Genomic DNA, 121,958 nt, shown 5'->3' with positions numbered 1-121,958 from the left:
CGTCCACCGCCGCCTTCACAAAGTACCCGTAGCTCATCGGATGATGCGCATGTATCCCGTCAGTGCTCGCACCCACCCGCTCCGTCTGTTTTTCCAGGAGGGCTTCAAAATCAGCGTATATCGCAAACGGATGACGCTGCATGCTAGCCCACCCGTTAAACTTGAGCACTTCCCCCTCCTCGGCCATAACAGGTAAAATAGGTTTGTTCTGCCCGCATAACCGCATGTGTTGTTGGAGAGCCTCATTACCGCACAATTTATTAATTTTAACCCGTTCATCGAACGAGGTGAAACATCTCTTACAAATGAAAAGTCGATTGGTATGTAATGTTTTCTGGGTTCGTACCAGCCGTGAAAAATTCGAAATGTACGTGTAGTGCATCCGCTCCGAGCCTTCAATCACGAGCAGGTCGAGATGTTCAGCCTTCTCGTTTTCAACAACTCTGATCGGATACACTACACTCTCAATACCGACTTTTCCCCCCTTACCACCCTTCCCCCCTTTACCCCCCTTACCAGATTTCAATCCGTATACATTTATCGACACCCCCCCCTATTTCGTCGTTCAAATATACAGATTTCCGATATGGGTGTCGGGGAGGATAGTTCGGAAAAATCGTATCGATGCTCCTCATTATAATAATTTTGACCTACACGACTTTGGTTAACTACTGGAACGTGTTTGGCTAGAATAGCCCACTTGATGCAATCGTCATCAATATTCATAGGATTGATGACGGCCTTTTTCCGCATAATGTTCTCTGGGAGTGGAATATACGATGACCCTCCAAGAGGGGTATGCTCATAGATACCTAACAGCAAGCCATCGATACTGGAAAGGGTGAAGCCCGACCCCTTTTTAATATACCTATCCTCCTCTGACATGAGTGCTGCGAAGTCCTCATCGACCATAGCACTCACGTTGCTATGTATATACACCTCCCTCGACACGGTTTTAAAAGCCCTATCCTCGGCTGGTAATTCCCTATGTGCGTACACGCTCTCCAACTTCAAATTATATTTTATAGGGTTAATACGCACGCAATAATTGATTTTACTCACCAACTCGAGTTTTATCGACTCTAAAAACGCTGGATAGCTCAGACAGTTGTCAGTATTCCCCCTATAATACCATACTACGGCCCTATCCAGCGAAGAGTCGAGCTCGATAAAACCCGGCGTATTAACCATTCCTATGCGGGCCTTTTTAAACTTAACAATGTTACGCGCCGAGTTGGGTTTAGTACGTTTAACTGACGTAGTGCGAGGGGTGGGGGCTTGCGGCGGAATGATAACATTCGCATTTGACGAGGACGCTACACTATCCAATACACCCGAACCTTATAAAATAAAATAATAATTATTATTATTATTGAGCTTAATACATTTAAATAATATAATATAAATACTACTCACTTAATGAATGTTGTCCGACCGCAATACCCATAGCCTTATTGTATTCAGCACCATATTTAATGAAACCTAATATAGAGACATAAATAATTATAGAATCGAAGATTTTTCTTATGACTTATACTATATTATTATATCTATACTAAATGCTAATATTCGGTTATTTACTATTCCTTTATATTTAATATTATTCACTACACAATTTTATATTTATATAATATTATACTATTTTATAGAAATGTATGTTGGTGACTAATTCTTGATTGTGTTAATAATAATATAAACTATGAAATATTCGTTTAAATAATTAAATTAAACTAAGATAAACAACCTAATTTAAGTCCTTTTCCACAAGATATATATTATGTAATTGTAAATATTTTTAATCACTGTAAATTGTAAACTAATGGCCACAGAAGCCGATGTTTTATGAGATCAATAAAAAAAAAAAAAACTAAGATATTATTATTCTAATTATTATTATTATTAAATACTATATAATAATATTTAATTATTTAATAATCCTCTATATTTACTATTATACACTATATAATTTTATATTCATTTAAAATTATACTATTTTATAGAAACGTATAATGTCAGCGAATAATTTTCGATTATTAATATTAAATATGAAATGTTCGTTTAAATAACTAAATAAACTTATGATATTATTATTATATACAATATAATAATATTCAATTATTTACTATTTCTTTATATAATATTATTCGTTATACTATTTTATATGAATACCTATGGTATAATATAATATTATATTATTTTATAGAAGTGTTAGTGAATAATTTATTCTCGATTATTAATATAAACTAACTATGATATTATTATATACTAATGTAAAGTTTGTGAAAACTTTATCACAAACACCGCACTTGAACATTTTTACTGATATGTAATAAACACTGGACTAATAACAATAGTAATACGTGCACTGTACACAAGAAGCTTGAAGAACAGTATGACTCCTTTGAGTGAAGCCAGCTCTCTTATATATAATTTTTCTGGCCTCATTACATAGTGTTAAAGTATATGGTATATCTATTTTTCATAATACGTTTATCATAACATATTAATATCTTCAATTAAGATATTAGAAAACTTGATATATCATGTTAATATAAATATAATAATGTAATTTTTCTAATGAGTTTTGTATGAATGTGAAATTTCTAGACTAATAGAAGAAAAATACTTAACCATTATATTATTGTTATTGGTAATGTTATATAAACATCACTATACATAATATGTATTAAATATGTATAAATATTCTTTATATTGAAATACTCAGATAGTATGATTATTAATGAATTTGTTTACTAAAATTTAAAAACGATTTTTTAGAGAAACTTATAAAATTATGCATTTACACTAACTCATTAGTTTATAGTCTTATTTACTTTATGAAGATCATTAAACAGTAATTTCAAATTGTATACTTTCATATTCCATAATATCATATTTTAATTGATGGTTAATAATAATAATAATAATAATATATGCTCTAAACAGTATAATTTAATTTACTTATTCAGCTATTCGTTATGTATTATTTTTTTTTTTGAGGGAGAGGAGGGGGGGGGGTGACCACTTACGGTATAGGGTTGTAGGGGCATGTATGGGAAGGGGAGGGCACTGACGGGCACGGCCGAGCACGGTCGCGATAGCATATAACTATAGGCTGGGCGGGGTAGCTGGATTCGCCGGATTTGCGGGGGACCCAGAACATACCAAAACATACTACTCATTGCGATTAGTAGGTACCTACATGATATTATTATATCAATAAAATATTGTGTTGTTGATATCTATGACCTTTTTTTTTTAAAAAAACACAACATTGATAACTTTGTAAATATTTTAAAAATATTAACATATTATTATGGATAAATGCATATTATAAAATATAATATGCACTATTGTACTAATGTACTATCATATGCAGTTCAGGTGGTTTAATTATATAATATGTGTAAGCAAAGATGTGTGGACAATGGACATTGGACATTTTATACAGGTTGAAAGTGCATAAGCGTGATTTTTGTTTTCAGCTTGCTTTGTTGGTTTTATGAGTCAATTAAAAATACTTTTTTTTTTCAAATTAATGACATTGTTTAGAGCTAAACAATCTTATAAAACTCATTATAGAGCTGTTATTAATGCTGTGTAGTATGGGAACAATTTGACAAAATTTGAGCAAATTACACATACAATTTCCTAATCAAATTTTTAAAATGGGTATCTAATAATGGGAAATTTAAATGACCTGATAAGCAAGTGACAATGTGACATTGTTTCTTAAAAGTACGTGTATAATTTAATATTTAAAATTTATATTTTCACTTTTTAAAATGTAGTTATTTCTGTAAAATGCAATAAACTATACTTCTCTAATTAATTACAATAACACGCGTCAATATTTATACTGACCAAAAAATAATTAAATGCTAATGTTTTCTCTTATAAACTAATTGTGATTGTATATTACAAGTTAATTTATATTTTATTGTTTTGCTGACCTCACAATTATTAGAATAGTTAAGGTCCGTAAAGAAGAAATTATGACCAACCATATATTTTGATTGGGGTTTGTTATTGAGTATAAGATGCATTAAAATTGTCAAGAGTATTCAATATCATTTTATTTTAATAAATAATAATACATATTTTTTTTTTCGTAATTGAGCTTGAGCCCGACAACTTAGGCTATTAGCTATTTTGTTTGTTTGTAGGTTGTTAGTAGGTGTAGAAACGGTTGAAAACACGTTTTTGTATGAGTGGCAAGGATTCGTTGCTAAAAATCCCGGGTGGTCACCCATCCGGGAACTAGCAACGCCGGCTGTAACGTACCCTCAATGTGTTTCCGCAGTTGAGTGCACGCACTAACCTAACCTAACCTAACCTTGCGCCACACCAAGCCACATAATACATATTGTAATGATATGCTCATACACCATTATAATAAATAAACTAAAATCTTACAGAATAATAAATAACGGCCAGACTGTCGTTTGTAGAAATCGGTCACAATAAAACCATTATGAACGACAAAAAGAGACGATCCGTATGATATGTCTACGGATTAAGAAATCGGCACGCACTTATGCCGGTAAAATGTAAAATGGCGTGTGACTTTATTCAATGGCGTTCTCAGGAATTTTCAATGAGGTTTATTATTAATGAAAATTTACTAGAAATTCCACACCCCCAATAGTCATAATATTTACAAATTTTGTGTTATTGTGTATTTTACCATTTTAGTAGTCAGTACCTAGTGAGCTGTATTTGGTATATCATATGAATATCCAAAGTAAAATAATGCAACCAAAAACTGAACTTTTCAACATTCATACTTTAATAACCATTATAAAACCATAATAATTTACCAAACATTTCAAAACACAATATTTTCAAGTTTCAGTCCATGATCTCTGTCCGTTCTCTTTACCGTTTTACACTACCAACTACTTCTTTAACTGGTAGATTTATAGGATATTGTGCATCGCCAACAAGAATAAATGTTTTTCTTTTAAAAAATATTTTTTTATTAACCTGTACATTTTTGATTTGTATACTTGTTATACTTATAATATAAACTTATCTGTACATAGGCCCGCGGTCTGTTAACACAGCCCGAACGTTTCTTTAAAATATTTATTGAATGTGTCACTATTAGCTAAGTTAATTGTTAATAGTTATCCATATTTTTATTCAAAATTTCAAACAATAGGTACGATACAATATTTTAAGAAAGTAATATTAACAGTAATCCCTTATAACATTTCCGTCTATAATATAGTTATATAATATTTTCTGTGAATATGCAATATAATATCTATTATTATAAATTATAATTTACTAATAAATAATATAACTATAATAACTAATATATTAATTTAACATTTCTGATTCTTTTTTTTTTTAAATTAATTTTTACAAAATTGAATTTATTTTAAACCTGTGGCTTAGGAAAATAATGTACTTACGTGCGGCAATAGAATTAATTAATTTGTAAGATACTGAATAACATAAGAAAAAAGTAACTCGTTAATTAACTTAGTTAAAAGTAACTTAACTTTAATTTATTAACTTGTTGATGCCCAGCCTTGCCTTTTGGACTACAAATAACATTTTTTTAGGGGGTGGGGTTGACCATCCCCCCTCCGAGAGTACGAATTCTCGAATACACGATCTCGAGAGCCCTCCGAACACCTGGAGGAAGGTAATAGCGTAATTTTACTATTTTAACATCTGATTTTAATATAACTATCGACAGGAGTCGTTTTTATATTTATCTTATTTCTACGTTATTACAATATTATAATAAAATTTAGCTATATAGGTACCTAATATGAATGCAATTAATTTAGGTACGCGGAAAAACTTTTAAAATTCATATTTTTTCAATCGATCTGTAACTTGTAACTAAGTAATATCTTGGATTTCTGATATTAGTACGTATTACGTATATCACGACAAACAAATGTGGAGATCGTTCGAGACCCGAACGTTCTAGAACATTCATCGGGCGTCAAAACACCGCAATAAAAATAAGTATAGATCGCGACCTCAGCTGTACCCATCGTTATTATAATACATACTACCTGTATACACGCGAGTTATTATAAATTATGATTAAATTGAAAGATAAATGATAATATCACTAATGTATTATTAACTATTAATCACTTATAAATATTTTATCGATAGCAGTGTCCATAATAACGTATTATTTAATATTTTGTTTATCTAAATTCCTTCGCGAACCTCCTAGAACATTCTACGGCAACACCTACACGCATGATAGATACCTATAGTATTTTATTATATTATTATATTTTTATATAATTATACGGAGTGATATATATTTTATTATGTATATTATTATGTTGTAAAAGCCCAAACATTTATAACGAATTCAAATCAACATGTAGCGCATTTACGCATGGAGTTGAAACAAAATATCTATATACAAGGTGATTCACCAAGTATGCTCGTTCCCCAATTTTTCCTTTAATAATGAATTTATTCAAATTCTGATTTATGGAATTTTTAACATACGCTCAATGAACATATTTTCAAATTGATACATTTTTTTGTAGGTATACATAAGGAGTGTCATCTGGTGATACAAACTTCTGTTTTTCAAATGAGAACCCTCTTATTTTTACTGTAAATTATTTAGTGGATAATTGTATTGAATATTATTTATTTTATATTTTATTTCAGTGTCAATACCATTACAAAATAAAATTCGAAAAATATACACTTGTAACGTGTAATTATTATGATAAATACGTTTTATAGATACTTGTTTAATGTAAACTAATAGTTAATTATAGTTTATGTGTTACAGATACGATGTGGATAGATTTTTACGGTGGTTACTGATTTAAAACTAATAAAAAAAATAAAAACCACAATTAAATGTATTATTTTCTGGCCTATTAATTATTTAACAAATATAATATATCGTTCAAATTGTCATGGAATATGAAGTGGTATTATAGTTGTATTGATACAACGTATAATCTATTTTAAACAGTTGTTTGAAATAAATGAATAGTAAAATAATAAAATAAAATACTTATGGAGGACGTACCAAATATTGACCATATTGATGGTAAATCATTGATTGATTCGAATAAGTATCTTATAATTTTGTATCTATTTAAAATATGTTTTGTTTTATAATATTTTATAATTTTGTTATAGTTTAAGCGCGTACAATAGGTTTATCAATGCGATGACGGTTATAACTATTTGATAATATTTTATTTGTTCGACTTAAATACATTGTTTTTAAATTAATTTGCCTAGTAAACATTGTGACCGAAGAAGTAACTAAAATATTTGGAAAAAACGGTAGAAACAAATTAAAAACGTTAGTGAAGAATGAAAAAGTTTACTCAAAGTAAAGTGTTAAAAACAATTTTATTATAATATTATCTTATCTCAACTATAACTGAGTATTTTTATTATAATTATTAGCATTGATAAGTTGAAAGAAGATATGGAAATATTAGCTGAAAAATCAGCATTCGATGAACTGTTAACAGTTGAGAAAGCGTATTTTGAAAATTTCGAATCTTTTAATTCGAACCACCGGAACGGACACATGATGTTGACGGCATTCAATACGATGTATTCAAGGAGTAATATGGCGACTATGAAATCGGTCCATAGCATAAACAATGATGATAACGTTTATCAATACGAAGTACAACTCAATTCTAATGGGCCGATGCGTATAGGATGGGCCACTCAAAAGTGTACGTTTACCGACGAACTGGGAGTAGGTATTTAACATAATATATCAATTACAAAAAGTATAATCTATATTAAGACAGCGTCACAGTGCCAAGCTATATTGGTTTATCGATGATGATTTATTATAATATAATATTTATTCTTTACACATTATTCTAGGAGAAACAGAAAATTCGTATGGTTTCGATGGTTATCGTTTAGAAAAGTGGAGTATGTCTAATGCGACGATGTACGGTCGAAAATGGAGGGTCGGAAATATAATCGGTTGCACTATTGACTTAACACACAAGTCTATGGAATTTTTCAAGTATTACTCTTGTCACTTTACTATAATATAAGTTTAACAGTATAGCTGATAGTTTAATTAAATAGGAATTTAAATAATAATAAGAAGAAATGGGTATCCATACAGTGGCGTATACAAGGGCGGACGTGGGGGTCAGATCTCCTCCCGTTGGCTTTGGAGCGGATAATCTTCCATATTGTGTTAGATGTGAATTTTGAATCAATTCAAATTATATTCATTGTTCCTTATTGTTAAATAATTGACTACCTAAGGTAAAAATTTTGAGAGGGTGGGGGATTTTCCAATTTTCCCCTCTCATTTAGCTGTTGTTTTATTTTTTGTCCCCCCCGCCCTCGCTTTCATAAATCATGTCTACGCCATTGAATACTGGTGGTTGATTAATATCTAAGAGGACGTCTTACAGACGCATTATATATCAAAATATACGTCCAGCTGTTCCAATTTTATGTTGTTAGCTTAAATATTAGAGTGAATTGACCTATTATCAAACTTAAATGCAAAAATATTATCTTTGTTCTCTCGTTCGTTTTTTACGATATTTTAATTTTTAAGTGAATTATGAGCTTTCCCAAGTATTAATATTTTACAAATGAGTATGTAAAACATTAATATAATATATACCAAAATGTGAGTATGTAAAATAATAATACCTACTTGGAAAAGCACATAATTCACTTGAAAGTTAAAAAAACCAATGAGAAAACTCAGATAATATTCTTACATTTAAGTTTGATAATAGGTAAATTCTTAGTCTACTCTAATATTTAATTAGCTAACAAGAAGTTAGTACAAAATTGGAACTGCTGGACGTGCATTTTGGTACATATGTGTTAGGTAATAAGACGGGGACAACATATTCTTATGGGTACAACTTCCACTTAAGGATAAAATTTTTTTGGTGATTATGCATTATGCATTATAGATTATTTTTTTTAATGTTTAAATGAGTTTTTTTTGTATCAAGTTTAAATAAAAATAGCATTCGGAGTAGACGCTAAAAAATAAATAATTAGTTTTATGTCGATGTAACTTTTAGTTCATGTAAAAATGTTTGTACAAATAATGACTGGGCTAAGATTTAATACAATGCTAATAATGTTTGTATACAGCCATACAGGTTTATTCATATTTTAATAATGATGCATTTTATTCAAAACCTAATTTTTGTAATTTTCAAGTATACATCTTTTAATACATAAAAAAAATAATAATGTGTTGAACAATGTACAGTTAGCAATTATAATATATTGAAATAGGACTGCATTTCTTAAATGGCATAATAATCTAAGAATATGAAAATATATGCTTTTTAAGTACGCTTAAGAACTCAGTTGTTTACGGCATTATACTTTTTTATTTTAGAGCATTTTTGAACTTCAATATCAAACATGCTTGTAAATTGTTTAATAATTTTAATGTCATAAGAAATCAAGGTTCATACACAAATAATAATTTTATTTTTAAGTTTGATAATAACTCAAACCTCTTTAATATTGAAGCTAACAACACAAAATTGGTTCTGATGAACGAAAATTTGTTATGTCACACGTATCTGTCGTACGTTTATAAAACGGATATAGATGGGTTCATGAAACAATTTTGCCTAAATATAATATTATTCATGTAACTATTTTAACATAAATAAGTTATAAAGTATTATTAACTGCATATTATGTACACTTAATTTAAAGAAAATGTTCGTAACATTTTGGCCACGTATATACTTATAGTGAAAAAACACACTATATTGCAGTAGTCATTTATATATTTTTTAGTAATGGTCAATCACTTGGTGTAATATTCGAAGAGTTATTAAACGAAGGTGCAGACTTGACGTATTTTCCTGCATTAACTCTTTTCGAAGAAGAAAATGTGGTTGTTAATTTAGGCGGAAGACCTTTTAAATTTCCAGTGTTAAGATCAAAACCCATAATCGAAAGTCCGATAGTCCTAATTAACTATTTCAGACGACTTGAGAAAAACATGATCGCTTTAATCGATAGCCAAATCAGTTTAAATAAAATTAATGTGAGTTCTATACTTTCATATTCGAAATTATTTTTTAAACTCTAGTGACTTCATATTTTCAGACGAAGAATAGTTTAAAACACTACGATAAAATAAAAGTTAATAATGTTATAAAAAATATATTGTTTCGTCAATTTGAACACTTATTGAAGAATCAGTTTATTATGGATAGCTGTTTTATATTATTCTTAAGTAATTTGAACAAAAAAAGTCCTCAAAAGCTAATAGTTTTTTTTGAACTAATGTGGGAAATCGTACCTGTAAGTCATATATTTTTAACATGGTATATAATAATAGTGTATTATAAGAATATAATAATTTGTTAATAATTATGTTATACACGTCATAATATTAAGCATTTACGTACATTGTGTTATAGTCAGTCTGCAGTCATGTATTAATCTTAAATATTTGATTGTCATTAGGTACACTTACAACAACTAATATGTTATTTTAGATTCCGAGAGGAACATGTGTGTTATTTTTTTGTCTGTCATCACATTCTGGGGCAGAAAAAATTCTCCAATCTTTAACTTTGAGTGTGGTTTTTGGTAGCAAATCGTATCTAGTTAGTCACAATTAATAATTTCAATCGATTCAAGCTCAGAGTTAATTTCATGTGAATTAAATTTTGTTTTGAATATAGATCTGTGTTTACATATAGGTAACTTTTCAATTGAGATACAATTATAATGACACCGGTATTAAAAATAAAAAGGTGGGCAAGTGGGTGTCGCTCTGCTGTACAGTAGGTTAAAGTGGGTGACTGTAATGAATTGTGTTAAATTTGAATTCAATGATATAATATCATAAGAAAAACGATTCTGAGCGAAAACCAGTCAACCTATAATATTCCTAAGATATTTGATGATATAATTGTGAATAAAGAAATTTATATATAACCTATTTACGTGGAACCTTGTTATGAATTTTCAATCATTAGCTATAAAAGTTGAACATATTATACATTTTAGATTCTGAGCGAAGCGATGTGTGTTTTTTTTTTAATTTTTAATTTTTTTTTGTGTCTGTCATCACCATTTAGGACAGTAAAAGTGCTTGGATTTTCTTTAACAGTAACTTTTCTGATAGAAAAGTGAATGTAGTTGGTACTTTGAGGGGGGGGGGGTCAAAAATTTAGTAGTTTTCAAAAGCGACATGAAAAACAAAAGAAAAATTAAGGAAAAACAGGAATTTTTACGCAAAATCTGTTTTAGAGAAAATCGATTTTGGTTTTTGTGTAACTCTAAAACAAATTACCGTAGGTACGTGAAATTTTGACTGAATGTTTATATTAGCATTTTCTATACACCATAATATTTTGACATATTTTGAGCTGTTTACGGACATTTTCAGTTTCCATTTTTTTTAGTTTTTTTTTTTTTACAAATATCAGTAAAATGTTATTTGTTGGGTAAAAAAGCTTGAAAATTTAATACAAGGCTCCTACTATATTGTTACAATGACATTTGAAAAATATTAAAAATCCTTAGTTACGGTTTTTATTTATAAGCATTTAAAGTTAAAATATTGACAAAATACGAAAAAATCACGAAAATTAGCAAATTATTTTGAGTTAGAAATACATAAAAATGTTTCATTTTAAATCTAAGATTTGAAAATGTAATACAAGATTCCTCATAAGTTTTTCTACATTTACCAAAAAAAAAATGTCTACAAAAAAGTCAAATTAAATTTTTATAAGCGTTTGAAATTCATATTTTTACAACATTTGATATTCACTCGATTTCTCGTATAACGATTTTCTTATTTTGTTGTAATTAAAAAACGTATGACTGTAGATACTTGAAAATTTCACTGAATGTTTATATTAGCATTTAATGCTAATCTAGCAATTTTGAAAATAATTTGACTCTTTTTGAGCTGTTTACGGACATTGTCAGTTCTCAATTTGTTTAGTTTTTTTTTCTATAAATATCAATAAAATTTTATTTGTTGGGTAGAAAAGCGTGAAAATTTTATGCAAGGCTACTGATATATTGTTACAATAGCAGTTGAAAAATATTGAAAATACATAGGCACAATTTTTTTTTATAAGCATTTAAAGTTCAAATTTTGACAAAATTTATCAATGTTAAAATGTAATAATTATTTTGTAGTTAAAAATTTATAAAATATTCAACTTTTGTAGCTAAGGATTGAAAATCTAAAACAAGGTCCACGTAAATAAGTAAATATATAAATTACTTTATTCACAATAATATCATCAAATATACTTAGTATAATATCATAAGCTGACTGACCGTTTTTCTTATACAATGATATTATATCATTGAATTCAAATTTAACACCATCCATTACAGTGACCCACTTGTAACCTACTGCACAGCAGAGCGACATCCACTTACCCACCTTTTTAAACTTGATACATTTTGTCATAATTTAAACTTTAAATGCTTATAAAAAAAAATTTTGCAAATGTATTTTTAATATTTTTCAACTACTATAATAACAATATATCAGAAGTCTCATATTATTTTATTATTATTTTCATGCATTTTGACCCAACAAATAAAATTTTATTGACAATTATAGAAAAAAAAACTAAACAAATTTAAAACTGACAATTTCCGTAAACAGCACAAAAAGAGTCAAAATATTTTCAAAATTGTATGGTGTATAGGCAATTAAAATATAAACAACTAGTGATTATTTCATTTATCTATGGTCATTCGTTTTTGAATTACAACATAAGAAAATCGCTACATGAGAAATTGAGTGAATATCCAATGTTGTAAAAATATGAATTTCAAACGCTCATAAAAATTTAATTTGACTTTCTTGTAGACATTTTTTTTTTGATAAATGTAGAAAAACTTATGAGGAATCTTGTATTACATTTTCAAGTCTTAGATTTAAAATGAAACATTTTTATGTATTTCTAACTCAAAATAATTTGCACATTTTCGTGATTTGTACGTATTTTGGCAAGGTTTCAACTTTAAATTCTTATAATAAAAAATTGTGACTATGAATTTTAATATTTTTTAAATGTCATTGTAACAATATATTAGGAGCTTTGTATTACATTTTCAAGCTTCTTTACCCAATAAATAACATTTTATTGACATTCATAGAAAAAAAATTTAAAAAAATTGAAACTGAAGATGTCAGGAAATAGTTCAAAATAAATCAATTGTTTTTGAAAATTTAATCATGTATAGAAAATGCTAATATAAGAACCCAGTGAAAATTCCATGTATACGTTAATTTGTTTTACAGTTACACCGAAAACCAAAATCAATTTTGTGTAAAATTTCCCGGTTTTCTTTAATTTTTTTTTGTTTTTCTCTGCGATTTTGAAAACTATTAGAAATTTTTTACTTTTGACCCCCCAAAGTACCAACTAGATTCACTTTTCTATTAGAAAAGATACTGTTTAAGGATTTTTACTGTCCTAAAAGATGATGAAAGACACAAAATATTAAAAAATAACACACATATATAATTATACAATCAATACATTCATCGCTCCGCTCAGAATCTAAAATAATTGTTCTTAGACAGAATTAGTAAGTTATTTTTATTTAATTATGCTTATATTTTTGCTGTTTTCGAAATTAAATAAGACGAATAAAATAAATTTTTATTATTTTTTTCTATTCAAGGACTCTGGAGAATAGTCTCTACCTTAAAAATTATGTCAAAAGTTGTTAGCTTTTTAGTTTTTTATGTATTGATGATTTTGGATTTTCTACTCCTTTCAATAAATTCAACGTTATGTTTAATGTTTATATTATAACATTTATCATAGAGTAGTATGCCGTGTTTCTTAATTTATTTTAGTATATGGTTAAAGCCTTAAAGGTTTAACTAATTAAAATGTACAGACGTACAGTAACCATAAAGTTTTCCAATTGCCTAGAAATATAGAATGGTTTCCATCATGAATTATTTAATATTTTGTCTGCTTTGTGAATTTAAATGTACGTGGAGGAATCAATTTGACGTATCCCATCAATCAACGGTACTCAAACTTTTAACTGCAATTTGTCAAGAAACCAAAACTAGAAAAGAGACAATTGTAAATATTTTTTTCGACAAGATTAAGTACGTACTATTATTTTAAACTATATAATATTATATTTTTCGCGTTTTAAAAGTTGAATGACTCTCAATGAAAAACTACATTAGACAATACACACTTAATTATTTTATAAAATTGTGTTTCTCGTTTTGCAAGTGGAATATTATAATTACATAATGTTATGCATAAGTATGTTTGTTAATTATTGTACAAAAGAGCCAAGGGAAATAGTTTAGTTTAAATTTAATGTATATAATATTATAATATTCTATTACAGATTATATAAGTACATTGTATCATCTTTGATAGTTAGTGTTTGATGTAGGTATTAATTATAGTGAACATGTGACTGATAATAATATATTCTAACAGCAATTCAATTTATTTTTAGCACGATTTTAGATTTATCAACATTATACATTTATTTTATCAACATAAAATATTGTAACTAAGTGTAGGGATATTTTTCCGTGTTATTAACAATTTAAATACAACAATTTTCATTTTAAATCAAATAAACCCTACCTATATGGAGAAACAGAAATATAACTATAACAAAAATAAAATAAGACAACACTGTTTAATCTTTAAAACTCAAATTTAAATAGTTCAAAGTTAAGGCCAATCTCACTGTAATCCACTACATCATTATACTATTATAGTGTTCTCATTTTAATCACTCAGAGTTGAAGAAAATATAATAAAATTCTAGATAAATTATAAATGTGATTAAAATCTGAAATCTGGTTCCCATTGATTGCTAATTACTGCGAATAAATTGGATGTATTTACATTTTACAATTGTAGTAATTCGTGGTTTTATTCGAGTTATTATTAATAATGAACAATACAAATGTTAACTGCAGTACCATAAAGCTCAGTTTTCTTATTGTAATATTAAATAAACGATTAACATCAAACAATAATACTATTAGTTGTTATGTAATACTGTTGAAGAAAATATATAACTTCCATTATATATTTTATATCGGTATAGAGTGGCGAGACAATATTATATAAAATAATAAATATTTAAATATTAAAAAAAATTTAATAAAATTATAGCTATTCAATTTTGATACCTTCTTGTATTAGGTATTTATAAGATTAACGTTCTCCGGTTTTCTTCAAACCTTTGCCAATAATTTGCATACATTTGCATATTAATTTTTAGAATTTGCAAAATGTAGGTTTATATTAGATAATATTAATACACAAATATACTGTTTAGCAAATATATAATTATAAATTATAATATAGGTACACCGCACACGGTGCAATATTAATCCCTATTTATTAAATACAAATATTATATTTACGATATTAAATATATAATGATTATAATTTTTTTATCATCGAAGAGATATACGAGTTATACTTAACGATTAATTACAAACAATAATACTGAAACAATTTCAAAACTAAAATGAGTAGTAAGAAACTTCATGTTTTAAAATGTATTGTACCGATTTTAATAATATGCTGTTGCTTTGGTGCTGAACATAAAGTAATGTCTTGACAGTTCATAGTTATTATTGTTCTATATATAATAATAAATATTACTATAGTATATATGTACTTGTCACTAATGTTGATGAAAATATGAAAATCTTTTTCAGATTAAAATACGCCTATTGCTGACTTATAATCTATTCTTTATTTATCATCAAATAGTAGGTCTTCGTACTGAATGAAGAGAATTTTTCGTCTCATTAAGTTACAATATATAGGTAAAATATGGTATAATATATTTGAATCAAATAATAATTGTATCCACGTATTATACCATTTCAATATTTATAATGTTCGGTTCACGGCGTTTGATAACACAATAGTTAATAAGTAAATAGCCAATAATCAATTTTATATTCATCCCTTTGTACAGTAATAGGTAGGTATATTTGTAATTATTAAGATCTCTGTTTATTTAAAATTATTCTCATAAAAAACGTACCTACGAAATTGTATAGTTACGCTACATTGAATGCATTTGAAAAACCTGGGCATATTATTATGGGCTATTCATTACTATAGGGCAAAATGTCCATTTCATTAAAATATTGTATTGCTATACATATAGGAATTACTGGTATTAGATACATTAAGGTATTAATGTATTACAATAGTTCAGCAAATAATATTATTCTCAAAATTGTGTAATACTGTAAAAGTAATTGTATACAATATGCATTAAAAAAATAATTAATTTTATAGATTTGCCCACTTCTTGCATATTATATCTCCGACCGATGAAATGCTCGAAAAAATGATACCACGTGTATATTGGAGTATAGAGAATGTGGATTTGGCGGAAGATATGCAAAACAAATTGGTAAAGAATTTCCCTCAAGATTATAGGAAATGTAAAGCGTCTTACAACGAAGCGGGTGAAAAAATAAAAAAAATATTAAATCGTAATATATATATTATATAAATACACTTATTCATAACCCATATTTATTACATTTAAATAATATTTTAACCTAACAGAATTAGAAAAACTTCAAATAATATTTCTTAAAACCTTACTAAACGACAATGATCAAACTGACACAGTGGTGAGCTCCAGAGTTTTATTTAGTAGAAGATTTCAAAGTTTTACCCAAGAAAATATGATTTATTGGAGGGTAAATATTATTAATTATTTTTATTATCGTGATATTATGACATTTTTTCTCTGAATTGTATTAAATTTCCCCAGATTTAGTATTATTCAATATACCTATTCAATCTTCAAAAGTCCAAATTAACTATTTAACTATTTACGATAGTGATTGTGTTTAACTAATATTAATTGAACAGTACTATACGAAAAGGGTTTGTATTCTTATTGGAATACAAATAAAATAAAATATTTAGTACCTAAGTATAATAAACTATTTATGATTGAAATCCTATATTATAGGTATTAGAATTGTTTTCGCTCCATGGGATCTAAACTCTAATGCAGGGACTTAACAGTTACCTAACCCCGTTCATATTATCTTCCAATAAGATATTTAAATATTGATTATTGATTAATATACTATATTATACATAAAATAGTTTACTTCAGTTGTACCTAATTCAATTTTTTAAATTAAGCTACCATTATTTAAAATTCTTCTGAAAGGAGCGGTCGCGTGTTATTACAAAAGTAATTTATAGATATTTTAGAAAAATAATTTTGAATATTATTGATACTCGATGGTAATGTTATGAATAATCATATAAAAATAAAAAATAGGAAATAGCTGTGTTCATACGTTACAATAAATGATATAAAATATTGTGATTTAAGTGTTTTAAATAGTACATTATTTTCTATTTCTTTATATTATCTAGAATGATCCTATTTTAAAATTACCGGGTCCGGTATTGTTAAGTACGTTCTTTCGTATGTCATTTCTATTACGTGAACTATGGACTGAAGAACTAACAGCCGGAGAAAATTTAAGAATACACCCAAATATTTTTTATTTGGAAAACTACAATTTTTTTGGAATTGAACGAATTGGAGGCACATTTTCGTATCTGAAAAACACATATAATGAAAATATTAAATCGAAACTAGGACCTCCGTTCGACAGCCGAAATGATGATGACATTGAAAGTAATATTCTTACAAGTGATGTATTTAACTACGGGGACAGTGACCAGATTTCTGATAGCATAAATACTGCGTCCTATATATTTATTGGCTATGGTTCAATTTTAGTTTAGTATAAATATTATTTTACTTTGGTCGACCGCGACGTAGGTAATATACATAAATGTTTGAATAAAAAAGTTGCAATCAAACATTATATAAAAATATATTTTGTGTACGTTGGATAGTATGGGCAATCGTTTTGTATTTGTATTCTTAAATGGAAAAAATGGGTATTTGAAAAAAAATTATGCAGCGCTATAAGCTTACCTATATTGCATTAGTTTTTTTTTAAAAATTTGTAATGCATTATATTATGTTGTAATCTTTGAATCCAGCTAGGTTTTAGTTGGTAGGGTCTAGCCGTTCTTATAAGGCGTTATTATTTTTTTTTTTTTTTAGTTAGTTAGTGTATACTATGTCTTTGGCGGGGAAAGGTTTGTAAATTATTCTATCTTGCAGAATTTATCCAATGAATACAATTCATAACATCTATCATAGTGATAATATTATTATTGTCACTCAAGTAACTACTTAAGCGTATTTTGCTTAAAATGTTATAGACTATATTTTATAATGAATTATATACTTTCTATAAAAAAAAAATTAAAGAAAATAAAAAGTCTTGGTGCCTTTAGTGTTTTAAACTACAGTGTTGTTTAGTTAATAACATTTAAAATTGTAATGATATTAAATTCATGTGCTTTTCTTGCGTTATACTTTTATTTTACAATCTAATGCAAAATAATATTTCGTAAAAAAATGGTGTTTTCTATTAAAATGTAATCGTTTTTTTTTTTTTTTTATTTATCTTGTCACATCGTAAATAATAATATAGTCTATAATTTGCTAATATTTTTCACAAATTTTTTGTAGCTTGGATAATTCGACGTTTAATATTTTCATATTAATTCGCAATCTTTAATAACATGCTTCTTTCTGTTTTCCGTGATTCATACTTTTTTATTCTCAAGCTGCAGTTCACACACTGCGGTTGTATTTGTCCGTTTATGTAGTTCGAACCTTTTACGTGGAAATAGGTTGTTCACGGGAAAATAAAACCGTAGTGTGTGACCTGGCGACCTGCTAATAATATTTTATAACTTAATTACTTATTAATAAAAGTCTTTTATAATTTTATGCACCACGTATATGCAATGCTGCCTACTTAAATACAGAGTGTTACTTTTATTGCACATTTGTACGGTTTGTACCGTTAAATTTAATAGATTTAATTTTCTTCCCCACACTTCACTCCTGTATTAATTAATACATTATCAAAATCAAACAGTAATATTATTTGTATGTTTTACGTGTATTTAAAATAATAACTGCCTAATAGTATATGTTTATTTCATGTTCAATATTATTCAATTATATTATAATATTATCCCGTCATTAAATGGCAAGTGTACAAAGTGTACGTGATATGTTAATTAAGTGCGAGTAACGTTAAATCATTTAAAGGGGTATTTCTTCTATACTTTTTGATTTAATTATAATATAACTTAATACCTAGTTCCTACTTACAATTGTCATATAGCGTTATACGATTTTTGTTCAAGTCGACGTTGAGGATGAAATGATAGAAATTAATTCAGCAGCTGGTTTGATTACCGTTTTAACAAGGATCATTAGGAATACTGAAGACAGAAATGCAAACGCCCATATCGCCGATACTGTCATGAATAGAATATTGTCATTTGATCATTTGCCTACTGACAAAAAGCATGTATTTTCTGTGCTGCTGAACAATATAATGTGCTTATATCACGTAGCTAGCCATAGGCAGTTAATTGAAGTAAGATATGAACGCAACACGTCATTATATATCTTTAAGGCGTAGTACGAGTTACACGTTATTAATTATTTGTTGTCATTTTTATTAATATAATATAATGTATTATTATAGTATGTAGCTTTTAAAGACAGATTAGTCGATTTATCGATAGATTATGCTATAGTAGATTATGAATTAAGAATTTCCAACGAAAATGTGGACATGTTAGAGCACACTCTTAAGGTATTATTTTTTATACATTTATAAAACATTTACATAATATACGTCTATTGACATATTGAAAACAAATTATATATACATATTTGTTTAGGACATTGAAAAAAGAATTTGTTTATCCATGAGGCATGTAGCCTGGCTGAAGAGTTTGATATTTTTAGGCGCAAATGAACAAATTTTAGAATGGATTCTCTCGATCGTTTCGAACACGGTAAAATATTGTTCAGATGTTGAAGACGAATTGTTCAGATTTGTCCCAGAATTTTATATAGATAATATGATGGGATTAGCTGTTCTATTGCCTGATTACACTAACGTAATTCAGAAGTTTGATGCTATTATAGTTGGTAATATTACGCGTTTAAAATAACAAGTTGGAACAATCGTAATATCCAGATATTAAATACATGTTTTAATTTTAGCTAAAAAATGGCTAGCCATGTTAATTGCTGAAATATTACTTGACATTTTAAATGATCATAGAATAATCCATCCGAAAACCAAAGAAATCATTTTACAAGGAGTCACTTTGTATTTGACTAACCCTAAATCAGTTGTTATTCTCCAATCAGTTGGAAAAAGATCGTAAGACTTAATTACATTATTTAACAATATCTTTCTTAATTGAATCCGTGAAATATTTTTAAATTTTTTTTATAATTTATTGTGATGTACTGATGTATATACTATAGCCACCTATATACCTTTATACATTATACATAATACATATACCAAGTACCTATATCATGTCATTATTATACATGGTTTATATACAAATCAGCATACCTATTATGTTTAATAACGATGAGAATAATATTTTTTTTTTAGACGACTGCGTGCGATCAAATCAATTTTAAAACCGACGGAGCGAAAAATGTGGATCAAAACCAATTTAATATTGATGTTAATTTGGTACGGTTCTGGATTTGCATTTCGTTATGTACGACCGCCTCATCTAAAAAATAAACACATCTCTACACAAGGAGCACTTGAAGAAATTGTGTTTTCTAACATGGGCACTGGTTATAGTTTTATAACTTTCTTGTACTAGGTAGTTATAATTATTGTGTTTTTTCTCGACAGTACGACCACCTGCTACCGTGTTACAAAATGACATACGAACGGTTATAGCTCAAGACAAAGAAATGGCGTCTAATTTTATCAATAACTCTTTGAATTATCTAAACTGGGCTTTTTCTGAGTTCATAAGTTTATTCCAAGAAGTATGTACGATTGTGTTGATGATATTCATACATTACATTTTGTAAGTTTCATTTTATATATGAAACTATATACTTTCACTCTTACAATGTTAATAGATAAAAGATATAAACGAAAACAATTCTCTTGTTTTTTCGTCGGAAGAAGAGAACAAGCTAAAAATGTGTGGTAAAAGTTTTATTTACACTGTAACATTATTACGTGTTATTGAAATGATGATTCATTTTGACCGTAATATCATAATTGACCAAGAAGGATCACTTGGCAGAGTTTTTCAGGTTGCGAAGAATATTCGAATTGTTTTTTTTTTTTTTTTAATATAATGCATTACTTACATAATGTAATACATTAATTGTTTTGTGCTTTTCAGTTAATATGTCAAATTCTCAACCGTATAAATGCCTCATCTTCTACGTTTAGCCGAATTTTTCAATCATCTTTACCGCATATGGAATGTGTACATAAGTTTACAATTCTTGTAGCGACAACTGGTGTTTTGTTATCTATGTTAGACGGTGAAATAAATAAAAAGGGTGAATGAAAAAACCTCATATATTTTAAATAATTGAAACATAATCAGCTACGTCTTATACATTATACTTTCTGCTATTTTATAACAAAAATATAAATAAGTAAACAAAATATATTTATTTTTAATACTCAATAGATTAATAAAAATCGTAACTAAATACTAAACTTAACGTTTTTAATTGTTTTAATATTTCTATATTTCTATATTGTAGTGTGTAACACAATATACATATTATTTGTTATTCACAGTGGTTATATAATTTCTTCTAAAAAAATAATCGATTGATTGATTATGATTACTTATTTAGAATAGTATTAAAATCTAAATTTTCATTTTTTTCTAATTCTTAACTTATTTTATCTATCATAATACATTATACAAAATATATTAAATACAGAATTAAAATGTTTGTACTTTGTAGAGACTATAGCTACTTAAATAGTATAATTTTTATTTTAATGTTTTGAGTTTTATAAAATTGCCTTGACAGCACAAGCTTGAAAACTAAAAATTTCATGACCTAAATTTCTTTGCTTAAATATTTAAATAACTTATGCAACTATATTAGTTACAGAAGAAAATGCTGAAAGACCCAGTAACATTTCCAGTATCCCAGAAATTACAGATGTATTAATTTCAGATCCAAATTTTGATTTGGCATCATTGAACTTTATTATATTACCAGCAATCGAAAATGATGAACCATTTTCCTTGAGTTTTTGTAAATGATATTTGTATATTAAAGTATTTATAATTATGTTTTTAATAATATTTAATACCATAGTTATGATATAATATTAGGTATATATTTTTTCTTTTGGTTCCTTTAATTACATTTTTCTTATTATTAAGTACTTATAATTACCTACTAAAGGTCTATAACTGCTTAGTTAAATACAATATTGTTTAAGTTTTAATCAATTAATCCGTAATGTTTTTATTCTATATTATAATGTCATGATTAACTATAAAGTTAAATTTAAATAAACGATATTAATGTTAAAGTCAGGTCAATTTCGATTTATATACTTCTGGAGATTTGGAATAAAGAGAATTATAACAACTTTATATAAAGGACGATTAAAGGTAGAAAGAGAATACCTCAATTAATATCTCTAAATCCCGACATGAATTAAAATAAAAGCTTTACAAATTTACGGTTTTGAAATATTTAAACAATTCCATTATTTTTACATCAATATTGTTTTGTTAACTAAATAAGAAAAAAAACTCAAATCTTCCCGGAGAATTCGGCTTTGTTTATATTATACTATATATTTAAATTATCTTCTTTACAGTAGGTACCTATACAGTATTTCCCTAAAGAATATAATACCTAGTAATAGATATTACATTACTTTCACCACTTTATAACAGTAAATCTTTACGGGACACATTGTATAGTTAATTATTAATTCAATTTTGTTTACTTTTATAATTAAATATTCGTTAATTATGTTTTGCAGACTACAGTACATATTTAGTTTATAATGTTTAACGTATTCTGTCTTCACTAGATAAAACTTATTTCACTAAGGAAGAACTTAAAAAAGTCGGTGATATGTACCAACATTTGGATTGGTACATGAGACGCCATAAGTCTATGGCTTCCAGCATAAATGAGGAGGATTTGTGTATAATATGTTATTCAAATAAAAACAATGTAACTTTGAGACCGTGTAAACACCAATGCTGCAAGTGAGTTCATGATCATATTATAGTCAACTTAATAGTTATTATAATATTCATAATAGTTCTAAAAAGTCCCAAAAATTGTACTCAATACTCATTAGTCATTAGGTATAACTTAAGACAATTATTATAATATATTATGATACTATATAAAAGCGAAAATACGTGGGCAGAATACATTAAATGCATGAAAAGTCATGTGCTTAACTGCTTACTTACGTAAATTCATACTATAATGCAAATTAATTTATCTGCAAAAATTCACAATCCTCATATTAAAAATGCTACATTTTTTAAAAACTAAGTGGCACATAATAAGTCCCTGTGGGTTATATAACAACATTGGGGATTTGTCTGTTTAATACTATTTATCATCTCTTTTGAAAGAGAAGGCGTTCTGGGAATCAAAGTTTCCCGAATAAAATTATATAAGCGCTGGTTGCCCGCAGTGCTGCCAGTCAAATAATTGCGATAAATTAATCTAACGATAATACCTTGTGTTAAAATTTGCTAGTGCATAATACATAATTCCTTATACAATTAGAAATTGCTCTTCTTTTACAGTTCTAACTTCTAATCTAATTATTGTGTACCTATACCTCCACACGAGTTTTCCTCAGTGAGGCCTAGTAATCTTTCGATATTAATTTAAATAAAAAAATAAAAAAATAAAAATATATTAAAATATCATTATTATTATGTACCTACATTTTAAATTCAAGTTTCAATACGAGTTTTTTTCAAGCTCGTGTGTTTGATGAATATCCTACTCATTAGGTACAAGTTTTAGATTCTGAGCGATAAATGTATTGATTTTATAATGATTTGTGTTTTTTTAAAAATATTTATTTGTTTTTTTTTTTATTTGTGTCATGACCTCTTGGGACACTAAAAATCCTCCGATTTTCGTCAACAGCATATTTTCTAATAAGAAAGTGAATATAGTTAGCCGAAAAATAATTTTTTTTTAGTTTTTTATTTTATACATTTCAATAAAATTTTATTCGTTGGGTAAAAAAGCTAGAAAATTTATTACAAAGTTCCTTATAAGTTGTTATTATAGCAGTTGATAAATATTAATGATTAAGATTATTTAAGGCACAATTTTTTTTTTTAAGTAGGTAGGTATTTAAAGTTTAAATTTTGACAAAATAATCGTAGTTAAAAAATGATAAAATGTTTAATTTTTATAGCTAAGGATTGAAAATATAAAACAAGGATTCTCATAAATAGTTTAAACTGTAAACAAAAAATCAAAAAAATATATAAACACGGTTAATTTCTCAGACATTTTAAGTTCGAATTTGGACAAAATTACATATTAAAACAAAGAATAACAATTTTAGTTATTTTGTTGTAATTTAAAAATATTATTTGTGGGTACTTAAACTTTTAAAGTATATTATTATATTGTATACACATAATGACATTTTAAAATGTAATTTTTTGTCAACAATAGTTTAACTTACTGTTGTACTAAAAAAAAAAACTTTAATCACAATTATATCATCAAATATATTTAGTAATATTATAGGCTGAGTCTTTGCTTAGAATCGTTTTTCATATACAGTGATTTTATATCATTGAATTCATATTTAACAGTTAACACCATCCATTACTGTAACCAAATGTACAACAGAGCGACACCCACTTACCCGCTTTTTTTATTTAGCGGAGTTTGGGCTTACAATATCTATTATTATACCTAACAGTATACAGGCGATTGACCAAGCATGCTCACTTCATTTTTCTTCTCCAACAACGCAGTTATTCAAAATCTGAATTTTGGGATTTTTAAATATACTTACTTAAAGACCTTAATACCATATATTAAAATTCTTTTGTTTTTTGTACTACTTTTGGAGTGTCCTGTGGAGATACATACTTCTGTTTTTCGAATAACAACTCACTTTTTATATAAATAATGGACGAGTAGTTTTTGATAATGGATTTGTGAAGATAAGGAGTCAGTGGGCAATTTAAAATTTAAGTAATTTTGATTAATCCATTAATATTAACAATTTATAAAAATGGTCCAGGTATAGTAAATACCAGATCCAATATTAAATCTATTTTATATTTTTATAAACCAATATTAAAGACTATTATCCTTCATAATATAAACATTTTAATAACTAAACAACTATTCGTTCAAATTTTGAATAAAGTAAATCAATATTAAAAAAAAAAATTATCCACTAAATAATTTAGTAAGTTAAAAAGAGGTTCTCATTTGAATAACAGAAGTTTGTTTCACCACAGGACACTCCTTAAGTGGTGAGTAAAATCTCAAGAATTTGAAAATATGTCCTTTAAGTAAGTATATTAATTATGCTCGACGAATCACCTTGTATATGAAAATGTTTTATAATATACATTTATGTAATTTTTTCCCATGCTAAGTACTCAGGTAGTTTTTTTATCACTGATATTAAATACGTAAATAAGAACTATGGTAATTGTGATTTTATCTTGTACTTTAATTTGAACATGTATTAATACAAATTAAATTTTTTTTATTTCAGATTATGTATAAATCATCATGTACTTTATTCACGTGTTTGTTTTTACTGTAAAGGAAGAATTGAATTAGTGGTGGATGCTAATAATTCGTCGATTGTAATACATGATTTTGGAACTGAACCCCCACCATTACTGTGACCCAAAGAACTCAACTACAGACCAATATCATATTTATATATATACATAAAACATATACTAGTTATTATTGAATAAACAATTGAAAATATTGATATACTATTGAATTAAAAAAGTTAGGCATTTATGTAAAATTATGATCGATAAAACAATCTAGCTACCTACTATTTAATGATATTAAATAATTGATATCAAAATAACTATAACAGATCGATAAAAAGCTGTGAAATTCAAAACATTAATTTATCAATCTTTAAGAACATAATTATAAACTCATTATAAATTATCCTTAAAGTTGATATTGACAAGTACAAAACTAATCTTCGTTCTTTCTCAGTGTAGAGTAACTTTCTAGTAATATTTCTAATGTTTTGTAATACTATTTCTTGTTACTAAAATAAAAAATGTATTATTTATTATTATTATAATATAATAAATGCTTATATAAAAAAAAAAAATGTCGAATATATGTTTTAAATACGTGAATGGTAATTTATTTTATATATATAAAATGGTTTCATACTTTTTTTATTACTGATAAATAAAAAAAAATCTTAAATAAAAATTTAACAAAAATGTAGCAATAATTAAAAAATAATAATGATTTCCGTTTCTTCGGAAAACACTTTTCAGGGTAGAAAATTAACTGACACTGTTTAACGAGGGTTTGTAAATTGAACAAAGTCCTCTTTTTGAATTTCCTAATAATTTTCAAGAAACAAAGTACAAAATATCTGAAGAAATCTTAAGTAAATATGATATTAAATTTGAATACAATTTCGACTATTTTGGGCTAAACCAAGTTCCACTCAAAATTTATATAAAAAAAAATATAATAATGCATTCAAATTTTAAAAGAGCCGTGAACAACCCTTAGTTGGTCTCCTTTTTAATATGCATCGAGTTATATTGTATTTGAATATTATATAAACTCTTTAGTATAGTACCTACCTATTGTACAACGACATTATGTTTGGATATTAATTTTACTAAAACACGTTTTAAATACACCGGTTATTCTTGGTTGAATAATAAAAATTAACGAATATACAAAGATCAATACTTTGTATTAAACACACAGATTTTAAAAATATCATAGTTTATAATTTCGTAATTTAAAACCATTATAATTGTATTAACCAAACCATAAATATCAAACATTAATAAACGTTTATTTATTTATACCAATACAAATTATTATGATTATTAATTGTAATTTTTTAAGAAATTGCATACATGAACCTATAAGTAATATTACTTAAACGTTATATTAATATAATATTAATATTTGTACTTGATGATTGTAAAATGGCCTTTATTATTACCGCAGGCTTGCAAACGAAAATGAAAATGCAATATTATTGAAGAATAAAGTAGAGAGTGGGAGGCATAAGAATGGGCTGTGTTTACTTGTGCAGTTTAGTGTTTCACAGACCCTTAGGTGAGAAGATTAAGTCATTCGTGTTCAAACGTCGCGTCATGAACGTCCTAATCCCACTGGCTTTGTCGGTATTCTTGCTCAATCAAAATAATGCTTGGTTTATAAATCACAAAAATTCTGGAGGTAAGCAATTCTTATTTAAATAATTCATATACGATTTTTATGTAAAAAAGTTGAAGAGTACTTAAATTATCAAATCTTATTTTTCGAACATAAAAATAATCCTAATTTAGATAATAATTAGCTTTTTTTACTCAAGATTACATAAAAAAAATATCGATATAAAATTATATTAGAAGAATTTTAGGCAATTTTTAAAAAACAAAATATAAATACAATATTTTTAGTTTCTATTTTTTAAATTTAATAAACGTATACTGTATACTATAATAAATACTAAAGTACCTAAATAATAAAATATTTTAAATACATTTTTTTTTTTACACAATATTTAATTACCTTTATAAATATTATTTTTTTCATAATGTCAAATTATTATGTAGTTGGTATTTGGTGGAAATATTTATTTACTTTCCATTATTTGTGTACTTTATAACTGTAGTAAATACATTTTTATTTTTTTTTTGTCGTTTAAAAATTTAAAATTTAAAAGTTAATAAGGGAGTATTTTCTGAAATATATAATATACTTATATTAAGTATTAATAAACTCAGAGATTTATGAATATTAAACATATAAATATTGTAGGTACTATAATTATAGTTATATTTTAAATTTAAAAATTCTTAACTGTATAAATATGTTTATTTAATATAAATTAATAATTTTACTTTTAATTTTTTCGAAAAATATTTCATACAAATTGGATTAACTAAAAATATTAAAATACATAATAAATAAAATAAATAAATTGGTTTTCGTGAAAAAGAACGTATAGGTAATAGAAAAATAAATAGGTAATATGTAAGCATACTTTGCATTAATTACGTTTTAAAAATACGTGTTTACCAAAATATTATTTTTACGCATATTTATTATATATTTAAGGATCCATTCTTTACAAACTGCAAATATTTCTTGATTACATATTAATATTAATTGTTGTATTACTTTTGGAAATTATACATCCTACAAATATTTAATTTATATTTAATCAACTTTTTTTTAAATTTAATGTCCACACTTAATCAGTCCTTAATTATTCATACATTTTACCGTAGTATCGATAATTCAATAGAATACACATGAACGTTTATTATGAATGAATGTTTACATTGTCAAATTAAAACGAAAATAAAATAATGTAATATCTGGACATGTTTATACAATTTGTACATAACTTCTATAGAAATAAAATATTTTTAAAATTGTTATTGGTAAACGTCAGAAATATAGAATTAAAAAAACCCGGAATTTTTTTAACATAGTTAAACAATATGAAATACATGTGTTTTATTTCTTATAAATCGTGAAATCTAGGATATATTTTAATTGCACTTAGCAACTGCAATATTATAATATTTTATGTTTTTTAATATTAATACTTTGTATTTTTAATGTAATATAATTTATATATACATTGGTTATTAGACCATTGTTTTATTTTTGTGTACATTGTTAACATGTTATACATACAAATATATATATATAATATATATATTGAGTGGTACGTTTTGAGATACTGTTTTAATAAAAATACAGATACTAATAATACAAAGAATTTTAATAATATTAAAATTTAAAAAATACTTGAATTATAAAGTTCTAACAAAATATTAAATTGTACTTTTGATAGTAAAATGATAAAGTGCGCACGCATAAAATGAAACGGAATAAAATTATGGATATGACAAAAAAAAATGATATTCATGTCATATTTTTTCAACTAGGTTATAATATAACCTAGTTGAAAAAATTGATAACTTAAAAAAAAGATAACTTGGTTTTCGAAAACTTCAATAAATGTTTTTATTCAGATAATATAGGCATATAGCATATTGAATTTGTTATCTAAAACTATAAAGCATATAAATATAAAATATAAAATATTCCATGTATAATAAACATTATATGTTATTATATATATTATATTTATTTTTCTTACTCATAAACCAATACAATTTAATAACTCCTATACATTTCAAAGCCACAATAATTGTATTTCTTTATTTTTACCAGAAAAAAGCCAAATGTCTTTAAGGTTTTATTTTTTTTTTTTTTTTTTTATAAACTAAATAATAAGTAGAAAAACAAAAAGACTGAATAGTTTGTATACAAAAACAGCGGTTTTATTTATTTGATGTAGAATTTAATTAATTTTTAGTTATTCTTTTATGTAATTAGTTTTCAAATATTATATTTATTTAGGTATTTATACCATTATACATTGGATTCTAATAACTGTTTCGTAAATTGTACAGCTTTATAATAATATGGGCATATGTTAGCGCTTACAAATTATTAAGGTTTTCTTATATTTCATAAAATATCAACTAGATTAAATTTCTTCTTTACTGCAAGTTCGATTCATCGACATTTCATTATAATATAATAATTTCTCATTAAATAAACTAATAAAAAATGTATACATTTTCATTGTGGTATTAATTCAATTTTGCTCTTGTAAACAAACGATTTTCTAATTATTTATACATAAAAGGTATAACATATTTACGACTATTTTACTATTTACAATATAAATATATAATATTATATGTAATAATTAAATGACAAATTATTAATTACTTGTAATAATCGTAGGTATATTGTAAATGTATTTAATTGTTAAATATTAATATATTATTGCATATTATTATTGTTATTAAAATTGTATTTATGATTACGATTAAATAATTTTAAACCATATTATTTTATTGTATATTTTTCTATTTAAGAGATTATGAGATAAATAACATTATTCTATTTGAATAGGTAGAGTATTAAAATACGAAACAATAAGCATTATTTCTAAAATTATTCAAAATTTACTCATTTAAATAGTATTTGCTTTCGTAATTAAATTACAATATGTATATATAAATATATTACTATTATGCAATAGTATATTAATTTAACTTAATGTATTTAAAGCTAATGTGTATTTTTAAGAAAATAATGAAAATGCACTCTGGTAAATCCAAAGAATACATAGAAATATTTCCAGAGGGCTTTTATTAACATAAAATAATACCTATTATTCATAAAAAATATAAACTTGTTTAATTGTTTTTCCATACCAGTTATGAAAATTTAAAATTTAAAATGTCCCACTACGAAATTAAATTCAAGTTTCCATCGCATCAGTGAACAAAATAATGCTTTTAGACCCCAAACATTCTGAAATGGTGATAAATGGTCCGTTGATAATGTTTTTGCTTTAAATTATTCTCCTACAATAACATAACCCATTATTTTAAAATGTTAAGTCTACGCTGTTAACTAACAGCATTTAACAAGTAGGAATCATCAAAAGCATTTAAGTAATTTTCAAAGTATTGTAATAATTTGTTTTTACACCTTTTTGCTTATTTTATAATGGCGTATATTTTATTATGGTTTGCGTTTGTAAAAAATCTTTTCCGGCCAATATTTATTTTATCTTAATGAAAAATTTCCTTTTACGACTTAGTACAACTAATGAAATTAAATCAGGATAAATGATACGTTAGGTTAAAAAGGAACTCCCACCAACATCAGCTGTCTAATATATTCAATTAAAAACCTCAGTGGTATGAAACAAAATAGAATTGCATTTGATACTGTATTTCTATAATATAATAAATAACACAAGAATTAATTAATATTAATTTTCCACTAGGTAATTAAACTTCTTCGGATTTCGATATTTTAGTTTTCACATTAAACCGTTTAAAAATATTCTATAAAATATAAAATACATTTTTAATTTGTATTGCATATTGTATATAAATATACTGTAAGATGTACAACGTGTATGAACGTTTCGCAGGTTTTAGATAATTCAAATGTTGATTTATTGTTTTAAATTGTTATTTTCTCTCTCTGTCATATGCAAAGCACTAAATATCGGTGGCTTTACATGGGCTTCGGTTGAGTGGACCGTTTTGTAGTTCCAGTCTCCTGAAACCTCTTGATATTTGATTCCGGCTGATGATTCGTACTTAGATCCACTCTAAAGTAATATGAAAACTGCCATTCTGAGATAATAAATGAGAAACAACATTTTGTTTTCCTTTTTTTTAAAAAAACAATAAAAAAATAATACATCAGAGAAAACCTTCTTCCATGATATTTCATAACCTTCGTATTAATATTAGATAGTATATATATATAATGTATATACAAACACGTTTCAAAAAACATGTAATCACTCAAAAATATATTTTAGTTTTTGATGTACAACGTAGTAACTTTTCATATTATAAATTACGATATTTCTTTATTGATTTACAAGTTAACGTAAAATCGTAAATGTCGGGGCTACGAAAGTTTCACACTACTCTTTAGATGATACCGAATGATACGTTTTTGAAACGTCTAAAACATTTGAGGTTTTCCCAATTATTTTCTATTAAGTCGGCGTTTAAAAGAATAAATAGCAAATATATTTTACATTATGTTGGATTTTGTCATTGTTTTACATGGATAAAAGAGAAAATTGGATGAGACATTATATATTCTTCATAAGGCACAAACATTTTATTTCATTGTCTTATATAGCTTTTTTACTAACAGACATGTAATATAATAAATATATACGATTGTACAAAAATAAAGTTTCATAATATTATTAAGCAATAATTATTATTTTTAATGTAGCTATGTATATTTATTAATATAGTAATATATATAAAACAAAAACCATTCAAAATTTTAAAAAGGTAAATTATAGCTATGATATCATGTATAGAAATAACATTTCATGAGTTATGATTAATGATTACAATATTAAACATTTAATCCTAACGTAAGTATACTACTATAGGATTGTCGTTGCTCGTTTAATAAGTCATGTTAAAGTAAACCATTAAAAAAAAAAACTATTTTGTTATAATATCATTTACTGTGTTTATACTGTTTGTAACTTTTACTGAAAACATTACATTGTCCGAAGCAAAATACTTAAATACCTGTTACTTGTATCAAATTTCTAATCAATTACGTGCACGGGCATGAGCTGTATGAAACGTTTGAGCTAAATCAAATCAATAACCTTACCAAAAAATATATTTATCACAACAATCAAAATAATAATATTACATTTTGAAAATTAAATATAATCACAGAAAGTATGAGTAATCCCAGAGAAAACACAATTTGTCGGGAATCATAATGAAACTGCATGGACGAATCATGGATTTTGACGCATCTTAAGACTTAACAATAGATGGTATCATATTTCATTTAAATATTCAATTTTAGATTCTGAGCGAAGCGATTTATTTTGCAATGATGTGTGTTTTTTTTTGAATTTTTTTTTTTATTTTTGTGTCTGTCATCACCTTTTAGGACAGTAAAAGTGCTTGGATTTTCTTCAACACTTGTAACATTTGCGCGTAACATCCTTTGATGCGGCCAAATTTACCGACAACTGGTGGAACGGTGTTACGGCGTTACAGAAAATGTTACATGTGTGTACGCGGCTTTACATTAACACAATAAAAATAAATAAACAAGCAATAAACATTCTATATGTATACTAAATAATAATTAAATTCAAAAAATCTTTTATAACTGTTAATAGAAATGAAATGTGGAACATTTTTATTATTTTATTTTATTTCTACTTTTATTATTTCTTCAGTATTTTAAACAATTTTACACTCGAGTATAACACTGTTAAATGAATAGGTATGACGAAAACGGGATATACCGTGTCGCAGTAAGGCAGGTATTATAAATTATCAAATGACGCAATACGAATTTTCAATAACGAATTATTTTTTCTGGGACATCGAAATCCTGGTTGCAATTTTTGGGACGCCATGATAAGCTTATGAAAAACCGGGACGCCTGAACATCCTGTGCAAGGCCCAAGGGTCCAGGAGTCTTCAACCCGCGGCCCGCCATATGTTTATTTGAGTATTCGAGGCCCATAAACAGATTTTAAGGAATAAAGCGTGTACATACGTCGTAGTAACTAGTAATATAATAATTGATGAGTGATAACCTTTTTTTCATTCTTTTGCTTAATACTATATAATTCTATGGTATACGAGATTTTTAAAAAAAAATAATGAAGGAACCAGCTGCCTAAAAATGTTGAAGACAATGTTCATATAATATAGTCACATCTAATTATCTAAAGTATACACAACTCGAGGTAAATATAATCCGTGGTAATTGGTGGTAACTAGCGAATAGATACAATTGATGCAGAGCTAGCCATTAGGTTAGGACTGTGCCGGTTTTGAATATATTATTGTCCATTTGTCCTGGGGTCCCGACAAAGTGTTTTGGTAGGTGCGACCAATTGTCCTGGAATTAAACCTAAATTATTTATGTCAACATTAATTTGTCATTTACATAATATTTCTAGTAGAAAAACAAAATTGTTCTGATAAACGTTAAAATAATCACGTCGATTACACGATTGACTGGATGAATCAATCTTGAAATAATTTTCCGGCTCTTGACGTCAATAAACTATTGACGAATACGCGTTGTCGCGTTGATTGTTTTTCCACTCCCTCTCGACAGTATAGTTTTGCTATCATTCATCGCTAATCGGTAATTTTTTTGATCACTCATTCCAATTTGTAACATTGAGTTCTTTTGAATATCGTAGATTCGAGGCATTGTGTGTGATATAGGAAAAAAGGATTTTTAAACTCGTGGTTGACAGTTTTGTTTGAATTAAAATTATACACTAAACATTTGTACCGTTTTAAGTAAAATAAAATACGGGCACCCTACACTAAGAGACTGGTGTATGTCGTATGAACATTTTTTTTGGCGTTCCTAAGAGTTACGATAACAATGAATAATCAACAAAACATTTGTTTAACCTTTTTATTCAATATTTTTTTTTATAGTTTATTCACTTCTTTCAGAATCTAAAAACCATTTAAAAAATTTCTTTCAGTCGTCGAGAAGTATATATAGGTACATACCCTGAACACAATAACTCGTTTTTTCTGCTAAAAATATTAACTGCACTTAATTATCAATAACTATTCTATACTATAGTTTTGAAATTATTAAAATGAATGAAGTAATATAATATTATTATGCTTATGTATAAAATATACAGAAATAAATTGTAATGTTTCACAGATTTTGGTATTCCCAATCTCGGCACTGTCAGGAATTCCCGGCAACGGGAATATTCCTTCCCAGGAATTCCGGGAGTGATAACCATACTTAAAACTGTATTTTTAGTATCTTATACTTTTTAAACCATTAATTCAAATAGTAAATTAAAATAGTACTATTCGAGTACGAGTAACTAACAAATTGTATGTATTGCCTTGGGGTGACTGAAATTTTTTTTTAGTAGAAGTTAGAAATTTAGGTTCTAAGATTAACAGACAGGTAGTGTAATTAAAATATGTAACTTTTTTAAATTATAATTTCTCGTGTTAAATTTTATTAAACAATATTTGTACTAGCATATATTTTAAAAACCGAGATTTGATCATGTGAAAGTCGATAGTTATGTGGTTCATTGGACGAAGGATTTAAACACTTTAAGGCAGTAATAAATCATTGTATTTGAAAATCGAAATACAATTGCGAGTGGACCTTGGTGAACCCAGAAAAGGTCTAGATTTTATCAAAAACTATTGAAAATTCTAAAAATGAACTGTCAAATGCACATTAATCAATTTCTAATCTTTTTAGAGGCATTGCATATAACCTATTGACATTTTTATAGCGCCCCGAGAATAATTTTCTGCAAAAATACTTTTTTTCAAAACCATTTTTAATCTTATCTTCAAATTTAATTTATTTCTTAAATTTTTTTATTATTTTGAATTGAGAAGTTCTCCAGTCATAAAAAAAGATAAATAGAAAATACATTTTGATTGAAATATTTTTGAATGAAACACACTTTGTAAACAATATATGAATTATAATATGAAATATTATATGTAGGTATGTATTTATGTAGGTTATAATAATTTTAATAATTGGATTTAGATATTAGAGCAAACGTATCTGTTATTTATAGCTTGTATATTATTCTCAAAATGTTTTTAAGCTTTACAAACGTAAAATGCATTAACTGTAGTCTGTAATTATATGCTTTATATTTATAAAAAAAATTATTGTGTATGGTATTTATAGTATTTATGGTTCTATAGTTTTATTTTTAATTCTATAAAAACAATAATAAAATGTTTAATTGTTCAAAAATCCACCGTAATATTATTGATTTTTTTAATTTAAAAAAATATGTAATAGACTAAAAGCAGTTTTGACCGAATAATAGTTTAAAATTTACAGAATTGTGTTATTTCACAGAACAAATTATTTTAAGTATAATATCAATACTATAATCAAAATATTTCATTTACCAGTGTATGCATATTTCCTAAAAAGTAAAAACTGAAATAGTTTAGACTTTTTTTTTATTTATTAACTTTAAATAGTACAGAATAAAAAGTGGATTTGACACACGCTAATATTGATAGCCCACCTTGAGTCCAAATCACGTATATGAAATTTCATATTTCTGTTTTTTATTTTTCAAGTTCAACTAGTTGCAAGTATTATATAAATATAAAAAAATATGTGTATATAAGTTCGTAATATTTCATATTTGAACTATATGAATTTCACTTGTTGTGTTGTGTGTACTTTGTCCGTATGGTCAAAATAGAAAAATGAGATAAGGAAGGCAAATATAAACTTTACTATAGGTTGATGGAAAAAGATCTTTGGTAACAAAAATATATTTTAAATTGAAAAATAACGTTTCATATAATACCTTGAAAATAAAAACTTGTAAGTGTTGTTTTATTGTTGATGGTGTTAAAACGCTAACCACAATTGTTTTAAATCAACTTATAATACTGATCATACTTATCTTTGAATGGTTTCGAATAAAATCTTCATTATATAAAGATTAACCTTTTCCAGATTTAACTTTTAACAAATATATATAATATATTTATTATAGCTTATACTCTATAGGTATATAATATTTATATTTATAATTATAAGCGTGAAGTTTTTTCATATAATACTGAATTGTTGTTTTTATGTTTATTTAGAAGCTTTAATAAATGTATTAAATTTAATTATTTGAGATTTATTCATCTATAAGTTTATTGGCAATAAGACCATTTTATATTTTTATTACTGATTCGTTACATTGCGTTTGTTATCATAGTTTTATAAAAATCTTGGTACCCGTAGAGTGACGTACTGACTACGTTCTACTATATTAATATCCTCCTCAGTTAAATACTGCAGATATGACGTGTACCTGTTTTGCCTATACATGACCCCGTTCAAAAAAAAAATGTTTTCGGTTTATTGTAACACCTGTTGAAATCACTGTCATCGTGACTCATAAATACCGCCCATTCGCTGCACAGACTCAAATAGTATACTCTTACTATTTTAATTGTGAATTAGTTGATGGTGATTTTGGATACCGAAGTTAAAACGGGGGGGGGGGGGGGGGGGGGTATTTAATATTCCGTTATTGCAATATTTAAGAATATAATGAGTGTATCGAAATATGGAAACTGTCTTACAATTTGACATACTATAGAGTACACCTATATATTTTTATCCACGATGGTAGTATTAATTTGTTCGGGTTGGTTGAATATTTGTAGACTAATGTAGTTGAAATTCATGAGGTACGTTGATATATATTTTAACGCTAACAAATAAAACTAATTTACCACTACACATTAAAATTATTTACATAAATAATAACTCAGAAATAATGTGGTGAATTAATTTTAATATTAAATACAATATTCCACATATTTGCGTTACCAAGAAATGACCAACATTTTCAAAGTTCCTAGTACCTACTATTAATTTGTACAACCGAATTATTAATAAATAAATTGAATTGAGTAGGTACATTAATAACTATAAATATATACATTGGTTTTTCGTAAAATTCACAGTATTTTCTCATTTTTCTTAAAATCTACACTGAAGTAATAATATGTATAATGCTAATAAAAATATATACTATGATACATATTTATAAATTGTGTTGTTATTATTTTAGGTATCGAAAAAAGTAATCTTAAATCAATATGGGATCTACTATATTTTGATAAAGAATTATTGGAACGTAATATCCCTAAAGATATATTAAATAAAAAGAAGGTTAAAAGTTCCGACATATTTTCATCTCTGATGAAACGAACGCAAACTTCTCTAACTCCATATGAAAGTATTGGTAAGTCGAAGAGAGTAGGTATACACTAATTTTTATTTATTTACTACCTATTTAATTTTTTTGTTTTATATAATTATTTTGATTAAAACATATTTGTACAAATTATTTTATTATATAATGTTCTATAGAGAAAAATCGTGATAATTTCCAAAATTTCAACCTTTATCTAATTATTAATCTATCGCGTGCATTAATATTCTGGAGAAGTTTCTTGCTGTATGTTTGCTTATCTGATATTAAATGGAAATGAGCACGCATGGATCTGCCTCCCTAAAACATAGTAGTTAATCATATTATTCATGAATGTCCTTAACGAAGTAATTTTTTACAAAATTTAAGTTAACGGGTTCTTCTTACACATAGGTAGGTACTTGATAATTTGAAGGTTGAACTATAAACACAAACTATTTCTAGACAGTTTTGAACAAAAAATTATGATCAATATTATTTCTTTTTGATAATTTGTATTTAACTATATATATACTCCTACTTCCTAATGACTTAATATATTTTTAGTCAAACATTTAAATATAATTGAAATACAAAAAATAAATATTGTTTATTATTTCATTTGTATCACATGATTTCAACGAAATTAAAAAAACTCTTATACAATAAGAATATTAAAAAATACTTTGGTATATTAATAATATAAAACGGTATTCAAAGAAATTTTTAAAAATACGTTTTATTTTATAACAAACGTGAACATAAATACATTTATTTTTAAATACCTACACGTGATGAGAGAATATTTTTACATGGCTTTCCACCGTATTGCCATATATTTACTTACTTTTTATCTTTGGAAATAAAAATGTAACACAGTTTAACTAGATAAAGTTGAATTCCAATGTAATATTATAAATTTTAAAATAGTGAGTATAGTTTTACCGTTTTACTTTTTTTAATTTTTGGGAAAAATGTATATTTATGTAACTAAATATTTTTACGTTTAAATTTTGGAACACAATAAATACCTAATAATATTGTTTTATGCTATTTTATTTTGTTTTCACACTTAAATACGTATTCAACATTTTACTGAAAAAAATAAATATTAACTAAATATAAATCCCGTCTGTGAATCAGAATTGTAGTATCTACATGACCCCATTCACGAATTTCAGTTGCATATTTCATTTTAATAAAATATGTAAACGTTAAATAAAAAGTTGTATATTTAATTATTATATAAGTACTCACTTCTATATATAGGTTGGAAATATTCTCTTGAAAAAAATTAATAATGTACGATCTAAAATTATTAAAAACGCATTATCAATATATGAACTGATTTTTTTTGTATATTTGTTCTAAAATTAAAAATATTTTTTGTTTAAACAGATGTTATGAGTGACTTGAAGCAGTTTTTTGATAATATAAGTGCTAATGTTAAGCAAATGAAAGAAAACCAACAATCCAAATACAATATTCAACGGAAATATGGTAAGAGATAATCAATTACAAATTTTAATTAAATATATTTTCATAATGCCATATTTTAATTCATAAATCTTTTACGTTTTCATTGTAATACATTTTGATTACATTATGTTTACACGTGTGAATGTTTTAATGCAATCTATTTTATAGTTATATGTTGTAACAATATCATTAATTTAGAAAATAATAAAGATGATCTAAAGTTTTTAACCATTGAAAACCGATTCTGTTTAAATTAAAATATTCTTGCAAATAAATTGATGGAACGAAAGCGTTAATGATTCTAGTTCAAACTATAATAATCAATTTGTTTCAATTAAATATACTCTAGGTAATTATATTTTATAATTGTTAATATTTACTAATATTATGGAATAACAACAAACATTAATTCAATTACAAAATAAAATTATTTGAATCTTTTTGTGAATTTAGTGGTACACGATAAATTATTTATTAATATTTAATTTCATTAGCCAACAGTTTATGTCCCTATAGGCTCTATAATTGTTCTAACTCAAAAAACCAACGTAAATACAACTTTTTGTTTATATTTATTATAAAGTATAATATATAAATTATATGATAAATAAGTACATTAATATGTAATGGTATAGATTAAAAATGTAGCAAGAATAACTTAAGGAAGAAGCCGTCTTTTGATTAGTGATGACACTTCATAATTTAATTAAATTAGAATTAAATTTTTTTTTATATTAGGGTTAAGGCTTCAACTACTAAGATCATTAGCCTGCGGGACTGTGGATTTGTTTACACGTGTGTGTTTGTTTTGGTAGAATTTTTGATTTGGGCACCCGTAGGTGTCTGCCATGCCCGGTCGGGGGATGGCGGCCTCTCTCTCTCTAGACAGTTGCCTGCCCAGAGAGGGCCGCCCGTGGTCGAGATTCGAACCGGCGACCGTACGCGTCGGAAACGACGCCGTAGTCCGCTCGGCCACTATGTCCCCCAATATTTTATCTATAACGTTACTTTCGCGTATGTGATTAAACGTTTTCCTATACTTTAGAACTGAAAGGTATTCCTATTACCTAATACATTGTAAACAGAATAATATTAATAGTTTAATAAAAAGAAAAATGGTTACGGTTATAAAGTTCTAATAAAACGTATTGTATACTATTTTTTATTCGTCATTTTTAATCAAAGATTTAGGACATCGTAGATTTCTTGTTTGACAAGGGTAAAATAATTGTACACATTTTTTAAATGTATCTTGTTCTTATATATTCTACACATCAAATAATATTCAAAGGACAAACAGAAACCGTATACAAATATCAAACTCACCAACTCTATGTCTTTGACAGTGCATAATAGGATTTTTCCAGCATATATTTAACTTGGAGTTTTAAATCAATATACAGTCTAAAAAAATATTAGAGTGCAACGAATGCCACACATTTTGAAAGCTCACAATATATAATATATATGTCGTTATTAATTTGTGTAGGGGACACCAGAAAAAAAAGTTACATTTCACACTCCATTAGAAATTAAGATATAATATAATATACGTCATAAATCCTACAATTTATAGTTATCGGTTGAGAATGTATTTTTTAAATACATTTCTCATTCAAATGCAATTTAATATGCCGTTTGGGGAATATTATCGCTCGACATTGACTGCAGACAAGTGATAGGAGGTGGTAGTAAATACCTATACCAAACAATATGTTAAACTAATAATTTTACATATTATAAATTATACGAACACTTCGGGGGTATTTTCCGTAATGAATAATATAAACACACAGACCTAGATCCAGCTGGGGTAAACATAATAATTGGAAGCTTGTTTTCTTGAAAGGTTAATCTGTCATATTTAATCGGATTTCAAAATAAGCCGCAGCCGGTGTATTGTATAGGAATAGGCGAATGACCAGTGGTTAACATGGTTAATACGCCAGACCCGTCGGTCTGGAAGTAATTGTTTTTCTCGTTCACCGTTTCGTAGCGGGTTACCGTACCTATATATTTTGTTACCTATATTATATAATATTATACGCGGCTATAATAACAATCCGATTTAAATAATCGGCTTGGACAGCGGCTAGATTTGACCGCTTGTGAACCCATCGTGAAATTATTAGATTTACTTTTGGAAATTTATGTGTAGGATGTAGTAATCAATGTAGTGTGGGATGTGCGACAATTATTTTTCTTTACACAATTTACCTGATACATTAATTGATTATTAGTAGTACTTGTACTACTGAAGCTTGGTAACACCGGCTGTCGGTTGGCAGTTCAATTTGTGTTCGATGAAATATAGTATTTTCAATTGTATCTTTTTGTAAACATATTAAACTGCCGATTAGCGTAAATAAACTAATAATTAGAGGGACGGAGTGGCCGAGCGGACTAAGGCGTCGGCTGCGACGCAGTCGACCCGAGTTCGATTCCTAGGCCATGGGCGGCATTTTTCTTCGGACAAGTCACGGTGTCCGGAGAACAAGTGTCGCCATCCCCCACCCGGGCATGGCAGATACCTACAAGTGCCCAATCGAAAATTCTGCCAAACTAAACACATACGTGTCCCTCCCCCTACCGACTTAATAACCTACAGTAAAAAAAACTAAAAATAGCTAATGGCCCCAGCTGCCGGGCTCAAGATCAATAAGAAAAAAAAAACTAATAATTAATAAAAATGGTAAAAAAAAAACATATTAGATCAATTTTTTTTCACGGTAGGTACATCTTACACAATAGTCTGGTGTGTGTAACCTCATTAACTCTGACCATATAATTTATTCAATATAATATAAATACGCGGCAAGTTTCAGATTAATATTAGTGAGTGACATAAAATATAAATCAAATTATATTATGCAATATTGTATGATAAAAGTTTTTTTTTGGATAATTTTTAACTATTTAAAATTATATAATTTGTTATGATTATCATAAATGTATAAATTGAAATCCATACTTATCGATTAGGCGTATAAAATAAGTTTTCCACGTAAATGTTTTTTTGTATGTTTCGTTGCTATTTTTTGAAACTGTCAACAAAAACAAGTGTAAAATTCCTAGTATGACCTTTTTTTAGAGTATAACGTGTGTCAAATTTCCAATCATCTATACGTTGGCCATATGATACTTTTAGAACACTCCTTTTATCCGAATAAGTGATTGAACTCGAAAATAATTAATTAATTACGTTAACGAATATTTTAGGTTCTCTGCTTTCGTTTAAGATTCGTATCAAATTTACGATTCAAACCGAACAGAAATTATTAATTACATTTCCAAACCTTATATTTTTAACTACTGTTGTGAATCTCACAAGATGATCACTACATTATATTATAACTTATTATCAACTGTTTTTATTTTTATTTCCAATATTCTTAAATCGTCTATCCATTCTTTTTTTTTTTTGAACATTTTTATAATTCAGAAGTTTATTGTTCTAAACAACGTGGCGTGATGCCTCATTATTTGCCTCAGCGCTACAATTTAGTACTCAATTTCACTCAATTTCACTCAATTATTTCATTAGTTTAATGTAATCTGTCTGACCATAAACATATATAATGTATGTCGATTTCTTTTACGTACGACAAACTATTTCAATTATATGTCCGTTGAACATGGTTACCAATTACCATGATACTAGCTTTAAAGTATTATTTACTCAGGTGATTTACTACCATAATAGTAATATTATAGGTAGGTAGGTAATGTACTTTCATCTATTAGAACCACGATATAAATAAACTCACAAGGATAATGGGTGTCATACATTTTGTTACAAAAAAATCGTTGGCAAAATCCACTCTGATAATTGATAATATGTAATATCTATTTATAATGTATATTTGCGTCTAAGATTCTAATTGATTAAAAAATGAAATTCAATATATTTTCATTTTTCAAAACATAATGAAATATGATAAAATCGAATTAATTAAATTATATTTTCAATTGATTAAATTAATATTAAATAATGTCATAAACCTAAACTTCTATACCCACCTAGCACTTAATAATTAACAATTAAAATTTAACTAATTACTAAATCAATTAATTAGTGTAATATACAATTTTAATGTTACAGAAGTGTTATATTGAAGCCACGGAGGTACTAAATTTAAAATTAAGCAATTGAGCTATATAATATAACAGTTAAATTAAATAATTGAATGTATGAATTTCATTAATTTAATACCTGCTAACTTAATATTTAATGTTAAAATAAACCGTGAACTGTAACCGTTATCTAAATAATAAAGTGCAAATCTGTAATATAGTGAATAAATTATACACATGTATTAAAACAATTGAAAATTTAACTTTTATAGACAGTTTTATTATGGTATGAAATAATTTAAGTATATTTTTTAAATACTATTAACAATTCTTGGGCCAAGTTAGGAGATAAAATGCGTAGTATTACATTTAAAATTATACCTCTCGTTAAGATAGTGTATATTATTGTAGTAGGCATTGATGATTAAATTATAAGTGATGAATATTATATTTAAACTTTTATAATTCCATTATAATATTATCTACTTTCTTTGTTGACTGTACGTGCCAAGCGGTACTTTCGCTGATTTTAGCCTTACGTCTCCGCGATGAATTCCATGGTCCGTACAAATACACTTAGTTCCGAATACGTTTTGTTTTGGGAATAGGACTGCCCGAAGCTTAGTCGTCGGTGTTGCCAATTTGTTTGTAACCTGACACCGTCTCCTAGGTGTATATAATAGAAGAGTCAAATGCTAAGAGTGCACACCAGTATAATTTTTTTTCTCAGTCGTGGACTTGCGCCCGAGGCTATAATAGCTCAACTGAATTCGTGAGACCGTCGTTTTCTTACTTACCCGTAGGTCGTATAATTTTATCAAGCGACAGTGAGGTGTTGTTTCAGAGGGTCTAAAGAATTCGGCTAATGCTTGTTCGAAGGACCTGCAGGATCAGCCATGCTTTTATATTATATAATTCTTTGGTTAGGCATCGTGCAATCGTTCATCGGAATATTGTTTCAATATTCTGCCCGTACAGTGGCGTACAACAATTTGTTTCAATAGGAGCGATTACATTAAAAAATCTTGTATAGTTAATTAATGTGTTATAATATTAGCACAATTTTTTTTTTTAATTTTATTCATTTTAGATTCTGAACGGAGCGAGGACTTGGTGGTTTTACAATGGTGTTAATTTTTTTTTATCCTGTATACAAAATTTCTACCAGAAGGAGTGCTTACATTTCAATATAATATAGTACCTTATCTTTTAGAAAATTGGATCAACATGTTACTTTAAACAGGTCATTTTTCGATTTTCTCAATAGTTATTTAATACCACGGGAAAAACCATCGACAAATTACAAAAAACCGCTAAAAATGGGATTTTTATTTCTAACACTTTGTCTATCACCATAGAAACGAATAAAAAATTATACTATTATAATATTAATTGAACTTACAGGCTATAATAAATAATAACAATATAAAATATCCAGACTGACAAACCGTCTCCGCTCAGAAATATTATATCATTGAATTCAAGTTTAGTACAATACATTATACATTGACCCATTTGTAACGTACTGTGCAGCAGAGTGACATCCACTTACCCGCTTTTTTTAATATAATATTTATGAGTATAGTAAAAAAAATACCAAGGGGGGGACCCTTACTCCTTCGTGTGTACACCACTATACCCATACACCCATGGCTTTTCATGTTCCTCAATTTAAAAGCAATTGCATGAAACAAACGAACCAATGCGACGCTATGTCTATGATTCCGCAACTTGTTAAATTATTTTTTATTTTCTTTGAATCACATTATTAATTGAATTTTATTTAATATTGTTATTATTTTAATTTTTATTATTATGATTACTACCTATTGTTTATACTCATATCAAAAATGTATCTACCTAGTTTTTATTCAAAATGTTGTCATGAGTGCACCGGACACAGACTCACTGCAGTTGTGTCTATCTCTATATCCATGACTTTAGGATAGATCCAACGCAAATTATTGGTGAGCCGATTTCATTAAAAATGGAATTTTAATATCCCTTGCGCCAACCTGCAGTTTGCATAACCGGAATAAACGTTTATATGATGTAAAAAACCGTTTGGTATGTGCTATGTGTTATTTGCATTATTGTGCATATTTTATAATATACATATTTTTAATATACACAGTTGACATATTAAAAATGTAATATGCGTATGAATGTAGGTATGTGATTAAATACAATTTAATTCATATTTTGCCAGAGGGGAGACACTACTATCAAATTGCATAATGGAACGCCCATTTTTTACACCGCTCCCTCTCGCTACTAATCATCGAATAATGACAAATGGGAACGACTCAAATCTACGGTTCATGGCAATAACGTTGTTAACACGTATTTAACTGACTCTTAAATTAAACTACACGGTTTTAACTCTAACTATAAAAACAAATTTAACTACCTAATGATAGTATTATTTAATTACGGTTTTTAATTTATTTTCCATATTAGATTATAGCTTTATTATTAAGTTAAATATTATTATTTTTTCAAGTTTTCAACAAAAATTCTTATTATGAAATAATAACCTTCATTCTCGATAATATAATATTAGTTGTAATTTGTCGTCTTTTTATTTACATTTTCACGAGAACCACACTTTCTAGAATAATAAACGGTAAATTTAATTGTACGAACTAATTATATTAGTTAGTAATAGGTACTATAAAGTGAAAATGGCGAATAAAATAAAAATAATTATTTGAAGAATTACATGATTTCGAGAACAAAATATTATAACAATATAATAGTTGAAAATGCCAAATTGGTATAAAGTATAAGCGTACAGTGGTCAGTGATAGTCATTAAACGATTGTGGTTTTAACATAAATAGTAACAAATTAACTAGGTATTATAATATATTATAGAATATTGTACAATATAGGTACAAACTATTTTAGTTTTAGATTCTGAGCGGAGCGATGAATGTATTAATATTACAATGATGTGTGTTAAATTTGTTTTTTATTTTTTATTTTTGTGTCTGTCATCGCCGTTTGGGGCAGTAACACTGCTTCGATTTTATTTTACAGTATCTTGATCGATGAGAAAGTGAATCTAGTTGGTGCATTCTCAATAGTTTTCAAAAGCACAGGGAAAAAGAAAAGAAAAATTAATGAAAAACTGTAATTTTTACGCAAAATGGGATTTCAACAAAATCGATTTTGGTTTTTGGTGTAACTCTAAAACAAATAACCGTAGATACATGACATTTTCACTGAATGTTTGTATTAGCTTTTTCTATACATGATAACATTTTAAAATATTTAGACTTACTTTGAGCTGTTTACGAACATTTTCAGTTTCCAATTTTTTAGTTTTTTATTTTATAAATAACAATACAATTTTATTTGTTGGGTAAAAAAACTTGAACATTCAATAGAAGGCTTCTACTAATATATTGTTTCAAAAACTGATGAAAAATATTAAAAATCATAGTCACAATTTTTTTTTTATTAGCATTTAAAGTTTAAATATTGACAAAATACGTGAAATTCACGAAAATTCACAAATTATATTGAGTTAGAAATTCATTAAATGTTTCGAGTGATTTACAAAAATTTTCAATTTCCAATTTTTTAAGTTTTTTTCATAAATTTGGCAAAAATTAATTTAATTTACTATTGTACTAATGCCTAATATTAAAATAAATTACTTAAATTACAATATCATCAAATACACTTAGTAATATTATAGGCTGACTGATCGTCTTCGCTCAGAATTGTTTTTCGTATAGGTACAATGATATTATATCATAGAATTCAAATTTAATACCATCCATTGCAGTGACCCTTTTGCAACTTACTTATTTTTCATATTTTTTAAATATCTCTTATACAACAATCTAATCTTCCACAAATATCAAAAACTACATTAAAATCGTAAAAAAGTATTATTTAGTGATATTTTTTAACGTTTATTATATTTAAGAAATATATCTAATAATTTTAGAAATATGCATATACATATATATAATTATTAATTATATAAATGCGTACAAAAATGCACAGGTACTTTTTATTTTTATAAATCATCGAACGATATTAATTATTAATCACATAATAATACCTATATATAATATTATAATTACTAATAACTAATAAGTAATAACCGTTAACTTGAGTATAAGGACATTGTAGCTCTATGAAACCTGAAATAAACTATTTTATGAATTTCTAATTTTGTTAGGTATTAATAACTATTAATTAGTAGTATTGTTTATTGTTTTTGGTGGGCTTACATTAAACAGATTGAATTAGTTTGTTGATTACGTATTATATAATATGTATGTGACGTTAATAGTATCTATAATTAAATTTAAATGCACTTTTAATTTATTTTAATTGATAAAAATATATTTTGAACGGCACTGATTATAACAATAAGTTATGCATTACATTTTATGTTTTGTTTAACAGACATTTCCAAAACGTACACAGCGTGGGGTTCTTAATATTATTATATAGGTACCTACTATACCTACCTATTTGAATAATGAGCACTGCATTATGGACAATTTCATATTTGTATAAGCAAATAAGTTTATCTATAGTATTAATGCATTTTGGAGACAGCATAATATATTTTATAATCTTTATAATATAGACTTCATACGTTTAAATACTTTAAATAACTATGTATATTATGATGTATAACTATGTGGTTTCAACTACCGTTTTTGGGTTTTACCTTAAATCTTACAACTTGATATACGTTTATTTCAGATACATCTTACCCGGGAAATTATTTCCGAGGACGTAAACCATCGGATAATGTGAGGAATTTTGTGAGAAACGACGACGGGGAATCATACCGTGGTACGAATAACCACGACCCGGGCATTTTATGGACTGGACTTGGAAAGAAAAAACGTCGCTAGTAAATATACATGCCAAACTCAATCAACAGTATCTATCAGTTTTCATCAATCTTTACTTGCGCCTATCATTGATCCAACAATGGACTCGGATCTATATAATTAGCTTGCTATGCATTAGTTATGTTTGTTTTTAATCCTCAATTCACTACCTATTTCAAATAAAGATGTCTTCACAACATACGAAAAAAATTCTCATTTATTTATAATAAACATTGTAAAAAAAAAAAAATAAAAATATTATCAGCTTTATAGGTCGAAATATATAATATATCTTTGCCTCGTATTATTTAATATTTACACGTACCTATATAACGATTCACGACGTATAGAACAATACATTTATATACACGACAATCTCCCCCGATGCAAATTTAAAACGCCAGTGTTATAAATTAATTCCAGATCTATATAACTCTACAAGAGTTACTAACAAACTGTGATGTGATATATAATATATTATAATTATGTGTATATTACGACCATGCTAGATCGAGTTTCTTCGAACCGTTTACCGTTCCTCAATAAAGTCATACATAATATATTATAATGTTTAATTGTTTATACAGCGGGTTCCGCTTAAGAGGACGCTACACCCGCATGTGTTGTCTCCGTCTTACAAACGTACAACATAACAAAAACTGTTTTGCGCGGGAAAGAACCGAGAAGGCTATAGTTGTAGCTAAGAAACGAAATTTTCACACTGTAAAGATGAGAACATTTACCGTGCAACATCGTTTTTATTTTTCCGATATCACAAATACAAAAAAAGTTATTCAAGGTTGAAATAATGCATTTTTAAACAATAATAACTTTTTTGGTGTTTGTGATATCGGAAAAATAAAAACGATGTTGCACAGTAAATGTTTTCATCTTTACAGTGTGAAAATTTCGTTTCTTAGTTATAACTATAGCATTCTCGGTTCTTTCCCGCGCAAAACAGTTTTTGTTATGTTGTACGTTTGTAAGACGGAGACAACACATGCGGGTGTAGCGTCCTCTTAATGTGATCACTTTGGTGCAGGTCATTTTGATTCTATTAACCGGTTGATTCTATAAAACATTTACAACGTTTTTTTCATGGTTCAATCTTTTAATACAATTACATTTTTATTTAAATTTACATACATATTTAATAATTTATAACACATAAAATTACTTATTTTTACATTTTTTTTTTTTTTTTTTTAATGGTTCTATATTTAGGTGTACATTTATGCTTAAATTAAATAAATACATTTAAAACAAATCAAAGAAGCCATCTATTTTTGATTGTACTTGACAGTTTACCAATTTCATTTCCATATTAGCCCGAAATTAAATAAAATCAAATTCAAATTAATATTTATGTTTTTTTGTTTATTTGCAGTTTACAATATATACATTATACATACCTGTAACTTTTGAAACAACTGAAAAGTATCGTTATATTGTAGGACGTTGGTTGGGGAATTTCAGAGCTAATGCGGCTTCTCTTTGAGAACATTTATCCAACTTATCATAACGAACGAGTAAATCTTTTTTTTCTTTTATTGTCAAATCTTTTCGTTTGGTCGACATTTCAAAAAACACGTCTGATCATGAACTGAATAAACTAAATGACAGAAGTACTCGACGCACAAATTGAATGACATAATTCAACGTACAACGATATACTGCCATACTGATAAGTTCAAAAATAAAATGGGTTTTGGGACGAGGTGGCCGAGCGGTCTAACGCGTCGACTGCGGCGCTGGCAGTCGCGGGTTCGACTCCCGGCCACTGGGCGGCATTTTTCTTCGGGCAAGTCACGGTGTCCGGAGAACAAGTGCCGCCATCCCCCCACCCCGGGGCACGGCAGAAACCTACGGGTGCCCCATTAGAAATTCTGCCAAACACAACACACACGTGTACCAACCTACCCAATATAAAACCTACCAAACCTACCCAATATAAAACCTACAGTACCCTCCCCACACCCAATGGCCTATGTTGCCGCGGGTTACTCAATAAAAAAAAAAAAAAAAAAAAAAAAAAAAAAAATGGGTTTTATAAATTAATCAGTTTGAAATACCATAAAAACGATAAGATTGTTCATCAAAGTGATTCTGCAATTATCCGGTACCTAGTGATTCTAATAAAAGGTCGATTTAACATTAGTAACACACAATTTGGTTTGGGATTTTCATTTTTGATTCTAATAAACTGTTGATTCTATAAACCAGTGATCGCATTAAGCGGAACCCACCGTATTTTGTTCACCATATTATGGTGTTAAGTTAAATAAATAAATAATTATATTATATACGGTCAATTTACCGAAAGTCCTAAAATCATATAATATGTACACTATACGACAGACTCTTGAGTTTCTGCAGGTCAATGTCAACCTAACCTCTAAAGCTGTTATCCTCAGACCACAACATAATATTGTGCCAATAACAATACCTGCAAATGGAAGTCGAACACATTTTACTTCTAATATTTTTTAAAACTGACGTATAGGTGGAACTTCGGGGTTGGGTGGCTCAGCTTTTTAGTTGTGTGGCGTCTAAACCCCTATCGTACCATATCGATGTTAAAAATGTTAGTCCCTCCCTTTTAATGAAGGTAATTAATTTTAATGGATTTCCGCTTATGAACTAACGTACACGCTATATTACCTATGCCTACGGTTTAATAAACTCCTGATAGGTACATATAAAAAAAGCGTAATAATATGCATCTCCCTCAAACTTTCAATCATCCTTACAATTACGACGTGCATAGTTCATTTCTGACGACTTGAATATTATAAATTTGCAGCATTTATTTCTGATATAAAATATTAACTATTGTATAAAAGTTTATACGCATTTTGTATAAAAATAATAAATGTAGTTTAATTTTAGCAGGTATATTGTTTTTTTGAAACAACTTATTAGAAATACATAATCAGCACAATATAATACGTCATAGTTGAATCCAAGTGGAATAATAATGGCCGCGTACCTATACCAACGTTATTAAATTTATAATTCCTGCATAATACATCGCTAATTTGTTCGAGTCATTTTTGACACTATAATTTAAGTTTATTGTTTTTTTTGTCGCTATATATAATATAAATTCTACCATTTTCGAACAACGTGGTACCTCTACTCATGTGCGTATTTGATGATGTCACACTTTCATATTGCACAATGCCATACTGTGCGCTCGTTTCATTTTACGGAACTGTCGCACAAAGATTTATTAAATTCAAAACGAACGGAAAATATAATAATATAGAGTAGCGTTTAATGAAGTCACACTTTTACTGTTTAGCACTCAAACTTTGTTCTAATTTTATATTGTAAAACGTTTCGTGAAACTCCTCTAAAGTATTTAAAGTGGGCGATGCGTATATACAAGTAGAAATATATATATCATATACTACGCGAATAATAATTTAAATACCTAAACTTACTATAGGATAGGTAATTAATCATAATAATATATTATAAGGCGTGTGTATACGCACAATGCGTGTTAAAATTCACCGTGAATAAACGCATTCAGCGGCTAGTTCAGTGATTTTCCATAGATTTAATAGAAGAACAAAGGGACAATTTATTATATGTATAGGTACTCGCGCTGTAAATAGAAAATCATTTTGTAAATTATAAATCATAAATCTGACATGAAATTGATATTTTTAAATGTAAAGTAACTGCGAGTGTAATGTATCAATCGAGGAAATATACCCCATACACTTTCAGGCGTGTTACACACAGTTATACAAACGACTGATGATAACAGGTTGTTTTGTAAATTTTTTTGATTTTTATAGGTGTCTATACACCACATAATAAAAATGATGATCACACTACACTTGATCCAATTCGCTACCGGAAACGACCCTCAAAGTTTAAGATCGGTACTTGTTTCCACAATAAAACGTGACACAGACCAAAAAAAAAAAATTAATAACACCCCGTACAATTTGCTCAAATGAGAATAAAAAAAAAAAAATGATACCTATTTGTTTTGTAAATAAATATAATATATCAACAGAATTAACTAATTTTAGTAAAATTCATCTTGTACAGCAATGCATTATAATCATAGTTTAATTATAATATTTTGAATAACACGTCATAATTTGCACAACACACACGTCTAATATTACACATATGAACAAAATAAATTAAATATGTTCGGTACAATGGTTTTGGTGGCGAGAGGTTATTACTAAACCAGAATTATATATGTCACACGTGCATAGTATTTCAAAGTTTCTACGACAATATACCTTTATAGTCTACACCAATAATAATAAACAGAATACTAAATCAAAGTACGGTCCCCAAAGTTACCTGTCCAATTACGGTCGCAGTCTCTTGTAGTAGGTTGTCCGATCATTATAGGTATTTGCCTCTGTATCAGTTTCCTCTACTTTCGGTGTACCTAAATGATGATCGAAGACCAAAGTGCTATACTGCAGGGGTTTCAACAGAAAAACGTTTTTATCGGCGAGTTGTTTTTGAATGCAATAATATTGCACCTATATTATGTATTATCTTAATGTTTAATAATAATATGCAGAAATCAATTTTACATATTGAACGCATCGACCGTAAACGATGGTTTTACACTACTTCGTAATAGTAAACATTTTTTTTTTTTTTAAAGTGAATAAACATGCTGGACAAAAAAATGTAAACGAACGAAACCGGTGTGAACAACATAATATCATATTATATTACACCGATTATTGCGTGTTTTTCAATTATTCGCCATCGATCGCATCGATCGGTAGTCGGTATACCCACACCGCAACGTCACCTACATTTCATTATTCTGTATCAGTGCCGTAGCAGGGGGGGGGGGGGGCTGGTGGGCAAGTGCCCTCCCCGGATTTTTTTTATGAACGACGGTGTGAAGTAACAGGTGTTGAGTATTCTGGCCGTGCGAAAACTAGAGAAAAAAATCAAGCCGGGGGGAGGGGAGGGCGTTTCCTGGCTACGGCACTGTTCTGTACAATATTATATTATGTTGGGCGTTCTCGCGACAGTTGCAGACCATCGCAAACCTCCCCACATCGATCGCACTCGCATCGCCTGAAACGCATTTTCGGTGGAAACGATAGGGGTAAGAACGATTGCATATTGTATTGTTATGTTTATATACTTATATAATTATGTTATGGTTTGACGCGGGTTAACATATATTGTTTGTAAATTAAAAATTGTAATTTTTTTTTCATTTTCAATACAAAAAAAAAGACATAAAAGGTACAACGTCCAATATCATTATGTCAAAGTAGAATAAGGCATAAAGAGATGCACCTCGTTGACTATTGTGGGCAGTCGTGCATTGCAATTTTGCATGACGTCCATACCGGCTTAACGCTATGTACTCTGCCGAACTTCTAAAATGAAAGACTCCGGCCAAATGAAAATTCAACGACCCCAAGCCACCCATATACATGTTGCCACGTTAAGTTTACAGTTACACTTAACTTATAGAAAAACAATTCGAGAAAATCTAATTTATTCAACTTTCAAATTTGGAAACCCTGTATTACTCTGTGTATTGCCTAGTGTATACATTCGTGTGAGGTATATATAGGTGATGTATAGATATATATGTGTATAATACGTTATTCTGCTGCTGTGTGTTAAGGTAATTTTTTTAAGAATCGAAATCAATCATTTTATTAGTTGCGAGAGAGGTTACATACAGTTTGAAAAAATCCCGGTAAGCAAGCAGTCTCGTATAGGTGACGAGTACATCTTGTCATTGAGTAGGTTACTGTAACGGATGTGTTCAATTTAAATTTGATAATAAATCATTGTCTGCAGCGAAAAACGATACCGAGTCTGCAGTCTATGTTTCTGAGGATGTTTTATTATATATTTATACGTGTAGCTAGGTATTTGGTAGGTTGAACTAGTCTCCTCTGGCAAAAACATTTCACATATATAATATAGTAAATATTATAATGTTAACTCTTACAGTAGTTACAAGATGTATTTAACTCATAAGTCAATACCTACCGTTGTATGCGATGCGAATACGTCCATGGTATAAATATCTTATAATTAATCTAAATATCTGGAAAACTGTAATGTTTACTTACGTTAAATAACAACACATATTATACACAATAGTAAAAATGATCAAGTTCGTGCAGACACTAATTTTTCAAAATGCGACATTCAGTGTTACTTCACTCAGCATAACCAAGAGTACCTAACATAGTAATGTGGAACAATAATATTGTACCTATATTATATCAAGCACATAAACTCTTGGCCGACAGACGCTTTTAAATAGAAATTCATTAAATTGTGGTGAACGCAGAGCCGCTTGCAGAGGTTTCGTAGTAATTAATAAATGACGTATTGTTGCAGTATTGACACAATATTGTATTGGTTTATTGTTATTAAATTGGGTAGTTAAAATATCTCACACAATGCATTCTGTACATCGGCATTTACCACGTGTTATCGTGGCGTGCTTATATACACACCGTTTTAATATTGGTATGTACAAATGATTATAGAAACATTTCGAATAATATGGTCGTTTGCGGTCCAATTAAAGGTTAGGATACTAGAGGGGCGAAATCAAACGAGTGTTGTAATCGTTTATGAATAATGAATTTGTCCTACATTATAATATAGACATTATAACACATATACCAGGACGCTAGGCAGACGACGGTGCACGTTGTATCATAGTAATCTCACTTTTTATTGAAACTAAAATATGTGTGCATTGGTATTTAACGTATGTGTTTAAAAAAAAAATGTTTTATGTATTCACGATTTTTGAGTACTCGTATAATATATGTGTATTATATTATTTTTTTTTCAACGACATCAAATTGTGCAAAGTAAACATTTGGAAAAGATTCGATTATACTTTTCGACACGACGAGTGTACCTACCAACTCAACAGAACCTCTTTATATATAATATATAATATTATAACAGAAATGGAATTGAATATATATTTCGAGTCGGACTTGTATCGAGCTGAACAAGTAGCTAATCGTAATCAATTTATAATAAACTATAATACTATGTTACAACGGACTGATTTCAGTGGGCGGGCAGGCTACAATCAAATTAAAAGTTTTTCGGAATACCCACGGCTGTATATAGTTATCTGCAAACTTATACACTAATTAATTATTCATTCGTCTTTTAGCCGCGAGCGGACTGTTAAAAAATACCAAAAAACCGAATTATAAAAAAAAAAAACCGATCGACAGTGACGACGGTTATCATTTTCGTCGCGATCAGACATTTTAAGACCTCGGCGGGTTTTACGAACGAATTGCCCATCATGAAAACGTCGGAGAATATTACGGCACGAAAAATGTCCGTTTACTGGCTGACGTTATTGCTTTTGAACGGAATATACGTGTATCCGGGCCATGGCGGCAATAGAGGTAATTTTTTTTATTATTTCGCTCTGAAGATCGACGAAAGACAAACAACAGTAGGATATCTTGCGACAACGGAAACCAACCCTAACAGGTGGCTGTTGATTTTAGTCGAATAATAAACACGGCGGAGCGGGTGTTGGAACTCGTACGCGCGTGTTGTTTTAAATTGCAAGCAGGGAGAGGACGAAGATGCAGGTTTAATTAATTAATTTCGTCTTTTGTTTGATACACAAAAACGTGTCCAAGTATATGGGTCGCATGTAGAACATAATTGTTATTCTATGGGTATAAATGGTATAATTGCTCGCAAAAAAAAAAAAAACACGAAACATTCCTTTTGGAAATAAACGAATATCGTTCGTGTATAATATTATTGTAAGTAGTATATAGTATGCTACTAGATATTTTTCCTCTGCAAGGATATTTGAGGGACACCACAGCTATGTTTTTTTTCGGGTAAAGTGCAGTGGAAAAATATCTAGTGGCATATGCCACATTTTGTAAGGAATTTGATTACATTTTTTTGTTTTTGTTGTTGACTTACAATTCTATATATGAGTAAACAAAGAGTTACGAAAATCGGTTAGGAAAAAAAGTTATACCTAGTCCGAACACTTATCATCTGTTTTTAAAAATGTTTTCAAAAATGTTAAAATTCACCCAAACGAATGTCCTATATAAAATTTTCTTTTTTAATATTATAAAAAGGTGGACAAGTGGTTACTGCTCTGCGGACAGTAGTTGTCACGCATGTCGTTGTAGTGGATGTGTTATATTTGAATTCAATGATAAATCATTCTATAAGAAAGACGATTATGAGCGGGGACGTTGCGTCAGCCATGCATGCTTGTATGTAAATAATCAAATTTAAAAGTTAAAAAAAATTAATAAAAACCGAAAATATCTTTTGGCTATAAATATCGTAACTTTCCGGTGAACTTTTTCTTTTTGATGAAGGTAGTAAAACTGGTTGGGAACCTTCTATGAAAATGTCTAATGTCAACTATGAAAAGAAAAACTTTTAAGAATTACTAACTCAAAAATAATTGACAACATTTTAAACATTTTTTAAGGGCTATTAATAGCTCATAAAGAGTCAAAATTGTTTGAAAATTCTACCATGTATGAAAAATGCCAATATAAATATTTGGTGAACATTTGAAAAGTCTATGGTTATTCGTTTTGTAAATACAACAAAATCTCAAAAATCAATTAATGGGAATTTGATCAATTACCGCTCAATAGCATATATCGTAATAGTTATAAGTTCAAACCCTCTTAAAAATTAATGTTCCGTTTAAGTAAATTTAGAAATGGTAATTTTAACATTTTGTGAAAAATTCAAATATTCATTATGGAATTACAACAAATTATCAAAAATAGATAAATGAAAATTTGTTAATTTACAGATAAAAATCCAATATCGTAAAAATTTTAAATTTTAACGCTCATAAAAAATGAATATTACTTTCCTGTAAACTTTTTTTTTATTTAAGGTAAGAACCTTCTATCAAAATTTCCAATGTTTGCTATGAAAGGAAAAACTTTTATAAATTTTTAACTGAAAAATAGTTTGAAAATTTTCTAAATTTTAATACGTCACGTCAACATTTAAAATTTAAATGCATATAAAAAATAATCATGCCTGTGTATCATTAATATTTTTAAATTTATATTATTGAAACTTATAATGAACCTAGCATTAAATACTCAAGCTTTTTACCTAGTGAAAAAGTTTTCATCGAGAAAAATATAAAAATTTCAAAATTTCAAAAAACTCACAAGCTTATAAGAAGCTCAAAAAGAGTCAACATATATCAAAAATGTTACCATTTGTAAAAAATGCTAATTTAAATATAATTAAAAGTAAAAAATGCACAGAAGTTTTCAAAAAACAAAAAATATTAAGAAAAACGGTAATTTCTGTTTTGGACAAAATCGATTTTGATTTTTGATGTAACTCAAAAACAAATAACCGTAAATACATTTTCACTATGTTAATCTTAACATTTTCTTTACACCATAAAATTTTCAAAATATTTTGACTTGTTTACGGACATTTTCAGTTTCCAATTTGTTTATTTTTTTTTTCTATTAATGTCATTTAAATTTTATTTGGTGGGTCAAAAGGCTTGTAAATTTAATACAAGGCCCTTAATTTATTGTTATAATAGCAGCTGAAAAATATTAAAAATACATAGTCACAATTTTTATTTTGATTCATATAACTACCTATTGTAAAAGTTTGATAAGTGCCTTAAAGTAAGTAAAAAGTTAAATGAAAATATATCATTTTTAGATTCTTTTCTTTAATGTACTTTTATAACAAATTATAGTGCCTGTTACCGAATTAGTTTCCGAGTTCTAACCCCACTGACCTAATTCATACTCAAGACTCATATCGAATAAACATAATTTCATTACAATGATAACGTACAGTGGTTTGTGAACCGAATTGTTCCTGGTTCGTATTTAGTTTCAGTTGAAAGTTAAATTTTTATCGGATATTTATAAAAATAATTAAGTTATTATTTTTGAACTCCCATCACCCTGAGACCGTGGGCGGATAAAGGGTTGCCACACCCCCCAATGTAGACAACAACAACAACAACAACAACGGCAACGAAACACATTATCATGATAATATTATTACCTGTCGTGATTCATCAACAATATTCGCAGTCGGACGTATCGCGGCCGCGGCTTACCCGTGGATCATATGCGCGTTCTGGGCGTTCATTACAACGTCGGTGACCACGTCGCTGGCCTTGCGGGCCACCAGTTACGAGGAGGCGGTTGAGATGCTGACGTACATCACCGGCTCGTCGTCCACGTTGGCGCTGTTCGCCATCGGCGTGCGCAACCGGCCCGGGCTGCACCGGATGCTGGACGCGGTGCGGCGCGACTTCTGGGACGACGGGCGCCGGCCGGCCGCGGACGTGCTGTTCTCGCGGTTCGTGCGCACTTATGGCGCCGTTTTGCCGATCGCCAACGTGATGATGTGCATGACGCCCGTCGTCTGGGCGGCCCGCAACGGCGACATCCACTCGCCGGCCGCACTCATATTCCGCATGTGGACGCCGTGGACGCGGCTGACGACCGCCCGGTACGCCGTTGTGTACGCCGCCCAGTTTGTCGTCTCGCTGAGCGTGCTGACCAGCATCTCGGGCATGGTGTTCGCCATGGTGCTGTTCGTCACCGAGATGCAGGTGCAGGTGGATACTCTCGTCGACGCTGTTCAAGATCTGCACGTGGACATGTGGTACGGCGACGGCGATGGCCGCCCGGACGCGCACCCTGACCGGCGCCGCCGTGCCGCGTTTGACGGTCTAGTCAGGTGCATAAAACACCATCAGGCGCTCATCACGTGAGTATGACATAGTGACGGATGACTGGGTCAGGGTCACTGGGTAATTATTGGTAGTATAAATTATATACTTTATTTACCTGCCTGAATAAAAATCTTATTTTTTAAAAATGTTGTCATCCTGAACAATATTATAGGAATACTGTTTTATCATAAAAACTACGTCCTATAGCTCTTGATACATAGATGCTAAATTGATATATTATAATAACAAAAATAGGGGGGGGGGTGGAGTGGCCGAGCGGACTAAGGTGTCAGTTGCGACGCGCGCCGTCACCGGTTCGAACCTCGGCCACGGACGGCACTTCTCTTCGGGCAGTCACGGTGTCTAGAGAGAGAGGCCGCCATCCCCCACCCGGGCATGGCAGATGCGCCTACGGGTGCTCACTTGAAAATTCTGCCGAACTAAAAACACACGTGTTTAAAATCTACAGTACCCTTCCCCGCAGTTAAAAACCACCCAATGACCTAAGTTGCCGCGAATTAATTAATGGAATAAAAATAAAAGAATATATATTATGCTATGGCGTGACCGATTATTATTTATTTATATTTTACGTTATTTGTTTGTATATAATATTTAGGTAAAAGGTTGTTATTGAATAACATAATTTATATAATTATTATTTTATTTTATACTCAGATTGATTAAATTATAACACATTAGAACATTAGGTAGATTTTAATTAAATTGCAAAATATACATGGTCACTCTAATTATTTATTTTTTATTATTATATTAATTGTTTACTAACCATTAGTGTTATTACTTACTAATTTGTATTCATTTAATGCAAATTATGAATTAAAGGATAATTTCCCCAGTCGACACTTGCAACTTACCTTTCATAGCTCTAAATAGGTTTTCCCATTAATACTTAACAGTAATATACTATAGTGCACAACACCAGGTAAATACAAATTTGAAAAAAAAACTCCAATAACTAATAAGATAGTAGAACGAGTAAAAACGAAAAACATTGTGCCTATATAACACGACGTGCAAGTGAATAACAATAATTCGAGTACTTGAGCCAATGTTGAAGGTTGTGAAATTATCTTCTATATAGTTATGTAACTATATTGCCTATTCATTGCGCCGTGTAACATAAATATTTTTTTAATGAAATCTTTTTTCGTATTTATTATTTACCATGTTTTATTCAATTTAAAACTTGAATCGAAAAAAACAAAAGAAGCAAATATTCGCCAATTTATTATTCTTTAATTACTTTAAAATTCAGTACTTATACTGCATGTAAATAATATATTTCTATGTCTATTTGAATGTCTATACATTGGTTAATACCTTGAACATTGTCGGTTTCTGATTTAAGTTTTGAGAATAGCTAATAGTATTAAACCACCAACAAATAAAATTTAGTCCAGTTATATTTTAGTTTAAGTCATAACCGTTAATTAATTTAATAACAGTAAACGATCGCGTGGTTAATAAAAATTAATGAACCGAAAACTATGATTCAGCCATGAAAAGTTTTAGAAAATAAACCCTATACCGGCTATGATGTATAATTAAAAACAATGGTCTGGAATCAAATAGAAAAAAGTTGATTTACGTAATCGAAAACTTTGAGCGTTATGAAAAATTTGAAATGTGCGTAATGTACACAAAAAAAAAAAATAAATAAATATAGGAGTCGTCCAGAGCAGAATGAGAAACTTCGCAGTTTTCTTGATCGTATAGAAATACCCAGCTCGCGTAATATTGACTATTCGTTACGGTCGGCCAAAGTATGAGAGCACTGAAATAATATCGGACGGGTTCGCTCGCCGTAGTAAATACCCAACACGCGTCGACCGAAATACAAAATCTCTGAAATAATATCAGACGGATAGAATCTCGCCGTACAGACATTATAGACACGTGATGTTATGTTGACCATGTACGATATTTGTATATTATATCCTGTGTGTGTGTGTGTGTGTGTGTGTGTGTGTGTGTGTGTGTGTGTGTGTGTGTGTGTGTGTGTGTGTGTGTGTGTGTGTGTGTGTGTGTGTGTGTGTGTGTGTGTGTGTGTGTGTGTGTGTGTGTGTGTGTGTGTGTGTGTGTGTGTGTTGTTTTGCATTAATGAAAAATCGATTTTCGCGGTACAACTGCAATCGCTGTCGGATGGAAATACACCTTCAACGGCCGTCGCGTGAGCAATAACGCGGAAGAAGATTTTTTTTTCTCCCCCTAAATTACTATCGTTGGACGAGCAGCGTGACGTCTTATACCCGCGTAAATCAGCCACGGCTGCAGCTGTGAAAAAATTTTAATAATCCATCAGCGACTTGCACGCGCACGTGTATAGCTTTTATGGAACGTGGATTTTCTTAATTGTGGTTTTTAATATTCGTCGTCGGAAGACGTTGCACCTGAGCTGCATTTACCTTTACAGCTGTTACCTACCTACCTACCTACCACGCATACCACGCACACCAATGATCGTGGTAGTCGTGGTCGTCATTTGTATCGGTCGATACATTCTTTGACGCAGTTATTATATATGTAGGTAGACGGGTAGTTCACTGTTATAAATAATGTCGTGCGCACAGGGTGGCAGGGTACAACTGCGGGCTGGACCAGACACTTTTTTCGGATGGCGTATGAAGCCCAAAGTCCCAGAAACAACATCACTTTTACGGAGAATAGAAATAATATGAAGGTACGATCTATATTTACGTCTTAATTACATGTGACGCGAATCAAGAGATTGTATTATATCCTTTTCAATAAAACTTTAAGACTTTCCAAGTTTGTAATTATGTTAACTTATTGTAAAACTTTCTCATTGTAAATATGTTGTCTACCTGTATCTGTACATAAGTACTTTGTACTCTTTTAAACAAGAGCTAAAGCCCGCATAGTCCTTAAAAAAGAAAAAAGAAACAAAAACAAACACGCCTTCATAAAAATAATAAAAAAATGTTGAAACCCATATAATAAGAAGCGTGAGTCTTAAAGTTATAATACCTATAATAATTATAAGGATTGTGGAGTTCTATAGTATAAATATTGACACATTGTATTTGTATTTTGTATGGATAGTAAAAAAGTTAATATTACTCACAATATTTATTTAAATATAATATAGAGAACAACTAAAAATAAAATATAATATATAAAATACAAACAACTGTCAACGGAGAACTACATATTAATTAATATAATCAAAAACATATAATATATTCGCAGCAATTATGATGAGGAGACTATCAAACGAGTTTTGATATATTGGATAAAACTGTTTGGAGTCTACAATATTAAAGCAATTCATTTTAAAAAGAATCAAAAACAAAATGTCAGAAGCGGAACTAACAATAGAACCTAATAAGTTACTATAATAAGTTTATAGTGTCACTATATGGCATAGTGTCGACTGACGAGTGACGAGTAACGAATATATAAAGATTTTTTTCGTCTTAAGAGCGTTACAAAGTAGGAAATTAAATACACATCTACAGGATTATCATAATTATTTGAAGGTGTAAAAGTTGAGCATGTATTTTTCTCCCTTTATCAGTTTATGTTACAAGTATTTCAACGTAAATGTCTATTTAAAATACAGTTTTATTGTTTTATGATATTAACATTTAGTCAAATTGAACACACTTTTATCGATAAATTGAAAAGCTTATTGTTAATATTTACATATCTTATTTTTTTTTTTCATTTAGGTACTTCAATCATTTCAAATCATATTTTAATTTGTTATTCATTGTCGATATTCTATATATCATGGTGATGACATGTTTATGTGCTAGCAGCGTGTTAATGGCCAATGGGTTTTCAGCGTTTCATATAAAAATGATGTCTCTTCTCGTAATAGTGGTGTCTCAATTCTTCTTCTATTGCTTGATTGGCGAACAATTTTCGACAATGGTGATTATTAACAAATAATATTTATACCTACATAGAAATATTATAAATAATCCAATGAGATACACTTGTTGAAAAATTAGATTTATCCACCCAACCCTCGAATAAAAGTAAATTTACACGTTGGCACGTCTTATTTTAATTGATAAAAACATAGAAAAAATAACTATGGGAAAACGGCAATTTAGTTTTTTTGTCGAAACTCAAAAACGAAAAAAGTAGCATGATTGGTGTTTTTCCACTGCAAGAAAAGTTGAGGAATCATAGATATGTTTCTGGGTAGGCATAGTATAGTGGACAAGTATTTAAATATTATGTATATATTTTATGTTTGTTTTTATTGGTTATTTGCGTTTCAATGGCGACATATAAAGCGTTACACAAAATCGGTTAGAAAAAAAATGTTGTATCCAACCCAAAAACATATCTATGTTAAAACTATAAAAAAATTTTTTTAACGAATTGTTAATCTGATTTTTATTTTATTAGACATCAAGCGGTTTTAATCGTATACCACACATTTTATACCTGACTTATATATTTTTCATAACATTACAGAACCAACAAATCGGAGATTGCGTCTATTTCAAATTAGTGAAATGCAAGGATTCAATGTTGTCTCGGGCTGGCCTTTTGATAATTCTGAGAACACAAAAACCGTTACAATTAACTGCGATGGGTATCACCACGTACACAGCTTCGCTGTTCACATTTACAGTTACGATGAGGTCTGCTTACGCGGGACTCAATGTGCTCTACAATTCTTCATAAAATACCATTAAATTTCCACAGCCATGCACTTATATTTTTTTTGTAAATCGAAATTCGATATAAAAAAACCTACCAATCAAAACGGGTACAAGTGGTTTTTTTTGTGATTTAAATGCTTTTACAACTACAGTCGTAGTATTTAATAACGATTAAAATATGTATAAGTAATAACAAAGCCGAATAGCAATATTAACAAAAAACGATGTTACTGTATAGCGTTACCTACTGTTAAATAGGCACAGTTAATATAGTTTTTAGGTTTCTAAACATATCTTTTATAGTTTTATCTTTAGAACACCTGCTTATATTCCCGTTGTGATCGTCTGACCATCCTTCAGTTACCAGTTCATAGGTATTTACGATTGTTGATATTAAGATATTTATTTATCGTTCGTAGTTAGATACCGCTGCAGTATTTACATAAATTGTATATGGAATTATATAATTTATTCTGTTGTATTAAAATACGTTTGGATACCGGGAATTCAGCATGCTCGCAGCGTGAGCTTTCCAAACTTGCTTATATAATATATAAAAATGTATGTTATTATTTCCACTATGTTAGGCACATTTATCTACGGTGGGGTTGTAACACTCCCTACTGAAATTTTGTATAAAAATAGTTTTTATTTTTATATCATAACTTTCAATTTGTTATTTAAATTTATTATGATTAACCTCTACCCCCCCCCCCCCCCCCCCCCGGAATTGGTTCTCTATAATGTGTACCGGAATTAGGTATTATATTAATATATAGTCGAATATACTTGCACAAGTAGTACGAGCTTTGACGTCGTTTTATCGACCGACCAACTCGATTCCTGTCAAATGCTATTCACGTTTATTTCAATTAGAATTATTTATAGTTGCAAACTGCACGACAAGATAAGTAAATATTAAGTTTTGGTAATATTTACTTCCTTGATTCTTCGAGAAAATACCGTAACAAATTATTAACAACTATTATCGGAGTAATTATATATTCTCAAATAACATAATATATAACGTATGAAAATAATATATACCAACGTCAGAGTAGTGGCCACATATCACAAAACACACAGTGCTGTCCCACTGTATCAAAATCTATATATTATTATCACGCAAGCACTTTTTTTGTAGTGTCTACCCCCTACCATCAACTCTGCCTGTAGAGAAAATATAGATATATTTTTTGGAAGGTATTGTCGAGTAGAGACGCACTAATAATCAATTTCGTTGCCGTCGTAGTGGGTAAGTAAATACGAAAATATTAACATAGCAATGGGAACCACCGCATATGTCGTGTAAAATAAAATTTAAAATTATAACGAGTAAATCGTATTGGTTTTTATTTTTTCTCAAATATCCTAGCCCCCACTTTCTATCACACATTCCACGTTCACGACTCTGCTCATTCTAATGACATGGAAAATAACGCGGTACTTTTAAAAAGTAATTCTGTTACGATTGCGTTAATTCAATTCAAACATAATGAAATTACTACAGCGTTACTGCGAGAGTAATAATTTCGTTACAGCGTAATTTTCGATTTGCATCGCGTTAATGCCCAACACTGCAAATACGAAATTTAGGTGAAACTAGTATAATAGTGTTCAGTAAGTTTTAAATATCATAATTCAACCTACTCGTAGTATCGCCTGGGCGGACAGCACGGCAGGAAAATAATGCAACAATGCCTATATAATAACAATATACCTACACCCGTATATGTACAAGATAAAATAAAATTACATTACACAATATATCAAAAATAAAACATAAGTGTTGGGTTGCACGAGGTGGGGCCGTCGAGCTCTCAAGTATGGGCTCGGAGTGTTGATATACCTATGCTTGGCTATACGCGTACAGTTATTAATATTTTATGCACACGGGAAATTCGTGTTGTACGCATAAGGTTCATATATTGTTTTACATGCGTATGTAGACGTATAATGTATATAGGACCGCTCGTAAATATTACGTGTTGACTTGCAGACGACTCTCTCTGTATATGCGTCCTACCTATTATAATATATTATATTATATTATATGTGTTTATATTGAGATCGCCGCGTGACATTGCGGCGGTGTGGAGTGCGGAGGTAGGTACCCTATACAGAGAGAAGGGTAAGTACACGATATAACATGTATATAAATAGGTAGAATATAACATTTTACATGGACGAGCGCGTCTTCTAAACCGAAACACTAAACAACACATTATATTATCGTCTATATATTTTATGTACTCGTCGCGTGTCCCATGCTATATAGTCACTATGTTTTATTTTATGTGGTCATCGTTGTACAAAAAATAATAACAAACTCATTGGTTGTGTGTGCAGTGTGTGAACAAAAAGTAAACTTTTGTCCTCTATAAACAGCGATGTGTGTAGTGCATATTATGTATGTGTATATATATTATTATATATTACCAGAGTATATTGCGTGGTCACAAATTCAAGTACCTATGGAACGAGCAGTTTTAACTTTTTAGCGCGTAAGTACGTAGTTTATAGTCCAGGCAGACAAAATCGTATTAAATGCATGTTATAGAAAGTTTTCACACTGTTGGAGGTGTGGGACCATAGAACTATTTATTGTTAGGTTAGGTTTATAGTTGGAACTTTACGTTACTTACTTTTACAATACGCCACTTGGGTTTTTTCTACAGTGTAGTGAAATTTACAGTTTAGAAAGACTATCCTAAACACATGTTAAACCTATATAGGAATTCCCCATTCCCATATAGGTTTAACCATAGTTGAAATGATCTCTGGTGGTTAATGTTTGATTTCCTACTCCCTCCCACACCACACACATCGCATAAAAAATTTCATATCGATTTAATACATTGAACAAAATAAATGACAATATATTGTACAACTATAATATTGACATGATATTATTCATATTATATTACATGAGGTACCTAACCTATAAAAGATGTATTCCAAATTTTCAATTAAATAATAACTGATAATATTAATATAATAATACCACAAATAATCTATGATAATATTATTAGGATACAACGCAGTGGCGTATTTACAATGGGGGTGGGGGGATGCCCTTGCATGACCTTTTTTAGATTCGCTCCGATGAATGTATTGATTTTACAATGATGAGTTTTTTAATTTTTTTTATTTTTTTGTCTGTCATTACCTTTTAGGACAGTAAAAATGCTTAGATTTTCTTCAACAGTATCTTTTCTGAAAAGAAAGTGAATCTAGTTGGTACTTTGGGAGATCAAAAATAAAAATGTCCCAGTAGTTTTCAAAAGCGCCGTGAAAAACAAAAGAAAAATTAAGGAAAAACGGGAATTTTTACGCAAAATCTGTTTTCGAGAAAATCTATTTTGGTTTTTGGTGCGACTCTTAGGTACATGACATTTTGACTGAATGTTTATATTAGCATTTTCTATACACCATAACATTTTCCAAATATTTTGAGCTGTTTACGAACATTTTCAGTTTCCATTTCTTCTATAAATATCAATACAATTTTAATTGTTGGGTAAAAAAGCGTGAAAATTTAATGCAAGGCTCCTGATATGTTGTTACAATAGCAGTTGACAAATATTAAAAATACATGGGCACAATTCTTTTTTTATAACCATTTAAAGTTCGAATTTCGCAAAATTTATCAAATTTAAAATTTGATAATTATTTTGTAGTTAAAAATGTATGAAATGTTCAGCTTTTTTAGCTAAGGATTGAAAATTTAAAACAAGGTTCCACGTAAATAGGTAAATGTATAAATATTACTTTATTCACAATAATATCATCAAATATACTCAGATATATCATACGCTGACTGACCGTTTTCGCTCAGAATCGTTTTTCTTACACAATAATTATGATATTATATCATTGAATTCAAATTTAACACCATCCATTACAGTGACCCACTTGTAACCTACTGCACAGCAGAGCGACATCCATTTACCCACTTTTTTTTTTACTTATTTTCATCTTGAGGAAATGTATATTCAAATGAGTATTTCCTTAGTATTATTGAAAAAACACACTGTACTAGCCATTAGGTACTTATGGGCATTTGGCGTACCTACAACTGTTGAAAAGGACGCTACACACCGATTTTATATTTTCATATGTAATAAAAGTATAAAACACTTTCACACTCCATACGCGTACAGATTCTTTTGTATTAATCGTAGAAACAATTAATATTTACAGATTTAACTTTAAACAACCCGTATGTAACTTCAATAATTGCAATATCAAATAATAATTAATTCTGATTCTTAGAAAATAAACATGGGATATTCTGAATATATTTTATAGGTAGGTACTAGGTATATTTTATTATGTACAATTAATATAATAAGCAAATATACCCGCATATTAATTTTTAGAACATAATTTAATTTTAGACTTTTCACAGTTATTGTTGTAAATTACTGTGATAGAGGGATTTTATTGAAATTGTAAATATATATTGCTGTGATGCTGTATAAGAAGTATAATATGAGTAATTTAATAAAAAAAAATAATGTTCAAATGCCACTATATTTGAAATTAGAATTTGTTCTAACAAATTTTTAATTTTTAGTTGTAACATTATACTAACATGTATCGTGCATGTTACATATCAAAATAGTAAAATTTTGGTAACGTATATCGTTTGATGATATTAAAAATTATTACAATTTAAGGCTTCATAGGTGGTGAGGAAGCCAAAACCCCCTCGAGTTTGTGGCCACTTGATGATTCATATCCCCCCTCAAAACAAAAAGCTAAATACGCCACTGATATACAACGGCGATATGGTCCGTATTCCGTAACTACTAATTAATAATATTTATATGTAGACGACCGCAAGAGAAATAAATCCATGGGTACACGAAAGTTTGTTGATTACTGGTGATGTGGCGATGAGCTTTACGACGAACTATGTGCCTACACAATTAATTGATCTGATTATAATATTATATTATACTGGTGAAACAATCAGGTAGATAGGTACGACAAATATAATTTTAAATTTGTACGCGCTAAACTCTAAACAAAGGTTCGTGTTTTTTTTTTGTTTTTGACTTGATCGCAATTGAGCTTGAGTATCTCAACCAAATAGTATGCCAGTAAAATTGTTGAGATGGTTCATAAGGGCCAACCCTTAGCCACTACGTGTCTGAACTACAACAGTGCACAGGAGTCGATTGTTACATTATTATGTTTATGTAACATGTACCATTGTACCACATACATGTATTTAGGTACACAGGTGTCAAACACTCAAACGATGTAATGAATGACTTTGCACTTCGCAGCTTATTAGGAATTAGAATGATGTGAAATTCGTTTTTCCACACGCGTAATTATGCCACACACCTACCAGAGCGTAACCTCTGTACCGTATATTATGTATTATACGTTGTTGTTTATGGTTTCAAATTATAATACAGATGTAACGCAATATTTTGATCAAAGGGTTTGCTTGGAAAAAAATGTATCTCAATAAGTCACCCATAGTAAACATAATTTTTTTTTTATTAATACCTTATACAATCTGTTCCATAGGGCTGAATTATATATGCTATATGAATAGCAAATAAAAAAAGTGATAGAAGAAGCCATCCAGTGATGGCACCAACTTTTATTCATACATAAATATCTCTATACCTACGTTCTTTTTCTCTCTTTTTATTGTTTTTTGTATTTTTATCGTTTAGAAGGTCTCGACACCGATTTCTTTTCAGGCGTATATGAGCAGTGTTCGGACTTATCTAGATAATTATTTGTTCATCTTTTATCTTATCTAGATAAATAGTTACAAGGTATCTAAACGTTCATCTTAGATAATTTTTTTTACTAATCTAAACAAATTCATCTAGATACATTTTTTATTGATAAAAATCGCAAAATTGTACCAACGCATTTTAAATATTTATACAGATTCTCAAACCAAGTTAATGGTTTATAAATAATGTAATTATTTTTATTTATATCATTATTAGCATTATGTTCCTAGTGCCCAATTAAAATATACCTAAATTTAAAACCCTTTTGAAAAAAAAATGTATCTAGATAAATAAGTATTCATCTTTATCTTTTTCTAGATAAAAAAAATACTTATCTAATCCGAACACTATATGAGTAGTGGGTCTATTTGGTCCCGTCTTGTTTATTATGTATATTGTATATTAACAGTTTATGTACCATGTCAATTAATGATTATATTGTTACCCACGCCGATTATACCTGTTAACTATTTACTGATGTTACATGAGATCTGTGTTTATGGACTTTATCAATATATATCTTACAATATGGCATAACTATACGAGGTGGTGCCTCTGAACAAAAAAATATACAAATAAATCTTTATCAAATGTTTTTATAACTGAATTGTAAACTTAACTACTTAAGTACCTAGTTTACACTTTTATTATTATCGCTATACTGTCTTTTTGTTAATTTTGTTATAATTGTAATTTGTATATATTGTATAATCTCTAAAGAAATAACTCGCAACCTTCAACTCAAGCTTTGCTCAAAGAAGGTAGCTAAACCAAATTGTTTTTCAGTATAGGTACTTGTACTTGTATTTATATTATTAAACAAATGGTTAATAATTTAAAAAAAAAAAAATAAATAAATAAATATTAAAGGTAGTATATCCGTGTAGAAATTAATTTTAGCAAATAAAAATTGGGTCAGACACTCAGACCAACGAAGCTAAAATGCTTTGAGGCGACATCAAAATTTGACTATATAACACTGCCGCACGGTCAGTCACCCCGTTGTCATGAAACTCCGCAAGAACGTTTAGTGAGCGCGTGAGCGACGACTGCTGCATGCGTAAAGTTTTTTATTTTGTTTGTATTGTACCAAATAAAAGCGTTTCCGACTTTAATTGTGTTCAAGTTTTATTTTAGACGTTAGTATCAAATAATACACTTTTGGAAAATGTAGCAAGACACTAATAGTACCTAGTACTTACTATCTACTCAAGTAGGTACTCGTTATCGCGTGGTCAGTTGAGAAAAGGTACGATTTTATCTAGGAGATCTCACTCTTGAACATAGAGTCGCACAGAGTTCTCGTTATCGTGGTCAGTTGTTTGAGAGTAAAGCTACCGCCTACCTTAGAGTTGTAAAGTGAAATCCTGAGGGTTATTGTTAAACTATTCTAAATTCTTTTTTGCAGTACTAGCTCGTTATTGTGCAGGTCACCAAAAGGCGAATTAAATAAGTTTTTACCGTAGATTTCGATATTTACTCGTTTGACGGTTTGGGAATCGGAAACCAAAAATACCTGTTTTATACGTAGTCAACTCTTTGCGTATACGATACGGTCATAAATCACATAATATTAGATATATTTTATACTTTGAAAAAAATAGATCGTTTGACGAAGCTTATATATAATATGCTGCTTGTGTTTCGTTAAATCGTTTTCAAGACTAACAAAAAACGAAACTGATATTAAAATATTTTAGTGAATTTTTTCTAAAAACTTCAACTTCTCGAAAAAAAAATTGTTTATTTTTGAGAACGAACATAACTGGCACGTGCATTTTTTTAAACATTGATCACAACATTTGGTCACGTGACATAAAGATTCGCTGATATATAAGGTTACCTACATAATATATTAGTAATTAGTATGATAGGTATTATTGGTACGATGATCATCTAATATATATATAAGTATATTGTATAATGTATTACAAATTATTATGCTTTCGGGCCAGAGATGGATTAACGTATAGGCAGGGTAGGCACGTGTCTAGGGCTCGATAACAGTGGCCGTCCAGAGGGGCTATTTTATTTTTAATAACGGCAGTTTAACTGGGCGTCCATTGCGAATGTCTATTAATACGGTTTTTTGATTAAGGAGTATAGCCTATTTGTATGATGAAAACAAACTAAAAATAACCAAAAGTTCTGAAAGACTGTCTATTTCTTCAAAAACAAATGAACAAAATATTGAATTTATTGAAAATAATGAAAACAAACTAAAAATTACCAAAAGTTCTGACAGTCTGTCTGTTTCATCAAAAACAAATGAACAAAATATCAACGAAGTCAATAAAAATGTCCAATCTACACTTATTGACCTATCAACAGTAATTAAACTATATGATTCACTAAAACAATATGTGGACAATTTGTAAAAGATAACTAAGATCAAGTATACCAAAAAAAAAACAATTTTATTGAGTGGGTGGCAGTACGCACAATATAAAAACGTATTAAAAAAGGGAAGTATGTTATTTAAATTCTGAATGTTTAATTAAATAAAAACAATAACTTGCGCATTTTTAATATTATATTACAGCAAAGAGCTGACGAATTAACCAAATCAAATGAAACTGAACATAGCAGAAAAAACAAATTTTCAAATAAATACATTTCACATCATTATTGATACCTTAAAAACTCAGTTAAAAATTAAATCTGATGCTTACTTAGATATTCTGAATATTTTTGGATGTATTCCCATGTTCAGCAAAACAGATTCAGTTCAAACTATCAAAAACATTTGTCAATCTATTGCAAAAGAATTTTCGATTGATATTCAAAGCTCAGATGTGTTATTAGATGATAGTGTATCCATTTCAAAGAATTATTGAAAATTGAAGAAAACTTATTCACATGGGTTGAAAATTCAGTGGAACTTATAATGTTATATAATATCTTACATAGTTACAATAAAAGTAAAGACCTTGATGATGTTTTTTCAAACCTTAATATATAGTACTGATAAATGAGAATGTTTCATAGACCATAGTAGAGTCGTGGCAAATTGTACAGGGTAACGGGCCATTTTCAGTCTTAAAACTGGTAAAAAAATTACTTACGATCTTCTATGTCTGGGGAAAGGTTAAAGGCTTTGGCTCTATTGAATATTGAAAATGGATTATTAAATGCTATTGATTTCAGTGATTGAATAAATCACTTCAGCTCTAAAAAATCAAGAAAAAAATGTTCTAAAGAAATTATGTGTATTTAACACTATAAACTTAATAATATCACAATAAATTTATTAAAACGTTAAATCTGGGAGTTAAATAAATCCAAACATTTATATATATATATATTTTACAATGGGTTTTAGTATAAATAAAATGTTTGCTAAGATGCTAGTTCTTTTCCAGCACAGTTTAGACTTTAGAGTAATATTCAAAGTTTGTCGTTAACGTCGAATTTTTCAACTATATACAAAATGCAATTTTAAAAAATAATTGAAATTATGGAAATTATCAAATAGGTACGTGAGGAATATAATTCGATTATAATTCCAAGATTTTCTCTATTACCCTCGTAAGATCCTATTCAAAGACCTGACGAAGACTGAAAAAACATACTTAAGTATTATTATTATTATTTAGTTATATATCATAATATAATATTTATTACTCGGCATTTACATATTTTTTTCCCTCGTGGATGTTATTATCGGGCATATATTATGAGACCTTTCAAACATTTCCCGGAAGTCTGGACGCGAACTTTATTCAATATCAATATATTATATTACATAATAAGTCTGGTCGGATATAACTTACTTTGAAGAAAATATTTTCCAAATGTAATACCTGGAAAAAATACGTAGGAAGTAACTTAAAATGTATTTATAATATTTTATACCAATGCGGACACACATCATGCGTCAAACGTGTATTATATAGGTAACATGTTTAATGTTTATACGTTCGAAATGTAGTTTATCGGTGTGAAGACGATACAGTTCTAGCTATTTCATCCTGCAGCTTATTTTTAAAAAAAAATCTTTAAATTGAATATAATATATACGAGTATATGAGAAATAAAATCATTGCACATGTACATAATATTATATCTATATATCACTATGCCACAGTCGACAAAAACCCTATATTCAAAATGTATATTATATGTGAAAATCATATACTAAAAAAATTATATATATAGATTATAGGTATATATATTATATAATATTATGTACTATAGCTGTCTTTCCTCGGGCTATATATTATTGTATACTATATGATACGTTACTCGTGGGTAATATATTATGCTAGGTATATATATAATAAAATATTATATTATATAGGTGACTTTAAAGTAGATAATTTACTAATATTTTTGATATAATATTATGTTCAGTTAGGCAGTAAAATTAAAAAAATAACATTTTCGAATAACATATAATGGAAACATTATGACGTTAACTGTTGCTATTAACACTGCTGTTAGCAGTTGCTTCACAGTATATCTTATAATGTGTGCAATTTCACTTTTTTTTTTTCAATTTCCGCTCGGGCAGATAAAAATGAATCATTATCTTATTTTCCATAGGACGTAGAACACCTCGTCTTCACACCTAACCTACATAGTATTTTTTTTCTCGTGCATGTTATTATCACGCGTAAATTATAAGACCTTTCCCGGAAGTGTGGACGTGAATACTTTAATATCAATATATTACATAGGTAACAAGTCAAGTCCGCTATAACGTCCTTTAAAGAAAATATTGAAAACATATTAGTATCAATATGACGTATGTATCGGTAAAAAATAATGTATTATTATTATTAATTAACACTTGAAGTCGGCTGTCAGGTTACAATATTGTGTACACGAGATTTTAGAATAAATTATAAAAAATAGGCGTACAATTTACAATGGTTCAACCATTGGTTTACAATGGTCAATGATTATCGCTACTAACTAAGATCAGACGAGTCTGCTTTCAATCGTTTTTCATATGCATTGATATTTTATATCATTGATTTAAATTTTCAAATTTAATATCCATCCATTACCTACCTACTCAATGACGAAATACCCTTACACCTGCAGCAGAACTAGTTCTCAGATTTTTTTTATTTTTTTTTTATGTAGGTATGTAAAAGCCCCCTCCCCCTTAACATGTTTTCTTTTTACAAACAATCTTATTTACCACCATTTCAATGCACATAGTATCAATCATCATGTATCATCGTCCATCGATTATTATACCACGTTTAGTACGACCCGAAGGGGCTCTATAGATGACTCGAGTGTTCTAAATTTAGACTAAATTTGTGACTAACTATAATTTGTTATAAGTATAACCAATTATATAAAAACGGTTTATCAAAAAATAATGTAAATTATTTACTCAGATAACTCAAACCGAACTAAATCCGGCTCTGTTTGTACACGATAAGTAGTCGAAATAATATTTTGTTTTTTAACTTCAGTATCTTTTCTGGTGGGAAAGTGAATCTAGATGCTACTTTTGAGAGGTTAAAATAAAAGAATCCCAGTGGTTTTCAAAAGCGTCCGGAAAAACAAAAAAAAAATTTAAAAAACTGTAATTTGTATTTTATCGATTTTGTATTTTTGGTGTAGATAACTAAAAAAAAAAATTCAATAACTGTAGACACTAAATTTTCATCGAATGTTTTATATTTTTATATACACCATGAAACTTTCAAAAAAACACTTTTAGAGCTATTTATAGCCATAAGACGTTTTTGATTAGTTTTTTTTACATATTATTGTACTTAAAAAGTCTCAGGTTGAAGACTCGACGACTCGAGCGGCGGGATTAGACCACTAGGCGAAAAAGAGATAGAATCGGTGGACAGCACCGCAACGTACCGCGCTGTCCCGATACTCACCACGACATTCCGTCGGTGCCGTATCTGCCACTGTGCAAGAGTTGCGCACCGCTGGAACCTGAAACGTTTCGTTTGAATCGTTTCCACGGGTCAGGCACTCCCGAGTGCCGATGACTTTGTTCCAAGCAGCTATTATAATCCTAACACTCACCGTCTCACCAACCGTGTGCTTAGCGGCCTCCGTCACCACTGTCACGAGTCACCTTTGTGCAGCACTGTAATCGTCACTGGTACCCTCGGTGCGGCGATCCGCGGTCCCATCGAGCCACCGGCGGTGGTCGGATAACGTACTTTGGCGTCTCACCGCCGAGCACCCCCCAAGTACCTACAGTTTCACTTACCTCTATAACCCCAAATAGCCGTCGCCTCGTCAATCGATGCCCTCGACCAATAAAGAGATGGAGGATGTTGGGTTCATCGGCCGCGAAACGCATCATTCGACCGCGTGGAGTTACTACGGCTTGTGGTGTCGCCGTGCCGGTGTTGCTCCCGGTTCAAGCCTGCCGAGTGCCGACCAGAATCCCAAACGGCTAAACGAGTCCATGATTTCTTCCAGAACCCACTTGACAGTCGTTTCGATGTTGTTACTGGAAGGTTAGGTTATTTAGGAAATCTTCGAGCACTTTCGCGACTGTCGTGTCAATGTCTTACAAATCCCGAATCTGTGTAGTTTATTCTCTGAATAGGTACTTAATTGCAAATTAACTATAAATTCGGATTTCAAACTACGCCGTTGTCGAGCAAATCAAATATCTCTCAGATGACACAACGTTTTTTTAGGTAGGTAGGTACTAGCCAGCGAGTTCGTTCATAAATCGGCCAGCATTAGCTATTTAGCTAAAGGATTTCGGAGCCATTTATTTGTCTTAAGAGTAAAGACTAATGACTATTATTATTATTTACACATAATATGCATAGTTATGATATAATTATATATTATAAATTTAGGGCCCTGAGGCTGGAAGTATATGGATTAAAAACTACGAAAAAATATGCGATAAAATAGCTAGGTACTTTTTATTTAAGTATTGCCGCGCTAAAAAATAGTTACAAATTCTTATTTTTCCCCCTCATCTATACCTGAGGACCCACCCTAAGGTACCAACATAATACAAAATCGTATTTTGAAGTTTATTCTTCAGTTTTATTCCAAAACAATATAAGTATAAATTTTAATTCATACATCTAAAAACTTAATAAAAAGTTAACTATTTATCAAGCTATAATCGTCGACTAAAATCATAAAAATCAAGAAATTACAAACATCTTGGGTCAACAATCAATATTTTATAGAGGGATTTTATATGTTTGAATAACGGCGATTCTTTTTAATTATCTATGTGACAATATACTTTCAGCGAGATTTCTTTTAATTAACTTTGTAGATTTAAGTATTAATAGAGTAGAAAGTTTAATATTATATTATAACGTGAAAAAAATGTGTACCGATACTGCAGAGCGCACTGCGCAGACGTCTGACATATATACCTAATATTTACAATTTACATATTATTCAGTAAACGTTCAAAATCGTTAATCTTAAATTGTTTTTGTGAGGAACTCAATAAATTGTAAAAGTAACACTTTCCAGCACATAATATTATTATCATTAGGTATAGGTTACTGAAGTCTGAAACGCATACATCACTTGCAGGGGCAATGACATAGCGCAAGGGTGATTACGGCCTTCGTATATTCAGTAAAAACTTCTTTTATTTTTTTAAACTAATTTACGCTGCCTTGAAACTGTTAGGTTATTATTATGTCTTTATTCGTTTATATACTTACGACTTACCAACACACAATATGTTGAGTTCCTTTACTTAATTAAATGCTTCGTTAAATTTACTCCTCAGACCACAAGTAGTTAACAAAAAAAATCTTCCCATCTGGTGGTGGAGGGGGGAGGGTACTTTGTTTATTATAGGAGCTCATTAAATTATGAAACATAGAGAGCGTTTTCTTTTTCAATTCATGTGTAATATGTCTGTACTTGCAAATAAAATTTATTTAATTTTATCAAATATTACATGTCGACACCCACTCAGTTTTTCGTCGACAAATTATTGTACTTCTATTTGATAAGTGGTTAGTGGTTACGACTTACGAGTTGATTCAATAAAGCTGTTGAAGCTTTAAATAGCGTACCTACATACTTAGGTAATCGCTGAATTAAAGTACCTATATTGTATTCCATGTATTTATATTGCCTTACATTATAACAAACGCTTCAGTTATTGCCACATGGTTTAGTTTTCTATTAGCTGGATCTTATAACTTTTAATTTAATTACACTGATTTTTTTTTCTTTTAATACATTTCCTAACTACTGTTATACATACCAATATACCATACAATCAAGATAATATAGTGTATTAGTGTCATAATCATGATAACATTTTTAGTGGTAGATTTTTCACTATAAAATCCCATGAAAACTAACCATTTATAGATATTCTAATATAGGTAAATTTATTTCCCTAAGTGCCCGTATTACAATAGTCGATTTCGATTACACTTAACCCACTGATTTTACAGGCGATTTAACCAGAGATCGACTATTGTAATACAGGCCCATACGTAAAAAATAAAATAAAAACTATAGAAATTCTAGAAGGTATGGCACAATAGCCTATAATGACTATGACTAAAATTTAATGACTTAAATGTGTAATCAGATAACCTATTACAATTATATCAATCTATTGATCGATTTTACCCATTATAGTAACTATTAAGAAGTAGATTGTAAGTATAAACTATTTCTTAAAACATATTTAAGATTATCTATTATGAAGTCATGAAGATGTAACATAATCTTAATATTCATGCATCAAAACAAAACATAAGTTAGAATGACTCACAATCAGAAGAGTATCGCATTTTAAATATTACGGATCAATAATAAGTAATAACTAAGGAGAATGAGGTGAAATCCAAAGTATCTTTGATAACACAACTAGCGAATAAAGTGCTATGGACTATATAGAAGAAGTTCTAAAATCAAAGACACTCTCCAAAAACCTAAAAATAAGAAGGGAAGTTGCAGAAAACCGAGACAAGTGGTATAATTTGATCTTAATGGCCAAAATAAAAAATAAAAATATCTAATCAAACGCTTTTAAAAAAATTAATTTTTTCTGTAAAAAATACAGAGTGAAGACAAACTTGCACCTAACCTTCTTACTATAAAATAATTCTAGGTAATATCAGTGTTTTATTTAAAGTATCTTTATAATTGATAAAAAAAGAGAATGATATTTTACTCTTTAAACTTTAAAGTATATTTTACTCTTTGGTAAATAATTATTAGTTAAATATTTAGATAAAAAGCATGTACACAGTATACACACATCAGTAGTTTTTTTTTTTATCATCTTGTCAAAATACTTACAAAATTATTTTTCTGTATTATCCAAATCCATACATATAAACTAAGATAGAAGCGTCTTATTTTAAATAATTAAAAAAACTCTTAAAAAATGTTACATTGTTACACATTTAAGAGAGCTATATATTTTTTTTCAAAATATCTTACACCTTAAAATGAGACTGATATTAATAAATTATCTTTAAAAATACACTAATATTTTACAAGCCCCCTTCCAACAAGGTATATGATGCACATGCACATACATATTAGTATTGAATACAGATAAGTCATAAATGAAATTAGGACCTGAACAAAAAAAATTTTCTTTGTTTTTCGTATTCTACATACCAATTAAAAACGAAAATATATTTGTAAATTTTTCGTTTTATTTCGATTTGTAGGACTAATAGCTCTCCAAACATACATTTCTCTGTTTGAGAAGGCGTGGTCTATTCAGTTGGTGTGTGACGTCACGATGCCGTACGCCCGTGCGTCTAATTATATGTCAATGCGCGTGTATAATATTATGACTGTACTAAAATAACTTTGATTACGTAAAATCTAATAATTCGACACAAATTCTATTGACAGTGTGGAGTAGCCACAACAGTATCGTCAGTATCACTTTCAGCAGAAAATAAATTGTAAATACTAATGTCAATGTGTATAGTGTATTGTCTTATATGTATATATTATAGTAATTTTTTTTATAAATGAATAACGATGGCTCAATGGCTGTAAGTGTCAGTAAAGACTATGTCAAAGGTACATCTATAAACTTACCAAAACTTGACATTTTTTCTGTAACACAATACATAAAAAATAATGATTGCTTCAATGATCCTGAAGTTAGGGGATCAAAAGCTCAAAGGTGTGTACCTATTATTATTTATTATCACTGCTAGTTTTTTGTTTCCTAATACAAATAATATTTATAATATTTAAATAATTAAATTACCTGAATATAAATATTTAAGAATATTAATTACTAATATGTAGTTAAAAACTCGATTATTTTTAATAAAATATATAGATGGGCTGATTATTTTTTATATATTTTCATTAGATCATCGAGAGAAAATTATGGAGATTCAGCTATTGGATATGTTCAAATAAAAAGGGAAGGATCTATATGTAATGTTCAGGCTCAAATTTAACCTCAAAATTACTTACAACAAAATGATCTTCACAACAATCATGATGTGTTTTAGATTTTGCCGTATCATTACGTCTTGCTACTTTAAACCACAATAATCTCCGTTTAGCATCATAAGGAACGCTCAAAAATCGTTTATTAGGGCATTTTGTCGAAGTATTTGTACACTTCGGTACAAAACAATATTTGTATTTTGAGTCCCTTGGCATATTTATTAATTAAAATGTGCGTAATAATATGTTGATCAAAGATACGAAGTTCAAATAATGAAAACTTAAAAAAAAGTGATAATTCGATAATATTGTATTATTATTATTGGTAATACTAATAAATATGTACCTAATAATATTATAAACATTTATAGTACTCGTGTATTAATACCCATGTAGTAATACAAATTATAATATTAATAAATTATAATGTCGTACATACGCATGTAACATAGCGAGGTAACTAAGTAAGAAGTGGCGATAACGCTATAAAAAATAATAATATTTTAGTATGCCGACGCGCGACGGCCAGTACGGGAGTACGGCATTATGACGTCATGCTCAAAGCGCGGGAAAATATGAATATTTGAAAATCTAAACCACGCCCACTTACAAAGTACTTAAAAACTCGTGTTGTGTTAGAGGAAAAAATTTTTTTTTTTCATTTACATTAATAGTATACTATAGTAACCACAGTGTATACATTTTTATTCAATATTTTCATATTGGTTCAGGTCCTAATTGTTATGTAATTTTGTCAAAATATTGTCCTAAGTGACAAAGTATAAGTGCATACAGTATATGTCTGTTTTCTTCAGTCACCACCTTTAAAAACATAGTAATTGAGTGTTGAGTACTAATCTATAATATATATTATATATTATAATATTTTTTCAAAGAAATATATATAGGGAATCTTCTACAGTTTAATATGATATGAATATTAGAAATAAACTTCGTACTTTATTGAATCCAGAAACATTTTATATTAAATAAACTATTACATGAGCCAAATTACTTTTAAGATACAGTAAGAAGTATATTATGTTGAGAAACAAATTATCTTTTTTTTTTTTTTAATTATGTATGCCAATAATTATTAATTAAAGAAAATATTGTCACTAAGTCAAATAAACTAATACATTCACATTTATTAAACTATTAAAATAAAAAATGTATGTTCAAGTTTTCAAAAATGTATGTTTGATTAAAAAACAATCCTACAAATAAAGTCCGATATAATATTTTAAATTAAAATTAGAGTTGGATAAACATAAAAAAGACATGATTTTAATGCATAATATACTATATTATACATAATATAATATGATATGATATAATATATTATACTATACATAATATATATATACATACATGTATAATAAAATTCATTTATTTTTTTTAGATTAAATTGTTACTGTTTTCAAATAAAATTTTCCTCTGGTTCTTTAGGGGCATCTAGATCACGGTAATGAATTATTGGTCTGTAATCAAAGCCACCCAAAAATTAATACAATCTAATGTAATATGGCAAATCATTAAAAAAAAAAAAAAAATTGTAAATATTATTAGCAAATATTTGAGCCTACCTGCCGCCACCTCTAAAACCTCCACGAGCAGGTGGTCTAGAATAGCCATACATTCCTCGACCGAATCCAGCACCTCCATATGGTGGATAGCCAGGCATTTGGTAACTATAACATTAATACACTAATTATAATATATGTATCATAATTGAAAGTTAAATAGTTAAACAATTATTTTTACGGATTTGCAGCTGGTGGATATGACTGAGGAGCATCATTCACATCTTTTCTACCTTGTTTACTACCAGGATGTTCAGGCAACTGTGGTCTCTTCAGATCACGAAGATAATTATTAAAATATTTCACCTTAGTAGAAATAAAAAGCATATATTTATTTTATTATTCATGAAAACTATATATTTAAATTTAAATTTACTTCTTTTTTAACATCGTCCAATTTATCAATATGCTTATTGAAAATATGTTTGCGCACAAATTCAGGACCTTTAAATTTTTTGCCCGACAAAGGGCATAGCCACTTGTCTTTTGATATCTCTTGTGTATTAGAAGTTACAAACTTCTCGATTTCTTCTTCTTCGTGTTTTGCTCCAAGCTGCATTAATTCTTTTTCACTTACTTCATGAGAAGTCGAGACAGTCAAAGAGTTAGCTTTGGTTTGAAAGTTGTTACAATAATCAGTGATTTCTTGCTGTGTAGGCTAAAATGAATGATTATTTAGCACTATAAACTAAGGCTGTTAATATTTAACAACTTAAATACATACCGGATTACTGGGCAGTGCACAACGAGCATGCATAATACCACATCTGTTTGGCATCTCATCTTCATTTACATACTCACTATGGTTGTAAAAGTCAACTGAATGTACAATACGTAAATATAGTAACATCTTATCTAAAGCCTGGAAATTCAAATACATTTTTACTACTATAAAACAGCTATTTTATTGTACATATAACCAGTGCTCGAAATGGAAAATTGTAAGAACCAGAACACTTATAAAATTAATATGCCTTATGCGAATACCTATAATAATATTAGTTTTAAATTTGAATTACTTTAATTTATGTTTACAATAAAATATAAATACATATCTTAAACTTAAAAAATGGAATTATACAGTTTAAAGTTCAAAATAATGCGGAATACCAAACAGTTTTCGACTGCTCGTTATCTCTGCACATTATATTTCTCGTTAGTACGTTAAATATTGGAATGTGGAGTGGTAGTATGACATTCTTACTTGGCTAAAGATGAATTAAGACTCGAAATAGTCTTAAAATAGTTTTCTTTCATATATTTCCCATATTATGAAGCTAGTACACCCTCCTTGTGATTATTCCTTATTACGTAGTATATTGGAAATACAGACTTGGGTATTCCGAATACTTTTTTTTTTTATATAGGTTTACTCTTATATTTTACTAATTATTACTTATTAATTATATTAATTTAAATGTAATTTATAACTAGTAGATAGCCAGAAGATAGGTGTGTATTATCGAGATTATAATAATGTTCATTTATAAACACATAATTAAAAATAATATTTTTGCTATTGATATCTAAATTTAATGAAAAAAAAAAAATCGAAAAATATTTGGAATACTTTTTGTGAAGTATTCCAAATACTTAGGAATATTATTATCAAAAAGTATTTGAATACATATTCTGAATTTTTTTGTCTGCGTAAGTATACTATAGGATTGTCGTTGCTGGTTTAATAAGTCATGTTAAAGTAAAATATTAATAAAAAAAACTATTTTGTTATAATATCATTTACTGTGTTTATATTGTTTGCAACTTCTACTGAAAACATTACATTGTCCGAAGCAAAATATTTAAATACCTGTTACTTGTATCAAATTTCTAATCAGTTACGTGCACGGGCATGAGCTGTATGAAACGTTTGAAAACCTTTTTCCAGGAAATACCACTACTATTATCACATCAACAAGATGCTAATGAGCACTTCATAACCTTGCTCCTAGGTGGCACTATAGATGCTCCTGATCTCTTCTTCAACATAAGTCTTCGTATCCCATCCTTCTTCTCCAGATATCACTCCCTCTTTCAAGCCACAACACATTCTATGGACACAATCACCCCTTACATAGAATGCTCCGTAAACTAAATAATGTTAATTTTGATTTTAATATTTAATAAATGTATTAGTTATATAAGTTTTCGGTACTATATCACTATATTACTATTATGTTTATATTGAGTTGTATTTTCTATATGTTTTGTTTTACTGTGAATTATAAACATTTACTACCTACTAATATGTTAAATTTCAAATGTAATCAAAAAATATTTTCATGTGCTGTATTTGTTTTCTCTCTCTCTGACTTATGCACAGCATATCAAATTTTACGTTTGTTATAATGATTATAATAATAATTTCTAAAAATAAAGTGAAATTAACTCATTAGTATTTTATTATATTTTAATTTTAGAGCGAGTTATAAGCATTTTAAAATTGTAAATTGTTTGTACATCTTAAAAATACTCATAACTTGCTTTAAAATTAAAACATAATAAAACGCATATGAGATGCCCTAGATATCCTACCTTTAAATTTTTAAGATGTAATTTCAATCTAACTGTAGAAATTATTATGATTATAATCATTATTACGAACGTAAAATTTGCTATGTTGCGCTTGGGTCGGAAAGAGAAAACAAACAGTACGCTGACATTCTCTTAATATTCTAATGATCCAGACTCTTAAAATTCTTATTTTAACTATCTGGAACGGATGCTAAAGCTAATATTACAAACCAGAACACCATTCTGGTCCATTTCGAGCATTTTATATAAAATTGAATAAATAGAATAGCATATATCATTAGTTATAAATTAAATCAATTATTACCTTAAACAGCTGCAAATCTTTTTCAGTATTATCTTCAGGTTCACAAGTAGCATTTTCACCTAAAAGTTCTTCTTCTTCAGCAGACGCTTCTTCTATTAAAAAATCTGTGATGTTATGTAGAACAGGATTACGTGATACAACACCATAAGTTTTTTCTGAGGCTGGTTGCTCGCCATCAGTTAATTGCCATAAACCTGAACGGTTATCAAAGTTATTTATAATACTGGCGCATAGTTTCATATCATTGCGAGCAACTTGTCTGTGATTTGTTACTCCATTCACAGACCGTATGCGTTTACTCAAATCTCTATTGACTATAGCACCCAGCTCACTGTCACGCAACTATAAATTACAATATAACTAAATTACTAATTACAATATTTAGATTTATGTTAGGTGGTTACAATAAATAAAATAGGGTCCAATTTAAACACTTTAAAAATACATACAGTAGAATTCGCTTATAACGATCTTCAAGTGACCTATAAAATCAGATTGTTATATTCGGATGACAAAAGCATACTGCACATGATATATAAACCCAACCAATGGCTTGACCACATGGCCTAGGAATCATTTTATCGTAATAAGCGGATTCTACTAAAGTAGTTTTAAGTATGTACCTATATTGATTATTTATAACTAAGGGCCGATTTCACCAACACAGTTAATCACAGTTAAAGTTAACCGGAGTTTTAATCGGCTGAATTTGGCTGGTTAAATATCTGTTATCAGCCGATTAAGCGTTAACCGTGATTAACTGTGTTGGTGAAATCGGGCCTAAGACTAGTTACATTTAAAAATATTAAATGGTCATCTTTAAGTTTAAGATTAGAATTCAATGTCATAATGCAAAACGCAATACGGTTCAATAATGGAAAATACATCTTACAAATAAATATTAAATCACAAATATTTTAATTTTAAACTTACCCTAACACTATTAAGGTTCCAACAAATTTCTTTGATGTTAACATCTCTATCAAATGTTACCCAACCACGTCTAAACCAACGGCGCTCTGGTAAAGGATCTGCTATGGACAATCTTATAAATCCTGGGAACCGTTTACAAATCTAAAAGAAAAATTAAAAAGTATAAATATATTTTCTTTAGTTATGACAACTATCGAGGTACAATAAAAAAGTGAAATCTGTTATATACTCCGCACTTAAGAGCATGACCAGCTTACATGAGAAAAAAAGTTTTAGATGGAAAATTGGTCATACGAGGAGTATACAGCCTATGTTACAGAAGCCATTAGATAGATTTGTTAGTCAAGAGTTGCCTCACAGTATTTATTTTAAAGTATAAATTAAAGTTATTTATTTATAAAAATTACTTACTGTTTCAAGTTCACTTTTGGTTATTGCAGGGGCTAAATTACGTAAAAATACAGAAGTTGTACGATGCAATGCTCTTGGTTTCACAGCATCATCCTGCGATATACATGCAATATTATAATATTAATTATACATTAAATTTAATATTTTTTAAATAAATTTATACATTTTGATCACTATCGTTTGTAATATCCAAGACTTCTGGTTTTTGACCATCCACATCCATCGCTTCTATAAACATATTATACAACTATATTTATTATTTATTATATTAATTATTTTTACAGACCGTTAAAACTTAAAAACTTGATGATATAAATATATCAAACAATTAAAATTTAAAAATATATTTAACGAGTTGTTTACCTAAGAGTTTTATTTATTAAAAATTTAAGTGCCAGTTGTACCGTCTACGGTTACACTTCGATAACGCTTAATCAGCTGATAACAGATTTTATAACCGGGCAAATTCGGCCAATACTTCGGTTAACTTTAATCGGAGATGGTACAACTGGCCCTAAATTAAATTAAATTTAAGTTACCTTCACTTTTTTTAACTTCAGAATCGTTTTTTTTATTTGTTTCAATACCATCTTCTTTATCACTGTCCACTTCACCATCAGAATTTCCTCCAGCACTACAATTATATTCATCAGTTCAGAGTTTAAATATTTAAATTTTATTATATATTTATATAAAATGAACAAATGTGTGAATCAAGTTCCATACTTAATTTTTTTATCAGTTTCTTTCTTTTCAGGTTCTGGTTCCTGTTTGGCTTTTAATATCTCTTTGGGATTCAACACTGTTAAATCAAAATCTGTACCTCCTTCAAGTTTTATCACAACTGAATCAAGAAGATGAACTAGAGGCTCTGGATTATCAGCATCCACACAAACTGATTCAACTTTACCATTTTCTAAAAATTCTTTAAAAACTTCTAACCGTTTCTAAAGGTAAGAAAATAAAATGTACATTGCACATAAATAAAAAAAAAAAAAATGTAATGCTTACTTTAAGTGCTATAGTTTGCTCTTCCTTTCGTTTTACACTATCATCAGGATGGTATTTAATCTTAAACCTTTTAAAATTACAATGTTAATACACCAATTGTATAACTATATATTATATATATTTAACTATACATACAATATACATATAGACATATATACATCAAGAATAAATTATTAAATTATTTATATAATTTACCATTCCTCATCTTTATGGGCAACAAAAAATTCATTAAGTTGATTTCTTTTAAACTGCAATTTGTATTCATTATATTTAGCTAATGCTTCTTCGTCAGTTATGTTATCATCTTGAGTAATCAAAAAAGACTTTAAAGACATCATAGGTGGTTGAGTATCTCCTGAAGACTGTTCAGCTGGTGGTGGAGCCGGATGATTTACTGTATGTGCCCCAGGGTCTCTCATTGTCATAATTCTTAAATTATTTAGTATACATGAATACATATTTTAACATTTAATAAAAATTTTAATATTTACCTAGAAACAGGAGGCATATGATGTGCGGGAGGTTCCCAAGGTGCACCATAACCATAACCAGGAGGTTCATAACCAATACGTCTGTCTTCCCTTTAATTGTTAATAATTCATTCATATTATTTTTATTATAATTTATAAAACATATTTATTTTCAATTATACTCTTATACCAGTTAATTTAAATACTAACCAATCTGGAGGCCTCATTCTCTTAACTGGAGGTGATAGATCTCTTTGAGCACCTGGACTATAACGATCACGCATCGGGCCTCTATAATCTCCTCGACCTCGACTACGTGCACCCCATGTTTCTCTATAAAGTAAATAATAATTTTATATTTCTTTGAAAACAACGAATATGTAAATTGTAATTGTAAATATATAGATAATAAAGTGCATTTAAAATAATTATAAATGTATATCCATCAATTTACTACTAAACATTAAAACATAGAATATAATATTATAGTATATGAAGTATTGAATTTGAATGCTAAAATAAATTATGCGAGACAAGAAAAGCTCTTTAATTGTGAAATAATAAGTACCTTGTAGTTTTCATCAATCGGCTAAAAAATAAAAATGTATAATATAATAGGTTTAGATACACAATATTTTACAAAAAAAAAAAAATACGGGAATATTTTTAATTGATTAATGTTTAATTAGGTATATATTATAGTCATGTTTTATTAAATGTTTCAGTAATTGGTTTATTTTCTTACCACAATTATTTTTTTTTATTTTAAATGTGTTCAAATCCATATTTTTAAGGAACTTGTATGACGTTTAGGTTATTTAAATGAAAGTTAAAGTTAAATTTATTTTAAATATTTTTGTATTGATGTTTTATTTACATTGTGGTATCAACAAATTCATATTAAAGTTTGATGTTAATACATTTTAAAACGCTCATATCTCACTTTGAAATTAAAATATAAATAAAAAACCTACTAGATTTACTAGATAATAACTACTCTTTTTCGAAAATTTGATAATAGGTAAATTCACTCTAATATTAAGCCTAACCAAGTTAAATGGATTATTTAGAATGTACAATTTGCTATGTTAAGCGTTTGTAAGACAGAAACAACACTACGGATATAGCTTCCTTGTTGAGTTTTTTGAAATGTATCAATATACAATTTTAAAAATATAATATTTGGTGTTTATTTTAGGCATGTTAAAAGTTATGTTATATGATTTATATTGGAAATGCATTAGATTTGTATTATTGATAAGTTGTATGATAACTACAGAGGGGACAATTTTGACTTAACAATTTTAATATCAAACTATAACGTAGGTTAGCCTATTAAACAGAAATATTTTTAAATAGGTAGGTACCTATATATTTTTATATCGTATAATTCTATGTTTTAATTTGGCTTTGATTTAAATAAATTTTGTGTTCCACTGTGATACTTGCTGTGATTATATTGGATTATATCTTATATAGACATACTTTCTTGCTGGACATGGTAGATGTATAGAAAAATTATGTACAGAGTGAATTGACATCTAGGCTTCAGGGTAAGACTAATAGTATGTTTAGTATTTAAAGCTCCTATATTGGTTATTTTTAATCTACAAGTCCTGAAAATATTACATCCAGGGCCTAAAATTATCGGTCCTCCTCTGCGTGTATAGTAAAATAGATATCTCTACAAAGGTGTAGCAGGAATAACACTACCTATTACCTATTTTTTTAACTAGATACAAACATTTTTAACGAATTCAATACACATTTTTAATAGTATCCATAGGCGCAATTTCAACTTGGGGGGATGAATATATTAAAGGCAAGCAGATCATTGCAATATAGCATTTTTAAATTGTATGTCCTAGGTTTTTTGGGGGGGCTATGGCTAAGTTTGAGGGGGCTTAGCCCTCCCAATTTGCGCCAATGATAGTATCACGAAAAGTTTAACACTGTAAATCTAAAGTTATGTTACCTGTCATTCCAATCATCGCGCATTCGGCGGTCATCTCTGCGGTTATCACCGCCTCTTATTGATTCGGTACGTTCGCCTCGAAATTTATCCCTTCGCTTCCTATCGTATTCATCATCGCTGTCACCCATTCTACCTAGTTCACAGTATTCGCTATTTTGACCTACAAACGTTTTAATAAATTATACAACATGAAATAAAAATGTGATAAATAAAAAAACAGTAAGGTAACATCTACTTATGGTACCTAGATTAATTATATGGAATGTATTTTTCTTAACGTATCAAACATCCGGAAAGGTAAAATACATTTAACCCAACTTAATTATATAAGAACTTAGATTATAAGCAATATATCTAACACAGATAATTAAAATAAAATAACGATGTAATGTAGCGTTATAAGTAATAAACTATTAAGATCAAAATGCAGGCGGCAGGCTGCTTACTGCTAGAGTCAAAATATTAAATAATAAAATCACACAAATTGAAACTAGGTATAAACTGGGCAAACAAATTTTGAAAACAGTGTAGGCAACATAACATATTTCGGTTTAGAAAATTCAATAACTTTTACACAGTAATAATATATTTTAATAGTATATACAAATTCTATAGTTGGAATTAATTGTTTACTATATTATAATGGGCAATGGCAATTTAAATTAAATGTTCCAACTATTGTTGTATTAAATTAATGTATTGATGTACGATGTACCACATTTTTTAATGAGAATGAAATAAAATATACAGTACACTTCATAATAATGCCAGAGATCAGCACTCTAGCCCTTATGGTCAATTATATGACTCGACCTACGGTAGTACGGTCTTAAATACATTAATATGAATACAATTTAATAAACCTTTTTATAAAGTGGCAACCTTGTACAGATAAAATTGATCATGGTTAAATGAAGGGTGTTGTCAATAATAGTGAATAGTCATAAAATTACTCGTCAAATATGTTATCTATGTCAAATAAGCATTATCACGTTTTCTGCGCATCTGATAAAAAATGCATGCATCAATTTCCAACGAAACTTTGAACGTGACGTCAGCTTTGAGATGCTGCGCAATAGTATCTTATTGTCTTATTCTGTGATAGTATATTAATACACCTGCAATAGTTATTTGTAAATAAATTTTAGGAAGCAAAATATAGTGATGATAAAATTTAAATATGTAAAAATTGTAAAAGTCATGACCAACTAAATAGGTATGATTACAAAAACCTGTTTTCGTCCGGATTGCGCATCTCCCCCCCTGTTCTACACACAAAACCATTGTTCGTATAGTTCTCCGCATTTCATTGGTCGGCAATATCAAAAGAATAATATCAATAAAGAAGCGGAGAACTACGTGAATAACATGGGAAGGGTGGCATATGCGTATCACAAAGTTGTGATCATACCTATTGATTTAGTCATGGTAAATGTCATACTCGCTGATAATAGCATCATAACAACACAATATTATTAGGCATACAACTTTGGAGTTGAGACTTCCTGAAACTGGATTTTTTCGTTCGTAAAACCTTCTCATTTTGTCAGTGTTCGAATACGTGTTTTTTCATTTATAATGATCGACAATAATTTTTTCTTAACTAATATTCTATAATGTACAGTTTTGAAGGAGAATTTCGCAGGAAACCTGAGCAAAATTATGCAGGAGCTAGTGTGCACGAACCTGTCAGTAATCTTATACAGAGAGCTCGGTATGAACGAGAACAGAGAGAAGTATGTGATCAAACTCTATTATTATAAAATAATATATTAAAACGTACAGTTATAATAGATTGTTGTTATATTGTATTTAAAGGAAGCAAGACGTGAACAACGACGCGTTATTAGAGTGCAGTCTTGCGTTAGAAGCTTTCTAACAAGAAAGAAAATTAAACGTCATTATCGCACTTTGTTTGATAATACTGTATCAAATCTGAAGAGCAAACAACTATCTGAAGAAATATTATCAGATCTTGTAAAAAATTTGGTGTTCTTTCATGATAGAGAAATCGATTCTCAGCGACTTGTAAGTTACTTCACTTTTTGTTCTAAATAATAACATAAAGGTAGCTAGGTATTTATTTGATTAAAGTTTACAAATCTAAACATCAAAAATTAATTATTTTTATCTAATACAATCATAATTTATAAATTGAACACATAATTATAATTTATTTTTTAATTTTAAGATTCATAATAATTAGGGTTCGGATTTGAAGGCAATATAATCAATAAAAAAAGCATTTAAAATGTAAAAAAAGGCATTTAATTTATATAAAAAAGCAATTCATAAATATACTACAAAATGAAAAAGTGAACATTTTTTAAACACTTTCAATTGCACACATTTTGAGAAAAATACAAATTAAAAATTAAAACTGCATGCAAAATAAACTAGTTGGTATTAAAAAAATAATTGACTACCATGTATTTTGATAGGCTGTCTTCAGTAAAACGGCTACGGTTAGGGGTTAAAATATTTTTGTATATCGAAAACGATCTTTCTACGTCCACCGAAGTTATCGGGGCGTATTTCATACTTAAATAATTATCTAAATTAAGATTACTACTTGATAGATCGTCATCGCTTGTGGTTTCTCCAATCAATACTTGGTTGATATTTTTGATATTTTCCCATCCTTTGTTCTTCGATATAACTTTGTTGAATTTATCCAAAATCAATTTAGCTATTTCGCCATTGCATTCTTCGAGTTTAATCTGTATATTATTTACAATATCTACACTTTTCGATAGTAATACACCTAAAACATACATAGTATATTTTAATATATAAAACATGTAAAACACATAAAAATAATATTTGTTACCTCTTGTGTCTAGTTTTGTAATTGTGTCAGGCAAAAATCCAAAATTAGATACAATATACACCAGATTACTTTGTATCGATGGCATTTTAAAAAGTCTTTTAGCTGCTCTCACACATTTAGATTCTTCTTCGAATTCGAAATGGTATTTTTATTAATGAAAGGCTGAATTTTTTTACTATTTTCAATTTTTGCAAGTGCATTTTTGTGTTTATCTCTTCCGATATGTTGCTGAATATGGAATTTTTTCTCACTTGACACTTTGACGTCACAAATTTTACAATATAAAATTAATCCATCGGTTGAATTTCACCGAATTCTGAAACATACTTTTTCAACTTGGAATTTTAATTTTGTTTAACTTTTGGCATAATTAAAAAAACAGAATAAAATAAACGTGTGGAAAAATTATTGAACGACGATTATTGCGATCGACAAATGCGGGCGGACTGACGAACAATCTTGAATCTACGCATTACAAACATATCTTAATCTTTAAATAGGTGTACGGGTAATTTTATGGCCATACCAAATACTCGATAAGACGATATCGATAAATATTGCGAATAATAAAACCCATTTGTAGCGATAATACGCAAGCTGTGTATAAAATTATAAAATCAACTGAAAAATTAAACACAAAATAGGCATTTATAAGTACAAAAAGTAGTAAAAAAGGCAAAATGGCATTTATAAGTAAAAAGGCAAAAAAAGGCAAAAAAAAAAAAGGTTCCATCTTCAAGAAATTAAATGAAACACATTTTTGTATAAAAATTATTTTTCTATTATGATTAATAAAAGAAAGACATTTGCCTTCAAATCCGAACCCTAATAATAATATTCAGAAAATTACTCCCCTTTTTAATACAATGGATTACGAATCCAATAATTAAAATTCCTAACATTTATATTAGGTCAATGTTAGGTCCTTATAGAATTATTTAAAAAATATTTTGTCACTGGTAAATTGTCTTCATTAGCCAATCTGTAGCATTTTATTATTTTCATAAAGATTGTCCATTCACATCTAAAAAACACTTTAACTGTAAATGTTAAAAATCACTGTTTAATTTTTACAACTTTTCAATTGAGAGGATAACTGATTATGTGGTTGAAATTGAATTAATTATTCTATTTTTTAACTTTGTTAAGAAAGTTAAATTATAATTTTTTTCTTCAATTATTTAATAATACCTATGTAATATTATTTAATTAATTTTTAATTTTTTTATGTATTACCTGCATACGTTGAGGATATTTTATTCCATGTACCTATTTCTGTTAATTACTTTTCTATGGTATAAGATTAATAAAAATATATTAATCATAAATATAACATCAAATTTTACAGTTACATTTTTATTTTTAAACTTGTGTTCATAGATAATAATAATATTTAATAAAACAAGTTAAGTATTACTTAGTCTTCTTACTTAATTCTATTTTTAACGAGTCTATGTTTTATGCTATTAAAGTTATTATATATTTATATGATTACAGATTTGGTTATCTCAACATATTTTAAGAAATAGTTCTAAATTATTAAAATCAAGTTTAGACAAAAATGCCTCTTGGTATTGGCATATGAAGTGGATTCTTTCCTTCAATATTGATTTACTAAATTCATCGAACTTGGAATCATTTGCAACACCTTTAAGAATCATAGAGGAGTTAACTTCAGTAGAATCCTATAAAAAGATTCTTGGTTCAGATAATGCAATACTTGCATTGCGAGATGTAAGTATATACATAAAAGTATAATGTGTTATATAGTATAATATATTATATATTAATTACAAATATTTATGTACTTTTATAGTTATTCCAATACTTAGTACAAAACTGTTATTTTGATAGTCTACGTAAAATTCTCGATACTAAAATTCCATCAATGTTTGATGTTGAGGACACACCAGCTCCACCTTTAGCTAAAAGTATACTAGAATTTGTGAAAAGGCCATTTTCAGTACAATCACCAACATTATTAGATGAATACACGTAAGATAATATGTTCTTTATTCTACTATACGAAAAAAATGTATATAAAAAATAAATATTCCACATTATTGATATTTTTACTGTTAATAGGTAATAGCCCCCCCCCCCCCTCCCCAACCCATGGTTACCAATATACCATGATTACATTTCCTTTTACCCTAAAAAAATTTTCTACTCTGGTATCTATTTTAGATTCTGAATTTTTGTAAGCAACTTTCAAATTTTCCTACTTCTCTTTACATACAAATACATAATTACCACAAATTCAATTTCCTTAACATATTCGATCGACAGTAATAATTATTATTTTTATCGTCTTTATCAATCAAAGGTGGACTATTATTCTGTAATGCATACATACTATCTAATAAAATAATCAAATTAAAAAAAAACACAGTCATTGTAATATATTTGTGACAAAATAAAAAACTTATTCACAAAATCATGTGTAATCAAGTATAAAAATAGTATTAAAGAAGGGCTTCAGCCTGACACCCATTTAAAGAGACAAACAACTGTATTCTGAAGTATCCTGGAAGTTGGTGTTCTTTACACTACACTACCAACTAGCAATCCACAATATGTACTAACCATTGTTTTATATTTTAAACATTAAAATTAATGTTCCTAATATTTACAAATCTCAACACTTATTTTACAGCTGTACGGTTATGAATCACTTTATAAGAACCTTTTTAAAAGGTCCTATATCTGATATAAATCATAAATTTATTCTACCAAGTTTATCATTGGATCAAAATAAAGCTGATTATATCGGACCAGATTTTAGACAATTAATACTGTCATTAACTCATTCTTCAACTCTATTAAAACAAATGAATACAAACTTATTCTATTCTTTGCTAATTATTGAGCCATCTTTTGAAGAATATTCATTTGGTAAATGAAAACAATATATTCTTTAATCAATCTATGTTTTATTATTCTATTACCATTATGCTATTATAGTGATTAAATGCCGTCAAACTGGACATGAAGTAAATTCAATTAATGACTATATGGATATTATTTCAACTTTAGCAAGTCATTTAGCAGAACCACCAGTTATTGACTATCTAAATAAAACATGGAAGTATAGAAATGTGAACCATGATAGTTCTGACAATGAATCAGATGATGATGATGATGATGATGAAGATAAAAACAAAAAATTATTTTGTGGTTATTCAGAAGACGAACTTGAGGCAATAATACTATTTGTTATATAATATATAATATATTGTATACAAATATTTAAATAATTCTAATATTAAAATATTTTTGTTATTAGATTTTGAAATCATGTTCAGAACTTTTAAATGAATCATTCAGAGTAAACAGAATAATACTATCTGTTGACAACTCTTGTTCTTCAGATTCTATAAATTTTTTGCTCTTACCTGTTTGCAAATTATGTCATTATTTGCTTATGTCTCACAAACTAGCTGTACATAAATACAGGTAAAAAATATTTTATTTACAAGTTATCAATGAAGTTATAGCATTATACTCTAGCCCGCTAGAGAAGTAATCTGTTTTACGGACACATACTGACAAATGAGTGGCATCAATTTGGACGCGTTCTAGTCTGCAAACGGTTTACTTCTCTCGTGGGCCAGAGTATAGTATTTACGATCCTGAATAGAACTAAATCACTTAAACACTATTCAGAATAAGAGGGACCTAACCAGGTGCTACTGCTGATTCCTACTCCAAACAGTTTCCTCCTCCACATCTTTTTAGTTTATATGCAAAGCTAAGCGCATCTGGAGACTGTGCCACGTTGTGCAGCAAACTATCGCTCTAACTTAGAATTAAGTATAGTATCAACTATAATGTTTTTCCGTCTCAAAACAACTTTTTTACACGCTATAAAATAGACACAATACTTAAAACGTGTTATTTTTTAAATTATTAGTAATTTATGGAAAAAATATTATTACTGATTACCCCCTTTGATTTCCCATGTCGTATTTCAAACTTGTAATACATAATAATATAATACTAATAATTAGGGCTGAGGATTATTAGTTTTTCATATTTGTCTAGAAAGCTTACAGAACAATATGAGTAGTGTAAATATATGTTGCATACCTGGTGCTAGTAAGTTACACTGAACATTTTATTTTACATATTTTTTTGTTATTGCATATAAATGCATATTTGAACATATTAGAAAAAATAAGAACATGTTTTGGATAATGTTTAGTGTAAAATGTTGGTCTTTGACAAATTAAGATTATTATTATTTAAAAATATAATAATAATACACTAATCGCAGCATATTAGCCGATAACACTGTAACGCGTGTAGCAGGTTGTGTTAATTGCTCATTTTTGAAGTTTTATAAAGTAAATAATCAAACATATTTTTGTTTTCATATTAATTGTATAATTTTAGTACAAAAAGGTATACTATTCATTATTTTTTAGAGCATATTTTAACTACATATTTATTGCTTTTTTAGTGTATAATGTATTATAATTATATTTTATTTTTTAGACTATTATACACATTAGCATTGAAGGCTGAATTTTTACAACACTTATGGACAACTATTTTAAGAACAGAACAACAATCTCTGTTTGGTCCTAGTCTAGTTACTACCAGTTTAGTAACGGTGATATCAAGAGGTACAAACTTAGCTCCTGGGGATTTTGACCGAATTGTGCCATTATTAGCAACATTTTGTTCTTTGTTCAGTTTATTAATATCAACGTTACATGATGCAGAATTTAATAAGGCTGTTGGATATAATTCTGGTAAATAAAATATAGAATTATTAAAGTGTTTATGATATTTATATTAATTTTAAATAAATTATTTGTGTATACATATATGTTATATAATTGTCTTTATTTTTAGAGCAAAGTACAAACAATCCATTAAAGTTCACAGCAGCAGATCTTGTATCAATTACATCAATTTTGAAAGATGTGGCTTTAGGTTTAATAGAATTAGCTTATCCAGATTCAAGACCTTCCAAAATGCCGTATAATAATTACATAAATCAGAATGCTCAAACCTCAATTTGGTCTCATTTATTACGAGTAAATATATTATATAATATATCTGTCAAGTATAATATAATATACATACAAGATAATAAGATTACATATTTTATATTAGGTGACTGTTAGTTTGCTTCGACAACTTCATTCTAGAGATCTACGTTGTAGATTTTGTCCAGAAGGACACTGGGTATCAAATCGTTTCACAATGAATTCTGCGTATGACAGACCATCAAATATGCATTTTATGCAATATACTCGACGTTCTAGATTAAATTATAGACCTTTTAGAGGTGTTCCTGTAATATCAATGGATAATTTAGGTACAATTATAATAAATAAATTTATGACATTTTATTGAATAATTGTTTCCTCCAAACTTCGGTAATTAAGTACTAAAAATTTTATTTTATTTTAGATGAAGGACCTCCTTTAACCACTCGTCAAGTCCGTATTTTAACTGTTTTAAAAGAAATACCTTTTGTTTTGCCATTTGAAGAACGAGTTGTTGTCTTTCAAGGTCTATTGTTGAACAACAAAGTAGAATATCAAAATGCTGATTCTCATTTTATGGTTGGATCAAATATCCATATTACAGTACGACGCAATTATTTGTACGAAGATGCTTTTGAAAAATTATCTGTTGAAAATGGTACATATTTAATTATTTGTTTATGTGTCATACTTGTTCTATTTTTATTATATAATTCATAGAACCAGAAATTCGGCAAACATTAAGAGTACATATGAAAAGTGCTGCTGGATTAGATGAAGCTGGTGTAGATGGTGGAGGCTTATTAAGAGAATTTTTATCTGAACTTCTTAAAACAGCATTTGATCCAAATCGCGGATTTTTTAAAATGACTAATGACAATATGTTATATCCAAATCCATATGCTCATTTAATCCAACAAAACTTTGCTGCGCATTATTTTTTCATTGGAAGGATGCTTGGAAAAGTCAGTAAAATTAAATATTTAATTAATTAATACCTAAATTATTTTTTCTATATTTAATTAATAACTGTTTTTAGGCTCTTTACGAAAATTTATTGGTCGAGCTTCCTTTAGCAGAATTCTTTCTATCAAAAATTATTGGCCGCCAAACCGAAGTAGATGTTCATCATTTAGCATCCTTAGACCCTCTCATGTACAGGAATTTATTGTCATTGAAAAATTATGATGGAGATGTTGTAGATCTTGGTTTAGATTTCACTATAGTAATTGATGAATTTGGTCAAACACGTGTAGAAGAATTGAAACCCAATGGTGCCAATATTACTGTAACTAACCAAAATCGAATTGAATATATACATTTGATGGCTGACTACAAGCTTAACACACAAATTAGAAAACAGTGTTATTTTTTTAAACAAGTAACTATAAATTTATATTATTTGTATTATGAATATGTTGTATGTGATTCATATATAATAATATTACAGGTATAAAAAGTTGATTCCAAACTACAAATGTATAGATTATAAGTAGTACAGTAAGTCCTTGTTTAACGTTTTCCTCATTTAACCCTTTCACTGATCCAGACATACAATTACGCCCCTGTATTTTATAATATTCTCATTTTCCAATAACCGTATAAGTTTTGGAAACCATGGTTTGCATCATTTCAAACTTAAATAATTAGATCATATAGATCTCAAAATTAAAATCTTAAAAAAATAACAAATATTTTATTTTATTTTGCAGTAAAAGGGTTAATGTTGTTTCACTATTATCTCATAGATTTTAAATCCTTTTGTTTCATTTAACAATGCAACAGTTTCAGTATAATGACAGTTATAATATCAAATAGTATGTAATTCAATTTTAGTCGACCTTGCATGTAATGCAGGGGTTGGCAATCTTTTTGGTGTCAAGGGCCAAAAAATGAAAAAAAATTCCACGGGCCATACACCTTATTTTATTTACATTTTACAATTTAAATTTTAAACAAAGTTTAATTTAATTTATTTAAGTTTCCTCGTTGTTTGGTATATTAATTTATTATTAACATTATCAACTAATATAATGTGATATTCCATATTTTTATACCAATTATAAATTTTAATTGTGGCCCGCGGGTTGCCGACCCCTAATGTAGTGTATTCATACTTAAAAAATGCAAATTTTTTCAAAAAATGAAGTTATTGATTTTATTGACATGTTTATCATACCTAGTAGTAGTATACCTTTCTTGGGTCATAGCAAAAGGTATGGCTCCAGGACACGATGAGACCTAGTTGGGTCTCTGGATGATCTATATTCTCATGTTGCCGCACACCGTGCCTATCTTGAATAAATAGGCTTGTGCAGGGTGCTATGTGCCACCCAGGTATTTTAGTTCCTTCAAGACTGTCACTTAGCATCATTCTGTCAGGCAATGTGTTTCTGGAGGGTGTTGATCATAATATTTTGTATTAGTTCTTCATTTGGTCGATAATTAGATTATCGCTACTTTTCCTGTCCTGCACTATACTGTTGTCATGTATTACTTATTATAAGAGACCGGATTTATATGCGCTTAATATCTTAAAAATAAGGTGTTTCTATGCTCTATAATTTCATCAAAATATTCTTTTTAATAAAAATGTATTTAATATTGAAAAAATGAATAAAAGTAGCAGCTTATAAAAATTATAAGATAGTTATTGATCCTAATCTTTAAATAATTATTCAAACAGTCATATTTAGTATTTACTATTTAGTCATAGCAGGCTCGGCTTGCTCTCTACCTTTTCGACTCCCCTCGAGATCAGACGCGCTTCCCTTATCGCTCAACAACACCGCCCTAAACCTGATTCCTCATCTCTATATTCTGTTCAAGTTAAGAAATGTAGTCGGCAGCCGCATTATGCGCAGGGGTGCGGCAATACTACGCGGCAGGTATTCAGATAATTGACTGGGTTAGGGCGACAATGGCGGTGTTGCAATATTGCGGCCCGATGAAAACCGGTCGTCACTATATTTCTTAACATGAACAGAGTATAGCCATTCTTCTCGAGTTGATATTCTTATCAATATTGCTCTGAGTCTTTTCGTCTTGATAAGGATGTTAAAACTGACAGAGGTCAAAAATATTTTTGCATTTTGTTACAAAATGTTCAAATTATACCCCAATATGGCTAAATATATTCCTAAAACATATTATTTTGCACAAAATATTCTTTAAACTTGAAATATGCTTTTTATGCGCCAAAAAATGTATATCAGTTTTTACAAAAATTAATTTTCGAGTAAGGTTATCCAATTGAAGCTGCATACTCACTAAAAATGTGTAAAAACATAAAAATCCAGTCTCTACTTATTATTACGTATTATATTTTACAGTGATATTTATTGATAGGAAGATATTCCAATTAAATGAGTGTGAAAAGTGTCATATTTAACATTGTGTTTTCTAGGAACCTAACCCAGTTAAACAAGGACTTACTGTACATCTTAAAAATAGTTAACAACTTGATACAAATATATTTTACGTATTGCAGCCACTTGTCAGCTATATTCTAGATTAGGTCCTTTTCAGCTTTTTATTCAGACATTAGTTAAATTTTAAATTATTAAAAATTATATATATTTTTTTTTAATGTTCTAGTTAATTTTTATAAATATAGCATTGTTATTAGAATACTTTTTAGATAACCATTATTTTCAGCATTTTTTTATATTTATCTAATAATGTTTAATATTGTATTCCTTGGCCAAAAAAATACTATAACCATTAGTCAACATTTTTGAGATCTGTATGAGTATTTTTTTTTTATTGATTTGTTTTAATATTTTACTAGGGTTTGGCAAATGTAATTTCCCTAGATTGGTTGCGTATGTTCAGTAATCATGAAGTACAAGTGTTAATTTCTGGTGCTGAAGTCCCAGTTGATATAGAAGATTTGAAAAAACACACAAATTATGTTGGAGGATATACACCGGAGGATCCAGCCATAGATCTATTCTGGACAGTTGTTAATGATTTTACTGATGAGCAGAAAACAAAACTTTTAAAATTTGTGACTAGTTGTTCACGTCCACCTCTTCTTGGTTTCAAGGTAAATAAAATATATTGGACAATTATTTATTTATTAATTTTGTAAAAATTATAATGTTTACAGGAATTGTATCCTCCATTTTGTATTCAGAAAGTAAGTTCTTCGGATCGTTTGCCAACTGCCAGTACTTGTATGAACCTTCTAAAAATGCCGGTGTTCAAAGACTATGAAACACTAAAAACAAAGTTATTGTATGCAATACAATCTGGTGCAGGATTTGAACTTAGTTAATGTATATTACATTGTTGGTTGTCTTATTTTTAAATACTTGGTATGTACTTTACAACAAAAATGTTTTGAATTAATAAAATTATGTATTATTCTGTATTTATAATCTGAAAATAATTTTTTTTATTCAATAGTTCATCCCTGTTTCAATTACTGTTGATATTAATTATGATAACAATATTGTTTTATGTACATAAATACCTGTTTTTTTTTTAAACTGTTGAATTGCTATATGTATAACATATTTCTTATACTAATTATTCTATCATTTTCTTTTTAATACCATTATTAAGGGTAAATACTAAATAATATAGATTTGCTATAAAATAATATATTAAAATGTAGGAAGTTTGATTACTTTATTAATGAGTATCGTTTCTAATTTTGTTCCTAAACAGATTTATTATTTTGAATATACTATAATATATCACTATTAGAAAATAATTTTACTATGTATAGTTTTATAGTTTGGTGGAAAATTGATATTTGGCTTCTGATTTTTTTACATTTCATTGTTATAAATTTATATTAATTAGTAAATTATTACATTAGAATTTACTATTTAATAATTATGACTAATCACCATACTAATGTAGTAACGTCTAATTTCATGATGTTAGATTTAAACGTTTGAATAACTTAATAGATCGCTAAATTGTAATGAACGAATCATGGACCACTAAATCAAGTTTAAGGGACCATTAGCTTAATTTAGTTCACTATTTATTCATTAAATGTTAAGTGATTTCCTATTCAACCCTGAATAACTAGGTTACGGTTTGATAAACAGTGTAACATAGATTAAGAATTTATATCGTATACTCATAAATTATGCCGTACAAGTACGATGTAAATGTACAAAATAATGGCCATCTTGTCGTATGCGCTGTACTGCAGAATGCTAAAATACGAATTGTGATCCACCTATGCAGCGGTTAAGACTCCATGTAGTATGCTCTCTACCTTGGTGATGAGGCAATTTTATAATACATTATATCATGATATATATCTAGTTATTTATTATTTCAGGACAGATAAGATAGCATATATTATTATTATGATCAATTATCAGGTATCTGTCAAAACTCATAAATCATAAACTGACAACTGTCCATCAAATTGAACTCATATGATAATGATTACTAGGTAGTATTTAATATTTATTACATAATATTATCATATTTATTCAACTGGTGGTGTACGCCGTACGGTGTACTTACTGTCAGAGCAAACTAAATTTTTCATGCCTACTATACTAAAGTGTTGTTATCTTATTGAATAGTGGCGAAGGAGGACTTAACAAAACTGACACCTTTAATGCCTTTTTAAGGGTCATGGGGCAAATAATATTTCTATTGACGATAGCTCTTTGCCTCTTTGTTTTAATAAAATATTTTTATTGGTGGTTATTACCCTTATTACTGTGGTTTATATTTCGATGTATGTATTCGTAACGTGGTGTAGGTAGGTATTTCGTAGATAATAGAAGAATTGTATTGTAAAACATAAGAATTATATGAACAGATGAGGCACAGAGCGCGTTTCGATTGTTTCTTGGTAAAATGTATACAATAATTACACTGACCACAATGTTGCTGGTAATCTTACGACGAGATGGTCAAAATAATATTTTATATTTTTATAGTAATATTGTTATTATTTTTATTAGTATTTAGTCATGATGATTATATTATTTTACACAATTATTGGTCTATGGTCACACCTAGGGGGAAATCCCCCCTCCTATTGTTCCATACTTCCATATATCGAATATCCCCTCATTTGTGTCTTCTGTACTACCACCAAATTTTATTTAAATGTATTATTACTTATATAACACTCCCCGTAATCACCCATACGCTCGTATTTATATATGTACCTAAATAATATATTATTTGAATACTTAGTATTTTTGAAATGCACATTATGGTTCAACAAGATAGACAAAAGTGAAAAGATAAGTTCGGTATATTTTAAATTTTAGATAAGTTGGGTGTATTAAATACATAGGTGTATTTTCGTAAAAAAATGGTCTTTATCAACTATCGAATCTCCTTAGCGCTCGGTGCCGATGCCATTTTGTCCTCAAAAATACATTCTGCGGGAATAACGATACCGCTTTGTAGAATCAACCAAATTTCATATTTTTTTTTTTTAATTGCTAGAGGGAAATATTCTACAGCCCGCATCGATCTCTGTTTTTCAATATTTTATTCTCAAACTTTATAATATGTCTAAAAAAATACAAGATAAAAAGTATTTTTTTACAATTGTTTTAATACAATTATTTGAAATAAAATATAAAATCAGAGATCGATGCGGGCTGTAGGAACTAGGAAGTCTTCTTCTTTCAGATAAAAAAATAGTTTAAAAATTCGACAATTCTACAAAGCTTGATAGTTATTCCCGTAAAGTCATTTTTTTCTATACATATAGTGTACCTACCTAAATAAATATCGGGTAGTAGATTAGTGGAAAAGTCTTATATAATTGAGGTGGCAACTATAATATAAAATTTAATTTTCAAATTTTATAGAATTGTAGAAAACTTGAAAAACTGGTACCGGGACCCTTAAGAGGACGTTACACATTGGGGACAAACTGGAGAACGAAAATTTGATATGTCTTACACACGTACGACATATAAAATTTTACTTGACCAGTTTCAATAGTGTGGTGTTAGTTTTGTCACGGAGTGAATTTACCTAATATTATACAATTTAAAGGTAAAATTATTATCTAAGGCCCCACCACGTAGGTTTTTATTGATATTGTTATTTTTAAGTAAGTTAATATGATCATTTTAAAATTTACAGTAAAAAACCTACTTCTTATCAAATAATTATTCCATAAAAGTGAGAGAAAAATAAAAGCATAAAATGTTTTATTTAAAGTAATTTTATATTTTAAAAATGCGTTTTATCATTAAAGAAAAAAGTTAAACATCTTCAATCAAGTACGAGTAAAAATTAAGCGAATTAATACATTGTTCAATAATTTTATTTGTAACTACGTGAGTAACACTAGTAGGTATCATACTATTATTTGATGATTGATGAATCATTTTGACTAATAGTTTTTTTATCTCTTAAATTAAATTCCAGAACTAATTGAACGAAAATTGAAACTAGAATTAGTATTTATGAGCACTATATAAATTAATAAAAATGAAGACTGCTATAATATTTAATCATGTTCGCAATATTCAATGGCTCATTCAACATTTTATGTTTAAAATAAATATATATTTATCATCGTGCATTGAAGTAATTTTGGTCGTCAACTAAACCGTACACGTGTTGATGCAGAGGCGTACATTTCAGTGGGCGTGGTGATTGGGGAACTGGGGACTATGTAATTTATCGACGGTTTTTTTTTTTTTTTTTGTGGACCGTCGACCTCTGCTTTCTCATCGCGAGAGGACCGGGTCGACGTAGGGTAGCGGTTATTCTAGAGCCGAAAAACTCCGGAGAAATGTTCGAGAGAAAAATATCCAATATTCTTATATGGTTATAGTTATATTATGTATATATAACTAGAATATAGAACAACTATTCAGTCATTATTCAGATAGCCGATTTCCCATTAAAACTGAAGTCTGGGTTGACACTTGACATTTCTTATCAGCGAGGTATGTATTTACTTCGGTAGATACCTAATTATAGCGATAAGCTTGGTAGTAATTATTTAAACAATAAACAATTAGGCTTATTCAACAGTGAACAGACGTTGTTCGATGGCATGGAGGTCGTTCCTTATAAATTTATTTAAAAAAAAAAATAAAGTAAAAGTTAACCAAAATGGGTCCGGTAGACGGCATGGATATTTGTTAGATAAACGTAAACTATTTTCCCGACTCCGAGTAACATAATTTCGTCGATAAAAATAAACGTCCACATTAAAAAATATTCTGTATACACGTACATCATTAAAAACAGAAACGTCATAAAACACAATACCTATGCCTACCTATTTAATTATAATTCAGAGGTGTATAAATTATTAGGCAGGTATTTTTACTAATTTATTTAGTTTTATATTTTTGGTCTGTTATTTTTACAAAACACATCGTGACAATATTGAATATATTATATTATTCCTATAGGTAGGTATGAAGGTATCACAAGAGTATTATAATATCACTGAAAACAAGATTTGAAAAATAAATGTTAAATTATTAGAAAGTTATATAATAGCTTATAAGTTATAATTTATATTGAATATATATGGGAGATTCATGTAAATAGTCGAAAACGGCCGTGAAACGAGTGCTGCAGAGAATCAGTTTCAGATGTTGAAACTAGAAAGAAAAATCATTCGGACGCAGCAGGCAGGACTACAACTGTAGGAGAATAATGTAATTCCGACACGTGTAGGAAAGGACAAAATATAACATTACAACCGAGCACTGCCGCAGTATATAGAGTATTGTGTAATATGTGTATGATGCATTAAAATAGAATTAATAAAATGCTTGTGTATAAATAAAAATACATTATATAAACGTCACAAGAGTTACGGTATCTTATGATCCCAGATGCATAAATAGGTATGTATAGTTGGAATTTGGAAAATGAGTTGAAAGAAGACGCCGCACTCTATAGCCGCGGTTTTAATAAGGCGCCCGGTGCCGATGGCATTTTGTCCTAAAAATCCACTCTGCGAGAATAACGATACCGCCTTGTAAAATCAACCGAATTTCATAATTTTTTTTTTTAATTGTTAGAGGGAAATATTCTACAGCCCTTTCTCTGTTTTTCAATATTTTATTCTTAAACTTAATAATATGCGTAAAAAAATACAAGATAAAAAGCATTTTTTACAATTTTTTTAATACAATTATTTGAAATAAAATACAAAATCAGAGATTGATGCGGGCTGTAGGAAGTCTTCTTCTTTCAGATAAAAAAATAGTCATCAAAATCCGACAACTCTACAAAGATTGAGAGTTATTCCCGTAAAATCATTTTTTTCGATATAATACACCCTATCAACCCCCGCTAAATAGGATAGTAGATTAGTGGAAAAAATGAATTTCTATTATTGCGTGCAAATAGATCATGTCCTCGTGTGTATTTCTTCTACCTATAATTTAATATTTTATGTTTTCTTAGAGCCTCAATTCAAAACTTTGCATATGCCATAACGTATATTATGATCAGAGTTGATATGTATTTTTTCATTTTTGGAAAAAAAATGTATCTTTTGTTTTAGATTGTTTTTTCTCTTTAAAATTATGTTTCAAACAAAATAAATTCATTGAGTATTAAACAGTATATTTAAAATGACTTATTTTTAATTTAATATGAAATTTACTTATATGCCAATATGCCGTGTAGTAGGTATTAGGTGTCTAGGTATATGTTTTACTGTTTATTTACCTATTACTTATTGTAAATCTTAAAAGAAAATTTAAAATTTGGTAATTATTACTCAATCAAATTAAAAAAATATTAAATTGAAGAATGGTATAATAGATATAATTATTAATTAATACCTACTTTAACTTTTTTTCTGGAGGATATCTATTATTATTTATTATTATCAATAAACTAAAAAAAACACAATATTACATTTAAACATAACAACCCCGATTATGATACAGTGAAAAAATTTTAAGTAAAAATTGGTAATTAGGCGTAAATTAAATTCCGCCTCAGACCTGTACTGAGGGGAAGTACGAAAAAATCAGTGGTGCGCGAATGCACCATAAATACACATTGCACACATATACCCTGCTGCCCACTATAGGTACTCAAATAGAGTCCTTGCCGAGTGGTAAGTAGTAACCTTTGAAAGATGAACGGACTCGGAGGCAGACCAGATAAGCAAAACAAAACATCTCCATTGGCCGTATAGACTTGATACCACCGCGGGCCTTTACGCTAATACACCTACTATACTTATGGGTTATGAGTTATAAGTTATAAGATATGAGTTTATATTAGGTAAATAGGTACCAGCTAACTTACTATGTTTTATAGTTTAAAAACTAAATATAGTTGCTTTGGGGATTTTTTCCGATTACCACGTAGCGAGTGATCCTGCGACCTGTCCTATATCATGTATGTAGGCAGTCGTATATAGATTTATCCTAAACATGCGTTGGTATACATTAATAACAGAGAGAGAGAGAGAGAAAGAGTTATTCAATGATTTCTCAGGATACGTTGGCGCTAGACAATATAATTTGTCCATCCAATATTATATTATATTGTGCATTTTTAAATTGCACTATAATAGTATCTACTAATATATTATGATGTATCATATTATACACTATTTTATATTTTTTATTTTGTGTCTTGGCGAATTCGCGTTTATGGCGCGGGGGCGTACGTGCATTTTTGTTGTATTTTATATTATTCTACTGCACGCCGCTGTAGCTGCATGGGTGTGTAATGTTATAGTAGGTAGCCCGAATTTTTGGATTCTCTCCACTAAAATGTTATACTATCATTGTTATTATAACACTTCTGTGACCGGGTTCGATGCCGCCCGCCGGTTTTTATTCTCAAAAACACGTCGCCCGTACCACACGTGTACACATAATATTTGTAGGTATAATATAATATAATATGTTTTTGTCCCGCACGGAATTCCTGATGTCGCCGAGACACACCCAAACAATAAATATACGATACAAATCGTGTTTTTCTCCGACCAAATGCTCAACAGCCTATACGACAACCACCTGCCTCGGGTCCCTATTTCCCTTCCACTCGTATTATATCTGTACAATTATTACAATATACGCTGCACACGTGTGCGTCTACGCGCGTGTGTGTTCTTACAGTCCATATTGCTTTGAATTAGTTACAGTTGCACTACGACCCCTGTATATACATATAGTACATATAAAATAAAATTTATATATTCGTATGTACATAATATAGCACTCCGTGTCTTTATAAAGCAGTATGGGCCCGTATGGGGTAATCGTCTTTAACTGTTAAGTATATAATATGCACGGCCATGTAATAAACGCCTATATGAACCTCATCTTCGGACAGACGAAATATTTCAGTATGTGTATATATGAATATATTATTTTGTCGTTCCTACGCCGTTCAAAAACATTTTTTTTTCCTTCTAAAATCCAAACGATTTTTTGCTCTACAGTAAATAGTAATAAACATTGATGCTCTCGGAATATATCTCGGACCACGGTAATCGACCGAGTTCGACGGTCAGGATTAAATATTTTATTTTTATAAGAAATCGCTCCCGCTTTCGTCGGGAGTTTGCGACTTTTTTTTGAACATTTATCAATATATTATGCTACCGTTCATTATAGTATATTATACGTTTATCACTGTTCAAGAGCCATAAAATACTATTGATTTAATCCAGTTGTTAACTGTTAAATGCGCAATAGTATAATGCGCAGTTAGTTGATTATAGCCCATAAAAAGTAATGATACCAAATGACCTAATCAAATTATTTTCAATTTTTAGCTGTTATTATAATTTATAGACTATATAGTTATTAATTATCATAGGTAGGTACATACTATAATTCAATAAATTTTTACATAACCTAACCTATAAGTACATATTTTTGTAATATTGGATATCATTTTGGTAATCACGCGAACAAAATATTATCTTGCAGGGATATATAATATTCACTACACCAATAATGGTGACACGTTTCATGCGTATCATATAATTAATAATCTGTATAGGTATAATTACTGTATTAGTGTATTAGTGTATTACCAATATACTCGGTCACGGATAAGGTAACCACACTATATACATAATATCATTATATCAATATATTATGTAAGTTTAAGGTCCAATCGAGATAAAGAAAATATAAATTAACAGCGTAGAGACAACAGTCAAATAATCAAATATGTGTTGGCGCTGAATGCTGATATAATCGCGGCGATTATAATATTATGTCGTCCGCCGCAATATTACTTTTTATCTTTTACTATTTTCTGATTATCTGCCTCTGCGCCGTCCCAGTATAACATATATTAAGTATACAATAATAATATGTGGATTGTAGGTAATAAAAATTATTCGTCAACAAAACACGATTTTCGTTATTTTCAGCCTACTTTCTAAAAACCTGGACATTTTAGTGTCGCACAAATTCTGTCAGGGACAACGAGACGTAGAACCGAAAAACGAAACTTATGAAAAAAAAGTCATCTTAGGTATGGACCAGTTGTGCTGTAAAACAAAATTTGTATTTTAGGAGCAGTTTGTCAATAATTGCACTCATTATATTTCACGGTCAGTATAGGTAACTCCAATATAGCTATTATGCTTAATATTTAGTTTTGCATTCAGGTATATGAAAAATATATGGTTTTGTCAAATATAATTATAGGTACATCAACATTGAATTATATTATATTATATATCATATTATATAAGCAATGTACTATGTAAGTATATTAAAATAATTTACAATTATTGAAAAATAATATAATAATATATTGATCAACTAAACTGATTAACTAAAATTTATTTCGTATATTTTAGTTTTTCAAATATTTTAATCGAAAGGTTGAAAAAATATAATCTTAAAAATTGAGATATTTCTGGCAAGTTAACATGCAAATAATTAATTAGAAAAACAATTTATAATAAATAATAACATAATATCTTTATCATATATCTTTAGTATATTTTAAATACAAATGAAACAATTAAATGTATTAGTGTGTAAGTGTTTCTTTTTTATGGCCTGGATATTTTTCAACAATAATCACTAACAATGCTGTCTTGTAGTAGATATTGTTTTTTGAGATTCATCTTTGGTTATTTTGTTGTTATAATCCTCTATACGGTTTTACTCCTCTTTCTGAAACATCATTTATAACTGGAATATTTTATTTTAAATCAACAGAGCTTTGTTATAATCTTCAAAATTTGCCCAATTTAAAGGGTCTTTATTCAAAAAGTGGTATTGATGCAAATCGTGTAAAGAGGTTTTTAGTATTGACACATATAAAATCAACGATTTCTTTTTCTAATAACTCGTTTGCATTTTTTAGATTAAATGTTGTGCGCATTTAAACTTAGTTCTGATGAACATTCGTCGTAGTTTAGGCATGAATAATTTTTTTTAATCTCCTGCAGTGGCACAGCTTCATAGAAAAAAGCAAATGTACATAGTTCTGCCGATAAATACTATAAGTGACCATAAAACTGTTTAGCTGCATTCTGAGATAGAGCTTTATCTATAGACGTATAATGTAAAAGTATTTTTTATAAAAGTCAAGTCTTGTAAAGGTGCTTTAATTGATTGAAGACGATGAATTAAACCATTCGTTTATGTATAATATCATACAATAAAAATGCAAATATTTCTCAAGGCACTTTCTTCTTGGGGGGTTCTTCGAAACTATTCACGAAATAAATATATTTTTAAGCTATAAATAGTTTTGGCTATCCACCGAGCGTGATGAATGGCACCAGGTATTATAAAGCTAATATAATTTAAAAGTTTTCTTCCCAAAAAAAATACCGTTAATTCTAGTAACTCTCGGTAATCATCTCTTGGATGATTTTCTAAAAGTCAATCTTTAGAAAATGTAATAATATGATCACATACGTAATTTACAGAATCCATTACAACACCATATTGTATATCAGGATTAAAATTGTTAGGATAATTATTCTCCAGCCTTGTTGGAATTTTTTAAAAATTACCACGTCTGGCCTGATGTTGCCCCAAATTTGAAATAGATAAACCAATAGATGGGTATCTAGATAATATACCTGATAGATGAGTAATTTTTTATCTAGATAAGTTTCAACACTGCCAAGTATTGATACTTATACAGTTATACATATATTTTGTATATACAATATACATTTACTAATTTTTTACTGTCAGACTAAAAGTCCGTGCACATTTTTCGAGTCGAAAAGTCTAAAATAAAAATTCTCCAATTCACTAAGTTACAATTAAACAAATAATTAAAATTTAAAATATATATTTAATTTTATTATACACTATTATATTTGATTATTCCTTATACCTACAGATTTACAAATATTCCAAATTTTCAATGTTCCATTTAAAATTTAATAAAACACAAAGTCAATGCAAAAGTATAAGTCAAATATAAAAAGTCAAAATATGAAAACTAAAATCCAAATTATTCAATTCACAAAATTAAAATACTGTTTGTATAATATCATCTGATAATGATATATCAATAATACTTTTGGTTTCCGGTAGATATAACCTTTAGTTATGCCTAAAAAGTAAATGATATTTATTTCGGACCTTGTATTTTAATTTCAAATATTTTTTAAATTTTTATATCGAACAATAATATTTATAAAGAGTAATAATCATATTATAATATAATATATTGTATAAGATAATTAAATATATATTTTAATTATTTTTTGAACTTTAAGTTTGTGAATTTAATACCTATAATTGGTATATTTTAGCACTTTTTGTCCGACATTAAAATATTTAGCCCAGACTTTTTTCAAATTGAAAATGTTAAGACATCACAACACCAAAAACAAGTTTGCTTAGATTTAAAGTACCTATGTTATTATCTAAGAAATATGGTGTGGGTTTTACACTTTAACACTAATTATTCAACGAGATACTGGCGTTTAAAAATATGCGTGTGACGTCATAGAGCCGAAGTCTGAACGGCGGCGTATGTTTTACGTGTAAAAGTGTCTGGACTCTAGATGAATACAACAATTTCAATCTTATTAAAGATAATATTATTTTAATTTTTAATTTAGCCTATGTTTTTTTTGTGTTTATTACACTGGTGTAAATATTATTTTGATATACATTCTAGTTTTTTCATAGTATAGATAAAACTATTATAGTAAATTTCGTAAAATTTGGTTTATACGGCAATACGACGCGAGCCGCGAACTCAATAATTTTACTTAATTATAATTTATAATATGTATACAATAACAAGATATTTTACATTTTAAATCACACCATCGTCTTAAGCACATACATATGCTTATAGCTTATAGGGTTAGGAGAGAAAAATATTTTGAAATACTATCGTAAGTTATTAAAATTATTGTGTTAATCAAACTACTTTTAAACGTAAAACATTGGTGGCTGCTCACTCGTCGCCTCTATGACGTCACGCGGCTATTCATCTCTCATATTATCTTGTTGAATAATCATTTTTTTTACTTCGGATTTTTACCAATAAGTATTTCATTATTTTATTTTATTTATACCAACGGGCTTGCGTCCAGATAAAAGGGTACTTGGTAGGTAGTAGATATATATAAAATAATATAATATAACAATATAACAATATGAAAATTATCAAACAACAAGTATATTATGCTAAACGAAATTATATTATGTTAAGGAAGGAAGGGTCCTCATTTGCTAGTTTCATCAAACAATTAATTGGCTTATTAGATATATAATTTGTTGAGCAGGGAGAAATATGAAAAGGAGTTTTATTGCGAGTGAAATGTAGAGGCACTTTAAAATTAACTAATGAGAGAAGAGATGAGTTTTGTGAGGAAGGAAATGTTATGAGAGTGTCGACGGTCAACTAATGTGGATAGATTTAGTTTAGATAAGACGGGGAAATAGTCGTGAGTTGAGCAGAGAATTTTCAAAGTGTTTCATTAGTGTTGTGATGTCCCTTAAAAATGAAGTCCATAGGAATATAGGATTGATATATATTATATGCCTATTATAACATTTTAGATTCTGAGCGAAGCGATGAATGTATTGATTTTATTATGATGTGTGTTTTTTTTTTTTATTTTTGTGCCTGTCATCACCTTTTAGAACAGTAAAAATGCTTGGATTTTTTTCAACAGTAACTTTTCTGATAGGAAAGTGAATCTAGTTGGTACTTTGGGGGGTCAAAAGTAAACATTTCCCAGTAGTTTTCAAAAGCGGCACAAAAATAAAAAAAAACACACATCATTGTAAAATCAATACATTCATCGCTTCGCTCAGAATCTAAAAGTGGGTATAACGATATGCTGTGTAATAGGTGTCTAAAGAGTCAATGTAATGGATGTGTTAAATTTGAATTCAATGATATAAATTCATTGTACCTATACGAAAAACGATTCTGAGAAAAGATATATAACTTATATTAACTTATACTAATATTTTGATTAAAGTAATTTATTATTTAACTTTAAGTAACTTTACCTTAATAACTTACTAAGCATTAGTGATTAGTAGGAGGTACTACAGTAGGTTAAATTTATTTTTGACGAAAATATTGAATTTGTAAATGTCATTGTGTATTTGTGTGTATAGAATATATTAATATATTTTAAAAGTTTCAAGTACTCGAGAATAATATTTTTAAATTACAACAAAATAACCCAAATTGTTATTTCAACTACCTATCGTGTACACAAACACCAAAAATATTAAATAATTTAAAAATAAAATAAAACACACACATCATTGTAAAATCAATACATTTTTTACTTCACTCATAATCTAAAATATATACGTCTATGATACTTATTCGGATATATATGATCTTCTGTAATGTATAAGTTGTGTTTAAGTGCGTGGTCGAATCAGAATTCATAAATGTTACAAAAATGATAGGGATCTTTATCATTGGTATATTTCAGGCCATACATTATTTAGGTTTATACTCTATCACTATATCGGTGTTTTTTAATTTTACCAGATTTGTCTGTATACATACAGGGTGCAACAAGACTATTTGACAAATATAGTAACGTTTGCAATGGCAATTTGTTAAATAGTCCTGTTACATCTTATATATAGGTCATATTGTAAGTATGAATTCATGTAATATTTTAATGTTTATAAATATACCTAGTAAAACCTTAATTTATGATTCATTTGTTTCATTTTATATTAATTAATAATGATTCAATTATATATCTACATATTATAGTATACCTACCTATTTGCTATTAAGACAATTAGGTTTCTAAGTATTTAGTTTTAGTGTATACTTTAATACGTAGGTAGTTTACAGTATACTATAATGTACCTACAGTATATAGCATTGCGTAAGTTGAATTATAAAATAATGAAAATATATAATTCTGTATTTTCATGGCAATAAAATATTGGTGTCAATGGTTTCATTCTAAAATCAGAAAATGTATATTTAGGAGACCCAAGTGGAGGACCAAAGTGAGAAATCAATAGAACTCCCAGTGGGTTGGTCTGATGCTGCGTGTTGCGCAGACAGCTTTAGGTAACGCGTAATACATTTAATCAATAGTTAGGGTGACCAGATTAAAAACATTTTAGAAATAAGACTATACGAATAACTCTTCCGAAAACATTAAGTGTATACTAACAATTTACATTAATGGGCTTATTTACTTTTTTAATAGGTACCTAATTATATTGTGATTAAGCACATTTTTTAAACGAGTATTTACTATACGCTATCTCTATTTTTTCTATTTAAATGTTAAAAGTATGGTACAATTAATCTAATAAAGAACATACTATAACGATAACCGGATATCTAATATCTATAATGTGTACCTAGTTACTATTAAAAATATTAGAATTAAGTGTTTTATAATGTATTAATTTCTATCAGAAATATGTGTATATAATATATAATCCCATCAAAAACACTCCATCAAACTCCGTAAAAAAAAAACAATAAGTATAAAAAAAACGCGCTTAAATATATTTTATCATTTTATAGCTAAATATTTGAACTATAGATATAATTTATGTTAAAGTAGTCTGATAAATAATTGAACTTAGCTTGGTGACTTTAAAACACTTCTTTAGTAATACACTACCTATTTAAATGATAGTAGACTAAGACTATATTATTATGTACTATTGTACTCATTATGCAATAGTATATTTTTTAAATTTTTAACTTAAGTCACCAAGCTAAGTTTAATTATTTAGCGCACTATTTTAACATAAATGATATCTATAGTTCAAAAGCTTAGGTATAAAACTATATCACAACTTTTAGAGCTTTTTTTTTATAATAAGCGTTATTTTACACGGAATATGGCGAAGTGTTTTTTTTCAATTTCTTGTTGATACTTTATAGTTTGTAAGTCATTATTAAGTGACTAGAAATAAGTAATTGGTAACCTATTTTAATATAGAATATTATTAAGTACCTAATAACTTTTTTTTAAAACACTTATACAATTATACGTAAATGTATTATGGTAGTTACAGTCGAGTAAGTGACAAGAAATATGGGGTTTTAAATTTTAATAATATGATATCGTGATTGAGAGTGAATCTTGCCGCAGCAATGAGAGTAGCGGTATTGATAAGTAGATTGGGGGGATAGTATTATATTTTACGATATTTTTATGGCATACAAAAAATCGGACTTAAAAGTAGGTACTTGAACATTTTTGGTTGTAACTTTTAAGCTATACAACCAATCTGCTTGCGAGTTCCCCTGTTCCTACCTGAACAATATTTCTGATCGATTGATATGTCATATATTATGACCTTATATGTTCAGCCGTTTTCCCTGTAAAGTGGGCCGATAGATTAGCACAAATGAAGACCTGGGGGCAACAACCAGACATATCCTTTTTTAGAAATTGTTCAACAGACAAAAAAAAACATAGTAAATTTCAAAAAAAAAATCGAATAATTTTTTGAAAAATTTTACAATTTAGTTGTAGGTTACATACAACATATACACTTATAGATAATGCTTAAATTTTAATAATAAGTTAAGGAAGTAATATAAACTTGTTTGGACATATCTTGTATTCTTGTTGTTGCACCGTATAATGCAATATTGCTTGGACATATCTTGTTGTTGTACCGTAATTAAATACTTTAGTACAGTACCTATATTATAGTTAATAGTACTAATTTTATGAAGTGATAATTTAGCTATCATAATATGATGCTATATGTTGCTGTAAATCTATAGGTTGGTAAATGGTGATATACTGATATATTTGCGAATTTCAAGTTGATGTAAAACGTACCATCGATTTAGGTTATCCCTGAAATTAGTTATACATTTGGTAAAAAGTTAAAAATAAACATACCAGTTATTAAAATATTATGTTTTGCATACGTCTTGTTCCATCTGTTTATTATAGTTTTCATTACACTGAACATTGTTGTGCTTTATTACATAGCGTTCATAATAAATTATAATAGTTAAATATTTCTCGTAAAATGTTAAAGAAATTAAAAACAATAATACAAATTAAAAAAAACATTTCAACAAATTTATTTGCAGTTAGTTAATTGTACTTTTATATTTTTGTACATTCAAATTTTGAAAGCATTATATATTATTAGGTATTGATTATTGTTTTTATTCTTAAACATATTATATAGCCTCAAAGTGTATGTTGGCACTTGGCGTTGGGACTTGTAGCTACATTATATTATGCTATAAGTGTGGCCCATTATTAACCAATTTACTCGATTCGACTACCTAAAATTGTTGATTCCAAAATTAGACAATACTTAACCAAAATTATAATACAACTTAACAAATTATAATGCAACTTAACAAATTATAATACTTTTATAACGTGTTTTTCGAAGTACTTAATATACATGATTTGTCATCATACATCCAATTGTTGTCATCATTATTAGACGCGCATACAAACTTGAACTTTCTGCAGTTTACTTCCATTATACAACTTTCCACAAGTTGTATTCTACTGTTTGTGTAGCCATCCACTTTCTTAAGTGCATGTCAATCATGTTCAAACATTTTCACTATCTTTAAATCTTTTTGAGTATTTCACAATGATTGACAAGTCCATATATCTCCATCGATTATGACAGTTTTCCTTATTGAATTTTAAATCCTCTCGTTAAAGTATTTATTATTATATTTTATGTTTTTTTTTTATTTTGGGGAGTGGGTCCAATTCAACTTTCACAATAATAATGAAGTTTATTTTTATAGAAAAACTAATTATTATGTTAACAAATCTACTTAGCAAAGATAATGGGTACTTTATTATTTATATATTTCTGGAGATAAATATGTAAATAATTATACTAATTGACGAAAATAATTTAAAAATAAGTAATAAACTTACAATTTTACCGAGAGGACTAAGGCGTCGGTTGCGACGTGCATCGTCACCGGTTCGAACTCGGCCCCGGGCGGCATTTTTCTTCAAAAATTCTGCCAAAAAAAAAATCACACACGTGTTTAAAACCTACATAGTAATAGTACCCTCCCCTACAGTTCCACAGGCTAATGACCTCAGTTGTCAAAGCCTCCCCCCCCCTCCAAAAAAAAAACTTACAATTATAAAAGCCATAGAGCATCTAAGGTAAGACTGTGAAAGTAAATAGTCACTAATTATTACTTTATATTTATATAGATAAAAATAATAATAAATAAATAACAGGTACCTAGGGATATGAATTTATATTAATATTATAATATTTAAATATTTAAAATATTTCTCTTGTTTAATGTTTTAGATTCTAAGTGGAGAAGTCAATTGGATTTACAATGATATGTTTTTTCAGTATCTGGTATCACGTTTATTGGAGAAAATAATTTTATTCAGCTTCAATTTTGTGTGTGATTTCTTGAAACAAATTCTACTTTCAAGTTTTATCTAATTAAAGTTAAAACTTGAAAGTAGAAAAATATCAGTATTTTTCTAAATAATTGCAGGGGATAAACCAATGAAAAACCTATAAAACAGGAATACACCTAATAACAGTTTTTGACAAAATCGGTTATGTTTTTTTGTTGTAATTTCAAAACATATAAGTATATAACCATGGGAATTTGAAAAAATCACCAATTATTTAAACTAGCGTTTTCTAAAAATTGCATTAATTGTATAGTTATCAAAATATTTTGGAATTTTTTTGATCTGATTTATAGTTATGGTTTTTTCGCTAGTCATATTTTATAACGATATTAGTTCTTAGATTTAAGGCTTGAAAATGTAATACGAGGTCCCTCATAGTATTAAGCTTTTACAGCAATTTAAAAAAATTAACAACAACTTTGTAAACAAAAGGATTTTTCCATAAATGTTCTTAGATATATTTTGGAATCAAAATATTTACCGTCGTAGAGTCTGTCCAATATTACATATTTCATAATTTTCTTGAAATTACCATATTCGTATTAATCATAAACGTTGAATAGTATAATATAATATTTACCATGAACCTACTCACATCATTATCTACCATACGTTGGCGTAACTGTACATATTGGCACTGTGTTATAAATTATAATTATACATTTATACAGGTATGTAATATACTGTATAGAGCAATGTTATTTTATCAAAAACACATAAATACCAGACAAAGTTTAGTTATGATATTATAAAATACGTTTATTATTTTTAAGGGACGTGTGTGTAAATAATGATAATATAATGTGTGATGACGGCCCGACGTTATGTTGGCGCCAACAATCATCAATTCCACGACAAAAATAAGACAACGCCCATATTACGTTTTGATGGGTTTTCGTTTTATCTGCAATGTTAAGCTAAACTTAATTGTTTACGCATATGTTCACCAAGCTAAATATTTTTTAATCGTTTTATTTTTATATTCTAATCAGTGCTATTCGAATAACAATTTCAAAAATGTTTTTCTCAATGATTTAAAAAAAATATTTCCAAAAAAATTGTGTTTACCCTTAAAATGATCATCTTGTACTGCTAATAAGTACTTAACAACTACCTATACTTAATAAGACTGTTTACAGAACACTTTTTGGCCATGTAATGCCCATATACGGATATTTTAACAATATATGAAATATTAAAATTATCCTAACTGTTTTTACTATTTTATATTTGTATGTAGCTATCTAAGTTTATTATATATTAATATATTATATCATATATACCTACCTAGTAATATATATATACAGAGTGTCGCGTGAGGATATATATATACCCGCATAAGCCGTAAAGGGGGACTCGCCGCCCGGACAAAAACCGGTTTGTTGCTGTTTTATTACCTATAAACTAAAAAAAATGATTAAAAATCATGATATTAATGATAATAAAATGTTGAAAAGTCAATTTTTCAGAAAATTAAACTCTATAAAATGGCTAACTTCAATTGTTTCAAAAATATAAAAAATTACATTTTTTTACTATTTTACCAAAAATGTAAATAAATTAAAATATAAAATATATGTAGTCCTTATCTTTGTATAAAGCCTAATACAAAAAAACAGATTTATGATAAATATTATATTAACCTAGGAGATATCTTAATGGGTAATCCTCGCGGGACACCCTGTATAGCGTGTAGATACTTAATGTAAGTTGTGACATAGATTATAATCATTAATGAGTAATAATCAAATTAATAAAATAAAAATGGTGACATTTTCCAACTATTGTATAAATGTAAAATTTTGAAATTGTTTGATTTAATACTTATAAATGTATCACTACAAAAATTGTACCTTCATAAGATATAACCTGCATTTATTTTATATATCAATACATATTTTATTTTTTAAACAAAATATAATTATAATTATACACAAATTTATATAAAACAATAATGGTTATTGAAAAAAAAATTATTTAAAAATCGTTTTGATCTCTTCTTATAATATTTAGATAAATACCAAATTTTGCTATACAGCAAAACGACTTCCTCAGTATTTAAAAAAAAAACAATAAAATAACAAATCCGCTAAATGAAATCGAGTCCAATATTGCAAAAATATGAACTTCAAACGCTCATAAAAATTTAATTTGATTTGCTTGTAAACATTTTTTTTTTTTTGATAAAGGTAGACAAACGTATGAATAATCTTGTATAACATTTTCAAATTTTAGATTTAAAAAGAAAAATCTTTATGAATTCTCAACTTAAAATAATTTGCTAATTTTCGTGATTCTTCCGTATTTTATCAAGATTTGAACTTTAAATGCTTTAAAAAAAAAAACTGTGACGAAGGATTTTTAATATTTGTTATTGTATCAATATAGTAGGAGCCTTGTATTAAGTTTTCAAACTTTTTTACCCAACAAATAAAGTTTTATTTACATTTATAGAAAAAGACTAATAAAATTGGAAACTGAAAATGTTCCTAAACAGTTCCAAACAAATCTAAATATTTTGAAAATTTTATCGTGTATAGAAAATGAAAATATAAATAAAAAGTGAAAATATATACGTTCATTTGTTTTAGAGTTACACCAAAAACCAAAATCATTGTGTTGAAAACCGATTTTGCGTAAAAATTCCCGGGTTTCCTTAATTTGTATGTTGTTTTTCCCGGCGTTTTTGAAAACTATTGGGAATTTTATAATTTGACCTCCCGAATGCACCAACAATATTCACTTTCCCATCAAACAAGATACTGAAGTGGAAAATCGATGCATTATTTCGACAACTCATCGGGTAGGTACACACGAAAAAACACACTTAAATGTAAAATCAATACATTCATCGTTGATCGTTCCACTCAGAATCTAAAGAGTGATTTGGGATTTTTAGATGTAGATATTAAATATGTTATATGTCTGAGTATCAGATGTATAAAAATATACTAAAAATATTTTCTGAAATGTTTTTATTATTATATTATTAATTATTTAATATAATATAATATACTATTATAATATAATATAATATACTATTATAATATAATATAATATAATATAATATACTATTATATTATACTATACAATTTCATATTTATCTATTTGACTATTTCTAATTAACTCCACACGATTTTTAGGTTAAGAACTATCTTTTTTTCATGTTGCCTACCAATACCATACCACCATGCCGGTACTATATTAGTTGACATTTCCAATTACCCGCATAAATATCCATCATGCATTATAAATAAAATTGTCTACAAATGTTGTTCACTTCATTATTAAGGGGCCTGCGCGTGACCTGTTTTTTTGCTCAAAAACATGCCTTACAGCAAAAACTCTCACGCCTCATAGATTGGTTGATACCGATTTCCGTAATTTTTTTTGTTAGATAGAAGAAAACTTCTTTCAGGGCACATTGGACTTGAAAAATGGATTAAATTGAAACTTGTAACATAAGATTTAGAAAAATAATTTTGAAAATCCAAGTCCAATGTGCCCTGTAAAAAAATCTTCCTCTATCTAACAAAAAAAAAAAAAATACAGAAATCGGACCAATCTATACGAGGTGTGAGAGTTTTTCCTGTAAAGTGTGTTTTGATCGATATAATACATCCTATCAACCCCCCTACATAGGTATAGGGTTGTAGATTAGTGGAAAAGTATTATAACTGAGGTAGAAACTAAAATATTATATTTTATTTTCAAATTTTATAGAATTGCGGAAAATTTGAAAAATTGGCACCAGGACCCTTAATAAAATGTTTTAAAAAAAAATAATAGAAAACGAATGTCTGGACTGACTTTGTTCACATTAAAAGAGCCAAGCGTGTCATTGAAAAATCTTTACCGAAATTTATGGCCCATTATTGCTTGTGTCGAGTTTATAGATTTGATACTACATATATACCTAGTCTGATGAACATATTATAATATGAACAGCTTATGAAATATGAGTAATGAATTATGATATTATAGAAAAACTAATACAATAATGTAGTAAACAACGTATATGAGGCCAACATTTTGTTTATTTTACCAAAACGATGATTCATATATAGTTATTAATTTTAAGTATAAGTACATATTTACAATTTACCTAAGTATATTATTACATAATTACTTTAATAAAAATAATTTCATAGTTTTAGAGCTATATTAATGAACCTACTATCATTAATCAACTATAGTCTATAACTAGTACCTAGTTCTATCTAACTTCTAAGCAAGGCTGGACAAGTTAACGATTTTTTTTAACTCGTTAAGTTAAATTATTTTAAAATAAAGTTAGGTTAAGTTAAAAGTTACTCATATTTTTTTTCGTTAGCTCACTAAGTTAAGAGTTAACTCTGAAAAAAAAGTAACTTAACTTAGTGTAAAGTTAAAATTTGCTAATTTGCAAAAATAAAAAATTCCAGACACATAGTATCGTTTATTAGATAGTTTTTCTTTACGCTTAAGACAATTACTGGAGAAATTTAAAATGATACATCAAAATAAAACCCATTAAAAAATTTTCATTATTTTTCGGACGAAAATTAACTTAATTTAGATACTTTT

The 121,958-nt window shown here is 28.4% G+C and overlaps 6 protein-coding genes across 8 annotated transcripts; 4 read left to right on the top strand and 2 right to left on the bottom strand.

Annotated features, from left to right (window-relative positions):
• Positions 1-7,493: 7,493 nt before the first annotated feature.
• LOC132939727 (E3 ubiquitin-protein ligase RNF123-like) lies at positions 7,494-26,905 on the top strand. The gene is made up of 16 exons (XM_061007057.1): positions 7,494-7,733; positions 7,864-8,011; positions 16,302-16,501; positions 16,578-16,714; positions 17,412-17,679; positions 19,281-19,516; positions 19,628-19,738; positions 19,827-20,079; positions 20,155-20,317; positions 20,561-20,754; positions 20,816-20,955; positions 21,052-21,231; positions 21,324-21,486; positions 22,054-22,206; positions 23,003-23,183; positions 25,703-26,905. Exons 1-16 carry the CDS (start codon positions 7,553-7,555, stop codon positions 25,836-25,838), a joined length of 2,844 nt encoding a protein of 947 aa, XP_060863040.1. The 5' UTR covers positions 7,494-7,552; the 3' UTR covers positions 25,839-26,905.
• Positions 26,906-27,080: 175 nt separating this feature from the next.
• LOC132939726 (uncharacterized) lies at positions 27,081-48,543 on the top strand. The gene is made up of 4 exons (XM_061007056.1): positions 27,081-27,399; positions 37,418-37,591; positions 38,939-39,040; positions 47,827-48,543. The coding sequence occupies exons 1-4, from the start codon at positions 27,231-27,233 to the stop codon at positions 47,979-47,981; spliced, it is 600 nt and encodes a 199-aa protein (XP_060863039.1). The 5' UTR covers positions 27,081-27,230; the 3' UTR covers positions 47,982-48,543.
• Positions 48,544-53,011: 4,468 nt separating this feature from the next.
• Positions 53,012-63,631, top strand: LOC132939332 (uncharacterized). Of its 2 annotated transcripts, none has more exons than XM_061006431.1 (4): positions 53,012-53,070; positions 58,061-58,745; positions 62,427-62,631; positions 63,187-63,631. In XM_061006431.1, exons 2-4 carry the CDS (start codon positions 58,180-58,182, stop codon positions 63,397-63,399), a joined length of 984 nt encoding a protein of 327 aa, XP_060862414.1. In that variant the 5' UTR covers positions 53,012-53,070; positions 58,061-58,179; the 3' UTR covers positions 63,400-63,631. The 2 variants fall into 2 exon arrangements, with proteins under 2 accessions (XP_060862414.1, XP_060862413.1); XM_061006430.1 differs by lacking the exon at positions 53,012-53,070 and adding an exon at positions 55,270-55,381.
• A 16,829-nt stretch (positions 63,632-80,460) lies between these two features.
• On the bottom strand, positions 80,461-89,222 carry LOC132939127 (serrate RNA effector molecule homolog). 2 transcript variants are annotated; one of them, XM_061006152.1, is made up of 18 exons: positions 88,989-89,222; positions 88,745-88,904; positions 87,338-87,358; positions 86,980-87,102; positions 86,791-86,880; positions 86,495-86,728; positions 86,300-86,366; positions 86,015-86,235; positions 85,828-85,922; positions 85,452-85,516; positions 85,289-85,381; positions 84,878-85,018; positions 83,945-84,286; positions 81,830-81,967; positions 81,482-81,763; positions 81,287-81,411; positions 81,109-81,213; positions 80,461-81,003 (listed from the first exon to the last, which is right to left on the bottom strand). In XM_061006152.1, exons 2-18 carry the CDS (start codon positions 88,870-88,872, stop codon positions 80,943-80,945), a joined length of 2,331 nt encoding a protein of 776 aa, XP_060862135.1. In that variant the 5' UTR covers positions 88,873-88,904; positions 88,989-89,222; the 3' UTR covers positions 80,461-80,942. The 2 variants fall into 2 exon arrangements, with proteins under 2 accessions (XP_060862135.1, XP_060862136.1); XM_061006153.1 differs by lacking the exon at positions 87,338-87,358 and having other exon boundaries at positions 88,989-89,221.
• A 980-nt stretch (positions 89,223-90,202) lies between these two features.
• On the top strand, positions 90,203-100,949 carry LOC132939134 (ubiquitin-protein ligase E3C). The gene is made up of 15 exons (XM_061006161.1): positions 90,203-90,480; positions 90,563-90,772; positions 93,072-93,308; positions 93,391-93,569; positions 94,231-94,469; positions 94,539-94,774; positions 94,861-95,030; positions 96,072-96,331; positions 96,435-96,619; positions 96,699-96,903; positions 96,999-97,232; positions 97,295-97,539; positions 97,614-97,955; positions 100,365-100,622; positions 100,686-100,949. The coding sequence occupies exons 1-15, from the start codon at positions 90,361-90,363 to the stop codon at positions 100,851-100,853; spliced, it is 3,288 nt and encodes a 1,095-aa protein (XP_060862144.1). The 5' UTR covers positions 90,203-90,360; the 3' UTR covers positions 100,854-100,949.
• Positions 90,974-92,603, bottom strand: LOC132939135 (uncharacterized). Its single transcript, XM_061006162.1, has 2 exons — positions 91,575-92,603; positions 90,974-91,508 (listed from the first exon to the last, which is right to left on the bottom strand). The coding sequence occupies exons 1-2, from the start codon at positions 91,657-91,659 to the stop codon at positions 91,141-91,143; spliced, it is 453 nt and encodes a 150-aa protein (XP_060862145.1). The 5' UTR covers positions 91,660-92,603; the 3' UTR covers positions 90,974-91,140.
• Positions 100,950-121,958: the final 21,009 nt, after the last annotated feature.

This window comes from Metopolophium dirhodum, chromosome 2 (genome assembly GCF_019925205.1).
Source record: "Metopolophium dirhodum isolate CAU chromosome 2, ASM1992520v1, whole genome shotgun sequence".
In the NCBI taxonomy this organism is placed as follows: domain Eukaryota; kingdom Metazoa; phylum Arthropoda; class Insecta; order Hemiptera; family Aphididae; genus Metopolophium; species Metopolophium dirhodum.
This window is presented reverse-complemented; position numbering and strand designations above follow the sequence as displayed.

Excerpts from the sequence above, each read along its gene's own strand:
- LOC132939727 (XM_061007057.1), top strand. The coding sequence starts at position 7,553 with ATGATGTTGACGGCATTCAATACGATGTATTCAAGGAGTAATATGGCG. Across the intron at positions 16,502-16,577 it reads AATAAAAAAAATATTAAATC|AATTAGAAAAACTTCAAATA; the intron begins GTAATATATATA and ends TTAACCTAACAG. Across the intron at positions 20,956-21,051 it reads TCATAAGTTTATTCCAAGAA|ATAAAAGATATAAACGAAAA; the intron begins GTATGTACGATT and ends CAATGTTAATAG.
- LOC132939726 (XM_061007056.1), top strand. The coding sequence starts at position 27,231 with ATGGGCTGTGTTTACTTGTGCAGTTTAGTGTTTCACAGACCCTTAGGT. Across the intron at positions 27,400-37,417 it reads AAATCACAAAAATTCTGGAG|GTATCGAAAAAAGTAATCTT; the intron begins GTAAGCAATTCT and ends TTATTATTTTAG. Across the intron at positions 39,041-47,826 it reads CAATATTCAACGGAAATATG|ATACATCTTACCCGGGAAAT; the intron begins GTAAGAGATAAT and ends CGTTTATTTCAG.
- LOC132939332 (XM_061006430.1), top strand. The coding sequence starts at position 55,276 with ATGAAAACGTCGGAGAATATTACGGCACGAAAAATGTCCGTTTACTGG. Across the intron at positions 55,382-58,060 it reads GGGCCATGGCGGCAATAGAG|TCGGACGTATCGCGGCCGCG; the intron begins GTAATTTTTTTT and ends CAATATTCGCAG. Across the intron at positions 58,746-62,426 it reads CACCATCAGGCGCTCATCAC|GTACTTCAATCATTTCAAAT; the intron begins GTGAGTATGACA and ends TTTTTCATTTAG.
- LOC132939127 (XM_061006152.1), bottom strand. The coding sequence starts at position 88,872 with ATGGGTGACAGCGATGATGAATACGATAGGAAGCGAAGGGATAAATTT. Across the intron at positions 86,881-86,979 it reads AGAATGAGGCCTCCAGATTG|GGAAGACAGACGTATTGGTT; the intron begins GTTAGTATTTAA and ends TAACAATTAAAG. Across the intron at positions 86,236-86,299 it reads AGCAAACTATAGCACTTAAA|AAACGGTTAGAAGTTTTTAA; the intron begins GTAAGCATTACA and ends TCTTACCTTTAG.
- LOC132939134 (XM_061006161.1), top strand. The coding sequence starts at position 90,361 with ATGTACAGTTTTGAAGGAGAATTTCGCAGGAAACCTGAGCAAAATTAT. Across the intron at positions 94,775-94,860 it reads ATTCAGAAGACGAACTTGAG|ATTTTGAAATCATGTTCAGA; the intron begins GCAATAATACTA and ends TTTTGTTATTAG. Across the intron at positions 96,332-96,434 it reads GGCTGTTGGATATAATTCTG|AGCAAAGTACAAACAATCCA; the intron begins GTAAATAAAATA and ends CTTTATTTTTAG.
- LOC132939135 (XM_061006162.1), bottom strand. The coding sequence starts at position 91,659 with ATGCCATCGATACAAAGTAATCTGGTGTATATTGTATCTAATTTTGGA. Across the intron at positions 91,509-91,574 it reads TACAAAACTAGACACAAGAG|GTGTATTACTATCGAAAAGT; the intron begins GTAACAAATATT and ends TGTATGTTTTAG.